We start from the raw sequence: 144,179 nt of genomic DNA, 5'->3' as shown, positions 1-144,179 counted from the left end.
CTAGACGAGCTCCTTTTACTAGGGGTTACAGCTCATTCAACAGATGCTCTGCTCTCTGCTCTACCCTATGGGATTTGTCTTTGGGGGTAAGACTTGTGGTTGAACAGTTGTGCCAGCAGGCTACACTCCTCTCAGATCTAAACTTATATTTTTCACTAAGCATTATCACTAATAAAGGTAATGTATCATTTTGACTTTCATCTCTGCAATTCCTATGTCATTGCCACAATTGATTCTGAATGCAGATAGGGAAAGAGATATTATTTGTTAACTCTCCCCAAAAGTCACAACATTCTTTTCTTGCATTTTCAATTTGTGTCTTTCCATTGACTTCCTCTTTTGTTACTTCTAAAAATGTAAGTATGTGCTAGTGTACTATCAGTCCTACTATATTCTTTATATCTCTCTTTTTTCCCTCTTGTCTTTTTTTAGCATGAACCTTCTCAAAATTTATTTTGTATTTGCTCTTTCAATAGTTAAATCTCTCTGACTCCTCTAATTTCACCAAAACTACTTTTGGGAAGGTCTCCAAAGTTCCCTAAACCCTGTATCTTTTTATTAGTCATCATCTTCCTAGATAAAAGCAGGTTTAAACTTGGTTATAGAATTCCTGATGAAAAAGACAATATATCCAGTTCTATAAGGGTACATGCTTCCGAAAAAGTACTACAGTCTAAAATCAGTTTCCCATTCTTGGCTTTGTACAGAAAGCCCTGATAATGTAGTGAGCTCTTGTCACTTAAACAAGTACACTAACCCTGTAGAGTCTCTTGATAAAGGTGAGACAAAAGCAATCAGTGAAGGAGATTCTTCGGGTGTAGGTATGTCTCTGGTGTAAGTAACAGCTTAGAATACTGAAAGAACTAGATGAAAGAAGTGACGCTTAAGCAAGCATTTAATAAGTACCTCTTTGTTAGTCAGAATTTTGAGATTTGTCCTTTATGAAATAACCAAGATTATCAGCATTCTGTGCCCCTGAATGAAGGTAATTGATCATGTTTTATAAATTCAAAATTTCATATTTTTATTCCTTAACCATCTTTTGGATTACTTTACATTCTGAATGTCTAGTGGTTTCCTATTTATCCTGCCAGTACATTACATCCAGAAAGTTTAAAAGAGAACTTTCACCTGAGTCTCTCTCTGCCTTAAAACAACTTTGCTTGACATTTTTATCTTTTTTTGAGCTGGGAGATTTAATATTTCAATCACTTTTGATCCTCATTCATCTTTCATTATGCAGTGTTATAGAAATGTGTTTGATTTACAGCTACAAATGTGATGGGTTGAAAAGACAGAGACTGAATTTAAAGTTGAGAGAGGGCTATCAAAGATGGCTGTGAAAGATACTGAGGTTATTTGTCAATGTGAGAACGATAGAAAGTCTCAAATGATTCTTAGCAGAAACAGGGAGAAGTCAATTGAAAAGAGGAGAGAGGATAGTTTGGACCAGCTGCTCCAGCCATGGAATAAAAAAAAAAATCTTTCTGTGGGTGATTTTCCTAAGATTTATACTTCTGCATCTTCCTTTTCATAACATATTAGGTAAATATGAGGTTGTGAATACAAGGGAAAAAGCCAAAGATGCTCATATGCCAACCCTGATTCTACAGAATCAGAGTCCTAGGGGTTCAGATATGGTACAGCCCACTTGTTCCATGGGGTCTTACAACTTAAGCCATATTGGTACAGCCATATGATATTCTTCTTAATTTTAAATTTAACATCGTGGATATTATATATTATCTGTTGCTTCCATAAAACTACAGCAATGACATTTCAATAGATCTAAAAGAATCTCATTAGTAATCCCTTTTCCAATTGCCCTCAAATAATGAAGTCTCCATTGGGAATGGACCTATATCTTCTGGTAACTTTAAAAAAAAACAAAAAGAAACAAAACAAAACAAAAAAATGGAAAACAACAACAAACCTAGATGTTCTTAATATTAGAAAGCTGTCAACACAAACCATTTTTTTGAAATCATTTGAATTATTGACCGATGTTGTTGGTCTTTCAAAGTATATGTGTCAGCTTTGTGGCTTTATTTTTCTCTAGAAAAGCAATAATATTGTATATTATATTTTCTAGAATGAAACATGACTCTATGTTAAAGAATTTAACAAAACTGGATTTCATATTCCTAGTCTTGCTTGCTTCAGTGTTTGTTGTGATTTTAAAATTAATGTACTGTCTAGAAACTGATGAAGTCAAAAGAGAAAGTTTCATAACTAAAGCAAAACAAATATATGCATCAGAGATTTTGATAGTACTGTGGTAGAGCGTTGTCAAAAAAGGAAAGTTTAAAATTCATATTTAAATTTATTTCAACTCAGAATAGAGTGACTGACTACTTCTTTCTGGATTATTTACACTGATAAAGTTTCAAGGAAAACAAATTGCAATTAATTTAATTAACACAATTTCAAACCAACTTCTTTCAGTCAACATTATTAATGTATTTTAATAAAGAAAAGTAAACTATTGACCAATTCTTAGGAAACTAATAAGTCTGTTGACAACAGTTGATTTCAAAATAGGTCCAAATAACTTACCAGCCAAATGGAAGGAACTAATTCAAATACCTTGGTATTTGAGGATTTGGGAAAAGGCTTGGAAAATTTGATTGAACTTTCCTATTTCCTCTACACGTTTCTTATCCTTTAAAGCACTAAAGTTTTTTTTTGTTTGTTTGTTTAATAGATGCCAAATTCTTGAAGAAAAATTCCGTTCTTATTACTCATGCACATGATTTTTAATCAATTTGAACACTCTAGGGATTGCTATATATATATATATGAAATAAAACCATTGTTACAACTACTACACACTATTTTTCCCCCTGGCTAGGATTAATAACAATTCATCCATGTTTCCCTTGTATAACTGTCATTTATTGAACTGATGACTCAAAAATTTCTCTATGTGGAGAGGTTTAGTTCTGCTTGATAAGAGTTCCTCTGCAAAACAATGGTTTTGAAGTCATGAATGTTTTCATATAAACCACAATCTTAAATAAAACACAAAACTCTGCCAATCAATCACAAAACACAAATCTAGATAAGCAATAATTTATATTATTAAAACTGTAAGATTTAATTTTATATTACTTTAGAGATCTCACTACATACTTTTCTGACTATGGATATAATACATAAAGACTTTGGAGACTTACAATTAAAGTTTGAAGAGAGTGATCTTTTTCTGTCCCAAAGTACTCTTCCAGGACAAAATGAAAAAATGAATTTATATTTATTAGGCTTTTCAGGAATATGAAAAGTTATTGTCATTGGCTGCATGGTCTACCAGTTTCCCATTAGTTAATAAAATTGCTTCTGTAGAAGCCAACACATAGAGATAAAATCATGGGGTCAAGAGTCAGAATCTTGGAGGCTAATCCTGTCTTTATCATTTACTGACTAACTGACCTTAGGCGAGTTGCTTAACCTGTCTATTCTCCCATTTTTTTTTTCTTCTCTAAAATCATCTACCTCCCAAGCCATGATGATTAAATGAGATAATGCACATGCTTGGCACATGGCGAGCACCAACTCTATAATAGCTATTATTATTACATCACAATCTAACTGAAATTAACATTTCTCCCTAAGTGAGAAATTAAAATTTTAGCTGTGATGACACATTAATAATATATTCATGTGGATAGCAATTTCCTCATTTTGTCATTTAACTGTCATAATAACTACAAGTCATAAAAAAAAATCATCCGTTAGACTCCTAACATCTTAATACATCAAACAATGACTTTATGTCAAGAATACTAGAAATTACTAATCACAAACAACCTTTAGATATTAGCTGAATACTATACATAAAATATGTTTTTAAAAGTTACTTTAATATTGGGTAGTTATTTGGGTACATCATTTTGCAAAAGCCATTAACAATGCAGAGAAAAAAGTATTTTTAAAATGTGTTTTTAAAAGTATTGATAGCTGATGAGACAGTGAGGAACTACTGAGAGATAATTATAGGGAACGCAGGAATTCAGATATGAGAGAAGGACACATAGGAATAAATCAATTTTTGCTCCAAGGGTGGCAGATTTGGGCTACATATTTGGTGGTCTTGAACAGAGAGGGGGAAAAGGTCAAGGTCCTAGGCCCAACAAGGTAGGAAATGTATTAACAACCTTCCCATAATTAAGCTGGGTCTGTAAAGGTTTACACACTCGGAGTTATGGTGACCTGAAGTAAATTCCTACCAAATCTCCATTTCTTGTGGACTTTAGAGAAGTCTCCCTTGATTCTAAATTAAGTATAGAGGATAAAGAAAGGTGAAAAAACAGTATCTGTGAATTTTTTATCCCACTCTGGGATTGAGTGTTTCCAATATCCTCAAACTATAAACTTGAATTGAAAAATTTTCAGACTGACAATGTCCCCAGAAGCAGAGCCAAATCCTCTTGAGGAGACCAGCTTTATCTAATCTTTAAAGAGCCCCATGATTTTTTTAAATGAGTGTATCCTTCTAAAAACACCAGTACACAAGAAAATAAAGCATCATTACAAGTCATAACAGAAAAAAGAAAAGAAAAGAAACAGCAGAAATAGACCCACTCAGGTTTCAAATATACTGGTGGTGGACAACATCAGAATAGCACAGATGAAGAGATAATTAGTAATCTAGGATCTAAGTAAAAAAAACCCAAAATGGTGCACATAGAGCCAAAAAGATGGAAAATATGGAAAACAGGTTAAGAGATATGGTGGTGGTCAGTAAGTTCCAAAATATGTTTAATTGTAGTTCAAGAAGAAGAGTGGAAAGGAGATGGAATAGGTGCAAAATTTTGAGGTGTTACAGTTAAGAATTTCCCAGAAGTGATGACATATACCATCCACAGATTCAAAATCCCAGTGAGCTCCAGGAGGATAAGTAATAAGAAATCCGCACTGAAATACAACATGGTGGCACAGCACGACATACACCAGAAGGGAGATTTTATCCAGAGATAAAATGGCAGGTTTCTTTCAAATGAGAGCTGATTAGGTTGTCAGCTGATTTTTCAACAGCCACAGCATAACTGAGAAAACTTTCATTCTAGAATTACAGACTTTGCAAAATAAATTTCAAGAATAAGGAGTAAATGAACATGGGTGGACCTAAAGATTATTGTATTAAGTGAGGTAACTCAAGGGCTTCCCTGGTGGTGCAGTGGTTAGGAATCCGCCTGCCAATGTAGGGGACATGGGTTCGAGCCCTGGTCCGGGAAGATCCCGCATGTCGCGGAGCAACTAACCCCGTGCACCACAACTACTGAGCCTGCGTTCTAGAGCCCGTGAGCCACAGCTACAGAAGCCTGCGTGCCTAGAGCCTGTGCTCCACAACAAGAGAAGCCACCGTGATGAGAAGCCTGCGCACTGCAACGAAGAGTAGCCCCCACTCGCGCAACTAGAGAAAGCCTGCACACAACAACGAAGACCCAACGCAGCCAAAAATAAATATAAAAAAAGAAGTGAGGTAACTCAGACAAAGACAAATATGTGTTATCACTTATATGTGGAATCTAAAAAAAATGACACAAATAAACTTATTTACAAAACAGAAATAGACTCACAGCCATAGAAAACAAAAGGGAAAGTGGGGTAGGGGAGAAGAGATAAATTAGGCATTTGGAATTAACGTATACACACTACTATATATAAAATAAACAACAAGGGCATACTGTATAGCACAGGGAACTGTATTCAGTATATTGTAATAGCCTATAATGGAAAATAATCTGAAAAAGAAAAGAAAAAAACAAACAAACTATATATATATATATATATATATATATATATAACTGAATCACTTTGTTATCCACCTGAAACTAACACAACATTGTAAATGAACTATACTTCAATTAAAAAATGGTCATTAAAAAAAAGAGTAAAGAGTAAATAAAAACAGAGAAAGGGAAAAAGAGAGAACAACAAAAACTGAGAATTTGTTAAAACAAACTGAGAATTTGTTAAAAACTGAGAATTTACTTCAGGTAGAGGAAAATCACTTCAGGTAGGACAGTGAGCTTGGATGCAGAGTTTGAGAAGCTAGAAAAATGCAAAGAAAATGGTAAATGTGGGTAAATCTGAGTCAGGGTTTCTCAGCACCAGCACTATTGACATTTTGAGATGGACATTCTTTGTTGGGAGGAGCTGTCATGTTCATTATAAGATGTTTGGCATGATCCTTATTCTCTACCCATTAGATGCCAGCCAGTAGTACCTCTTACCTCCCCCAATGCCTCGGTTATAACAATCAGTAACCGTCACTAGACACTGGTCAAATATTCCCTGGGGGGCAAATAGCCTCTATTGAGAACAACTGATTTAAATAAATATTCATTTATAAAACAATAATAAATAATGTCTTGTTAAAAAAGATTGAGTTAAAGCAAACAACAATAATCGATAAATCAGGAATGGAGAAGGGATCTGATAGAAGAGGAAAAAATAAAAGTAACAAGAATAACACAAAGGAAAGGATGGGAGGAGAAAAAAATCAACATAGAACAGGCAGAAGACAGAGTAAACACCAATTAAGATGGGAGACTTAAGTATAAATAAATCAGTAATTACATTAAAGGTAAATAGAACAAATGATCCCGTTAAAGGCAATGTTTTACAGACTAGATAAGGTAGTAAAATTCTAACTACATACTGCTAATCAGTAACACATCTAAAGCCAAAGGACATGGACAGTTTGAAAGTGAAGAAGGAAAGAAAAGATGTATCTTGAATAAAGGAACCAAAGAAACTTGATGTAACTATGATCAGACAAAATAGTTCTTAACCATCATGAGTTAGTTAACATGTCTACCTTGATTGTCTCACATCTGTGATGCAATGGAAAGAGTTGGCCTTTTGTTGCCCTTTCTTGGTGTGTTTGTTCAGTTTGTTTTGCACATGTAAATCCAGAAAAGAAGCACTGTGAGGGCATAACAGGATTTTACTCTAGCCAGGAGCAAAACTGATAACAATGGAGGAGCAAAACACTTCCAGCGGGTTTTACGCCAAAAACTGGCTGGCTTTCATCTTACTGACAGAAATAACAAGATTTTAGACAATATCTATTGAAACTCCTTTAACGAGAAAGCAGGGCCCCTGGTTTGTCCTGAAAACATTCTTAATTAAAAAATATACAACTGTGTTAACTAGCTTTTGATGACTCTACAATTATGACCTTTCTCTCTTACTTAGCTTTGCATTTCTCTCTCTCTTTCACACACAATAATAAACAAGAACAAGCATATGGAGACATTTTGTACTCCCTTAGAAAGAAATCTGAACCTGTTTAAAAAATTGTTTAGTGTAACCCCACAGAATCATCTGCTTAATTTTATTTATTTTGGCAAAGTTGCTGTCACAGATGTTCATTATTACACAACGAAAACACGTTCAGAGTGCTGAGGGGTTGTGCGTAAAGCAAAGAATCCCAGTAAAATTTATAAGGGAGCTGATGTGTGACCTGGTCATGAGCTAGTAAGTGTATATTAACAACTTTAGGAGTCTGGTTTCGTTTTAGAACACTGAGGTAAATTCACTTAACCCTATTAGAAGCTGTTGAGATAATTGAGCCATAGTGTTAATGGAAGGGGGTTGGAATTGCACCTAGGTAAAAAAGCCTTCAAAAGGAGGTTTCGGAGGATCTGGGGAAGATAAAATGCCCAGGCTGCTCTTTTGTCACTTTCTCATGCCAGTGTAGCTTCACTTCAACTTGGGGAATTTGGACGTTGAGGTTAGTGTCTCTTCACACGGGAATTCTGCATGACCTTGTCAACTCTCAGAGCAGTAGGATAAACGGCCCAGAGCTCTCAGGAATGGCCATGTTTTGAAAATTCTATAAATAGACTCTGTGGTTAATTATTAAGCTCTCAAGGCTGTCTAGTAAGTGAACAATGAAACTACCAACCTGAAAAAGCTAATTCCTATGCAGTTTCAAAGCCTCTGAAGTTTGGAACAGCTTCCTTCCTCATACTGTTATTGACGGAGCTCTCCTTCTCTTCCTGTATTATTGAAAGTGCATGTTTCTTTTTATATCTTCACATTACTTGCATTGCTAATAAAAGTTCTGTATATACAGGCAGCATCCCAATTTAATGAATGCATCAAAATTACTTTCTTACATATAGATATAATTTTAATGAAGACCTACTCTTCAGAAGTGGTCATTCTGAATAGACACGTTATATTATAAATTAGTGCATTTGCTGAAATGCACAGTTTCAGTTACACATTCTATTCTATTTTCTTTATTCTGATTTTACTAACAAATTCTTCTTTTTTGTAAACATTAGCTCTTTAGTCCCTAAAGGAGGTTGTCTCTACCATTATAAACTCCTTGGACCTTTGTTCTCTTCAAAACTCCCCAAACCTCAATTCAATATTTTGTAAAAGCCTATTACATTTTAAGACCAGCTTATATTATTTTCAGATACAATAATCCAAGAATGATAATACTAAAACAACAATGTCTTTGTTTAAGAGACTTGCCCCTACATAGCAGGGCTGGTGAAAGCATATGTTAAAATTCTCAGTAACTAGATCAGGCAACCACTGTTACTATAGGCTACCTGCCAGGACATATTACACTTGTTATATGGAACCAGACATTACAATGGTTTTCATTTAGATGAATTATGCTTTGGGGACTGAAAATAGGTTTAGGCTCATGAAAATATTCACTCTCTCTCCAGTATGAAGAGGTTACCACACTCATTTTATCATTTCAGTTGTCATTTCTCATATTTATCCTAGGACTAAAATTGTGTTGTCCTCTCTCGTAAAAGATGATACATTCTTTTATGTATTTGCTCTGAGTTGTGTTTCCAGAAATGGTGATTGCTACCAAGTTGATTCTGCAGTTATCACACTACATGAAAGGCAAGCTTATGTCTTACATCAAAGAAGTACTTTAATTGTGTTAAGTATGTTTAACAGCCCTGATACCTCGCCCCTTTTTGTCTCCTTCTGATATGTGTGTATTTTGTTGTCTAATATTCCCAGAGAATGAAAGCTCTCTTGTGTATATCAATTGAGAAATGAGGTGAGTCATCAGGAATATGAACAATAATATTTAAAGTCTTTGGTAGAAGGTATTTTTGTGATCAACTTTTTTTTTTTTTTTTTTTTGCGTTACGCGGGCCTCTCACTGTTGTGGCCTCTCCCATTGTGGAGCACAGGCTCCGGACGTGCAGGCTTAGCGGCCATGGCTCACGGGCCTAGCCGCTCCGCGGCATGTGGGATCTTCCCGGACCGGGGCACGAACCCGAGTCCCCTGCATCGGCAGGCAGACTCTTAACCACTGCGCCACCAGGGAAGCCCATGTGATCAACTTTTTATAGATAAGATGTGTGAGACTCGGAGGGTATTGTTAATATCTTAACTCTTTGTATTTAACTGACAAAGGCAACAAGATACACATGGAAAGAAGGTAAAAATAGGCTGAGATCTGTATTTGCATTATGATATTCTTTCTTTCTTTCTTTTCTTTTTTTTTTAAATTTGGTTGTGCCGGGTGTAAGTTGCAGCATGTGGGCTCTTAGTTGCAGCATGCAGGATCTAGTTCCCTGACCAGGGATTGAACCTGGGCCCCCTGTATTGGGAGCGTGGAGTTTTAACCACTGGACCACCAGGGAAGTCTCTATTATTTCTTGACATTCAAATAAATTCAACAAATGTACACAGAAACTTTCTTTTGTTTCAGGCCCTATTTTTGACAATGGAGATAAAAAGATTCAGCCTGCAGGGGCTGACAGGCTAGTAAGGAAGTTAGCCAGCTCTCCTGGGTTCATTACACATATGTGAACTTAAACTTCCTAAAAGCAGAAATTATTGTCTGTTTTGTTCACTGATAGGAACATTTACAAATGGGCCTTGTAGTTAGTAAATATTTGTTGAGTAAAAGAACAGATGTAGACATACTGTATGCTAATATTATAAACCATAGGATTTATTATATTGCAGATATGATTGAGTTTATTCCTGGGAGCCGTGAGGATGAACACTGAGGAAGACATACCCCAGTCACCAGTTTAGCTCCATTGAAGCAAGGGTTTAGCATTTATTTGACTTGCCTGGGATTTTTAAACATTTTAACATGCCTTTTGGTTAGCACTTCTAAGAAATTATAGGCTCTGGGCATGATATACCTTAATAGATAAATGAAATTTTAATATTGTTATTGCTATTCAAAGTCATCCTTGTTAAAACTGTGCTCTTGTTTTTCACAGTTCAAGACCAAATGTAGACTTGAAAATTAGTCATGCAGTAACCACCAGAGGCACGTCTGCAGAGCGTGCCAAAGGGAAGAGGCAAGAGAGACACAAAATGTGCCCTGGAATATGTCAGGGTGTCCACAGCACAATACTCTGCCAAACGAAAGCATTCCAGAAAATGATTATGTGATGCCGCGTTCATAATAAGAAGGGAACAAGCAGGGGAGGCAAAGGGGGTAACTTAAAGCTTTTTTGTTTTTTTTTCTTTTTCCCACTATCTTCTCTTCTGGGAAAATGCAAAGCACAGCCCATCGTGGGCAAAGTCAAAATCATAGTAGTGACTCATCATACAGCACAAATATGCAAAGTGCAGAATATCGTTCCGAGCATTTGCATTATATTTGAAGAGTAGAGGCAATGGATTTAGAATAGTATGTGCTAGGGAAGGTCAAAAATGAATTTCAAAATAGAAAAATGACACACACACATTACATAACACTGGAGGTTTACTTTGCATAGAAACTTCAGAGATGCATTAGAAATGCTTGCAGATTGGGAGATAAAAAGGACCCTGTTAATTACTATTATGTGGGATACAGCTCTGCTGATAGCATGTGAATAATCATTTTCTGGCTGTACTCATTCAAGAATAACTCATGCAGTGGGACAGAAAAACTGGTCATCAGTGAATTGTGTCTCAGTTAGCTATGCTCAAGAATGTTCCAAAGTTTTGAAAAATATCACTGTGTACTGAGTATATTTAATTATTCTTCTGACAAGTTTAACCAGTCTCCACCCCTCCCCCATCTCTCTTCTTTCTCACACATGGAGTCTCCATATCTTTCTTCTTCTCAGTTTGAGCATGCAATTAAAAATATAGTTTATGTCTCTCTAAGAAATTTAAGATGTCATCCATTTGCCATTTCTAACACACACTGAGATGATTTGACAGCAAAAGATAAGACAACATTATGGAAAACCTCTTCTCTTTTCTTTAAAAATTAACTTAACATTAATATTGTAAAAAAAAAATGTATTTAAAGCATGTTTACAGTGAGTGAGAAGAGTGGAACCAGGGACAGTACTCCACCTGCCAGGCTTTCTTCATCAGATACAAAGCCAGTAAATATTTCATGTGATTTGTCAAGTTCAACAAATTTTAGGGACATGGCCTGAATAGCAACCCAAATATGGTTACCAGATTTAGCTAATAAAAATACAAGATGCCCAGTTAACTTTGAATTTTGATTAGCAAAGTATATTTTTTTAGTATAAGTATGTCCCAAGTATTGCATAGTATCCTAAGTATTGCATGAGACATACTTATCCTGAAAAATTACTCATTGTTTATATGAAATCCAAAGTTAACAAGGTGCCCTGTGTTTTGTCTGACAAACCAGAACTGAAACACACAATGGAAAAGGCTGTTCTCAATAATAGTGATCAGATTATTCCTTGGCAAGAGGAAGAAGATACCACACATGAGAGGGTTTGTAGAATGATTAGGCCAGTACTATGACAGATTAATTGATAAAAAGCTGGGTTTTCTATAGAGAGACTGTCTACAGAGCTCAGTTTGCCCCAGTGAAAGTCTGCATGCAAAGACACTTAATTATAAAAAGTCATTTTATTCAATAAATACTTATTGTCTACCCTTTGTTAAGCACTGTAAAAACAGCTTGTGATGTCTCTTAGGAAAAAAATTTAGAACTGAGATGCATGCATGGGCCACATAAACCGACAATGTGATGGTATTCAGTTCGTCAGTTTATAAATAAACACATTTCCCTCTTTCCTGTTTCTTCATTGTTGAATTTGATTCATATAAGCCTCTGTATAATTTAACTGCCCATCTGCATGGAAATGTAGGATGCGATGTTGCTTCTGCATCTCACCAGCATTTTTTTTATTCTTTGAATTTCTAGAACTCTTATAGACTGTACCACATTATTCCTTTCTTACTTATACCCTATCATAGATGATTTTGATATAATTGTTGCACATGTATGAGTTTCCTCACAAATAAAATAATAAGTTTGAAAATTATTTTGCTTTCCTTTAATAACTTGTGATATTTACTTTACCGAATAAAGAATAAGACTTGAGAAAGATTTCAATGTGCTTGAAAATTTACTCAGAAACTGTCAAGGGAATTGATACATCCCTTAATGTTTACTTCTAATTATTCCTATGAGAAGAACAATAAGCAATCATGGATAATAAAGAGAGATTTTCCTTTTGTTATTCACCTTTAATCTTGTATTCAGAAGGAACCATACACATTCTTTATAAGTTGGACTCTTAGAGCAGTCTGGAACCCAGTAAGGAGATGAAAAATTACATTGCATCTGTTAAATGAGTTAATATATAATGGTGGTTCATATTGATTTTTTTAAAAATTTTAATGGCCTCAGCAATGATTTAAATACCCAAAGGAAACAGGTTTTACCACCATGAAGAGTTATCTTATAACCAAAGCAATAACCTACTGAATTTGGCATAAGTTGTGTAGATCTTTTGTGCAGATCCCTCATCACTTGCTTATTTGGTGACTTCCTATAAAATTGGCAAATACACATGTATTTTTTGTTTTCTTTCGGCCCTGATCACCATATCTTCACTTATTTATTTTGTCCTGCTTCTAATAAAATATTGAATTTTCTTTAAAAAGTAGCTCATTTTGAATGCTTTCTTCAGGGCAAATTTCATTCTGCTCATTCTCTTTTGACCTAAATAACTCTTTAATGATAGGGTTATCAATAAACTGCCTTCACATTTCATAAATCATTCATTAATTTCATTTAAATTCATTTTTGTGAGAGGAACCAAAAAGCCACCTATGTTGATTAACACAATTAAAAGAGAGAGCAACTTGAAACTTGGGGAGACATTTTGGAGGAAGCTTTGGACCCAAACACAAACAAAAGGAGATAAATCCTTTGCTGTGGTTTTAAGTAGTGTGGCGCCAGAGCAACATGATAAACGTGCTGAGATTTACAGAGGCCCCAATTAGAGCCAAGATATCTTAATGCACTCTTTGGCATCTCGGAGCACACATACTCTATATGAAGGACTTTGAGATTTATGGTGTGAAAGCAGGCTACCATATACACCACAGATCTTTCTTACTTAGCACTTTCCCCCAGCATTTGTACAGACATGCTCTTTTGTTTTGATCATTCCTTTCTTAACTATTTGTGGACTATGTATGGCTTTTTTTCCCAAAACTTTTTCATGGATTTTCTTCTCATTCTAATCTTCCAATATACATTTTAAATAGAACAGGGAAAGATATTTATGCCTATTTCATTACTCATAACAGGAGTTCTTATATGTTACTAACCTACCTGTGATGTTTTCCCCTATCACACAGAATGTAACTATTTTTGAAGGAGGGTGGGTTGGGAATGTGGGGAAAACAGGTATGTTACTTGTTTTTTTTCTGGGTAATATTTACTGTTGCACTAATTTTCACTAAGGAATACACTGCTTACGGAAGAACATAGATTGAATCACATAAAAATAACTTTTGAGACCACAAAGATGTGTGATAACCATTTCAGTTAAAAGGCACTCCCAAACACAAAATGATTGAAAACCTAGAGATTACTTCTGAATTGAGTCTGTTTAGAATTTTATATGGCAACCAATCAGGGTGCATGCCAATCTCTATCGAGTATATTAGGTGTTAAAAATGTCATTAAAGGAGGAAAGCTATTTCAATATGGATGTAGCTGGATGGTTTTTGAAGGATTTTCCTGTTTTACCGTGATTAAAATCATACTGAATTGAAAGTAATTTTCCTTAAAACTATCTCTAATATATTGAACTCATGTGGACTGGATTTTATATCTCTTAAATTTGAATGGTTGGCATTTATTTAAATTTAACACAACATGCTAGTTTGAGAAAGCGTCTCTTATGAGTGGGTTCACAAGGACTCCTTGCATAATATTTTATGATATTTTTATGATTTTATGAAATTTTATGAATTCTTAAAGTTATATTTATAACAATAAATGCATTGGAAATTATTTTCATTGTTTATTGAGTTGTAAAACTCATGACATTTTGGAAGTGAGTAAAACATGAAATCAAATTTATGAAAGTTACAGAAATAATTGATATTGCATAAATAAACCAGTCTTATATTTCGTAATTTTAAACTGTATTCTTTAGATTGAGTTGATATTTCATCGCATTGTAATAATTCTATATCCTTATGAACTGTAATTCACTATTTATTTACATGTCATAAGGTGTTAATATTTATTTTTGTGATATAATCCAAAATTAGTGCTTTAAAATGAGCATGTTGCTTGCAAAAATAGGCTAAAGGGAACCCATTACACACATATTTAAAATATTTTTGTAGATAAATTTAAGGTATCAAGTATTTTAATATAATACCATTATTTTAGGTCACAGTCTTAATACATATTTAAAATATGTTTTCTTCATTATAATAGACATTCATGTTCATAGAAGAAATTGTCTGACATTTTTACAAAGTAGAATAAGAATTTAGGAATATTGCTATGCAATTTAAGTGTAGAATCCTCCTAGGTTTTAACTATTTCTACAAGGTTTTATACTCGTCTTATCTACACTGAAAGCAACAGCAATTCTTTTAGAAACTCATTTTAATCTAGTTTTCTCTAATTATTCAATTGTTTTCAGTAAAATGACTTTTTAATAATTATACTTAATCTGTTCATGGATAAATTAATTAATGTACATAATTAAAATAACAGGCATGAATAGAATAAGCAGGTTTAAGAAAACCATGATGGACTTGGAAGCTAAAACTCAAGTGGAGAGGGTGGCAATGTGCAAGCCAACTATCATAGGATGTTTTACAGGAGAAACAGAGACAGAAGCAAATTGGTTAAGGAGAGTTCCATTAAAAGAGCTTTTGTGGAATTAAAAAATATGAAGAAAGTAAACATGTCATTTTATAAGAATAAATACTTAATATTTTTGATATTTCTTTTCAGATGTGTACAGCTATACTTAGCTGATGGTTAACGTGTTTATTCTACCAGGCAGTAGGCTAAATAATTTATTTTACTTAAATATCAAGACAACTAGATACTGTTCAGGAATACCAGTTTGAAGCCTAATTAAACAGTAGCTGAAGTTGTAGTTGAATAATACTTGTTTCCTAGAGCAAGGTAAAATGTTTTCAACAGGAATATTTCTTAGTAACCCTCATATCTTCAAAAATCATCATTAAATGTAGGCTTACTAGATCAAATTAAAAGTCATTTTGTTTATTGTTGTAATATATTTATTGCTATCATCATTAGATTATATCAAATTATTATTAATATTATAAGGAAATATTGACAATGATTTCAACATATCTGATCCAGTTAATAAAATCCTTTTTAGAAAAAGTAAATATTGTAGAAAGTTGGAAATACGTTGAAAAGCATAAAAAACAAAATAAAATGGGTCACTTATAATTTCATCATCCAGTTATAATAATGATTACAATTTGGGTGCATAGTCTTGTAGTCATTTCTGTGTGTGTGTGTGTGTGTGTGTGTGTGTGTGTTAGCAAAACATGATTATCATATGCAGACAATTTTGTTACATCACAGTTATTGTTTGGTGGGAGATGAGAACCTAGTTCAGTACTGTACAGTGTTTAAAAGCTCAAGTTTCTGGACTGTGACTGCCTGATGGATGACGTTGTGGTTCCATCACTTGACCCCGGTAAGTCAAAGGGTCTCCTAAGCCTTAGACTCCTCATTGCCAACATGAGAATAATAGCAAAACCTGACTTATAGATTTAAATGGGAGTGATCCCTATGAAGTATTTGGTTCAGGGAATATTAAATTTTTCTTATTTGCTACTTAGTGAGCCACTATTTTTACATGTTTTAGTTAAACAAGCACACTGGTGTTTCACAGAAAATTCCTTTGTAAGTTAGGGGAACATATATATGTTGCTACACTAATTTTCTAAAGATTATAATTATTCAACTTTTGTTATAGTAATTTACGTAAGGCAATTCAATCATGAAAGGAGAAATTTCATAGTAAAGATAAAACAGAGGTAACTACCAACTGAAATAAGAAAATGGCTTCTAGAAAAAATTAAATTATAAATCCTCTATTTAAATGGACTTTCTTCTATGCTGCATTTATTCTTTTTAAAGGATTATATGTTGCCCACTAGGACAAAAGATTATATCTTGAGTATTTATAATCTGAATTTTCAGAATGTGATCAAGATTTTCAACTGGTTACTAAGCCTGTGTTGATAGAAAATGTAACAGGTTAATGGGGCATAAAACATTGTTTAAAATTGTCATTCCTGGTCTAACACGGTGGTTAATATTTTACCGACTTAACGTGTTTTTCCTGTTCACGCTTATTGAATCCCTTAAATCCCACGATTCAAAGAAAGTAATTAACTGGAAGAGTTCCTACTTGCAAGCATGTCACTTCTGGGAGTTAATACCTTTACAATAATATCTATGTCATTTTTTACACTGACTAGTATTACTGGACAAGGATGAATCATACAATATCCATTAAATTTTAAATGTCTCAATAATGTGTTATAGAACCAAAGACTTTCATTTTTCTCTAAGATTACACAGTGAAATCCTCTTGGTTATAGTTTGAGTCTGTGAGAACCATGACAAATGATGGTTTTCAATTTCTTCTCCATCTGAAAGATCATAACTGAGCATGTGATTTGCAAAGACATCTTTCCCTTTCGAGCTTCTTATCCTTCTGAATTTCTTCAGTCCTGTGGGCCCATTGCTTCTTTAAAATGTCCCTTTTCTCAAATGTTTTGTGAAATAAGAAAGATCTAGAAGCATTATAAAAGCATTATAAAGCACTGGAAACTTTAATACCCTCGACCATGTTGATTAATGCTCAAGGATCCAAAAAATATTATTTCATTTGTTTATAAAATTTTTAGTTTGGAAGGCTCATGTGGGCTTACTATGATCAAAGTCCAGAAATCTCTGAAGCAGTAATGGGCAGAGAAGGGATCTCAGTGATAAAGCCTTTGATTACCAGCATGCCTGTATCTTTGATTAATAATCTTCTAAACTGTATGCCTCTTGAAAACTGAGACATTTTATTTTTCTTTGTATTCTGAATATGTTGCCTAACCCATAATATTAGCTTGATAAATATTTGTTGGATATGTGAATGAGAAAATATATTCATTTTCTAATCCAGCTTTCCACTGGAATAAGTGATCTTTTCAATATCTTGACAAACAAGTATCCAATTATATTTAGATTTAGAGTCATGAATCTTATCATTCCACAATTCGTCCATTTTGCTTCTGGGTAGAATCTTCTTCACTCTTCACTATTTTCTGGGAAATCTTAAGCAAGGAATTTAAATGCTTCCAGAGTTATTTTCATTAAATGTACATTTATTATATGATTGTAATGCTTACTTCAAGACTTTTAAAAGAACTACATTATTTAACATATAGGAAAAATTCGAGTGTAGATTTGGGCTCATTATTTGTGCTCAGTATATTGTAGTTCAACTTCAAATGGATTTATTTCTTTCACTCAATCAGTTGCCTAAAACAAATGTTCATATTTGGACCATGCCATTCTTGTACAACTTTTTATTTTTCCTGGACTTTTCATTTGACTTTGTTGTTATTGAGTAACAGGGATATATGCCTTTAAGTTTTGAAAACCAACAGGCTATTCTTAATCATACAGTTTGGGTAATGAGTCATTTTCTTCCTGAAGAAAATTTTGGTAAAGTAAAATTTTACATATTACTTCCTGTTCAAATTATTCTGTGATTTCCTTTCATATCACTCTTCAGTTTGGCTCATTCTCTCAGATCTATGACTTCTTTCTTGCTTCCTATTCTGTTTTTCTGTATTTTAAATTTAAATTTAAAAAAATACTTTTTTTGTTTTTTTTTTTTCAGGAGAGACTCATGGACACTAGGACCTTGCAGCCTAAAATGTTTTTTTCTAAATTCCTTTCATAGTTGGTTGAAAAGTTTCCTATATACAGAATTCTAATTAAGTACATTTTTTGAGATATTTAATGCTTTTTTTTCCAGCATATCATGGTGTAATAGGAAGTCTGATGCCCATCTAATACTCTTTCCTCTGCAGTTTATTTTTTCCCCCCCACTGGAAGAAATTTTATGATTTTCTTTTTGTGCTTGGAATTCTGAAATTTCACAGTTCTCTCTTACAGTTTGTACCTCTTTTCATTTTTCTTGTAGTTGTGGAGTTCTTCAATTTGAGTCTTTTTCTTAGAGATTTGTTTTGTATTATCTCTGTGGCTATTTGTACCCATCAACTGCCTCTCCTCTTTCTTTCTGGTGCTCCAGTGGTCTTTAACATTCTGGATATAACTGATTGGCATTTATTTTTTTAAATATTTTCCATTTCTTAGTGTTTTAAATTTTATATTCTGAAAGATATCCTTGTCTTTATCTTCCAGATTGTTAATCCAGGATTGCCCAATTTATTAGGTATTCTTATTGATTTGTTTCAATTAATATTGGCAATCATACTTTTAATTTCCAAAACTTCTTTCTCATTTATTGTTCTTTTTTATGGCAGCTTGTTCTTATTTTAGGCAGGCAACATCTCCCAAATCTCTCTGAGGTTACTAACATGGATTTTTTAAAAAAAATATTTTTATTGTTCTCATTTTGCCATTTCTCCTGTGATCACTAGTTTTCTCTGTTTAGATTTTATAACTGGTGAATCTCAGTGTATCACTCACTAATACTGACAAGTTAGCTGCTAAGCTGATGAATCTCTTTGTCAGCTGAGTTTGCTCTGCAGATTCACAGATCTGTTGCCCTAAAGGCTCCTCTTGTGTGGACAGAACGCTGACTGTGAGCCAGTCCAGTTGCCAGGCAAGCCTCTCTTTAGGTTAAATTTGCTCTTGAGAGCAGGCATGCTGACAATGACTTAGGGTGAAGGACTTGACTTTGGGGGTGGAGTATGCTGATTTATTTTGTTATGGGTAGAACTGCTTCTCCTTCCCTCTCCCCAACACCCAGCTTCATTGAACAGATCTAGAGCCATCCCCTGCTGCTTTCTGCCTCTCCTTTCAACCACGGTGACTGCCTTTGTGGACCATCCAAGAGGATCTTCTGCTCAGATGGAAGGTGAGATCTTCAGCCGGGAAGACAAAAAACTATAGTCAGCTGCTCCACACATACTGAGGAGGGAGTGACAGCTGAATGACACAGCAGTTCTGTAAATGGGTCTTTGCTTAAATTCTGTCAAGGCCACCTAGAGCTCTCTGCTGCTTTCTGTACTTCATAACTCCAGAGTTACAGCCACTTAGCTTTATTTTTTCACCACTCCATAAGAGCTCCAACTGCTTGTAACCTTCACCCATGCATATATTAAGATGTGACTTCTTTGATATGGATTACACTTCTCTACAACCCTATCTCCTTACTGTCTTCTAAAATTTTATTAACATTTCTTATCAGCTCAAGGCAGATGCCTTTTCCACTTTTAGCATTCTTAGGGGTTTATTTACTTATTTGTAATATCCTTTATTCTCATTTCAATAGCACATTGGAAAAAGATTATTCAGCATACTGTATTAGAAAATGGATTATTTTATAAATATAATTTGGCTGTAGACATAATTTCAGACTGTTAACAACTGCAATCAGTCCATTTTTTTGACAGAAAGAGATAGTAATCAAAGAAAGTTTAATAGAGGGGGGGTTACTTCCAACAGTTTGGACAAAGTCCAAGGAAACCAGTTTAAGGTGGAGTAATGCCCTGACACTAGAAAAGGTCAGGGGGGTAGGTGTATTCCCCAAGCCTTAAGGGACACTAAAGTGGCAAGAGGAAAGAGTGGGTATTAGAACTCAGAAGAATAACTAATGAAAATGTTGTCTTGTAGGAGCTGTGGCCTTTGATAGAGGGATAGTCAACCCACCGAAGGAAATGGGAAATAAATTCATCTCACTCCTTTTCCCCTTTCCTCTGATCTGTTGGCAATTCCCATGAACTAAACCCAACTGGTAGCTAGAAGGTGAAGAGAGCTCGTTTATGTCTTTTATATAGGTCAGGCTCCTAGGTCACAAAGGGTAGAAAAAGATGAAGAGTGGGTCTGGACAAATAAATGGGAATTATACAGCAGGACTCACCCTTTTGCATTCACTCTTACATTTGTCCAGATGAAATGCTATGTACCCAACCCAAGGATCACCCACATTTCTATTAGCTATGATGATGACAACTTAGTGATCTGCCCACCTGAAACTTAAACAGAAGATATCGCCTGTATGCTCCTATAAGGTAGGAAAGTGAGGGGGAAGGGAAGGTGAAAAACATTTTATTTCTGTAGTCCTCATTTCTGATGCTAGTCATGAGGGCCATTTCTAGGTAATTCTAGATTCCTTACTTTACTACTTTTTTTGTTTTGTTTGTTTTGTTTTGTTTTGTTTTTTTTACATCTGCCAGGATCTCAGCTGTATGGAAGTCTTTACCTGATGAGATGATCCTGCCTAATCAGGGTCCATGGTGGTCCTGTCTTTATTGTGTTGCTACAATTTCTATTGACCAGGATTCTTGGGAAAGAATGTACCAAGAAGCACTCCAGTCAACGCCCTGGGTTTCACAAATAGTCCTCCTTGTTCCAACTGTTTAGCATGAGTTCAATTTCACCTTGGCGATTAAGATCAATCACTTCGGTTGATAAGTGACCTTCTTATCTATTTTACGGGCTCAGTTGTATGAGGACCCCTGAGAAACAGACAAATAGGCAAGATAAAAAGAAAAGATTACAAGCAGAGATGAAAGGAAACAGACTCACAAACTTAGAAAACAAACTTATGGTTACCAAAGGGGAAATGTTGGGGGCAGGATAAATTGGGAGTATGGGATTGACATGTACATACTACTATGTATAAAATAGATAACCACCAAGAACCTACTGTATAGCACAGGAAACTCTGCTCAATATTCTGGGAAACCTAAATGGGAAAATAATTTGAAAAAGTATAGATAGATATATGTATACGTATAACTGAATCACTTTGCTGTACACCTGAAACCAATACAATGTTGTAAATCAACTATAGCCCAATATAAAATAAAAGTTAAAAAAATACAATAAAGTGCTTGAAAATGGAAGGAACTGAAATTATAGGGAGCTATGAAATATTTAGGTTAGTTATTCAGTATGGTCCTCATGGATTATGTGAGAAGGAAGGAAGTAGGAGATAAGGCTGGGGAAGAAGCTGATGTAAATTATTTATATTTCTCCTTTCATTAATATGTACAAATGACTCGTATCTGAACTTTCTTAGACTCTATATTCATGAGAATAAGCCACAAATAGATTTTCTCTCTTATTATTTGTTCTGATAAGCAATAAAATTCTGAATCTTGCAATAGTTAATATGTTTATAGTTAGAGATCTATTGTATTCATCTTATAATTTACCTATTATAAACTTTAGTTTTAATTGATACATCATTAAATTTAGTGATACTTGATGGCTTCTATACATAAAATCATGTTATATGGAGCAGATGAATTCTTGACAATTTACAGTAAACCCTTTAATTTATTGTTTTAAAGAATTCCACTAGATTATTTCAAAATTTCCACCCACTTTTAGCTATCTTTTATCTCAAATACAATCACTGAAGACAAAAATAAAATGTGTCATTTTTGGAGAGACACATGAAGATTGTCCAAAGTTTTTCATGTTTTCATTACAAAAGAGAGTGAGCAGAGTCTCTAGGGCCTGAAGCCTGGACATTTAGCCATGTTTATGTTCTTAAACCCAGCTCAAGAGCAAACAGTTCAAGTACATACATGACACATTGCTAAATTTTTCTTGGCAAGGTTGCAGAAATGGTTTTAGCCACTGGCATATTATTTCATTTTTATTTTTTCTTAGCATCACTGATGGCAAAATATGCCTATATAACTGTTGCATTTTTGTCCGTTTTCATTTCTTATATGTGGAAATATATTTCAGGCAGATAGAGCAGGCTTTAGTCTATCAAAGAAAGAAATAAATAAACATGACCCTGGACTGAGTGCTGCAGATTGAGTTTTCTATTCTCTGCCTGTTATGCTAGAGCTGAACAAACAGAGCTCAGCAACATTTTATAGCCAGCACTTGCATGCATATTTACACACACACACATACACATACACATAGATTTGCATATAGTTAATGTTCAGTGGCTGAGCAGAAGCAAAGAAGGAGAAAAAAGCTTAACTATGAAATTACAAGCGTCAGGAATAATTCTCAAGAAACAGAGATGTTTTTCTAACCAGTTGTCCATTCAGCACCTTCAGAATTTGGAGGTATAATTTATATAAACCAGTTCTGTTCTCTCTTTTCCCCGAATGTCTGCAGCTTGTTTGCGTTAGTGAAATTAACAAGGAAGCCAATGTAACATTAGCTCATTACTACTGAGCTCTCTTCTCTTTAACCATTTCTTTTCTCCTTTTCACTCTATACCATGCATGCCACCCAATCTGAAATCTTTCTAGAATAAGTTGAAATATTTATTTTAATAGCACAGGGAGATCAACTCGGTGCTTTGTGACCTCCTAGAGGGGTGGGATAGGGAGGGTGGGAGGGAGATGCAAGAGGGAAGAGATATGAGGATATATGTATATGTATAGCTGATTCACTTTGTTATAAAGCAGAAACTAACGCACCATTGTAAAGCAATTATACTCCAATAAAGAGTTAAAAATAAATAAATTTTTTTTTAAAAAAGAAAAATAAATAGAAGATTTCTTCAGAATATATTTGATTATAATTTTTTACCTTGGGAAAAAGTATTACATAAATATTTAAAATATTCTCATCTAATAAATAGCAACATAATATTAATGTTAGCATGCATATTAATTCTCTATTTTTAATTTTGTCTATGAATACTTGTATATTCTATTAATATGCAAGTTATGCATCCCTGGAATTTATACTATTAAATAATTTTAAATGAAATTCTTGGATTATGTTCTCTTTCTGGTTAAACTTTCATGTCCTCGATTAACTTCTTTTCTAATTAGAAGTTATTATGAAATATATCAGTTTAACGAAACCACAAATAACATTAATTAAATAACCATACGTATTAGCTGAGAAAATTTCAGAAATATTTCTGAGAGAGTTACAGCTAAGATCAAATGAAGTCATTTCCATTTCAAATTCTTTTGACATTCTGGATACTACAACAATGTCAAACTAAAACTTGAATATTTTTCAATATCTTTAATAGTACTGTAATGTAATAATAGAATACAAGTAGTTTCAATATTATTAATAGTAACTTAAGGTAATAACAGCAATGATTGGTGAAGAAAAGAGACCTCAGAAATGACCTTCCAATATTCCTGCTGGGACTCTTTGAATGTCTGCTGATTCTCAGGTCTGTCCATTTGTTGCCAGTGTGGAAATTGTGATTGAAACATTTAATCTCAGTTTCACAGGCACTTGGAACAGAGGGACTAGACTAGGTGGGTATGTGAGTGAGTGCGTGTATTGTCCCACCTCTTTGTATATGGTCCACTTTAGAGAAAGATAACATAATGAAAGGAGGGCTACTCTTTGCCATTCCTACGTTGCTGCCTTCTGAAATAGTAGTGAGGCAGCGGTGAGAAGAGTCTGGATGCTCTCCACTGACTTCTGGAAACTTCCACCTCAGTACTCTCAGCTTCCAAGTGTGAAGCAAGGGCTTTGAGTGTCACCTGGCAGTTCTTTGAAAAACTGATGTACTAAAATATTTTTTTCTCTTTCAAGCAAACATTTTAAAATTGGGTTTATGTCTATTATTTATTGTTTGTGCAAACTTCAGCCATCACACAACTCTTGGCTGCACACCGGCCCTGGGGATTGCATGAAACCGTACCCTAGTGCACTGAGTGATTGGTGTTCATTCACATTCAGTCTCCAGACCTACTTTACTTTTCAAATGCGGTAGGGAATAAATGTACTCCTACCACAACGTCTAGGATAAACTGATAAACCTTTGTTTATTCTGGTGTGTATTGGAGCCCGGCATCCTTGGAAATCATTTGAGCATTGATTTTTTTGTTGTTGTTTTGGCGGTGCAGCATGGCTTGCGGGATCTTAATTCCCTTGCCAGGGATTGAACCCAAGCCCTGGGCAATGAAAGCATGGAGTCCTAACCACTGGACCACCAGGGAATTCCCTGAGCATTGATTTTAAAAGACCAACTTTTAAAGCAACCACAGACATTAAAGAGAAGTGGAGTTTATGCTCACTGAAAAATCAGTATTGCCACCGAATTGTGATTTGATGATCATGTATACTATTTTCATACATTTTATATCTTTCACATAATGTAATTTAATTAAGAGACTAGCCGAAGCTATTTTCTTTTACAATTTCTGGAACAATCAATCTAAGTTTGAAAGAATAGCATTCTTTACCTGAAACTATCGCAATTATCTTTAGCTATATCTTTAGCAAATACACATATTTTATTATATTTAAAATTTTTTGATAATGAGTAAATGACCTGTTTAATGTTTTATATGCCTCAATATGACTTTCAATGTCCATATAGTAAAAAAAATTAATAAGAACTAACAATATATAGAACTTACTATATATTATTTTTTTCTGAGATGATTTAACATATATATTAATTTATTCAATCCTCACAACAGTAATATGAGGTAGGCATGACTGTTACTATAGTTTATCAATGAGTAGTTTAGCCATAGAAATATTATGTAAATTTCTCAAGTTTCACAACTAATGAGCTGCAGAACTGCAGTTCCAAACCAGGTTGTCTGATACCAGTATTTATGTTTTTAATGACTGCTGCAAAGTTTCACTACAGAGTAAAGGTTAACATAAAACAGAAAATTCATTACAAGTGCTTGGTAAAACAAAACAAAAAGAACACACTAATATGGGTTTTGTCCCACTTAGGCCTTTGAATAATTTAATAGCTGTGTTTTAAAAACAGAAGGTATGCAGTCCAAGATCTATTATGATACTCTAACAATTACAATATGATTTATTGTGCTGGGTGAAATGGTAACACACACATGGAGCCTAGACTGGCCAGAGGAAGGGTAGGTAGGACTAGCCTGTAAAGGGGACTCTGGGAATGGGGGTAGTTTTCCAAGCAGAATTAGTAAAGCCCTGAGGAACAGAGAACTAAGGCATATTTGAAAATGTGAAGAAACTGGAAAGCAAGGCCCACAGTACAATGGTGGAGAATTTAGGTTTTGGACCTAGACTTTTCTGAGATCAAATAAAAACATCATTTTCTAATTGATATGACATTATGTGACTTGGAAAAGATGACCTCACTTTTCAAGTGACCAACTTTTGAAAAGAAAAGGAAATATGACTTATCTTGAACAATCTTAGGGAGAATTAAAAGTGAATTGGTGTGTAAAGCATCAAGGACAGTATTTGGTACATAACCAATTTTTGATGAGTGTGCTCAAATTCACTGTGGCTAGGCTGTAGATAGTTGATGGGAAAATCTTTGAGAGGGGTGGCTTGAGGATTCAGCCCATGATGGCCTTGTAGCCCAGAATTTGGACTTTGTCCTAAGAGTAATGGGGAGAATCTGAAGGGCTTTAAAGTAAGAAGTTATACTATCAAATTTGCATTCTGGAAAAATTTAATATTGGGATACAGTCATGTAGTACTATAAAATGAAAAATACTTTATTGTGTAAGGTATTTTGAAGATTGAATAAAAACAAATATGTGGACAGTGGCAACAACAAAAAACAATATTCTTTAGAAATGTGCAATTTATTTATTTTTTCCTATACATAGAAACATCCTGGCGTCACATAAGATCTTTAGAGACCCACCTATATACAAAGGATGTCTCTGGACCACCAAACCATTACATAACTTGTTCATAATTCTTAGAAAAACATATGAACATTCCAGTTGCTGACATATCCACATGTGCAGAAAAATAAAAATCACATGTGTAGGAGATGGTCAGAAATTTTGATTACTCTTAAACTCAGTATTATTTGTGATTTTTATGTACTTTGATTGTTCTTGCCTGTTACTTATTATCTTCTGTGATTGCATTCAATAAACGTTTGTTGAACCAACATTTATGTGGAAATCACTTCATTTTTATACTTACTGTCACATTTTATTGATTCTATTCATGTGTTGTCTTACTATGTAATATAAAATTGTATGTTCCCTGTTGGATTACTTGTTCTTTCTTATCTCATTGTATAGAATATGTTCCCAATAAACATTGCTGACATTGCATTTCTTATGTGCCCACATTGTATTTCTATGGGTTGAAAATTAGTACATTTTTCCCTCTACAACAAATAACTGCCAGTATTTTTCAAAAATACAGTCAGAGGACAAACTATGTAGGAAAAATCTAGGGAGAGAGGAGTCTTTACTACAAATGAAGATTCCTCAGCCTTACTCCAGATTTACTAAATCAAAATGTTCTGAGTACATTCTGGATTCCTGGAATGTGCATTAAAAAAAAAAAGTTTGGGGATTCTTACATGAATTCAAGTTAGAAAACCACTTCAGAACATGTGTAAAATTCTTTTCTGTCAAAATGGATAGAACTGGACCATCTCAGTGTTGCCATTTCTGTAAGTATTATTTGAATGGTAAAGCAATATCCATGAAAAGAGTATCTTGACTTCTGCTAAATTAATCTGAAAAACAATCTCATGAAGCATTGAGGGATAAGCAGATGCTGTAATCTGCATGTTTGTTTTCCCCAAAAATTCATATGTTAAAATTCTATTGCCCAATGTGATGGTATTAGGAGGTGGAGATTTGGGGAGGTGAGTAGGTCATGAGAGCAGAGCCTTCATAAATGGGATTTGTACTCTTATAAAAGAGGCTCCAGAGAGCTCCGTTGGCCCTTCCTCAAGTGAGATACAACCAGAAGTCTGCGACCTACAAGAGGGTCCCTCACTAAACCATTTGGGCATTCTGATCTCAGACTTCCAGCCTCCAGAACTGTGAGACATAAATTTCTATTGTTTATAAGTTACCCAGTCTGTGGTCATTTGTTATAGCAAATAAATTAAGACAGCTAGTAATGTATACAATAAATTAAGTAACTTCTGTAAGGACAGAGAGGTGATGATTTAAATATTATCACCCTGAAATGTATGCTCAAATGATATGTACTTGGTTCTATCTAACTTAGTATTTTCTTTTTTTGTGTGATTTTTTAAAAATAAATGACATAACATTCCATGTGACCCAAAACTGGGAAGGAGAGCTAATTTTTAAGAATCAAGATTCAAAAGGCTATCCACAGGCTGAAATATGATTGAATATATCACAATTAATCTTCCAGTGTAAAATCTCATACTAGATTAAAAACATCCATTATATAAATCCAGGATGTGGAAAGAGCTGGACTAAAGACGGTTTATTTGCAAAAAGTAGATGCCTTTTAGTTGATTGCAAGCTGTACATGAATTGATAATGTGAAGCAGTTGCCAAAAGTGAAGAAATTGTTTTTACTTTAATTATAATGTTTCAGCAACTACAAAAGTAAGTAAAAATTATTGTAATGCCATCATCATTACACAATTTTAATTGTTTTGTATTCTCTTCCAGGTGTTGAGCACATACAAGCCTAATTCAAATAGCTTAATCATAATACACACATCATTATTTAAACGTTGTTTTTCTGTCTAATATCATATCATAAAGCTAATGTGATCTTAAGCTTCATTAATTGTAGTACAATGCTGAAGGCAAGGAAAATCACAGTGGAGTCTTGTTCCATGCATGGCCCTGGCAGACAGCATCACATCTGGAGATGAGGTCCCAGTGCATGGAGTATGGAAACATGGGGCCAATGACCTGCCAGGAAAAGAAGATTCTTAGAGAATCATGAAAGCTGTTTTTATGTACTTGAAGGTGCATTTTGTGGAGGAGAGATTACCAAGGACATTTTGTTATTTTCCCTGTTTGTCTCTAGAGAGCACAATCAGGATCAGTTGAATTCAATTCAACAAGTGTTCATTGATTCTCTATTGTATTTCAGGCATTGGGTTTGGAGTTCAGGGCTAAATGGACAAGGAAGACACACTATCTGCACTCACCGATCTTAGAGCCTAGTTGAGAAACAAGCATGAGACTCCTTGTCAACACCTTTTAAAGCTCCTGAAATAAATTTCCAAATCACTTTCCTAAAGTATTGCATCAAATTTCTCTCCCACCAGGATTATGCATGAGAAAACTGCTTCAACACATCCTTATAGAAATATTGTGTATTAACTTTTTTCCTAGTTTTACATGAAAATGGTATATCATTTAAATTTTTTTCATCTTTATTATGAGTAAGATAAGTTATTTTCAAATATTTACTAATAATTGTCTAGGATATGAATTGGTTGATCATTTTCTTTTCCCTGTAATCTATTGCAGGACACTGAAAATTTTATATGTTAAGTGTAATTATAATAATATCTCCTAGTTTTTTGGGAGTTATAAAACTTATTGAGGATCTTTTCTAAATAAAGTTTTTATCATAGTATTTTCCCTGTCTCTTAATAAAATAATATACTTTGAGGACTTTTGAAACAGTAAAGAGCTATGCATTTTCAGTATTTTCATAATTGCCAAAAGTCTATATTCAATACAGGATCATACTATATGTTTTTTTTTTCATAGCAAAATTTTACTAATAGACTAAAAGTGGAAGTAACACCAAACTGGTGAATGTATAAACATACTGTGGTTGCCCATACAATGAAATATTATTCAGCAAAAAGAAATGAAGTACTGATACATGCTACAACACAAATGAATCCTGAAAACATACTATGTGAGAGCAAATAGTAACAAAAGACTGCACTTTATATGATTCCATTTTTATGAAATGTCAAAAATATGCAACTCTATTGAGATAGAAAGTAGATTAGTGTTTACCTAAAGGCTGGGAGAGTCAGTGGTGGGGTGGAGGGAGGGAGGAGAAGAGGAATGTGAGCTACTGAATATGAAGTTTTTGGAGGACTGAAGAAAATATTCTAGACTTATGTTGTGGTGATGGTTTTATAATTCTGTGAATTTAATTTAAAAATGTACACTTTCATTTCAAATAATGCAGACCATTATCTGAAAAAAAATAAACACATATTTAATATTTGAAAGTTTGCTCATTTTCAATTCTAAGGGACCCTTCCAGCAATAAAGTTTGTTTCTATGAAATTTCTCAAGTTGGCCATTATAATTTTAAATTGTCAACAGTGAACTTATGCCATTTAAATGATAAGTATACAAATATGGGTTAAAGTAGAAATACATATATAAACTAGCAGTTGGTCCTAGAAGAGGCACAGACTAAAATTTAGACTGAAATAGGCACATTTAAACCATTGCTAAAAGTTGTCTTGAGACGCTCATCTTAATTGTAGTTTCAACTGTTCACCCAACTAATTTTCACTTTGTGTCAGAAAGCATTGTTAAAGAGAGATCTTTCTCAGATTCAGATAGTCACAGACAAAACAAAACAGGACTATAGAAAGTCTATAAATTTTTGCTAAGTGACCTGAGGTAGCTGGACTGAGGAATGCTGGTATAAGAAATTTTTTTTTTTTTAACATCTTTATTGGAGTATAATTGCTTTACAATGGTATGTTAGTTTCAGCTTCACAACAAAATGAATCAGTTATATATATACATACATTCCCATATCTCTTCCCGCTTGTGTCTCCCTCCCTCCCACCCTCCCCATGCCTCTTTATCGCTTTGTCACCGTTTACCCTTCCCCCTCCCCATAGCCTCAAGTCCATTCACCAGATTTGGCTTGAGGAGTGGGTTTATTGGAGTTTGTCTGTCTTCTTTCCTATGTGGTTTCCTTTTATAGACAAATAATAAAAAGAACAAGGGCAAAGAGAAACAATGAGTGCCCTTTACACAAAGGAGTTTTCTCATCTGATTTGATAATCAAAGGATTTTTTAAAGGCTTTTTATTTTTTTAACTCAATCCTGTTTTTATAAAAGTTTGTTTGTTTGTTTAAATCCAAGGACATAAAACTTACTCAGCATTTGAAGCGATCTGCTACAAAAAAAAATTGAAACTTGGACCCAACAAAAGTAATTAACTATAATCATAATGTTGTGAGAGGCACTCAAGCCAGATGCCCAAGGGCTTTTTGCAAGAGAAGTGCTGTTTCCCTGTTAAAGGTCTTGGGCAGCTTGATTGGTTCTCTGTGGTCCTCCAAGATTGCTAAATCATGGCTTTCAAAAAATAATACTTAAACAACTTGATAAGTTTTGAACAGTCTTAGAGTTAATCATGTGATACTATTTATGGAAAAGTTGAACATCTTGATGCTTATTTATTTTTTACATCTTTATTAGAGTATAATTGCTTTACAATGGTGTGTTACTTTCTGTTTTATAACAAAGTGAATCAGTTATACATATACATATGTTCCCATATCTCTTCCCTCTTGCGTCTCCCTCCCTCCCACCCTCCCTATCCCACCCCTCCAGGTGGTCACAAAACACCGAGCTGATCTCCCTGTGCTATGCGGCTGCTTCCCACTAGCTATCTACCTTACATTTGGTAGTGTATATATGTCCATGCCTCTCTCTCGCTTTGTTACAGCTTTCCTTCCCCTTCCCCATATCCTCAAGTCCATTCTCTAGTAGGTCTGTGTCTTTATTCCTGTCTTACCCCTAGGTTCTTCATGACATTTTTTTTTCTTAAATTCCATATATATGTGTTAGCATATGGTATTTGTCTTTCTCTTTCTGACTTACTTCACTCTGTATGACAGACTCTAGGTCTATCCACCTCATTACAAATAGCTCAATTTCATTTCTTTTTATGGCTGAGTAATAATCCATTGTATATATGTACCACATCTTCTTTATCCATTCATCTGATGATGGACACTTAGGTTGTTTCCATTTCTGGGCTATTATAAATAGAGTTGCAATGAACATTTCGGTATGTGACTTTTTTTGAATTATGGTTTGCTCAGGGTATATGCCCAGTAGTGGGATTGCTGGGTCATATGGTAGTTCTATTTGTAGTTTTTTAAGGAACTTCCAAACGGTTCTCCATAGTGGCTGTAACCAATTCACATTCTCAACAGCAGTGCAAGAGTGTTCCCTATTCTCCACAGCCTCTCCAGCATTTATTGTTTCTAGATTTTTTGATGATGGCCATTCTGACTGGTGTGAGATGATATCTCATTGTAGTTTTGATTTGCATTTCTCTAATGATTAATGATGTTGAGCATTCTTTCATGTGTTTGTTGGCAGTCTGTATATCTTCTTTGGAGAAATGTCTATTTAGGCCTTCTGCCCATTTTTGGATTGGGTTATTTGTTCTTTTGTTATTGACCTGCATGGGCTGCTTATAAATTTTGGTGATTAATCCTTTGTCAGTTGCTTCATTTGCAAATATTTTCTCCCATTCTGAGGGTTGTCTTTTGGTCTTGTTTATGGTTTCCTTTGCTGTGCAAAAGCTTTGAAGTTTCATTAGGTCCCATTTGTTTAATTTTGTTTTTATTTCCATTTCTCTAGGAGGTGGGTCAAAAAGGACCTTGCTGTGATTTATGTCATAGAGTGTCCTGCCTATGTTTTCCTCTAAGAGTTTGATACTTTCTGACCTTACATTTAGGTCTTTAATCCATTTTGAGCTTATTTTTGTGTATGGTGTTAGGGAGTGATCTAATCTCATACTTTTACATGTACCTGTCCAATTTATCAAACACCAATTATTGAGGAGGCAGTCCTTTCTCCACTGTACATTCCTGCCTCCTTTTTCAAAGATAAGGTGACCATATGTGTGTGGGTTTATCTCTGGGCTTTCTAACCTGTTCCATTGATCTATCTTTCTATTTTTGTGCCAGTACCATACTGTCTTGATTACTGTAGCTTTGTAGTATAGTCTGAAGTCAGGGAGCCTGATTCCTCCAGCTCTGATTTTTGTTCTCAAGATTGCTTTGGCTCTTCGGAGTCTTTTGTGTTTCCATACAAATTGTGAAATTTTTTGTTCTAGTTCTGTGAAAAATGCCAATGGTAGTTTCATAGGGATTGCATTGAATCTGTAGATTGCTTTGGGTAGTACAGTCCTTCTCACAATGTTGATTCTTCCAATCCAAGAACATGGTATATCTCTCCATTTGTTTTTATCATCTTTAATTTCTTTCATCAGTGTCTTATAATTTTCTGCATAAAGGTCTTTTGTCTCCTTAGGTAGGTTTATTCCTAGATATTTTATTCTTTTTGTTGCAATGGTATATGGGAGTGTTTTCTTGATTTCACTTTCAGATTTTTCATCATTAGTATATAGGAATGCCAGAGATTTCTGTGCATTAATTTTGTATCCTGCTACTTTACCAAATTCATTGATTAGCTCTAGTAGTTTTCTGGTAGCATCTTTAGGATTCTCTATGTATAGTATCATGTCATCTGCAAACAGTGACAGATTTACTTCTTCTTTTCTGATTTGGATTCCTTTTATTTCCTTTTCTTCTCTGATTGCTGTGGCTAAAACTTCCAAAACTATGTTGAATAATAGTGGTGAGAGTGGGCAACCTTGTCTTGTTCCTGATATCAGTGGAAATGCTTTCAGGTTTTCACCATTGAGGATGATGTTGGCTGTGGGTTTGTCATATATGGCCTTTATTATGTTGAGGAAACTTCCCTCTATGCATACTTTCTGCAGGGTTTTTATCATAAATTGGTGTTGAATTTTGTCAAAAGCTTTTTCTGCATCTATTGAGATGATCATATGGTTTTTCTCCTTCAATTTGTTAATATGGTTTATCACATTGATTGATTTGCGTATATTGATGAATCCTTGCATTCCTGACATAAACCCCACTTGATCATGGTGTATGATCTTTTTAATGTGCTGTTGGATTCTGTTTGCTAGTATTTTATTGAGGATTTTTGCATCTATGTTCATCAGTGATATTGGACTGTAGTTTTCTTTCTTTGTGACATCCTTTTCTCGTTTTGGTATCAAGGTGATGGTGGCCTCGTAGAATGAGTTTGAGAGTGTTCCTCCCTCTGCTATATTTTGGAAGAGTTTGAGAAGGATAGGTGTTAGCTCTTCTCTAAATGTTTGATAGAATTCGCTTGTGAAGCCATCTGGTCCTGGGCTTTTGTTTGTTGGAAGATTTTAATCAGAGTTTCAATTTAATTGCTTGTGTTTGGTCTGTTCATATATTCTATTTCTTCCTGATTCTGTCTTGGCAGGTTGTGTATTTCTAAGAATTTTTCCATTTCTTCCACGGTGTCCATTTTATTGGCATAGTGTTGCTTGTAGTAGTCTCTCATGATCTTTTGTATTTCTGCAGTGTCAGTTGTTACTTCTCCTTTTTCATTTCTAATTCTATTGATTTGAGTCTTCTCCCTTTTTTTCTTGATGAGTCTGACTAATGGTTTACCAATTTTGTTTATCTTCTCAAAGAACCAGCTTTTAGTTTTATTGATCTTTGCTATCATTTCCTTCATTTCTTTTTCATTTATTTCTGATATGATTTTTATGATTTCTTTCCTTCTGCTAACTTTGGGGTTTTTTGTTCTTCTTTCTCTAATTGCTTTAAGTGCAAGGTTAAGTTGTTTATTCAAGATGTTTCCTCTTTCTTAAGGTAGGATTTTATTGCTATCAACTTCCCTCTTAGAACTGCTTTTGCTGCATCTCATAGGTTTTGGGTCATCGTGTCTCCATTGTCATTTGTTTCTAGGTATTTTTTTATTTCCTCTTTGATTTCTTCAGTGATCACTTCATTATTAATTAGTGTATTGTTTAGCCTCCATGTGTTTGTATTTTTTACAGATCTTTTCCTGTAGTTGATATCTAGTCTCATAGCTTTGCTGTCAGAAAAGATACTTGATTCAATTTCAATTTTCTCAAATTTACCAAGGCTTGATTTGTGATTCAAGTTATGATCTATCCTGGAGAATGTTCCATAAGCACTTGAGAAAAATATGTATTCTTTTGTTTTTTGATGGAGTGTCCTATAAGTATCATTTAAGTCCATCTTTTTTAATGTATCATTTAAAGCTTGTGTTTCCTTATTTATTTTCATTTTGAATGATCGGTCTATTGGTGAAAGTGGAGTGTTAAAGTCCCGTACAATGAATGTGTTACTGTCAATTTTCCCTTTTACGGCTGTTAGTAGTTGCCTTATGTACTGAGGTGCTTCTATGTTGGGTGCATAAATATTTACAATTGTTATATCTTCTTCTTGGATAGATACCTTGATCATTATGTAGTGTCCTTCTTTTTCTCTTGTAATAGTCTTTATTTTAAAGTCTATTTTGTCTGATATGAGAATTGCTACTCCAGCTTTCTTTTGGTTTCCATTTGCATGGAAAATCTTTTTCCATCCCCTTACTTTCATTCTGTATGTGTCTCTAGGTCTGAAGTGCCTCTCTTGTAAACAGCATATATATGGGTCTTGTTTTTGTATCCATTCAGCCAGTCTATTACTTTTGGTGGGAGCATTTAATCCATTTACATTTAAGGTAATTATCGATATGTATGTTCCTATTCTCATTTTATTAATTGTTTTCGGTTCGTTATTGTAGGTCTTTTCCTTCTCTTGTGTTTCTTGCCTAGAGAAGTTCCTTTAGCAGTTGTTGTAAAGATGGTTTGGTGGTGCTGAACTCTCTCAGCTTTTGCTTGTCTGTAAAGGTTTTAATTTCTCCATCAAATCTGAATGAGATCCTTGCTGGGTAGAGTAATCTTGGTTGCAGTTTTTTCTCCTTCATCACTTTAAATATGTTCTGCCAGTCCCTTCTGGCTTGCAGAGTTTCTGCTGAAAGATCAGCTGCTAACTTTATGGGGATTCCCTTGTGTGTTATTTGTTGTTTTTCCCTTGCTGCTTTTAATACATTTTCTTTGTATTTTATTTTTGACAGTTTGATTAATATGTGTCTTGATGTATTTCTCCTTGGGTTTATCCTGTATGGTTCTCTCTGTGCTTCCTAGACTTGATTAACTATTTCCTTTCCCATATTAGGGAAGTTTTCAACTATAATCTCTTCAAATATTTTCTCAGTCCCTTTCTTTTTCTCTTCTCCTTCTGGAACCCCTCTAATTCGAATGTTGGTGCATTTAATGTTGTCCCAGAAGTCTCTGAGACTGTCCTCAGTTCTTTTCATTCTTTTTTCTTTATTCTGCTCTGCAGTAGTTATTTCCACTATTTTATCTTCCAGGTCACTTATCCGTTCTTCTGCCTCAGTTATTCTGCTATTGATCCCATCTAGAGAGTTTTTAATTTCATTTATTGTGTTGTTCATCATTGTTTGTTTCATCTTTAGTTCTTCTAGGTCCTTGTTAAATGTTACCTGCATTTTCTCTATTCTATTTCCAAGATTTTGGATCATTTTTACTATCATTATTCTTAATTGTTTTTCAGGTTGACTGCCTATTTCCTCTTCATTTGTTAGGTCTGTTGGGTTTTTATCTTGCTCCTTCATCTGCTGTGTGCTTTTCTGTCTTCTCATTTTGCTTCTCTTACTGTGTTTGGGGTCTCCTTTTTGCAGACTGTAGGTTCATAGTTCCCGCTGTTTTTGGTGTCTGTCTCCAGTGGCTAAGGTTGGTTCAGTGGGTTGTGTAGGCTTCCTGGTTGAGGGGACTAGTGCCTGTGTTCTGGTGGATGAGGCTGGATCTTGTCTTTCTGGTGGGCAGGTCCATGTCTGGTGGTGTGTTTTGGGGTGTCTGTGGACTTATTATGAGTTTAGGCATCCTCTCTGTTAATGGGTGGGGTTGTGTTCCTGTCTTGCTAGTTGTTTCACATAGGGTGTCCAGCGCTGTAGCTTGCTGGTTGTTGAGTGAAGCTGGGTGCTGGTGTTGAGATGGAGATCTCTGGGAGATTTTCGCCGTTTGATATTATGTGGAGCTGGGAGGTCTCTTGTGGACCAGTGTCCTGAAGTTGGCTCTCTCACCTCAGGGGCAAAACACTGACTCCTTACTGCAGCACCAAGAGCCCTTCATCTACAGAGAAAAAGAGGAAAAGGGGAAAAAATCATAAATCTTGCTCTCAAAGTTTACCTCCTCAATTTGGGATGATTTGTTGTCTATTCATGTATTCCACAGTTGCAGGGTATATCAAGTTGATTGTGGAGCTTTAATCTGCTGCTTCTGAGGTTGCTGGGAGAGATCTCCCTTTCTCTTCTTTCAATGCTTATGTATTTAAATGAGATTTGGGAAGTTCCTCTTACACTCTTGTAGCCTCGAGGTCAGTGATGTGCCAAAGCACAAACTGCAGCAGTGGTCTGCCTCAAGATCATGCAACAGAACTTGTGGTGTCATTCAGAGGCCTGAGCAGTGGGAGCTGCAGTCCTGACTCCAGCAGAGGCCTGAGGCCCAGTCGGTCCTCAGTAGGGAGCTGCAGAATGGGCACTGAGGCTCTTTCAGCACTGTCTGTGGCCTTGGGTTGAGGCACAGTAACCTCAGGAGCTGTAGCAGTCCGTTCACCCTGAAATTCCTACTCATTTGCGACCTTTTCTCCATACTATGTGTTTTGAACATTTAATTGGTTGCAATGATATCATATTGAAATTTTATACAAAATAAAGTTTATGTAATGTAAAATACAAACTTTATCTATGTTATTTAATCCCACTATAATGGCTTCTTATTTGTGCATGCAGAGAGAGTGAGAGAACCCAAAAAGAGAGTCCTCACCAGACATAAACTCTGCTGGCTCCTTGACTTGGACTTCCAGACTCCATAACTGTAAAACAATACATTCCTGTTGTTTAAGCCACGCTGCCTGTGGTACTTTGTTTTGGCAACCTGAGCAGACTAACACAGGTGCTATCACAGGATGAAATACTGTATTTCCTCTAAATTAGAAAAACTACAAACAAAGCATCTAAATGTTCTTGGTTCAATAGAGCATTGTTTGTCCAGACTCTGTAAATCAACACATTTTCTTGTCATTTGTCTCTCCAAATGACATATATTTTGTAAGCTGCAGTATTATTTCAAAAAGAGAGAAAACATGCACAAATATTTTCAGTTTTATTTTATGTAATGTTACTGTATGAATATCGTATGTTATTTTACACATTACGTTGGCAGTACAACTTTCTTTTTATATAATTATATACATTTATTGGTAATGATGATACTCCAGAAACATTCATGTACATTCATGGAGAACACAAAATTACTGAAATTAGTATTAAAATTACGTTATAAGATTTCCAAAGGGTTAGCAAAATAAAAAGTTAATGTATTGATTGATAAGTAGGAAAATTAAATTGGGCAATCTGGACTTAATGACAAAATATATTTTCACTAAGAATGATTCAGTACAAAGGGGAAAGTAGGGGGAGGGATAAATTAGGAGCTTGGGATTAACAGATACACACTTCCATATATAAAATAGATAAACAACAAGGTCTACAGGGAAGTAGACTCAATATCTTGTAATAACCTATAATGGAAAAGAATCTGAAAAAGAGTATATATATATACTCTCTATATATACCATCTGAAAAGAGTATTTATATATAGTATATATATATATATATATATATATATAGTGTATATATAGAGACCACCGACTCACTTTGCTGTACATTAGAAACTAACACAATATTGTAAACCAACTATACCTTAAAAATTTTTTTTAATTAAAAAAAGAATGATTCAGTGAAGAATTTATATCTGCTTGATAACAGTTATGATTGTGTCCTTTGAAAGAGAAAAATATGAATATTTACTGCACAGTTATCTATTTTATGACTGGGGTGTTCTTATCTTTTATCCTCAGGTTTACAAAGAGTGGGATTCAATAACATAAATCAAGTTTCTGTTTTACATTGCCTAAATTTTACTTTGCATAAAATTTCAGTATGATATTATTGCAACCAATTAATATTAAAAACATATAGTATGATCCTGTATTGAACATAGACTTTTGTCAATTATAAAAATACTAAAGATGTATGTTTCTTTAGTGATTAAAAAGTCGTCAAACTATATTATTTTATTAAATCCTCATAATCATATGTTATGTCACATCTCCTACTTAAGGAAACCACTGTGTTGCAATTTTTAACACTCTATCCAACATTTTCATTTTATGAAGCTTTTGTTTTAAAGGTTGTAAGAGTTTTACACTAATCTAATTTAATTGCATTATTTTTATAAAACATCAAATGTTGGCATTGTATTACCACATAATTTCATAGAATGTCGATCTTCCCTTTGCCACCTCCATCCTCTGTGGGTCAGAAGTTTGGGTTGGAACAGAAAATTGTAGTCATCTCATCCTGACCAGAGATCCCTCAAAGCCAAATTTCTTTGAGCTATTTCTTTGAATTTAACTTTCCTGAAATAAATATACCATAGTTTCAGTTAGGAATATGTTGTACTGAAAGTAACAAAAAAACATGACTTTTGTGGCTTAAACAAATAGGGATTCATTTTCTCATATAACTGGACAGAGGGATGTGTGGCTTTGGTTCGACTCTTCATCAATTCCATAGGCAGTACCTCTAGAGTTCTCTTGGATACAGATGGCTACTTTCAAGGATGAAACGTGGGAAGTGATGCTCACTTCCATGCTATTGTCTCGAGAGAAATAAAAAGTTTTCCCAGAACTTCTCCATACATTTCTACTGGGATTTCATTGGTCAGAACTGGGTACCGTGGCTACCTGTAAGCAAGAAGAGAGGCTGGGAAAAGGGTAGGGACGTCAGTGTTAGACTTAGACCAGTGTTCCTTAAAGAAAGTGCTTTTGTTGTTGTGGGTGGGATAATTCTTCAGTTTGCTAGATTGTCTCAGACCCTGATAATCAAATGTTACTAGCTCTTCTCAGTCATTTTGCAAACCAAGAATACCTCCACAGTAGGCTAACCACTCCCTAGGAGTGTGGAACTCTCCCATTTGAGACTCACTAGATTATATACATTGTCATCTATCATCTAGGCCTTTGTTGGCCTGAATTAAACAAGGGTTTGGAAGGAAAGAAAAAGAAAGAAATACATACTGGAGAGGCAAAATTATCTTCCACATCAACCATAGTCACAGATTTTGTAGATTTCTAAGTCAAGTTATAAAATTTGAAATTATAACATTTTAAAACATTTCATGTAGTTTACCTATTTAGCATAATTAGCCTCCTCCCTTCATCTCTCTACCAATGTCTTCCTTCATTTTCTTTCTTTCTTCCTTTCTTTCTTCCTTCCTTCCTTCCTTCCTTCCTTCCTTCCTTTCTTTCTTTCTTTCTCTCTTTCTTTTTTTCTTTCTTTCTCTCTTTCTTTCTTTCTTTCTTTCTTTCTTTCTTCTTCTCTTTTCCTTCCTTCTTATTTCCCTTCCTTATTCCCTTTCTCCCTCCCTCCCTCTCCCTTTCCTTCCTTCCTTCCTTCCTTCCTTCTTTCTTTTCTTCCTTTCTTAGTTCTCTTTTGTTTTCTCTGGTCTCTTCCTTTCCCCCTGCTTCTCTTTGTTTCTTTCTTTCTGTTATCCAAACAGGCTTATCACTTTTGACTTTTAGGAAAAACAGTCCAAACCAATTTATTTTTCACCTTTTAATTTTTATTCTCTGGTAGAAAATATAAATTATAATTCATCCTTGCTGTTACCAGGAACTTCTTCCATTTTTCTTACATATTTCTTGGTGATCTACTGCTATCATGAAATGAACACTTGGTGTTAAATTCTGCAATCTGAACTCAAAAAGGTTTGGGTTTTTTTTTTCCCTTTCCCCCTCTTTTTTTTCCCTGTCCTTCCCTCTATGAACACTTGATCCTAGAGACTACTAGGTGGAGCAGAAGAATGTGGGTATCATCTTGGGAGTTGGGGGGAGATGGAGTGGCCCAGAACATGGTGTCATTGTTGACTGGTGGGAGGATCTGATGGGTGGGCTGTCCTGTACCATGGCCCTGGTGTGGGTGTCAGAGCCCAGTTCAGGGCCAGTGTTGCAACAGAATGAGAACTACTGTCCCACAGAGAGTCAGCTTGACCAGGGAGGCAAAGTCCTAAGAGGGAATGGAGGGGCATGCAGAGGGAGTGAAACTGAGCAGGACCTTGTGGGGTTCCTGGACACAGAAGCCTTTGAAACAGTTGCCAATCAGGGAAGGAAGGGGATGCAGAGACAAGGGAGGAGCAATCAAGAAACAATAATGCATTCTTGGGGCAGGCTTCTGTTTCCACCTCAAGGGATACACATAACAATATCTTTGAGCTATTTACAGAGTTAAAACTCTCAACAAATGGAAGATGTTAGCATTCTTCATTCTAGACAAGATCACAGTTTGATAACCTCAAGAAGCTCATCAGGAGACCACCTGAGGCCAGATTAAAGGAATGCAGGCCCTGCACACACCCTGATTCTTATCGACAACCCCACCCTTGAGTCATTGCTATAAAACTCCTCACCAAATCCTCCTGGGTTGGGACACACAGTTTTTCAAGGCACAAGCCCTCTGTGTCCCCCTTTAAATGGCAATGCAATAAAACTATTCTTTTCTATTTCACCCAAAACTGTCTCTGAGATTCGATTTGGCACTGGTGCACAGAGACTGAGTTTTTGGCATCAGGAGTGGCCAGGGAGTGAGCACAAAATCTGACCAGTATGAAGAAAGCCTGGCCTTTAATGCCAGAACACGAGATGCCCCATTAAATTTGAACTTCAGATAAACAATGAATCATTTTTTAGTATAAGTATGTATATAGATGTATATGTGTCATAGGTATGTTTGAGGGCATATTTATACTAAAAAACAATTCATTGTTTGTCAGAAATTTAATTGAACTGAGCATTCTGTATTTTATCTGGCAACTCTACCAGGAGGTAATAGACTTCCATTTGGCAGGCCGCCCATACTTCCAGAGCTGGGAGAGAAGTAAATCTGTATGGAGATAGGATCATGGCAAAGGCAGGAAATAGTTAAATGTAGGACATTTTATAAATAAGTAAATATTTAAGCATAATGAGAGCCAGTTTTCTCATTATTGGTAAAGGGAATTGCATTCATGGAAAGAAAGAAAACTAGAATGAACACAGTGAGGTTGGATTAAAATTAGTTATTGATATGAATTCATAGTTTTCAAGATTTATAACTGAATATAGAAATAAATATAGATGTAAATGCATGTGTGTGTGTGTGTCTGTGTGTGTCTGTGTGTGTCTGTGTGTGTAAATTTCCTCTAACTCTGTCCACTTAGAACTAAAGCAATAACACCCCGACAACAATGAGAACATCCTACACCCAGATCTTGGATTCTCCACTAAAAGGAACCAAGGATCCTTAGAGAAATGACTGATTCCAGGACTGGGGCAGGGAAAATATTAGATGAGCTTGGAATACCTCTTTGGACCAGGAATGTTGGGAATACCTCAAAAGAATAAGAAAGCAGTTTGAAAGCTGTGTCAGCTGAAACTGTTGACCCAAAAGGAAACAATTTAAAGATCAAAGTAAAAAATAATTGTAAAGAATTATAACCAATTGAATAAAAATTGGAAACCATGAGGTATTAAAGTTGTTAAAGGTGTAAACAAACAGAAAATTTGTAGAGGAGGACATTCACTTCCCCCAAAACACTAACGACAAAGGGAGAAGAGTATGTTGGAAAGGCTTGGTGGATATCACCTTAAGCAAGTGGCAAAAATAATAGAACATCAGTAATGGGACAAACCAAAATTATGCACAGTCTTATAGAATAAAATGAGAACAACACACCGTCACTTAAGTGTTATGCCTGCTAGAAATGCATAATCTGAAGCTAATCACAAGAGGACAACAAATAAACCCACACTGAGAGAAATTCTACATAAGCACATTCTTGTAATCTTCAAATGTTCAAGATCATGAAAGTGAAAAAAAGATTGAGAAACTGTCCCAGACTAAAGGGAATGAAGAGATGTGACAACAAAATGAAATGTGTGGCTCCAAATTGGACTTATTGCTATATAGGATGTTATTGAGATAATTGGTAAAATTTGGTTGGGTTGTAAGAATGAGCTGATGATGCTGAAAGCTCATCCTCTGTGCATTGTTGCTGAATTAAATCTTGGAGACAGAGTTTTGGGTCAAATAGAAAAGAATAGCTTTATTGCTTTGCCAGGCAAAGGGGAACACAGCAGGCTCCTGCCCCAAAAAACTATGTGTCCCAACCTGGGAAGATTTGATGAGGAGTTTTATAGCAAGCCTTCAAGGGTGGGTTTGCTGATAAGATTAAGGTGTGTGCAGGGCCTGCACTCTTCTAATCTCTTCTCAGGTAATCTTTTTGATGAGCTTCTCTGGTTCCTTTAATCTCATCTCAGATGGTCTTCTGTGGTATAAAGAATGCTTACATCTTCCATTGTTGGGTTTTAATTCTATAAAGAGCTTAAAGATATTTTTATGTGTGTCACTTGAAGTGGAACCAGGACCCTGCCCCAAGGCTGCATTATTGTTTCTTGGCTGTCCCTCCCTTGTATTTGCATCCCTACCCTTCCCAGATTAGCAACTTTTTGAATATACCCTTTGGAGCTCAGGGAAAGTCATGGAGGCTGGGGTCTGTCCCCTACAAGAAATGGGGGCCACAGAAATCCTTCTGTGCCCAGGAGCCCCACAGGGTCTTGCTTGGTTTCACTGGTAATAATGTATCCATGTTAAAGTTCTGATTTTTATGGTTATATTAAGAGTACATAAAAAAGAACTTCCTTTCTTTCCTTCCTTCCTTCCTTCTTCCTTTTCCTTCTTCTTTTTTTTTGTAGAAAATACACACAAATACAATTTAAGTATTTGAATGTAATGAAACATCAGACTGGATCTTTTCAAATGTTTCAGAAAAAAAAGTAATTTCTACTTTAAGAGAAACTTTTTGTTTTGTAAGTCTTCAGTAGGTTTGTGATTTTCAAACTTTAAGAAATATTACATTTTATATTATATATTAAAATGTTTTAGGTGTTGATTGTTGTGTATTATTATATTATCTTGGATAGGTGAAGAACAGAAGATTTTTAGGGCATTGAAAATTCTCTGCCTGTACGATACCATAATGTTGGATACAAGACATTATACAATGTCAAAGTCAAAGACACAAAAACCGAACCCTAATGTAAACTATGGACTTTGGGTGATTATGATGCATCAATGTAGGTACATCAATTAAACCCACAATGTACGTTCAACAAATGTAACACTCTAGTGGGGGATGTTGATCATGGGAGGCTATGCATGTATGGCTGCAGGAGGTATATGGGAACTCTCTGTCTCTTCCCCTCAATTTTGCTGTGAACCTTAAATTGCTCTAAAACAAATAGAGCATTAATTTTTTTAAAAATGTGCTTGTGTATAGACAAAATTGTATTAACTGGAAAGCATGAGACATGATGTTTTGGTTAATTGGACTTCGCATTAACCAAAAGTAAAATGGAAATTCCCTTCTCGTTCAGTATTTGTTTGACATATTTCCAACAATAACAGTATGCTGCACTGCCTTAAGGTGTCAAGGGAAAGGCACTTGTGATAAACGTATTTGGCAATCTATCTGTCTCAGAGATTTTCACCTATCAATGTCCTTACTTTCCCTGGAACTACTTAGGGTGGAACAGACTGAGCTAAATCTGTGATTCTTAAAAAAGACGTGGCTTCTAAAGTTCCTTTCAGGAACAAATCCTTGGCATTGGCTAAGGCAAGAGAAAATCTGGCTATTGTTCAAGGATTCAGAAGTTCTGGTTTTCTTATCAAAGTGATGGCTAAAGTTTTCTCCCATCTCAATTGCTAAAAGCTTCAGGCCTTACAGACATTTAGTCCTCTTCTAATTCCTGTAATAGAAAGTTCTATATGCCTTAGGCTATTTGGTTTCTGTACCTCAGGGTCTTCATTGTAAAATGAAAGTTATATTGATAGTACTTATTTCACAGAATTCTTATGTGGCCCATAAGAATAAAGTATATGGATGGAAAGAGCTTTGGTAAGAAGTGGCACACTTTGATAAGTAAGATTAGTTGATGGAAATCACTGATAGTATGATTGCTTACTTCATTTTTTCCCACTGAGCACATCAAAATCTTGATTTTGAGTTAGTCAGGATCCATCCAATATCTGAAAGGGATCATTCTATAAAACTCAAAGAAAACAATGGAAGGACTTTTTTTGGTTATGACTGCACATGCTTCACAGAATGAGAACTGCATTTCATTTACTAAATTCAGAATAATAAATGATTGATGATTGCATATAAGAAGGCAAAAATAATGTATAATGGGGTGTTGAGTTTTTTTGAATTTCTCCTATCTCTTCTTGGTAACCCCCTAAACATGGAATAGCTAAGAGAATGCCTGGTCTCTATTCTGGTTCAGCTGAATCATTCTGTTGCTTCCCTGACTGCCTTGTTTCTTAAGGGTTATATCAGTCTACACTGAGCTGTTTCTTCCTCCCATCAGAGCTATTAAAAATTACAGAACTAGTTCTCATTCTCCGTTGGTTATTTGTCAGTTTCATTTTAAAGTAACAAAGTCTGTATTCATTATGTTGCAAAGGGAAAATTTACTCTGCCCCTACCCTGACACTAGTTATTATTAGTCTAGGAAAGCACAAGAGCGTCTCTTTGCTAGGGTTGTCCCGAGAAAATGTATTTCTTGTTAATATGGAAGATCTGTGGTCCCACGATTCCCTGCACTGTTTTGCACTGGCTTTCTGCTATAAACTGGCTGCGGGAAGAGTATCTCCCTCATTAAGGACCAGGATAGAAATATATTTCACCCAGTTGGAGGCATACCACCACCATCACACTGCTCCTCGTCATTGAGATTTTTACTAGGTTATCACAATGCAGAATTTAACTGCTTTTTTTAAATAATCCATGTTATTAGGGCACAGTTTCACATATACTGATCCTTATTATTAATTGTCTATAGTATTATGGATAATTACATGGGTAAGGATAATAGGACAGGGCAATATCTCTCTCCAGAAAGCATTTAAGGCAGTGAGAACATCAAGTCACTATTACTGCTGGATAGCTAGCATTTTTCAAGTTGTCTTTTGTCAGGAAACAAGGCTTATGTTTTTAAGCCTTTGTATCACAGAGACCATCCCTTAGGAAGAGAAAGTTTTTAAGATTAAGAAATGACACTCTTCATATCTCTACGGTACTTCACTGAATTCTTTGCTCATCACTCAGCCTCTTCACAACATTGCCCTCATCACTCAATGATCACTGGATAAATGAGTAAGTTTTATGTTATCCACTCCCATCCCTTCATCCTCCAAAAGAAACATCATCAAGTACTAATGCCAATGTTAATAAACTGAGTCAGAAAAGCAGAAATTCTTTGTACAATTTATAGTCATCATTATATATTCAATAGCACACAATCTTTTTTTTTTTCAAACTGAACTTTTTAAATAATTTGTTTCAGCTTGAATTCATTCTATTGGGACTATTATAATAGAATATCTGCAAAATTTAAATGTTGAAAAGTTGAATTAAAGTAATAAGACGTGGTTTCAAAGTTTATATAAATGTTACTGATAAATCTAAATGACAAAATTATTCTAAAGAAGCCAATATAAAATTTTCTGTCAAGATCACATTTGACATGTGATAAGGGAAACTTGATAAGCGGAACTGAACAGGAAAGAGCTTATTTTTCACAGATAATAAAAACCCAGAGGTGGGGCATCCAGGACCAACAAGGGAACTGTCTTATGCTGTCAGATACCTTTGCTCTGTCCAGTTCTCTGGTCAGCCCTACTTTGTGTGTCCTGTATCCACAAGTTTCTCTACTTCAGCACATTGTGACTATGTTCCACGGCAAAAGAAAAGGGCAAATGGGCAAAGGCCAAATAGTAACTGCCAACTGACTGCCTTTCTCACTAGCATTACAGGAAATCACTCTCAAAGACTTCCCTCTAAATCTGACTGGCCAGATGCATGGCATACGGCTGCCCTAGTGGCATCAAATTCTGCAAAGCTAAGTATTTTTAAATGGGTATGTTGCCATCTCACAGAAAAGAAGAATTCTGAGTAAAAAAAGAAATTGAGAATGGACATTAGGCAAGATATTAGCAGTATTGGCCACAATAACTTAATAAATAGATTCTCATAAAAATAACAGTCTCTTTGACACTGATCTTGGCAATGATTTTTGGATTTGACAACGGAAGTATGGCAACAAAAGCAAAAGTAAATGAATGGGACCACATCAAACCACATCATTTCTACACAAAAAGGAAGCAATCAACAAAATGAAAAGGCAACCTATGGAATGGGAGAAAATATTTTCAAATCATATAACTGATAAGGAATTAATATCCAAAAAGATAAGGAGCTCATACTACTCAGGCACAATCAAGACCTGGTCTACAGGCAGCCCTCAGGAAGAGGGGCTTCTGGCATTGTTAACAGATAAGTTGATAGAAGTGGAGGCAAGAGATTTATAACAGCATAACAAGCACTTGTCATGACTGAGTTCTCCGTAGCTGGAAAACAGAACAAGCCATGGAGGCCCTAGGGGTCAGGCAGGGCCAAAGGGATCTGATGGCAGAGGGGAAGCATGTCAACTGGTCCTTACAGGGCACCTTGCATGGATGCTATGAAGCAGCTTTCAGATCTCATGGAAGGGGAAAATTGGTCCTACCTGCTGAAGGACTGAGTCCATTGGTCAAAGTTTTCATGTTTTTCTGGCCTCTTTTCAGGTTTCTTTTTTTATTTAATTTAATTTTTATTTTATATTGGGATATAGTTGATTTACAATATTGTGTTAGTTTGTGGTGTACAGCAAAATGGTTCGTGTATAACCATGACCATAATTCATAACCATAATGAATGTATATCCATTCTTTTTAAGATTCTTTTCCTATATGGGTTATTACAGAATACTGAGTAGAGTTCCCTGTGCTATACAGTAGGTCCTTGTTGATTATCTATTTTATATATAGTAGTGTGTATATGTTAATCCCAAACTCCTAATTTATCCCTTTCCCCTCACCTTTTCCCTTTGGTAAATGTAAGTTTGCTTTTGAAGTCTGTGAGTCTGTTTCTGTTTTGTAAATAAATTCATTTGTATCATCTTTTTAGATTCCACGTAAAAGTGATATCATCTATTTGTCTTTCTCTGTCTGACTTAACTTCACTTAGTATGATAATCTCCAGGTACACCCATGTTGCTGTAAATAGTATTATTTCATTCTTTTTTATGGCTGTGTAATATTCCATTGTATATATATACCACATCTTCTTTTTCCATTCCTCTGTTGATGGACATTTAGGTAGCTTCCATGTCTTGTCTATTGTAAATAGTGCCTCAATGAACATTGGGGTGCATATATCTTTTTGAATTATGGTTTTATTCAGATATATGCTCATTGGTAAAAGTTTATTCATGTTTTTCTGGCCTCCTTTCAGGTTTCTGACCCTTCCCCCATCCCTCAAATTCTTAGTTATCTAGTTCCTTGCTGTTTCTCTGCAGCTGAAATCTGTTCCTTCTCACCATCTTTGCCCCCAAAATAAAATGACACCAATATCATTTCTTATTCTGATAGTACAATGCCACAGACACAGTGTGCCTTCATTTCAACAAAGCATTGGATAATATCTCTTCTGGTAGTTTCACCACAGTCTCCAGCACTGAAACTCCGTGTTTTCTAGTTTCTTGTGGACATATTTTCCAGTTATATTGGAAGGATTTTAATCACTGTGAGAGTAAAGATTAGTTCCATCAATACTCCAGCTGCTCCTGATACCACCTAAGACTTTTCCTGAAGTCTGCATTGAACTATCAATATAATAAATGTTTAGTCTAGTTTGAGTAATTATTCAATTGAAGAAGAAAATACTGCCATGTAATGAAACTCAAATGAAATATTTTGAGTTCTGTAGATATCTTCCTTGATAACGTTTTATAATTCCAATCTAATAATGCAGGATGATAATTAATTTTGCCAGGATTGTATCTTATTGGAGGAAAGAATTTTAGCCACTTTTTCCCATACATGCTCTGCCTATGGTGATCTATTTCTTAACAGCTCTATCTCCCTATCGCCCATCTCCCATCCAAGGAAAGAGACTAATCTGATTATTCAAATTCAGAGATTCTGATTGCACACAATTATTAGTGGGCATTGACACTGGGTGTATAATCACTGGATATAGCTATAAAGTGAGGAGTTCAGTCTCCAAGATTTCTTATTGTCATTTCCTTTTTTTTGTATTGTGTAGCAGAATTGGTAAGCAAAGTCAGGGATTCCTCTTCAATTTTGGTGGCCTTCCTCTGACTCTCATTCTGTGTCTGGGTGGGTGAATGGACTCCTGTATCTTTCTGTTTCATGCCTGCTTATTTAAACTGTGGAGGTCTTAGGGTGAAAGAAATGTTTAGGATGTTCCTTTTAGACCTAAAGTCTAAGCTGGGAGCTTCAATTTATCATTTGACCAAGGCTATTTGTTGTATTAGGATACAGCAACCAACAAAATGATACTTTTTTATTCCTGTCCTGTTTTGACCCTTGGGTATCCTACTTAATAACCCTGTGGGAGGAATTCTTGGTTGTAACATAGGACAAGCTTTCCTAGTCTCTTATATTTGTCAAGGTTCTTCAGAGAAACGCAATCATAGTAGATTTATTATGAGAAATTAACTGTTGCAGCTATGGAGGCTGAGAAGTCCTATGATCTTTTGTCTGCAAGCTGAAGACCCAAGAAAGCCAGTGTTGTAATTTAATCTAAGTCTGAAAGCCTCAGAATCAAGGGAACTGATTGATATAAATCCCAGTCTGAGGGCAGGAGAAGATAAGATGAGATGTCACAGCTCAATTAGTTTGGTAGGAAAAAAGAAAGGAGGCAAATTCCTCCTTGCTCCACTTTTTGTTCTATTTAATTCCCAGTGGATTAATTGATATCTACTCACATTGGTGAAGGTACTCTAGTCTACTGAGTTCACTCATTCAAATGCTAATTTCTTTTGGAAATACCTTCACAGACACACCCAGAAATAATGTTTAATCTCGATACTCTGTGATCAATCAAGTTGACACATAAATTTAGTCATCATATTTCCTGACTCCAAAATAATTATAATACCATCAAAATTTATCCCTGACTCTAAGATATCTTAGAATATTTAATGAGAAGTTCTGTAATCAGTTATTTATAGGCCTATGTCTATGTTAGCTTCTGCTATATGAGGATAAAAAATGCATTTAATTTCTCAGGCAGGTGGTATGATGTTACATACAGAAGTTATTTTTTTCAATGAATGATAGCATAATTTTAAGTGTGTCATTTCAAAACATATTTTCAGATATATGGAGCTTCTTTTAAGGGAGCATTTAATTGAGCATGTACTATATACCTTAAAAGGCATTATACTCATTTAGAGATGAGGAAATTGAGGCTCCAGGAGGTTATGGAGTTTGTCCAAGTGTCCATGCTGAAAAAGTGGCAGAGTTGAGATTCCAACAAAGGTATGTGCAACTCCAGAGCCAGCTCCTGGCTTGCACCACTGCCTCTGAGAAGGCTCAAGGGTACAGAGTGGGGGTGGGGGAAAGTTCCACTTATCCTTGGTCAGACAACATTATCTCATGTGACTATCAGTTTTCCTGGCTCTGAACAGCAACTTGGCTAGTCTTAGTGATGAGATATTTTTGTTCCAGTGACTGTCATGAAGGCATAGTTAACTAAAAAATAGCCTTATGAATAATAATTGTCTCTTTCATCATGTTATTTATTTACAAAAGATTTGGAGTAAGATGAGGGGGACTGGGGCACTGTCAGGAAATTAAGAAAACCAGAGGAGACAAGGCAGGAACACCTGGGAGGAAAAAACTGAATTCCAGCTCTTTATTAAGAATATATTTAAAAATATATATTATATTAAGTATGTATTAAATGTATTATATTAAACACTTATTTCATACATTATATTAAATACATATACTATAATATAATGTGTTATAAAGTATAATAAAATATTGTATTATATTATTATACATAATAAAAAGGAAATCTTTGGTCTCAGGCTGGCCATTTCTATATGAGAGAGAACAAAGCCTGAGTGTCTCTAGAAGGAATGACTATGGAAGGCTGATTAGAATATTCAAAGAAGAGAATAAAAGCCAGTTTTAACCTATGCTTTCTCTTGTGTAGTCTTAATCACAACTGGATTTAGCAACTTTAGGATATACCGTTCTATAGTTAAGACCAACTAATGAAATATAGAGGATTGGTTTTTACTGTTAATTTGACCAAGTCTTCTTAGTTTAACTTTTCGGAGTCATTCTAAAGAAGCAGAAAAGCAAGGAAGTAGCAGAATGTTGTTATCATGCTTTTATTTTGTTAATGACTGAGATAAGTTTGAATATTTTTGTTTCTAGTCTACAAAGAGATTGAAACAATTTATTTGATTGCAAACAATAAAATTAAAAAGTTTAAAAACATAATTCAGGACCATGGAAAATAGAGTTAGAAGTACAAAGAATGGATCAGGAAAAGTTTGTGTAAGGATAAACATCATAATTTACTAAATAGTTACTGAAATTAGGTCTACAGATTTAGCTCTGAGATTTCTGGCAGCCAAAGAAGAAATGTTATGCTGTTCAGGGAGAACATTCATCTAGTTGTTAACAAGACAACAATATCCAAACCCTATTATTTGTGCAGATACTTAAAGTTTTCTCAATGAATGCTTATGACGTATAATCTGCAGCCAGCTGTACTCATGTGTCGCCCCCAGGGCTTTATTTCCCTCTTCTATGAAATTTTCCCTGGAACAAATTTTCACACCTCTGGGTACCACGGAACACAGCACAAACAGGTCAAAGTCACCATGTCCCATTTGAGATCATGTTCTACAGAAACTATTTATCCAGTGATAACAGAACAGAAAAAGATTGTTCTTTGTCTCCATACTTTCTGTTTCTGTACCTTTTCTCCTGGAATTCTAAATAAGTATAAGCTATAATCTCCCCCTTTTTTTGCTGGAATTACAATGTGATGAAGTCTTACCTATTAATTTCATCTTCAAATGCATGAATGCATGACTTTTTGAAGTGATGGTATTTCTGTTCTTTTGAGGGAACATTCATATTTGAAATCTCTCTAGCGCTAGAAAACATAGCAAAAGGAAATAAACTGATCCTAGAATATTCTACATTTTCCTGGGGGAGTAGGAAGAGGAAAGGAAAACACATGCCAAAGAGAAAGATATCCTTATTTACAATTGGGTAGTTAGATTATAGGAATTCCAGGGCATCAGGAAACAACCCCCCTCTCCGCCCCCCCCCACCCCACCGCCTTTAAATTCTTTCAATTCTAAAATACTTCTCAGTAACTGAGAGTTCAATTCTTTTCATTTGGTTGATATCTCATTGGTCTTCTAATCACTAACACTTTAGTGTGACTATGTTGAAGATTATTCTCAAGCCAGAGAACTTGCTCAGGAAATATCTTGGGTATAATGAGGAACAAATGACACATTAAATATATTTTGGATGGAAAGAAGTTGGAAAAAGAGGGTTTCAAATCCAGTTTATTGCATAAGAGTTGAACCCTTAATTATAGGACAACTAAGCCAGGGGTCAGATTAGTATCTAATTCAATGTCAGATGTATGAATAATGAAAACTGCTGTAATTACTTCATGCACTCTTGTAAGACTTGTCTTATAAACAGATTTGGAAATTTTGGACCACCCCTAAACATTTCTAGATGCCCTTATAAAAATCTATTTAGTTTTTATTTTTAACTAGATGTAGACATCAATCAATGAAATAAATAGTGGAGTGTATAACCTATATTATTGATCTTAAGTCAAGGTTACTTTCCTAAAAAAGATACACTACAAATATTTTCCTTAAAAAAAAAAAACTTAAAAATATTGTTATGTTACATTCATTTTACTTGATCTGAAAATGACTTCTTCTAGCTCTCTTGTCAGGGACATCTAAAAAATATAGTGAGTTATACGTAGTATGTTCTCTTTTCTAAACTCAAAATAAGGATAGGCTTCCATAAGTCTTTTCCATGTTCTTTAATAACAAACTGTATTATATGAAAATTCTATCTAATATGGAAGATGGCTGATGATTGATAGTTCACACACAAAATACATTTCACCCAAAGATTTAATTGTGTGTATGTTGCCTGTGTAATATAGAAAATTATGGTATTATATGTCATTATAAATACAAATTAAACACAGGCTTTAACAGTAAGTAATACAGTCATCTGGCTTTTGTTAATAATTTTTGATAACCACCTAATGGAAATAAAACAAAGTTTCAGAAGTGCAAATGGTGTGCAATTTTGACAGAAGTTTCTTTTTTCCTTTAGTGGGCCCACAGCTAAGTCATTGATAGACAAGCCCATGGGAGACAAATTAGCTCATGTAGACAAAGTGAGAGAGTGGCATGGACACATATACACTATCAAATGTAAAATAGATAGCTAGTGGGAAGCAGCTGCAGAGCACAGGGAGATCAGCTTGGTGCTTTGTGACCACCTAGAGGGGTGGGATAGGGAAGGTGGGAAGGAGGGAGATGCAAGAGGGAAGAGATATAGGAACATATGTACATGTATAACTGATTTACTTTGTTATAAAGCAGAAACTAACACACCATTGTAAACCAATTATACTCCAATAAAGATGTTAAAAAAAAATTAGCTCATGTAACTCATATGCTCCAGGAGTTTTCCCACAGTACCACTGGGTCTGTGGGAAAAGATAATTTGGACAAGATAATTTACCACATCTCTGAGTGTCCAATTCCTAAGGGTACATTCATTTTGCCTTCCCAGAATCAGGTTGAGGTCTGAAGTTCTGTGTTTATGATCATGAAGTATATTTTGGCTAGCAGAATGAGAGAAAGAGTTGGGTTTTCAGTAAACTCATCCATTACCTTGACTTCAAAACTATTAAATTGTTACTACCTGATGAAAATAACCAACTTCAAATGATGGTAGAAGCTAAAATACAGCTATACCATCAGAGATCTACCTGTGACAGGAAATAAAACCCAAATCATCTAAGCATTCCCATGTAAAATGATAGTAAAAGAGAAATATATAATTTTGGAGTCATTATATGAAGAAATATATGAAACAATTTGGAAAAACTTGCAGATGAACTTCATAGCCTAGAAATATTGAAAAAATTAAGAAAAAATGGTATTTTATGCATGCATAAAATATGTGTAGGTACTAGTCTATTTTATCATTTACAACCATAAAATATACACAAATCTATTATAAAACATTATGGTTTATCCAACTTTACACACACAAATATTTATAGTCCATGGCACCATTCACAGTCAAGAGAAATTTAAACAAATGTAAAGATACACCATTAAATCATAACTACATAAAATTAACTGTAGTTCCTACCGTACCACTGTAATAATTTTGTAGCCACTACTGTTGCGGTTGCAGTGAGCTCAGGTGTTTTGAGTATCCACTTAAAACATCATGTGATGCTAATTATATCTGCATGTACAGTTTGTCTCTCCAGTAAATTGTATAGCTCAGTAAAAAGTTATCTTTTGTGGTTCTTGAGTATTTTTCATCATGTTTAGTGTCATACCGTAAACCTTGAATAACACTCTGGGACCCATATGAAGTGCCACTAGTCATGTTGGAAGTGCTCCCAAGAAGCAGAGAAAAGTCTCAACATGACAGGAAAAAGCTGAATTGCTTGACATGTGCCATAGATTGAGGTCCACAGCTGAGATTGCCCACTATTTAAAGATAAATGAATCCAGCATAAGAACCACTGTAAAAAAAGAAAAGGAAATCTGTGAAGCTGTTGCTGCAGCTACTCCAGCAGTTGTAAAACTTTGCACTTTTTGAAAAATACTTTTTTATCTTGTATCAAAATTACAGCTTTATTTGGGCATAGGATTGCTATGAGAAAGGCATACCTATAGACTCTAATATGATTTGAGAAAAAGTGAAGTCATCATATCACAATTTATAGCAAAAGGAAAGTGAAGGATCTAAAACTGGAGAATTAAATGCTGGCAAAGAATGGTTTGATAATTTTAGAAAGAGATTTGGCTTTAAAAAATTGTCAAGATAACAGGAGAAGCAGCTTTTGTTGACCAAGAAGCAACAGATGAGTTCACAGATGCCATTAGGAAAATCATTGAGGAGAAATCATATCTGCCTGAACAGATTTTTAAGGCAGACAAATGTGTCATATTCTGGAAAAATAATGCCACAAAGGACACTTAATAATAAGGAAGAGAAGTGAGCACCGGGATTTAAAGGAGAGGATAACTCCACTGTTTTGTACACATGCAGTTGGATTTATGATTAAGACTGCTCTTTATCTATAAAGCCACTAAGCCCCTAGCCTTGAAGGGAAAAATAAATACCAGTTGCCAGTCTTTTTGATGTACAAGAAGAAGGCTTGGACAAAGAGAACCCCTTTTCTGGATTGGTTTCCTTGATGCTTTGTCCCTGAAGTCAAGAACTATCTTGCCAGTAAGAGATTGCCTATTAAAGTTCTTTTGATATTGGACAATGTCCTTGGCTACCCAGAACCCCACGAGTTCAACATGGAAGATGGCAAACTTGTCTACTTGCCCCCAAACACAGCATCTCTAATTCAGCATCTAGATCAGGTGGTCATAAGGATCTTTATGGCTCATTACACATGGTACTCTATGGAAAGGATGGTCACTGCAGTAGAAAAGAAACCCGATAGAACATCATGAAAGTTTGAAAGGATTACACCATTCTAGATGCCATCATTGTTACAGAAAAAGCCTTGAAAGCTATTAAGCCTGAAACAACAAATTTCTGCTGGAGAAAACTACATCCAGATGTTGTGCATGACTTCACCGGTTTTAGGACAGATGCAATCAAAGAAATCATGAAAGATCCTGGAGATGGCAAAAAAAAAAAAAAAAATGTGAGAGGTGAAGTGTTTCAAGATAAGTACCTTGGAGAAATTCAAGAGCTAATAGACACCACACCAGAGGAATTAACAGAAGATGACTTGGTGGAGATGAGAGCTTCTGAACCAGTACCAGATGATGAGGAAGACGTAGAAGTAACAGTACAGGAAACAAATTGGCATCAGACAGTCTGGCAGAAGGGTTCTGATTATTCAAGACTGCTTTTGACTTCTTTAACGACATGGAACCTTCTATGATATGGGCACTGAAACTGGAAGAAGGAATGGTACCATATAGAAACACTTGTACAGAAATGATAAAGCAAAAATGTCAGCCATAACGGATGACGTATTTCTGTAAAGTTACACTGAGTGTGCCTGCCTCTCTCCCACCTCCCCTTCTATCTCCTCCTCCTCTTCCACCTCTGCCACCCCTGAGACAGCAAGAACAACCCTTCCTCTCCCTCCTCTTTCTCAGCCTACTCAACATGAAGACAATGAGAATGAAGACCTTTATGTTGATCCACTTCCACTTAATGAATAGTTAAGAATCACCATGTCATCAAGTTGGTAAACTTATCTCTTGTATATGTATGTGTTTTCTTGCAAAAATCTAATACCTGTACAGCAAGAACTGTATGAGAAATTTTTGTGTCATAATCATCATTATTGCTTAAGTATTCATCGTATAGAACACTGTGCATAAGACTTGTATTGAAGTAGATAGTCTACCTTTACATAGGGAGAAGGGATGTGATATTTAAAATAAAGTTAATAGTGTATTGGGACTTCCCTGGAGGTCCAGTGGTAAAGAATCCGCCTTCTAATGCAGGGGACACGGGTTTTTGATCTCTGGTAGGGGAACTAAGATCCCACATGCTGCGAGGCAACTAAGCCCAAATGCCACAACTACTGAGCTCGCAAGCCTCAATGAGAGAGCCCACATGATGCTGCAAACTACAGAGCCCACACACCCTGGAGCCTGTGTGCCACAACTAAAGAGAGAAAACCCACAGGCTGCAACTAGAGAGAAGCCCGTGCCACAGCGAAAATCCCACACCACAATGAAAGATCCTGCATGCTGCAACTAAGACCGGATGCAGCCAAAAAAGAAAAGAAAGAAAAAAAAGTGTATTAGTTTTCTTACTATTTAATTATTTTGCTTTCAAGGAATTACATTACCATACAGTATGCCTCTCTCTAGTAATTGGAGAAACTGCATATTAGCTTGTCATCACAGGTGAGTGGTTTTTAAAAAATGTAACATTTCCAATATTGTATGATGAGTATGACTGTAATACTGAATGCCATAAAAATTTTATAATGATTCATTCATTAGTGTATAGGCTAGAATACTGTGAAGCAATTGTATTGGTTATACTACACTACCACATAGCAATCAAATTGCTGCTTCTTTGTTGTCAATGCATAAATTATTACACTGGTAAATAAATATGAATTTCTTTTTCACATCATCTTTTCATTTTAAATGGCTAGTGTTAGTAATAAATATAAAATCTACAGTGTTTTGTATCATGTAGGACACTACTGGTGTAGGTATTGACAGAACTACACTTTGTTAACAGACAATGAAAATTTATGGTATCAATAAATACAGCATAGTACTATAAATTGTTTTTTCTTATGATTTTCTTAATAACATTTTCTTTTTTCTCGCTTACTGTATTTTATGAATACAGTATATAATACATTTAATATGTATTAATCAATTGTTTTGTTATTGGTAAGGCTTCTGATCAACAGTAAGCTATTAGCACTTACGTTTTTGGGGAGTCAAACATTATATGCAAATTTTTTGACTGTGCAGGGGGTCAGTGCCCCTAACCCCCACGTTGTTCAAGGATCAACTGTAGTACTTTAAAGGGCCAACAAATAAAGGATGACACAAAAGCCTAGTTTTAGAAAAGTATATTTCCACTGAATTTGTCCATAGGTTCCATTGGACCTTGACAATACAGGGTTCTATAACATTTCATTCTAGTTTAAGACAACTGCAATCACACACTCCAGGTCATCAAGAAGACAGTACAGTAGTCCCCCTTATCTGCAGTTTTGCTTTCCTCGGTTTCAGTTACTCATGGTCAACCATGGTCTGAAAATACTAAATAAAAAATTCCTTATATAAACAATTCATATGTTTTAAACTGCATGCCATTCTGAGTAGCGTGATGAAATCTTGCACTTTCCTGATCCGTCCTACCCAAGATGTGAATCATCTCTTTGTCCAGTATATCCTGCTATTCAGTCACTGAATAGTTGCCTAGGTTATCAGATCTACTGTCTTGATATCACAGTGCTTGTGTTCAGGAAACCCTTATTTTACTTAATAATTGCTCCAAAGCACAAGAGTAGGGATATTGGCAATTCAGGTATGCCAAAGAGAAGCCGTGGGCTTCCCTAGTGGAGCAGTGGTTGAGAATCTGCCTGCCGCTGCAGGGCACACGGGTTCGTGCCCCGGTCTGGGAAGATCCCACATGCCGCGGAGCGGCTGGGCCCGTAAGCCATAGCCACTGAGCCTGTGCGTCCGGAGCCTGTGCTCTGTAACGGGAGAGGCCACAACAGTGAGAGGCCCGCGTACCGCAAAAAAAAAAAAAAAAGAAAAAGAGAATCCGTAAAGTGAACTTTCTCAACTTAATAAAAAAAAAAAAAAAAAAAGTCATGTGCTGAGGTTGCTAGGCTCTATGGTAAGAATGAATCTTCTATCTGTGAAATTATAAAGAGGAAAAAAATTGTGCTAGTTTTGTGTCGAAATTCAAACTTCAAAAGTTATAGCCACAGTGTGTGGTGAGTACATAGTTAAGATGGAAAAGGCATTCAATTTATAAGACATTTTGAAAAAGAGAGACCATATTCACATAACTTTTATTACAGTATAGTGTTATAATTGTTCTATTTTATTATCGGTTATTATTGTTAATCTCTTATTGTGCCTATTTTATAAATTAAACTTTATCATAGGTATGAATGTATAGGAAAAAACATAGTATATATAGGGTTTGGTGTTATCTGTGGTTTCAGGCAACCACTGGGGTTCTTGGAAGGTATCCCTGCAGATAAGGGGGGAAGTACTATATTAAAATATTTTTTAAAGTGTTGGTGTAATTGTCTTCATTGTTACTTACTCATGTTTTTGGCTTTTCTCACATTTGATTTTGTTTCATAAAATTTTTTTCAATATAAAACAAACCAAGTTATTCTGTGAATGGCAACTGACAAGAAACTTGAATCCTGTAAAATGCAGCACAGTGTCATGCAATACTCCATCTCTGAGCCACAGTCTGGGTTTGGATCTTCAGTGTCTCTTGCCTTGTCCATTCCACTAACCGGGCTCTTTACCATCCAGTCACCCCCGCTCCACAGGTTGCCATATGGATTTTTCAAAATGTAAATACAGGCAAGCCTCATTTTATTGTGTTTCACTTTATTTTACTTTGCGGATATTGCGTTTTTTACAAATTGAAGTTTTGTGGCAACACTGCATCAAGCAAGGGTATTGGAGCCATTTTTCTAACACCAGTATTTTTTTTTTTTTTTTGTAGTACGCGGGCCTCTCACTGTTGTGGCCTCTCCCGTTGTGGAGCACAGGCTCCGGATGCGCAGGCTCAGCAGCCATGGCTCACGGGCCTAGCCGCTCCACAGCACGTGGGATCTTCCCGGACCGGGGCACAAACCCATGTCCCCTGCATCGGCAGGCGGACTCTCAACCACTGCACCACCAGGGAAGCCCTAACACCAGTATTTTTAAATTAAGGTATGTACCTTGTTTATTAGACATAATGCCATTGCACACTCAATAGATTACAGAATAGTGTAAATATAAGTTCTGTATGCATGGGGAAACCAAAAAATTCAGGTAACTCACTTTATTTCAATATTTGCTTTATTGCGATGGTCTGGAACCAAACCTGCAATGTTTCCCAGGCATGCCTGTGTACTCATGTCACTCTTCTTCAAAAAGTTTTCAAGTAATTGCTTATAACCTAAAAGATAATAGAAAACTTTAGATTGGCTTACTGGGCCCTTTAGGCCATGGACTCTGCCTACTCTCAGCTTCATCTGCTGCTACTCCCTTGATCCTCTCTGCATTTGCTGTGCTAAGAGGGTTGGCACCTCCCCCCCCCCCAAATAAAAAGACATTATGTCATGATGCTTCCTTAGCAGGGGCAGTTCTTTCTTCTTGCTGTTTGGTGAACTTCTGTTCTCCCTTCAATTTTAAATGTTAACTTTGCCAATTTACCAAGAAATACCATTAGGTATTTCTTTTTCTCTTCCTGTTTCCTTACGTGTAACCCTATTAGAATGCCAGTTATAATTGTTTTGAACTTCTTACTAATTCAACACTTTCACATAGAGATGCTTTAATACTTCCTTGCTGAAAGAATGAGAGAGAAACAAATAGCTGCTTAGCAAACATAAGGACCAGGAATGTCATATTGCTGTCTTCCACCAGGCTACTGAAACCTTCGCAATCACACACATAATATAATCGATACCCTCATGTGACCAAAAAATTCTATGACCAGATCATTGTCCTACAATGGAATGTCTTCTGAAAAACAGGTTATCTATAGATAGTGCCCTCTAGTTTGACAACATTTTAAACCTTAATTAACCTAACCCTTTTATTACATACATGAGAGAAATCAAGCCCAGGGAGATGAGGAAAATTTCCTAAAATAACAGCTGAAATGAGAGGTGGGACAGAACTAAACCAAACTGTCCAGATACCCAGTCAGATATTCTTTATAATAATATAGTGAGATTTTTACTATGCAAACAAACCAAACAAAAAGAAAACAAACCCCACCCACCAATGGTTTTTATATTATTTTTTCTATTTATCTATCTATCATCATCATTTATCATCTATCTATTGTTTGTTTATTCATTTATTAAATATTATCAAATACCAAATATCACTATGTTCAAGACACCATGCTAGGTGTTATGAATGCAACAACAAATAGCATATAGATTCTGCCCTCCAAGTATTCATGCTTCAGCTCTTACCTGTCTCCTTTCTCTTCTCCTTCAGTTTTTCCTTCCCTCTACCTAAGGAGACCCTGTTAGATCGGTCTTCACCTAAATACTCTAAGTGAACTGAGTGATGGAAGAAAAGTAGCACAGAATTAGGCATCCTTAGAGCCAGAATGTGGTTCAGACTCTATCTCTAAGCCTTGAGGCCTTAACAGTCACTTCACCTTTCTGAGTATTATTAATTAGTTCACAGGTCTAAGCAGTCATTGTGATCTCTACTCCACCTCTGCAGAGGCCACTTTGAGAAGCAAATGATGGAGAGGATGCATTTCAAAGCCATTGGTTTTAGAACCATGTGAGTTGGGTTTGAATTTCTGCTCTACTAATTATTAGCTGTGTGACTGTCTTCTCATGTTCAAAATGGGGTTATATTAGCCACCTTATCTGTGTAAGGATTAGCAATATTGTAAGTAGGGATCAAGGCCTGACATTTAGGACATTATCAATAACATAATTCTTGTTCTTATTCTCAGATATGTATGTTTTGGGGCACTTTATGCATCCTAAACTTTCTGTAGACACCTAAGAAATTATTTTTCTGCCACACAAGGTATCTAAAGTCTGCCATTTGTGAGATGACCTTAAAAGTCTCCTTAGTCTGCACAAAAGTGATATAATGATTTTCTCCCATAATTCCACACCTTTGCTCCAAAGGTCAGCAAGAATGCTGGGTGCATAGCAATGGCTAGGAGACTGAAGCTATGTGAAATGAGGGTTACTCTGGAATAAACTGTCATGTTCAAAAAATAAAGAATGAGTCAGCCCATGCCTCATTCCACAGGAAGGAGATTTGTTGCAGCAGAAAACATGTGGAGCTAATTTTGTTAGAAAGGAAATATTAACATCTTGAATTCCACAGAAAGACTCCTATGCTTGGAGTTTGTTGGATGATTTACAAAGCCCCATTATAGCTCTGCATACATGTAGTGGGTACATTATAAAAGGGCAAATCAAGGATGACTATTGTTGCAGTGAATGTTTGTAATATATATATATATATATATATATATATATATATATATTCAAAACCATGTTCCACATATGTAAACTTTACTGCTACAGAGCCTAGGGATTTTTAAGAGAATTGAAACAAGAAGTGATATTTACATAATGTTCTTTTGAGTTCCATTTTGGCCAAATTTTGAAATCTGATTTTAGAATAGCATATATTTGGAATGGAGTCAGAAGAGTATACTTCTACAATATGGAAGTCAGATGTAGTTGGAATAAATCGATCTTTCATTAACTTAGGTTCCCAATTGACTTCTAATTTTTTGAAATTCAGAACTTGAAACTTGCTTTTTGTAATGGCTCCTGAAATTACTACGAATTTTTATAGTTACTAGATCCTCGTCTTTATCACTTTTACTTTCTTTTATGTTTGACGTAGGAATAATAGAATTTGTTTCTGTCCAATTCTATCTGTAGACTTGTCCCCAGCTTCTGTTTTGCTCTGCTTTTTGTTTTGGGACTTTTCTTCCCCTTCAGCCTTAGACAAAATGTATTATACTTCAGGTACCATCCCCTTCCTTCCTTCCTTCCTTCCTTCCTTCCTCTCTCCCTCCTTCCCTTTTTTCTTTCTTTCTTTCTTTCCTTCTTTCTTTCTTTCTTTCTTTCTTTCTTTCTTTCTTTCTTTGTTTCTTTCTTTCTTTCCTTCTTTCTTTCTTTCTCTTTCTCCTTTCTTTCTTTCTCTTGCAGGTGTTCCTAAAAGGATCCTTAAAGACACGATATTAGAACAGATAAATAAATAAGGATTTTAGAGTTAACCCAATCAGGATTAGTATGCAGTACTTTAGCTCATCTCCAAAAGTAGTTATATAAAAAGAAAACTACCTAATTTATGTTATATCTCCCAAAGACTTTTCTGCATATCTGAAGACCTTAGCATTCTCTTATGTAGATCCAAGGTAGTTAAATCTTTTACTGGAATATATATATATACACATACATATATATGTATATATACATATATATTTTCTTCAGGAACACATTTTGCATTTGCAAAATGCTTCTTTGCAAGCACTTTAATATTAATTTTGTTATAATCAAGAAACATATCTTTCTAAAACATTAAAATTCTCGAATATTATTTTTTCTTAAGTTTCTGAAATTTAAAATTTAAAGATTTTAGAAAAACATATTTAAATTGATTTATACAGTGGTATATATGTACATATATAATATATACAGCTATATACACACAAGATTCACACACACACATACATAAATGATTTAAAAATTCTCACAACCCAAATAAATAGTTTTAAATCTATAATTATATAAATCACAATAAATTGTGCTTAACTGAATTCTCAAAAGCACCTTAAAATGGCTACTTTTTATTAGTTTTTATGAATCAAGCAATACACTGTGTCCTTCCCACATACTAACTCATTCATTCCTCACAAGAATCCTAAGTCCTATGCATTCTTATTTGTACTAAACCCAGGTTCATGGACAAAGTAGCTCGAGGTCATACAACTTTTGAAAGGCTGAGCAAGAATTACATTAATTCTTTGATCCTAATCACTACACAGGCTTTTTTGTTTGTTTGTTTACATTAACTGTCTTATCCTAATCTAAGACATTCAATGGAAAATGTTTTCAGGAGCTCAAATATAAGAGCAATAAGATCCTATAGTTTACATCAATAATACATAATGAACAATAAAATAGAGTTATTTCTTATTTTAAGCAAAGAATAGAAGAATATTATTTCATGAAACAGAAAAATAGTATTGGGTTTAGTACTTTTACAGATGGAAACATTGATGGTATCTCTCAAATAACAATTGGGATCTAGGCAAAAAAATCAAACCATGATAGGTTAATGGATACAAGGAAATGGTCAGAAGAGCTGAGAGTGAGACCACCCAGAAATTAGCAACAGCAGGAAGCTGTTATCATCCTAGGACTAGAAGGGCAATGAGAACAAATGGCATTACCAGAGTCCAGAAATCACGGCTGCCTCACAGTTGCTGGAATCATAATGGATGGGCTGTAGTCAGGAGTGGGGGCCAAGGAGGAACCAACTACAACCAGAGACACCACAGGAGCAGAGGGAAGGGGAAAGATCTTTGTTTCTTGTTCTTCTAGCACCCCAGTCATAGGTTCCAGACACTCATTGCATATCCCACCTGGAAGCTAGAGAGCAAGGGCTCCAAAATAAAAATAAGTAAAGAAAAAAAAAAAAAAAAAAAAAAGATGGGGGGTTTCCTGTAAAATGCAGCAAAACTGAAGAAGGACAAGATAGACATCTCAGAGAGGACAGTCCAACAATCTTCCCTCCTTCTTGACCCTACAAAATTTAACCAGATAATTTGGGATAAATCATTAAACTACTATGAAAATGTTTTTTTTTTAATTTTGAAAACAAAAATATTACATGCTATTACTGCCTCACAGGATGATTGAGAGAAGGAAATTAGGTGGTGAGTATGAATTCTTTACCTATATGGTAAGGCCCAATATAAATACAAACTTTGACTACATTTATATGCAACAAAGCATGAAAGTTCTTCCTCTATGGATAAATGAGTTGTTGCAAAGATTTTTAACACAAGAGTAAATATATCCTAGAGGTGAATTTCTAATCCATGTTATTGGGGAAAGGTTTTATGGATGATTACATAGCACTTGTGGAAGGATAAAATTATTTCTGATTAATGCTGGGATTAATGCTGGGATTTAAGGTTTTACATATATTTATTTACATTTATATATAATTATATATATATATATAACTAAATATAGCTCTACCAATCATCTATCTATCCATTTATCTATCATCTATCTATCTATGTAACTAAACAAGGAGGTGATTAGACTGAGGTGTCTCTAACACCTTGGTAGCCTATGTAAGCAAACAAAAACCTAAGCCAGAGTCAATGCACTTGAATCTGAAAAAATGAAACTTAGAAAAAATAGTCACAAACAGCCAAATAAACTTTCCCAAATGAAACAATTGCTTATGCTATAGCCAATAAAATAATTTTCTTCCTTTGCTTCAGCTTCTTCTCTATAAAACCTCACCACTAGCCCTTGTTGATGGAGTGTTCTTAGCTACTTTTGGCTTGGCACTGCCTTATTCGAATCGATGTATGCTCAAATAAACTCTTGAAAATTTTAAAGTACCTCAGTTTATCTTTTATCACATATATATTCTTTTATATGTACAACATATATAAGTATATATATATATATACTTTTATATATATGATGAAAATAAAGTAAAAAAATATAAAATATATGTAATATATACATATTTTTTACTTTGAGACCTAATAAAATGTTAAAGTTTTATTTAATATAATATAATAATTTAATATTACTATTTTGGAGAAGAAATTGAGGTTCTTGGTAAATGACATGCAAATTTTGATGTCCCAACCCAATTAAGTTAAACCATCTTTGACAACATTTGAATAACTGTAAAACACTTTCTGGACAATTTGTACTGACACTATACAGGCAAAACTCAAAAATGCATAAAAAGTTGATTTGTTTAAATTGATAGTATCAATTGAGGATGTAATGAGAGCTTGAAATGTATTTTTATGAGAATCACAAGGCCTTCTAGTAATAGCAAACTTTATCCACCATGAATTATAAATACTAGTTAAAATCAAATGTCATGAAGCAGCTTTTCTCTTTTAAACATAGTCAAATATATTTAAACATATAAAAACACTTTTAAAGTAAAGAAACAGCTCACGGTGCCCTCAAAATGACTGTCTGAGCCCCAAATCTTGACTCCCGTAGAAGAGTCAAAATGTCAGTTTTGCAGTTGACTCCAGTAGAAGCTAAAGGGATACCGTTTCATCAAAGAGTTGTGTTGGCACAAGGGTGTAAGTGAGGAGCGAAGTTCTAGAGATGGGAAAGTCAAGGAAGCAGAAGAGCCAAATAAGAAGAAAATATAAGTTCAGGGATGCTGTGGTATCAGAGAAGAAAATGAGGCCAAGGCTAAGGGTCCTCAGACAGAAGCAATTGAGAGGGAATCATACTGCACATGGAAACAATGACAAATGGGGAAAGAAATGAGCAAGGTTGAGGAGGGGGTGGAATTTTCTGGAAGTATCAGCATCTACTATAGTGTGACAGAGAGGAAACCTTCAGAAAGGAGCAAGAAAAATTTACTGAATGGTGAGGGAAGTTCCATCAGAGGTATTTAAACTAGGCAAATATCTGCATGAATCCACCCTTTGTAGAGTGGACTGTTTCTAGTTTTTATCTCTGGATAGTGGAATTTGAGGTTAATTTTTATATCCTTCTCCAGGTTTATTGTCAAACTTTTCTTTTTTTACAATGAGCAAACATTACTTGATTAAGGTGAGAAACTTGCAAATTTTAAAGGTAATATATTTTTATATATTACGTAATTAAAAGTTATATGTGCACTTAAAAATGGCAGGAAGTAGAACAAAGTATCCATTATGACTATCTCTAAACATTGGGTAAAATTCTCTTTTTTAAACTTTTCTTTAAATTCCAAATTTTCTATAATCTTTAGAACACTTGTGTTCCCTAAGATAGAAAAAAGAAACCCTAAAATTTTATAAAAGAAAGTGATGCAACTAAAAGAAAGCCTCACAATATTGATAAAGTATTTTCTCTGACCTACCGATACAAAAAGAGGGGCTAAAATCCTCACTCCTCTATTAACTAGGTTTTCCTGAATAGGAAACCAAACTTTCGTTATCGTGAAGGTTACCACTTATCACCAAGTAGAAGATTACACTTTTCTCAGACCACTTATACCCTTAAACTCTGTTTTTATACGAGTATATATATAAGTTTAAAAAATTCTCATTAGAGTTGGCCTTCTGTATCTGCAGGTTTCACATCCCCAGATTCAACCAACTACAGATCGAAAATATTCCCCCCTCAAAAAAATTACAGAAAGTTCCAAAAAGCAAATCTTGAATTTACTGGTTGGCAACTATTTACATAGCATTTACCTCGTGTTAGATATTGTAAGTAATCTAGAGAAGAATTAAAGTATATGGGAGGATATCTGTAGGTTATATGCAAATACTATGCCATTTTACATGAGATTCGAGCATCCCTGGATTTTGATATTCACGGATACCAAGGGATGAATGTACTAAAAAATTAACCCTCTTACCTCTTTGTAGTCATTCCCTATTCATTACTCCCCCCATTACCTGAATCTAGGGACAATTAGGCAATGATTAATCTAATTTCTATCTCTATAGAATTGTCTATCATAGATATTTCATATAAAAAGAATCATACAATATGTGGTCTTTTTTAACTGCCTTCTTTCACTTGACATAAGGTTTTCAAGGTTCATCCAGTTGTAGCATGTATCAATACTTCATTTCTTCTTATTGCTAAATAATTTTCTATCATATGGACATATCACTGTTTATTGATTGCTCATCAGTTGATGAGCATGTAAGTTACTTACACTATTTTACTATTATGAATAATGCTACTATGCACATTAGTACACACGTTTTTGCTTGGATTTCTATTTTTATTCCTCTTGGATATATACCTATGAGTAGAATCGCTGGATCATACAGTAACCCTTAGTTTAACATTTTGAAAAACCGACAAAACTGTTTTCTAAAGTGGCTACATCATGTTACATTCCCAGAAGCAGTGAATGCTTATTTCATTTTCTCCACATTCTTGCTAACACTTGTTATTGTCTGTCATTTTTTGTTTTCTTCTATAGCCATCCCACTTGGTCGTGGTATATAATCCTTTTTACATGTTTTGAGATTCAGTTTTCTAGTATTTTTAAAGGATTTTTGTATCTACTTATATTAATATTTATAAGAGTTATTGGCTGTAGTTTTCTTCTGATGTCTTTGGTTTTGATAACTGGGTAATACCGGTTACATAGCAAGACTTGGAAACTGAGTTTAGATTTTCTTCACATATTCTGGATTATATATATTATTTGCAAGTATTTATCTCATTTTGTGGTTTTTTTTCATTTTCTTTATACTATTCTTTTGCAGCATGAAAGTTTTTAATTTTCATGAAGTCCAAATTATCATTTTTTTTCTTTCATTCTTGTGCTCTTAGTATTATATCTAAGAAGGCTTTGAATAACCCAAGATCATGAAGATTTGTACCTATATTTTCTTGTAGGAATTTTATAGTTTTGGATACATTTTGATATGATCCATTTTGAGCTGATTTTTGTGTATGGTGTATGGGAGCTGTTCAACTTCATCATTTTGCATGTGGATATCCAGTTGTTCCAGCACCATTTGTTGAAACAATTACTCTTTCTCCCTTTGAACTGTGTTTGCATCCTTGTTTATAATAAATTGATCATGTATGTAAGAGTATACGTCTGCACTCTCAATTAGATACTATTAATATATTTGTCGGTCCTTATGCCAGTACCACTCTGTCTTGATTACTGTAGCTTTGCAGTAAGTTTTTAAATTGGGAAGTGAGAGAACAAGAATTTTATTCTTTTTGAAGATTGTTTTGGCTGTTTTTGAACTTCCATATAAAATTTAGGATAAACTTGTCAATTTCCACATATAAATCACTTGGGATTTTGATACAGATTGTGTTGAATTTGTAGATCAATTTAGTAAGTATTGTCATTTTAAAAATAATGTTTTCAATCCATAAACGTAAGTTATATTTCTAATTATTTAGATCTTTCTCAATTTCCTTCAACAATGTTTACTAGTTTTCACAATATACATTTTTAACTTCTTTTGTTACATTTCTTTTTCATTATTTTATTCTTTTTGATGATATTGTAATTGAAATTATCTTTTGCAATTTCATTCTGATTATTCATTTCTACTGTATTAAAACACAGAAATACAGTTGATTTTTCTGTATTGATTTTGAGTGTCTTCTGTTAAATTTGTTTCTAAGTATTTTATTTTATGCCATTTTAGATGGAATTTTCTTTCATTTTTATTATCCATTACTAGTATATAGAGTATGGAAATACAATTTATTTTTGTTTATTGGTCTTAAATTCTGAAAACTTGCTGAACTCATGTTTTAGTTTTAATAGTTTTCTTTTTTTTTTTTTAGTGGATTCCTAAACATAAATTTTTAAAGAAGGGTTGTGAAGGCAGAGACTGCTAGTGTACACCAATATCTATTTTCTTTTCTCTGCATGAGTTCATGTCTAAACTAGATTTCCCAATTCTCTTACACTAAGTGTGGCCATTAGACTGAGTTCTAGCCAAAAGAATGTGGGTAGACATGATATAGGCTATTTTCAGATAGTATATAAATTTTTCCAAGCCATCCTGTAGTAACCTTCCTTCCTTTGTCAGCAACTAATGATGAAGATACAGTAAAGAATTCTGAGGTCTGAGAAAATGGCAGATGGTGTAAAGGAACCAGAATCTAGATTAACTACATGGAGTAGACCCTTCAACTTTGCCATGGGATGAATTGTATCTCCTCCTCAATGTGTATGTTGAAGCCCTAACCCCCAATGTGACTGTATTTGGAGACAGGACTTTTATGCAATAATTAAGATTAAATGAGGTCATGAAGATGGGTCCCTAATAGGATTAGTGACCTTATAAGAAGAGGAAGGGAGGAAGATCTCTCTCTCTGTCACAAGAGGACACAGAGAGAATGGGGTCATCTGTAAATCAGGAAGCAAGTTCTCACCACAAACCAAATCATCCAGAACCTTGATCTTGGGCTTCTAACCTCCAGAATGGTGAGAAAATAAATTTTGCTTGTTTAATCCACTCAGTTTGGGCTGCTGCTTTACACTGGGTGGCTTATAGACCACAGACATTTATTTCTCACAGTTCTGGTGACTGGGAATTTAAGATCAGGTTGCTAGCATGGTTGGCTTCTGGTGAGGGCCTTCTTCTGGGTTGCAGTCTTCTTGTATCCTCACATGATAGAAAGTGGGTGAAAGAACTCGCTGGTGTTCCTTTTATAGGGAACTAATCCCGCTCATGAGGGCTCTACCCTCCTGACCTAATTACTTCCTAATCACCCCACCTCCTATACCAACACATTGGAGGTTGGAATTTCAGCATATGCATTTTGGGATGACACAAACATTCAGTCCATTGCACAGTCTATGGTACTTGTTATGGCAGCCCAAGGTGACACATACTGAGTTTGGTACCAAGAAATGGGATGCTACTGCAAAAAATGCCTAAAAAGGTGAAAGTGTTTTTGAACTGGGTAAAGGGTAGATTCTGGAGGAGTTTTGTGGTGCATGTTAGAAGAAGTGTAGATTGCTATGAACAGAATGTTGATAGAAATACAGATGTTAAAGGTCATTCTTGTGAGGTCTCAGAAAAATGAGGAAAAGTTTATTACAAATTACAGGAAAAGTCATCCTTACTATAATTGGCAAAGAACATGGCTAAATTGTGTTCTAGTGTTCTGAGGAAAGTAGAACTTGCAAGCAGTGAAATTAGATGCAGAGCAGAGGAGATTTCTAAGCAAAGTATTGAAGATACAGCTGGGAATCTTCTTTATTGCTCATTGTAAAATGTGAGTGGAGAGAGATGGATTAAGGAGGAAATTGTCAGCCAAAATGCACCAGAACTTAGAGATTTGGAAAATTATCAATCTATATATATATTCAAAAATTGAGAAAGATTGTTCTGAAGAGAACACTAAGGGTGTGGCTGAACAACCATTTGATAAAGAGATTATAGATGTGACTAATGGACAAAATCAGCTATCTCTGTGGAAGCCAGGAATAGAGATGGAGTTATGCCAGCAGAATCACTGCCAGCTGGGGCTAAAATGGACAGAAAAAATGACATGAAATCAAAGAAGGTTATTAGATTTCTTAGCTCTTACAGGATTGGAGCAGTTATTTGGCTGCGAATGTGTCCTGTTCCTCAATAAAAGGAAAGAATGACCCCAAAGGAGATTCAGAGATCATCAAAGCTGCCTCACAGGTTTCATAGGGTGAACCATCACATAAGTATTAACAAGCCAGATGGCCTTCAACTGAATCCTTGGGGGTGGAACCACCCTGAAACGCTTTGCAGTTGGGGCTTTCCAACAGAATTGGAGGGCAGAGTTACGGGGTATGGAATTACTGCCCTAGTGGTTTCTAAAGGTGGGACCCCACTGCCTCAGTGGGTGGGGAGAGCAAAACATTGATCAAAGAGTGTTGTTCTTTTTTTTTTTTTAACATCTTTATTGGAGTATAATTGCTTTACAATGGTGTGTTAGGTTCTGCTTTATAACAAAGTGAATCAGCTATACATATACATATATCCCCATATCTCTTCCCTCTTGCATCTCCCTCCCTCCCACCCTTCCTATCCCATCCCTCTAGGTGGTCACAAAACATCAAAAATCTACAAACAATAAATGCTGGAGAGGGTGTGGAGAAAAGGGGATCCTCTTGCACTGTTGGTGGGAATGTAAATTGATACAGCCACTATGGAGAACAGTACAGAGGTTCCTTAAAAAACTGAAAATAGAACTACCATCTGACACAGCAATCCCACTACTAGGCATATACCCTGAGAAAACCGTAATTCAAAAAGAGTGTTGTTCTTAATCCTTAAGATCTAATGGAATTTACCTTGCAAGGTTTTGGACTTGCTTGGAACCTAGCAGCTCTTTCTTCTTTCCAATTTCTCCCTTTTGAAATTGGAATGTCTATCTTATGCCTGTCTTACTATTGTATTTGGGAAGCATATAACTTGTCTGGTTTCTCAGTTTCACAACTGGAGATGAATTTTGCCTCAGGACGAATGTACCTCAAGTCTCACCCATACCTGATTTAGATCATATTTAGATGAGACTTTGGATTTTAGGCTTTAGAATTGATGCTGGAATCAGCTAAGACTTTGGGGGCTGTTAGATTGGAAAACATATAATTTTCATGTGAAAAGGACATGAATTTTGGAGACCAGGGATTGAATGCTATGGAATGAATTATGTCCCCCCAAATTCATATGTTGAAGCCTTAATTCCCAATGTGACTGTATTTGGAGATAGGGCTTTTAAAAGGTAATTAAAATTAAATGAGGTCATAGGGGTGGGTCCCAATCCAACAGGATTTGTGGCCTTATAAGAAGAGGAAAAGAGAGAGAGACATCTCTGTTTTTCTGCTGCATGAGGACACAGCAAGAAGGCAGCCATCTGCAAGCCAGGAAGAGAGCTGTCATAAGAAAAGAAATCAGCCACAAGCTTGACCTTGAACTTTCAAGCTCCAGAACTTTGAGATAATATATTTCACGCAATCTATGGTACTTGCTATGGCAAACTTAGCTGACTAATGCATCCTCCTGTGATGCCAACCTGCTTTAGATCATGACATAAACAGGCCAAAAATTGTATTACTTTTAGCCAGTAACAATTGGAATAGTTTGCTAAAGCAGCTAATCTGCTCTGACTAATATGATAAGAGAAGAAAATATGTGGAAAAAGAGTAGTAACAGGATACCTGGTAGCTGCCAAGAACACAAGGAAGCAAGAGATTTACCATGACATTTATTCTTTCTTTCTTTTTTATTGAAGGATAGTTGATTTACAATGTTGGGTTAATTTCAGATGTCCAGCACAGTGATTCAGGTATATATATATATACCTGTGTGTGTGTGTGTGTGTGTGTGTGTGTGTGTGTGTGTGTGTGTGTGTGTGTATAACTTTTCCCTTATAGGTTCTTTTCCAGATTCTTTTCCCTTAAGGGTTATTACAAAATATTGAGTATACAGGGCCTAAACAGTAGGTCCTTGTTGATTATCCATTTTATATATAGTAGTGTGTACATACCACAGGATTTAGAAATGCAGAATATTATTACTCAGGTTCTTTGATAAAGAGACAGCCCTTATGTTACTTCATGTAACACTGTGAGGAAAAATATTATTTTATATTTTTTTATTGAAGAATAGTTGATTTATAATATTGTGTTAGTTTCAGGTGTACAGAAAAGTGATTCAGTTATATATATATATATATATATATATATATATATATATATAAAGATTCTTTTCCATTATGAATTATTACAAGATGTTGAATATAGTTCCCTGTGCTATACAGTAAATCCTTGTTGTTTATCTATTTTGTATATGGTAGTGTGTATCTGCTAATCCTATATTCTTAATTTATTCCATCTGCCACCCCCCCAAGCTTTCCCCTTTAGTAACCATGTTTGTTTTCTATGTCTATGAGTCCATTTCCGTTTTGTAAATGAGTTCTTTTATATCATTTTTTTTAGATTCCACATATAAGCAATATCATATGATATTTGTCTTTCTCTTTCTGACTTACTTCATTTAGGTTGATAATCTCTAAGTCCATCCATGTAGCTGCAAATGGCAATATTTCATTCATTTTATGGCTGAGTACTATTGATATATATATATATATATATATATATATATACACACACACACATGCATATATATATATATATATATATATATACACACACACCACATCTTATTTATCTGTTCCCCTGTCAGATATTAGGCTGCTTCCATGTCTTGGCTACTGTAAATAGTGTGGCTATGAACTTTGGGATGTGTGTATCTTTTTGAATTAGAGTTTTTGTCTTTTCCAGATATATGTCCAGCAGTGGGTTTGCTGGATCATATGGTAGTTTTATTTTTAGGTTTTTTTTTTTTTTTTTTTTTTTTTGCGGTATGCGGGCCTCTCACTGTTGTGGCCTCTCCAGTTGTGGAGCACAGGCTCCGGATGCTCATGGCTCACGGGCCCAGCTGCTCCGCGGCACGTGGGATCTTCCCGGACCGGGGCACGAACCCGTGTCCCCTGCAGTGGCAGGCGGACTCTCAACCACTGCGCCACCAGGGAAGCCCTTATTTTTAGTTTTTTAAGGAACCTCCACATTGTGTTCTATAGCGGTTGCACTAATATACATTCCCACAAAAAAAATTAATTTCAAAATTCTTCAAGAGCTTCCTTGGTGGTGCAGTGGTTGGGAGTGCGTCTGCCAATGCAGGGGACGTGGGTTCGTGCCCCGGTCCGCGAGGATCCCGCGTGCCACGGAGCGGCTGGGCCCGTGGGCCATGGCCACTGGGCCTGCACGTCCGGAGCCTGTGCTCCGCAACGGGAGAGGCCACAGCAGTGAGAGGCCAGCGTACCGCCAAAAAACAAACAAATAAAAATTCTTCAAGTAGTATGTCCCAACCTTGTGAAATGCTGAACTAGATTTAGCAATAATGGGTACAGGTAAGCACCAGCTTAGTTTGTTTTTTAATAGTTGTCAAAACAAAAAAATTGAGCGTAAACTATGAACAGAAGGATGTATCCTAGCAAGCACATTCCTGATTTGGGGAATGAAACAAAAGCAGAATCATTACAGTTGGTGGAGCCATAGCACACAAATTCTTAAATTTGACGTTCATGTCTGATAGAGTCCATTTAAACCACTGTTGCAGTCTTGAGTTGGAAATTTTGCTTCATTTCTCAAATAAAAGAGTTTATTTCCAATAGTTTAAAGAGTGGGGGGTATGTATGATATATTTGAGACATTACATATCTGTGGAGGTTTTCACATTAACATTTTGCTAGAGAAAAACCTGTTTTGTTTATTAGTCCTGACAGGCTCGGCTATACTGCAGTAACAAATACACCCCCAAATCTTAGCAGTTTACATATCCAAGTTTAGTAGGCAGAATAGTGGCCCCCCAAGATGTCCACATCCTAATTCCACAAACCTCTTGAATATATAACCATGGCAAAAGGGGATTTTCAGATATGATAAGTTAAGACTCGATATGGAGATATTATCCTGGAATATTTTAGTAGGCTGAATATAATTGAGAGTCCTTACAAGAGGGAGGCGGGAGGGTCAGAGTCATAAAGAAGTGAGGAAAGAAGCAGAGGTTGGAGTGATGAGGCTGTGAACTAAGAAATGTGGGCAGCCTTTTGAAACAGCAAGGAATGGATTGTCCCCTAAAGTCTTCAGAAAGAATGCAGATGGGCCAACATCTTGACTTCAGTTCTGTGAGCACAATTTAGACTTCTGACCACTAGAACTGTTAGATATATTTTTTTTTCCACCACTAAATTTATGGCAGTTTGTTACAGTAACAATAGGAAACAAATACAGCAAGTTTATTCTCATTAACATCACAACATAATTGCAGCTCTGATTGTTTTTCTCCTAGCAGTGATCCTGGGATTCTGAATCTCTTTGAATCAGTAATTCAGTCTTATGAACAGATTCCTAGTTTGCTGCAGAAAGCAGAAGATGACTGACCATTTCCATAGGAGGCTTGTATGAGCCAGAATAAGTTTCTTCCAACACCCTTACCCCCGCCTCCCCCTTGCTGGCCAGAATTCAGCCATATGGCCCAAATCTAACAGTAAGAGAGTCTGGGAAACCTAGTTGGCACACAGAAAGAGGGAACTGTTCAGTGAATACACAGAATTTTTCTAGCAGTCATGTATAAAACTATTTCTTCTCAAAATCTTTTAAAGGTTTTCACATAGCTTCTCAAATGTCATGTTGGAAGGGAGATGGCTGATACCGATAAGAATATTGTTTTTTGGACAAAATTTATATTTCCTCTCTAGATTGTCATAGGATTCTTTTTATAGTTATCTTTTATTTTTACCAAAGAATGATTTCAGAAAGGATATATTTTATAGATATTTGCACAGAAAGAAGTCAATTATTTAAATTGAATTGTATTGCCATTGATATGATATACATGTTTATATATTAATATGTAGTTTTTAATTCATAAATTTTATTCCTTCAATTATTTCAGATTATTTCCTCTTTTTCTTGCTTTTGTTTCTAAACCAGGATCACTTACATTTCTCAAAAATCAATCTCTATGCTGTTCACCTGAAATTAACATGAATTGTAAATCAATTATACTTCAATTAAATACATATATAATAGAAGAATTTCCACTTGAGTGTAAATTGAACACTTACAATTCTGTTATAAATTGAGAAAAATTTCATGTTCAATCTCGTTTTATTATTTCAACATTTGTGAGTATTTGGATTTCTTAAAACATGAAAGCAGAGCTCTTGTTATTTTTATTAATTATGATTTAATACAATTGGCAAGCTACAAAGTTTAGTTCAGCATGTCTAAAATTAGGTAACCTTCTCCCACTGATTTTAATGCATGTGCCAATTCTTTTTCTCTGAAGCATATGGATAAATATTGAAGCATGATTTCAAAAGAGTCATCCAACAATCACTTATTAGAAGAATTTTGGTTTTGACACATCCTGTTTTTTCATATGGTATATATTATAGAACTTGAAATCAGTGTTATAATGATTATTACCTCTTGCAATCAAGGGAGGTATTTACATAATAAAAAGCCAGGGCTTTAAAAAAAAGTCCTAAAGCACTTAAATAAAACAAATTTTCAATAATTTTGCAATTTTACCCTACATGGAATCATTTTTCAGGGTGACTGAAATAAAATCAAAGCAAATATTTTGATAATCGTATGAGTAATATCTATTCCTTTTTTATTTCTACAGATTGATCTATTTAGTCATTATGGTTTTTATTAACTAATGATTCATCATAGCAAATGGCAAGAATCAGGTTTAATAATTTTAGACCTCTTAATATCCATAATAATGATACAGTGAAATTGATAAAATTAATAGTTGCTTGAATATAATAGTTTATAGTCAATCAGTGTTTTACAATTTCCAAAGCACTTACATATCCATTATGTCATTTTATTTTTACAACTACTCTATGAGAGAGATAAGAAAGATGTTAGAACCTTAGAATCATGGCCAAAGAATTAAACAACCGAGAAAAGATCATAAACAAATTATAGATTTTGGAATAAAACTGCTTTTGTTTATTCCAATAAATAAATCCCATTAGTCTTTGGCAAAAGTATACTAAGATAATTATATACAAATACATAAAGTAATTTTCTAAGCAAATGTCACTACTATAATAGTTGCTGCCAAACAATATTCCCAATTTATCTTGTTATTCTGATTTCACTGTTACTGCCTCCTTGCAAGACAAAGTTATCTGTCAACTGAGCTCATCCCTACTTTTATGTCAAACTCCAAGAGGTTCAAATTAGCTCAAATTGGATTATATGTTTTGTATACCTTTATTTTTAACTTTATAAGAAACCACCCAACTGTTTTTCCTAAGCAGTTACACTGTTTTATCTTCTCATCAGCAATGTATGAAAACTCCAGTTTTTCATATCCCTACTAATACTTGGTGTTGTCAATCTTTCAAATTTTAGACATCTTAAGTGTTTTACTGTTAACTCATTTAGGTTTTGATTTGTATTTCTCAGATGAGTAATGATGCTGAGCATATTTTCATGTGCTTATTTGCTCCTTGTATATTACCTTTCTTGAATTGTCATTTAAAATCTCATCTATTTTTTAAAAACTGTTTGTTTCCTTATCATTGAATTTTAAGTACTCTTTTTATATTACAGATACAAACACTTTGTCAAATATATTTGATAAATATTAAAAATATTTCATCCCAGTCTTTGGATTATCTTTTCATTTTGTAACAGCATATTACAGAGGGCATAAATCTTTAGTTTTGATTATGTCTAATCAAAATTAGACAAAATTATGTCTAATAGTTTTGATTTGTCATTTTGTTGTGGTCTTCTTTTCTGGTTTGTATGTCCTCCCTAAGACATCTTTAAAAGATTTGACCAAAAAGGAAATGGTCCAAATATAGAATACTTAAATCAGCAAATATTTGAGCCTTGGTTTCTTGGTAGAGATTTCAAAAAAGAAGATATTCACAGTAACAAATGTTTAATATGACAATAACTTAATCCTTTGTTTCTTTTCAAGTAAAATCATTTTCACAAACAATTTATACTGCTATAAATGTCTGTGTTTATTTGTATAGGAAGTGTTTGTTTTTCCAAGAAAGTGAACTTTCATCTTTTCTCATATGTGCCATGAAGAACTTGAAGGTTTCTTGAGTAATGGAAGCATTTTGGTGCTTTTTTGATTGGCTCAGATTCAAATATTATACTGTACATTGCACATGCAAGCCATCCCTCTTAAAAAATGAAGCAGTCAGCAGACAGCAAGATCCAAATCAGAATAATGCCATGCCTGCAACGTGCTTCACAACTGTACACACACAAGCTGCTGTGATAGCTACCGAGTACAGTACATGGTAGCAAAAGTTTCCAGATTTAATTTGTTTACTAGAAAACATGACAATCATCCATTTTCAACAATAAAATTGTCTTCTTGTAGTATCTGTCTTTTCCAAATCTTCAGAAACTTGGCTACATTTCAGATAAACATTTCAGATATGTATTTTCCGGGAGAGAAACCAACTCCAAATCCATCCTGTTTAGGAGTATTACAATGAAAACAAATCTCTAAAATAAATAAAAATGACATTTCTTCCGTTATACTGACTCCTCCAATAACACTTTTTTGGTTGTTTGTTTTTCTATTTATTTGTTTTTGTAGAGTATAGTTGGACCACCAAGGGAATCCAATATGCGTAACATTTAAAATACTGAAAATAGGGCTCAACCTCATTCCATAGCCCAAAATGGAAACAAGTTTGCTAAGGGAACTTATTTTTAGTGATTTTGTTCTCTTCCATGTATTAGAGAGGCAACCTGTAGGAAATTAAGGTCCCTTCTCCCTCCAAACGGTGGGTAGATATTTTTCATGTGGACCCGTAAATGATTAGTATGAAATTTGTTAGGACCTGGTATTTCCTAAGGGTATGGTGATTTGATAATAATGGAATTTTGGGGGTGATCATATATTATCACATCACACTGATATTAAATTTTCTATAAAATATTGGGTCAGCCATATATTCTTATTGGATGATGTGAAGCAGGAATTTTATTGAGGTATCTATGGATTATTCTGGCTTAGCCACCAACTGACCTGGATTTAAAGAGGGCTAGGTTTCTGGAAGATTCTTTCTATAAGAATTTTAGGAAAAAACACTGGAAGTACAAAATGTGTACCCATAATAAAAGGTGCTTAGCAGTGGACCCATTCTGATCTCTATAATATTACTTTATTTTTCCCTTTCTTTTGCTATTGTTAAATGAAATCAATGTGAAATATTAGTCGTGGAGCCTGATATACCCCAAAACATTCACACTGATGCCATATGTTCTACTTTTCCTATGATGAATCAAGAACCCATAGTGAAAAAGCAGACTTTAAAATTCTGCTAAAACTTTTCACCTTCAATAATTTTCTTATTCATCAAGGGCAGATGAATTATTGCTTTTATATTTATATTCTTCAGTTCTCTTGGTGATTCTTCTTGGTTTCTCAGGCTTCCTTTTACAGTCTCGGTGTTTCTTAGGCACAATACAAAGGAAACAATTAGCCCGGTTTATCTAGTAACTTCATATTCCTCTTTGCAAAGTATTTGAAATATCTGTTTAGCATTTTTATAAAATATTTTAATTAAAATATTAATGTTAATATATGTTCATTTCAAATTCAGAAACAATAAATTATACATACAGAAAATATTAACTATCTGTTTACCACATCCTGCTACAGAAATGTGAACATTCCCAAACACTAAAGTTTACTGTCCTATAGAACATTAAACAAATGCCTCATGTGAAAAAGAAAAAAGAAAAAAAAAAAAAAAAACTATCTCAAGGTGCCCTTACTAATGAACTATTTAAGTTCCTGTTCCTCAAAGGATTGTTGAACCAGCTTTACCATATTATGGGTTCTTTCATTAATGAGTTTGTTACATTATTTTTTCCTTCAGAACAAATATCAGTTTGGGTTTGCATACTCATATTTGATTAATAGCCCAGTCTTCATTAAATGGTAAGTTTCTTGCGAGTAAGAATGGTTTGTTTCCTTCATATCATGTTCCCAGCACTTACCACAGTGCCAGACACATAGTGGGCATGTAACGAATATCTTTTGAATGAATGAATGAATGAATGAATGAGCCCAGCACATCACACTTGATTCTTTAACCCCTTCAATGTCTTTCTATTGCTGTTAGAATGAAAATCAAATGATTTTTCAAGCTCTATCAAGTCTGTTATGATCTTGGCTCCTGTCTTCCTTTTCAACTTCTTATGCTACTCTTTGTTCACTAGGCTCAGATGTACCATGTACTCTCTTACTGTAGGGATTTTGCTTATGCTCTTTTCTCTGCTTCTAATTTTCCTATGAGTGTAAACCATATGTCTAACTTACCAGCTTTGACACTTGGATCCAGTGCCCCTCTCAAAGACACATTTCTTTACCACTCTCTCTTAAGAATTTCCATCTCCCCTAATCATTGTTTCTCTAAGACCTATTCATTTTTACAATTTTGAATTACTGATTAGTTTATTTTCAGAAAATGAAGTTGTCTAGTAAGGAGCTGACTAGATGGGCTTGAATACCAGGTAGGAAATCTGAAATGTGAAATTAGGCTCAGGAAAGGAATAAAGAAGTCCAACATCTAAATGACACTTAGAGGAAAAGTCATCCATAAAGAAGACAAAGAAAGAGAAATCCAGGACAGGATAAATCAAGATATAATCTTGCAGCATCCAAAGGAAAAGTCACTCACAGGATTGAAGCTGAGTGTTACATCCTGGAACATGATGATCACACCAAGGTACCACCAACCTGAATCATACTCCCTGGCTAAACTTCACTACATCATCTTTTAGAATTGCTCTTATGATTGTTTATCATGTTTGCCTTTTCATTTTCCCATCAAATATTCTCTGGAAGTGAAGATTTCTCAGTGTGAACCAGTCTGTGTAGACACCAAATCCTTTTGGAAGTGTATCTTTCATTACTGCTGTAATGTCAAAACTACCATAAATATACAGGAAATTCTCTATTATCAATATTTTACCCTAGAGGTAAATTTAAAAAGGAATAAAATATTCTTGTATAAAGACTTTACCTTTCATAAGAGCTTATATTAATGTCTGTTCATGAATTTAGTAATGATAATAGCAGTAATAATAATAAAATAGTGGAATGTGAATTATCTGAATCTAGTGGTATCTTTTTAATATGTTTTCTATTTATAACCACCATGGAGTCAATGAGAATCAATTTCTTCTTTTATTTAACCAATTAGAATTTTGAAAATTTGATCTTGAGTAAAATATTTATCATGAAGAAGCCAAAGGAAAACAGAATTTTCTGCAACCCAAATTGAGCTGATTTGGTTGTTGCCATATCAATTGACCTTCTTCCCTTTCTTATTACATTAATATTACAGCAGCAGTTATAAAGAAGCTAATCTTAGTTTCCTAAATGCAAATTTTGCAAGTCACATATCTTTGCATGGGCACTTGGTAAATTAAAGCTTAAATCCTGTCATCAAAACTAATATTTCTATGGCTTCTCAGAAATAAAATTGTCAAATTATTTTTGGCTTCATGAAGGTTTCTGTGTGTGCTTATTGCTAAAAATAAGGTCAAATATTTAAAAGTTTGGGTTTCTTTTTAAATGAGACTTAAACATAAGAAACACAATATCTTTACTAAACAGCTACAGAAACACAACCAGCCATCACTGTTAAATTATTTTGAAAACTAGGCTTGAATTTACATATTTGGGAAATCAAAACTCATAGAAATAGTAACTATGCCAGTGTAAGCTATGGCAGGTCCATTTATTTTCTTTTCTTTCCACATAAATTTACAAGTGCTAAGTTGAGGTAAAGGACAGACACATGATAAATTAATTAAAATTATATTAGAACATTCTTATGTGTTCATATCACAATAGAAAATGTGTTTGCTCCCTTAGAGCCTTAATCTCCAAAAATTTACTCCTTAAAATGAGCCTTTACCATTTTTTTTATTGCTTAGAGCCAGAGTTTGTTTGGAACTTTTCACGTGCTTTATCTTTCCCTACATTTCTTCTTAGCAGAAGTAATCAATGTATCTAGAACACTTGCCTTCTGAGAATATTAATTCTGAAATGGAAATAAGGTTAAACTTTTTAGTTCTGCTTAACTTTGAGACAAAGAAACTTGAAATTTTCCAACTGTGGTAATTGGTAGAACACTCTCCTTCAGACTTTGGAATGAGCTCCAGAAAGAAGGGCCAAGCATTTTTCTTCTATTTTTCATATCGATATAATAAGCTTAGGTGATAAGGTCTCTGAAAATACTTGGAGAGTCCTTGAACCCATTAGATTTCCCATGCATCCTGGCTTTGTAATTTTCATGGTTATGGTACATTTTCAAGCCTGTGGATTTGCCGGGCTGGCCAGCTAAGTTGATGATTGTGTTTTCTCCCTCGTTGTCTAAAAGACTGGAATGAAGTGCACACTTAATGAATGTATATTTATTCTTTTCTCCTTAAACTGAGAGACGTTTGTAGAGTAATGCTAAGTCTTTCACCCTCCATGAAGATTTGTGTTTTCTAGAAAGGAAAATCATGGTTAACTAAGTCTCATTGTCCTGTAATTTATTTAAACTCACAAGCATGTTATTTAAGGATAATTCTCATGCTTCATAGAGCCAGTACCAATCCACTGGAAAAAAAAGGTGGACTTTATTATTGATGCTTTCCAAAAACAAAGTAATGTTTATATATTCAGTCCTAGCTAACCTTGAGGGTGAATGGGAACTAAAATGTCAACTGCATGTTTTCAGGGAATATATTCCCTGAGTAATAATGATAATGATAATAATAATAATGTATATATAAAACACACACACACACACACACACACACATATATAGCATTAAAATTGTCTGAAATAGAAGAAATCTGTTATACGTGTTCTGCTACAGTTGGCAAATATGTAGAAACATATCTTAGCATTTTCAGGACATTTTAAAATATAACATATAATATACCTTTTCTTCAAAAAAAAATTAAGTTTTTTTTTGTATTCTCACATACATATCTTTTAAAGCTATTATAACAATTTTGCATAATTGTGTTCAAATGACTGCAAAGGACTCTATGGTATTGACTAAATGCAGAGAAGCTTTAACTTGTACCTGAAACGATACTTAGGATAAAAGCGATAAAGATAATTTTGACTTTTCATTTCCTTCCACAGAATTCTTGGAAAGAAATGCGGTGTTATAATTATGTGAATTTTGACTTTTCGAGTCTTTAACATACATTGACTTTTCCACATTATTCTTTAAATGCCATATTCTTATAACGCTGATTTTAAAGTGGGATAAATTTCTCTAACCTCAGCAGCTACTGACATGTGCAATTGAAGAAAGTTATTTGTAGCTTCCAATTATACCACATGCATCATTAACAGATAATAATACACAAACATTTCATACTTTCCAATCATTTGAACCAGTTTATTTTTTCATTAGTAAAATGCCAGTGTGCCTCATATCTGCCAACTCCCCATCTCTGGAAAATATCTGTGTTCAGCCAACTTCACCTCACAAAAGTTTAACAAGAAATTGCAGAGCTTGACTGCTTTGAAAGACTTCAGTGTTCTCTGGTGTCTTTTGTGGATTTTCTGCTTTTAACATTTTTCTTGAAAACAGAACATGTCAATAGAGAATTAATTTTTTTAAATATACTATCAAAATTTTAGTATGGTACCTATAGCTTTCAGCAGGTAGTCATATCTTACCATTAATTTATGGATACAGGGACCACAAAAGACCTTGTAACTGTACCTTATTCCTTATAAGTAATGGATATTAGAGGAGGAAAACATAAGAATTTTCCCTGTATTTAGATGCCTGAAATCAGAGTAACTGCTATGGCCCCCATCACTCTTATAAGATCAAGACAGGTTTTTAAAATAATGGCAATAATGTAATAAGTTGTAACACCCTGTCCAGCTGAGATACTTTTGGAAGACAGTTCACATGTTTAATAATGTTAACTAAAATAATCTGATCTTGAAAATTTCAATATCATTCCTCCTAATGATATTAGTTGGTCTTTCTAACTTTGTTTCCTTCCAGATGCCTATTTATACTAAGGAGCATTGCTTTTATTTAAACTAAGGAGACTTGCTTAGGAGAAGAATTTAACCAACTTGCCCTAGTCCCACTATTCCTCATGCAGTTTAGTGCTTAGGAATAATATGATTGCTGTTTTATTTATTTATTTTTATTGCTGTTATTTTTTTGTTTTATTTTTGATTGCTCTGTTTTAATTCATGAAATACCTTGATAGAAGTATTCATGCCATAAGGGCCTACTGTATAGCACAGAGAACTATACTCAATATTTTGTAATAAATAAGCTATAAGGGAAAATAATCTGAAAAAAGAATATATATGTATATATATATATATATATATATATCTGAATCACTTTGCCATACACCTGAAACTAACACAACATTGTAAATCAATTATGTTTCAATAAAAATAAAAAAATATTTTAAAGTTTTCATGCCTAACCCTCAAGCACTTCAAGGGATTTATTTTTTTCTCACTAAACCTAAAACTCGTGTGTGTGTGTGTGTGTGTGTGTGTGTGTGTGTATTATAAGAAAGAAGTCCTCCTGTTAAACTGCTGTTTTGCTAAAATATACTGACCTAGCAGCATAAAATTATACTTCCCCCAAGGAAAAAAAAAAGATTTTGAACAATCAGTGGTCTATGGCCCATACTTTTAGAAACAATGTATTATTAGTGATTCTATAGAAGAGTGTACTTGTGGTTTGGCAATCTTCATACTTCTCTGTTTCCTATTAGTACTAGAACCCCTAAGCATTAACTAGAACACATGTTCACCCATCTTAAGACTATATTTACCAGCCTCTGGTATGATTGGTATGATTATATGACTAAATTCTGGCTGATGGTTTATAAACAAAAATAATGTGTGAAACTGAAGTGTCATGTCTGTAAAAGATAGCTTCTAACTCTTTTTTTTTTCTTTCCTATTTCTTACTGTGGGAGACTATCATTGAAGAGGTAGACAAATACCACCCACTAAGAGGGTGACAGAACAACCAAAATGACGGAACTATGATCCTTAGATGATGTGGAGACACCGAGTGGTGTCTATAAGAGCTAGGTAAGGTTAGCCGATATTTTAACTTACACAATTTTTTTAATGGTGAAAAATTCAAACACAAAGAAAAGCACAGAGAAAATACAATAAACATTCATGTATGTATCACCCAGAATTACCAAAATTTAACTTATTATTAAATTAAATAAAACACTATAAATATTTTTTTTCTTCCCTTCTTAGGTGTAATTGCTCTTTTGAATTTGGTGGGTATCTTACCCATTTCGGTTTTGGTAAGTGTACTACAGATATATGTATCCAACAAAAACATAGTATTTGTACTGCATTCAAAAGTTTTATACAAAAGATATCATATTAGATACTGGAATCTACAACTTTCTTTTTTTCACCCACTAGTGTGCTTAATTCATTTACTCTTATCATGCTTATGTATGTATTTTAATCTCTTTGCCATCCATTTGTGTGTGTTTGTGTGTGTTTGTCTGTGAGTGTGTCTTTACTTATCTTGCTTTTCTCTTCTTTTCATAAATACTTTCTTACCTCCTTAATGGAAATCTATTGATAGGATTGAGTTTTATTCTAGCGTATTTTTTTTATTGATTTGCAAGTTACATGTATACATTCTTTCAGAGGTTACTTTAAAAATACATGCATTACTAATAAACTCTAAGATAAATTTTAAAAATCTCTATTCTACTTTTGAATAACATGATAGTTAAAGCAATTAAGTATATATTTTTTATCCATTGTATTCACCTTGTTTTATAATTAATAGTTATTTAGATTCATCAAAAGTATTCATTGATTTCTCTCATTACCATTAATTCCTTTTTTTTTAAAAACATCTTTATTGGAGTATAATTGCTTTACAATGGTGTGTTAGTTTCTGCTTTATAACAAAGTGAATCAGCTATACATATACACCATGTTTACTCCCTCTGTGTCTCCCTCCCACCCTCCATATCCCACCCCTCTAGGTGGTCACAAAGCACTGAGCTAATCTCCCCGTGCTATATGGCTGCTTTCCACTAGCTATCTATTTTACATTTGGCAGTGTATATATGTCCATACTACTCTCTCACTTTGTCACAGCTTACCAATGCCCCTCCCTGTGTCCTGAAGTTCATTCTGTATGTCTGCATCTTTATTCCTGTCCTGCCCCTAGGTTCTTCAGAACCACTTTTTTTGTTTTTAGATTCCATATATATGGGTTAACTATGGTAATTACTTTTCTCTTTCTGACTTACTTCATTCTGTACGACAGACTCTATGTCTATCCACCTCACTGCAAATAACTCAATATCACTTTTTTTATGGCTGAGTAATATACCATTGTATATGTGTGCCACATCTTCTTTATCCATTCATCTGTCAATGGATACTAAAGTTGCTACCATGTCTTGGCTATTGTAAATAGAGCTGCAACGAACACTGTGGTACATGACTTTTTTTTTTTTTAACATCTTTATTGGAGTATAATTGCTTTACTATGGTGTATTAGTTTCTGCTTTATAACAAAGTGAATCAGTTATACATACACATATATTCCCATATCTCTTCCCTCTTGCGTATCCCTCCCTCCCACCCTCCCTATTCCACCCCTCTATGTGGTCACAAACCACCAAGCTGATCTCCTTGTGCTATGCGGCTGCTTCCCACTAGCTATCTGTTTTACGTTTGGTAGTGTATATATGTCCATGCCACTCTCTCACTTTGTCACAGCTTACCGTTCCCCTTCCCCATATCCTCAAGTCCATTCTCCAGTAGGTCTGTGTTTTTATTCCCGTCTTACCCCTAGGTTCTTCATGACTTTTTTTTTTTCCATAGATTTCATATATATGTGTTAGCATGCGGTATTTGTTTTTCTCTTTCTGACTTACTTCACTCTGTATGACAGACTCTATGAGGTGAGGTCCATCCACCTCACTACAAATAACTGAATTTCCTTTCTTTTTATGGCTGAGTAATATTCCATTGTATGTTTGTGCCACATCTTCTTAATCCATTCATCTGTTGACTTCTTTTGAATTATGGTTTTCTCAGGGTATATGCCCACTAGTGGGATTGCTGGGTCGTATGGTAGTTCTAATTTTAATTTTTTAAGGAACCTCTGTACTGTTCTCCATAGTGGCTGTATCAATTTACATTCCCACCAAAAGTGCAAGAGGGTTCCCTTTTCTCCACACCCTCTCCAGCATTTATTGTTTCTAGATTTTTGGATGATGGCCATTCTGACTGGTGTGAGGTGATACCTCATCATGGTTTTGATTTGTATTTCTCTAATGATTAGTGATGTTGAGCATGATTTCATGTGTTTCTTGGAAATCTGTATATCTTCTTTGGAGAAATGTCTATTTAGGTCTTCTGCCCATTTCTGAAATGTGTTGTTTGATTTTTTTGATATTGAGCAGCCTGAGATGCTTGAAAATTTTGGAGATTAATCCTTTGTCAGTTGCTTCGTTTGCAAATATTTTATCCCATTCTGAGGGTTGGCTTTTTGTGTTGTTTAAGGTTTCCTTTGCTGTGCAAAAGCTTTTAAGTTTCATTAGGTCCCATTTGTATATTTTTGTTTTTATTTCCATTTCTCTAGGAGGTGTGTCAAAAAGGATCTTGATGTGATTTATGTCATAGAGTGTTTTGCCTATGTTTTCCTCTAAGAGTTTTAGAGTGTCTGTCCTTACATTTAGGTCTTTGATCCATTTTGAGTTTATTGTGTGGTGTTAGGGAATATTTTAATTTCATTCTTTAACATGCAGTGGTCCAATTTTTTCAGAACCACTTGTTGAAGAGGCTTTTCTCTCCATTTTATATTCTCACCTCCTTTATCAACAATAAGTTGACCATATGTGCGTGGGTTTATCTCTGGGCTTTCAAACCTGTTCAATTGATCTATATTTCTGTTTTTGTGCCAGTACCATACTGTCTTGATTACTGTAGCTTTGTAGTATAGTCTGAAGTCTGGGAGACTGATTCCTGCAACTCCGTTTTTCTTTCTCAAGACTGCTTTGGCTATTCAGGGTCTTTTGTGTTTCCATACAAATTGTGAAATCTTTCATTTTATTTCTGTGTAAAAATGTCATTGGTAGTTTGATAGGAACTGCTTTGAATCTGTAGATTTCTTTGGGTAGTATGGTCATTTTTACAATGTTGATTCTTCCAATCCAAGAACATAGCATATCTCTCCATCTGTTTCTATCATCTTTAATTTCTTTCATCAGTGTCTCATGGTTTTCTGCATACAGGACTTTTGTCTCCTTAGGTAAGCTTATTCCTAGGTGTTTTATTTATTTTTTGTTGTAATGGTAAATGAGAGTGTTTCCTTAATTTCTCTTTCAGATTTTTCATCATTAGTATATAGGAATGCAAGAGATTTCTGTGCATTAATTTTGTATCCTGCTACTTTACCAAATTCATTGATTATCTCTAGTAGTTTTCTGGTAGCCTCTTTAGGATTCTCTATGTATAGTATCATGTCATCTGCAAAGAGTGACAGCTTTACTTCTTCTTTTCTGATTTGAATTCATTCACTTCTTTTTCTTCTCTGATTGCTGTGGCTAAAACTTCCAAAACTATGTTGAATAATAGTGACAAGAGTGGGCAGCCTTGTCTTGTTCCTGATCTTAGAGGAAATGGTTTCAGTTTTTCACCATTGAAAACAATGTTGGCTGTGGGTTTGTCATATATGACCTTTATTATTTTGAGGTAAGTCCACTCTATGCCTACTTTCTGGAGAGGTTTTACCATAAATTGGTGTTGAATTTTGTCAAAAGCTTTTTCTGCATCTATTGAAATGATCATATGGTTTTTCTCCTTCAATTTGTTAATACAGTTTTTTACATTGATTAATTTGTGTATATTGAAGAATCCTTGCAATCCTGGGATAAACCCCACTTGTTCATGGTGTATAATCCTTTTAATGTGCTGTTGGATTCTATTTGCTAGTATTTTGTTGAGGATTTTTTCATCTATGTTCGTCAGTGATATTGGCCTTTATTATTATTTTTTTTCTTTGTGACATCTTTGTCTGGTTTTGGTATCAGGGTGATGGTGGCTTCGTAGAATGAGTTTTGAGAGTGTTCCTCCCTCTGTTATATTTTAGAAGAGTCTGAGAAGGGTAGGTGTTAGCTCTTCTCTAAATGTTTGATAGAATTAGCCTGTGAAGCCATGTGGTCCTGGGCTTTTGTTTGTTGGAAGATTTTTACTCACAGTTTCAATATCAGTGCTTGTGATTGGTCTGTTTATATTTTCTGTGTCCTCCTGGTTCACTCTCGGAAGGTTGTACGTTTCTAAGAATTTGTCTATTTCTTCCAGGTAGTCTACTTTTTTTTTTTTTTTTTTGCAGTACGTGGGCCTCTCACTGTTGTGGCCTCTCACATTGAGGAGCACAGGCTCTGGACACGCAGGCTCAATGGCCAAGGCTCACGGGCCTAGCTGCTCCATGGCATGTGGGATCTTCCTGGACTGGGGCATGAACCCATGTCTCCTGCATCGGCAGGTGGACTCTCAACCACTGTGCCACCAGGGAAGCCCCAGGTTGTCCATTTGATTGGCATATATTTGCTTGTAGTAATCTCTCATGATCCTTTGTATTTCTGCAGTGTCAGTTGTTACTTCTCCCTTTTCATTTCTAATTCTATTGATTTGAGTCTTCTTCCATTTTTTCCTGATGGATCTGGCTAATGGTTTATCAATTTCATTTATCTTCTCAAAGAACCAGCTTTTAGTTTTATTGATCTTTGCTATTGTTTCCTTCATTTCTTTTTCATTTATTCCTGATCTGATCTTTATGATTTCTTTCCTTCTCCTAACTTTGGGGTTTTTCTCTTCTTCTTCCTCTAATTTCTTTAGGTGTAAGTTTCTGTTGTTTATGTGAGATGTTTCTTATTTCCTGAGGCAGGATTTTATTGCTATAAACTTCCCTCTTAGAACTGCTTTTGCTGCATCCCATAGGTTTTGGGTCATCATGTTTTCACTGTCATTTGTTTCCAGGTATTTTTTGATTTCCCCTTTGATTTCTTCACTGATCCCTTGGTTATTTAGTAGTGTATTGTTTAGCCTCCATGTGTTTGTAATTTTTACAGATTTTTTTCCTGTAATTGATATCTATTCTCATAGTGTTGCAGTCAGAAAATATACTTGAGACAATTTGAATTTTCTTAAATTTACCAAGGCTTCATATGTGACCCAAGATATGGTCTATCCTGGACAATGTCCTATGTGTACTTGAGAAAAAAGTGTATTCTGTTTTTTTTTGGATGGAATGCCCTATAAATAACAATGAAGTCCATCTTGTTTTATGTATCACTTAAAGCTTATGTTTCCTTATTTATTTTCATTTTGGATTATCTGTCCATTGGTGAAACTGGGGTGTTAAAATCCCCTACTATAATTGTGTTACTGTCAATTTCCCCTTATATGGCTGTTGGCATTTGCCTTATGTATTGAGGTGTTTCTATGTTGGGTGCATAAATATTTATAATTGTTATATATTCTTCTTGGATTGATCCCTTGATCATTATGTAGTGTCCTTCTTTGTGTCTTGTAATAGTCTTTTTTTTTTTAAGTCTATTTTGTCTGATATGAGAATTGCTACTCCAGATTTTTTTGATTTCCATTTGCAAGGAATACCTTTTTCCACCCCTTCACTTTCACTCTGTATGTGTCCTTAGGTCAGAAGTGGGTCTCTTGTAGACAGCATATATATGTGTCTTCTTTTGTATCCATTCAGTCAGTCCATGTCTTTGGGTGGAGCATTTAATACATTTACATTTAAGGTAGTTATTGCTACGTGTGTTCCTATTACCATTTTCTTAATTGTTTTTGGTTTATTAATGTAAGTCTTTTCCTTCCCTTGTGTTTCCTGTCTAGAGAAGTTCCTTTAGCATTTTTTGTAAAGCTGGTTTGATGGTGATGAATTCTTTTAGCTTTTGGTTGTCTGTAAATGTTTTGATTTCTACTCGAATCTGAATGAGATCCTTGCTGGGTAGAGTAATATTACTTGTACGTTTTTCCCTTTCATCACTTTAAATATGTCTTGCCACTCTCTTCTGGCTTGCAGAATTTCTTCTTAAAGTTCAGCTGTTCTTATGGGGATTCCCTTGTATGTTATTTGTTGCTTTTCCCTGCTTCTTTTAATATTTTTGTTTGTATTTAATTTTTGATAATTTGATTAATATGTGTCTTGGTGTGTTTCTCCTTGGCTTTATCTTGTATGGGATTCTTTGTGCTTTCTGGACTTGATTGACCATTTTCTTTCCCATGTTAGGGAATTTTCAACTATAATCTCTTCAAATATCTTTGAACTCCATTTCTTTTTCTCTTCTTCTTCTGGCACCCCTATAATTCAATTGTTGGTGTGTTTACTGTTGTCCTAGTGGTCTCTGAAACTGTCCTCAATCCTTCTCATTCTTTATCTTTATTCTGCTCTTTTGTAGTTATTTCCACCATTTTATCTTCCAGGTCACTTATCCATTCTTCTCCTTCAGTTATTCTGCTATTGATTCATTCTAGAGAATTTTTAATTTCATTTATTGTGTTGCTCATCATCGTTTGTTTGCTCTTTAATTCTTCTATGTCCTTGTTAAACGTTTCTTGTATTTTCTCCACTCTATTTCCAAGATTTTGGATCATCTTTACTATCATTATTCTGAATTCTTTTTCAGGTAGACTGTCTATTTCCTCTTCATTTTTTTTTAGTCCAGTGGGTTTTTACATTGCTCCTTCATCTGTTGCATATTTTTCTGTTCTCTCATTTTTTTTAACTTACTGTGTTTGGGGTCTTCTTTTCACAGGCTGCAGTTTCATAGTTCCCATTGTTTTTGGTGCCTTCCCCCAGTGGCTAAGGTTGGTTCAGTGAGTTGTGTAGGCTTCCTTTTGGAGGGGATTGGTGCCTTTTTTCTGGTGGATGACCCTGGATCTTGTCTTTCTGGTGGGCAGGACCCCATTCGGTGCTGTGTTTAGGGGTGTTTGTTTCCTTATTATGATTTTAGTCAGCCTCTCTGCTAATGGGTTTTAGTGTGTTCCTTTCTTGCTAGTTGTTTGGCATAGCATGTCCAGCACTGTAACTTTCTCATCGTGAGTGGACCTGGGTTTAGCATTGAGATGTAGATCTCTGGGAAAACTTTCACTGCTGGATATTACATGGAGCTGGGAGGTCTCTGGTGGACAAATGTCCTCACCTCAGCTCTCCCACCTCAGAAACACTGGCCTGACACCCGGCCGGAGCACCAGGACCCTGTCAGCCACACAGCTCAGAAGAAAACAGAGAAAAAAAGAAAGAAAGAAAGAAAGATAGAATAAAGAAAGAAGGAAAGAAGGAAAGAAAGAAAGAGAGAAAGAAAGAAAGAAGAAAATAAAATATATTTATTAAATAAAATAATAAAATTATTAAAAATTAAAAATAAAAGAAAGAAAGAAGAGAGCAACCTAACCAAAAAACAAATCCACCAATGATAACAAGTGCTAAAAAAACTATATTAAAAAATAAATAAGTAAACAGACAGAATCCTAGGACAAATGGTAAAAGCAAAGCTATATAGACAAAATCACACAAAGTCCACTCCCTCAATTTTGGGATGATTCTTTGTCTCTTCAGGTATTCCAGAGTTGCAGGGTACATCAAGTTGATTGTGGGGATTTAATCCACTGCTCTGTAGCTGCTGGAAGAAATTTCCCTTTCTTTTCTTTGTTGGCACAATTCCTGTGGTTAAGCTTTGGATTTGGCCCTGCCTCTGCATGTAGGTTGCCGGAGGGTGTCTGTTCTTTGCTCAGATAGGGTGGGTTAAAGTTGCAGCTGATTAAGGGGCTCTGGCTCACTCAGGATAGGGGGAGGGAGGGGTATAGAATGCAGGGTGAGCCTGTGGCAGCAGAGGCCTATATGATGTTGCAACAGCCTGAGACACGCCATGTGTGCTCCTGGGGAAGTTGTCCCCGAATCATGGGACCCTGGCTGTGGTGAGCTGCACAGGCTCTCATGAGGGGTGTTGTGGATAGTGACCTGTCCTTGCACACAGGCTTCTTGGTGGCTGTAGGCAGCCTTAGCCTTTTATGTTGGTCTCTGGTGTCCACTGGTCTCTGGTGGTCGCAGATAGCCACGGCTCACGCCCCTCACTGGAGCTTGTTTAGGTGGTGCTCTGAATCCCCTCTCCTCACACACCCCAAAACAATGGTCTTTTGCTTCTTAGGCAGTTCCAGACATTTTCCTGGACTCCCTCCCAGCTAGCTGTGGCACACTAGTCCCCTTCAGGCTGTCTTCACGCAGCCAGCCCCTGTCCTCTCCCTGGGATCTGACCTCCGAAGCCTGAGCCTCGGCTCCCAGCCCCCACCCGCCCTGACAGTTGAGCAGACAAGTCTTTCAGGCTGGTGAGTGCTGGTCAGCACTGATCCTCCATGTGGGAATCTCTCTGCTTTGTCCTCTGGACCCCTGTTGCTGTGCTCTCCTCTGTGGCTCCGAAGCTTCCCCTCCACCACCCCCAGTCTCTGCCAGTAAAGGGGCTTCCTAATGTGTGGAAACATTTCCTCCTTCACAGCTCCCTCCCACTGGTGCAGGTCCTGTCCCTATTCTTGTGTCTCTGTTTTTTCCTTTTTCTTTTGCCCTACCCAGGTACATGGGGAGTTTCTTGCCTTTTGGGAAGTCTGAGGTCTTCTGCCAGTGTTCAGTTGGTGTTCTGTCTGAGTTGTTCCACGTGTAGATGTATTTCTTATGTATTTGTGGGGGGAAGGTGTTCTCCACGTCTTACTCCTCCACTAACTTGAAGGTCTCCACTGACCATTAATTCTTATAGTCTATATTCTTCTGAGTTAAACCCCTTCTTTACACTTTAGTACTTATTTCTGTGGCCCAATAATATTGAGTCCAGCCATGGGAGGCCATGTGAGATGCTCATTATGCAGTTTTCTTCCTTAAACACACACACACACACACACACACACACACACACACACACACACACACACAAACCAAATAAAATTAAGGTATTGCCTGTATAGTATATGGTCTCTTCCAGTGTTTACAATGGTCCTTGAAATCAAACATTTCCTAGGAATTCTAAATGACTATTTTTAAAATTAATATTTATTGAATAATCACAAGACTTATAGAGAAGGTTAATTTCAGAGAACTAAATTCATATGAAGCAAATTTACCCCAGGTTAGATAGAAAACAACTGCTGTTAGAGTGTGCTTATAAAATAGAAACATATCTTTAATAAGAGGTCAAGATTGTAAGAAGGGAGAAAGAAAGCTATAACGAAGTAATTCAAAAAAAATTTCTGTTTCTCATTTTCTTGAAACACAAGGCTAAAATAATATCTAACAGAAGTATCTAACCTAAATCCTCCATACAGCTGTTTAATTTAATTTTATTCTTTTGACTATATCATTTCATTTTAATATAAATTCTTATCCTTTAAGTGACTCTCCCCTCCATGTCTGAAATGAAGAAATACGTATGCTTGTTGTGATGTCAAATTGATTGTGTAATTGTTTTTATTTACTTATTTATATCTTAAAAGACCTTCTTGTTAATCTACTGCTCTGCATTCAGTTGGATTGAGATTAATGCAGTTTCTAGTACAAATTATCCAAAAAATTATAGCTCTTTAGTGGAGATCAATGCTATTTTCAGCTTTAAGGTTGCAATGAAGAGAAGGGAAGATTATATTAATACTTTGGATTAAGGATACTCAGTTATTTCTAGCTACATACAAAAAGGAATAGTTTGTCCTCTAAGTATCAATATTCACGTTTTATAGCACACACAGGTAGATATATAGTCACATACGGTCTATTTATATTATTAAGGCTGATGAGTTCACTCATTTTTAAATTTATAAACATTCAGACCTTGTTCCAGTAACAACTTTTCATTTCATCTGTGTTTATATCAAATAACAATTATCTAAAGCAGAAATTTGGGAATTATCCTTGTTATTCTCCACCTCTTACTATCATTCTCTCTGAATGGTCAGTAGGTCAGGACCACTACAGAATGCATGTCAAAGAGTGTCTAAAAAAATAAATCTGGTGTGACCTGGACAATACACAGTATCATATGATTAAGTGCATCATAAAATATTAAAAATTTACATATGTGCCATGCCATGAAAAAGAGTTTTAAAGCACTGGATACTTCCCATATGGTGACTCCTAAAACCAGAAACACTGTATCTTTTACCATTAAGAGATGGGAGGGGCTTCCCTGGTGGCGCAGTGGTTGAGAGACCGCCTGCTGATGCAGGGGATGTGGGTTCATGCCCCGGTCTGGGAAGATCCCACGTGCCACAGAACAGCTGGGTCCATGAGCCATGGCTGCTGAGCCTGTGCATCCGGAGCCTGTGCTCTGCAATGGGAGAAGCCACAACAGTGAGAGGCCTGCATACCGCAAACAAAACAAAACAAAACAAACAAACAAAAAAGAGATGGGAGGAGAGAGGAAGAGGAGACAACTTGGAAACTATAAGTGGAGCAAAAGAGGTGATAGTTAAATGAATTCTGCCAATGCATTTTTCTCCAACTCCAGATTTCCCAGGGCCAGGGGAAATTTTATAACATTTTTAAAGAGAAAAAGAATTATTTCTTAGAACTTTTTCGTTGTGGTTGTTTCAAAATGAAAATAGATTAATGTAATAGGGCAGTAGACAGCATTGGGAAATTTATGCGAAGCAGAGTTCCTTATTTTAACCTTCAAATAAAGACAGATGAAGAAACATAGCTTTTAATTAAACATTCTCAGTCACATGGCAAAGAGTACTATATATTCATCATTCTACTTCCTCTTCCTGGGCACAGGAAGACTACAATTCTCAGGCTCCCTTGAGTATATATTGTTGTCATGTGACCAAGTTCTGACCAGTTTTGTGTGGGAGATGTTGAAGATGTTTTCAAGCACTGCCTTAAACAAATAATTCAGATGGTACTCTCATTTTCTTTCCCCATCCCATAGTGACTTTGGAGGCTACATGCACAAAATGACATAATTAGACAATGGAAGCAGGCTGGTTCCTGAGTCACTGCTTGAAGAAGAGGAGCTGAATAAAACTCAGAGATCCATACCACCATATTGGACTATGGCATGAACCAGAAATAAACTTTGATTACAAAAAGCCAGTGAGATGTTGAAACATATTTGTCCTTGCAATATAGTCTATTCCGCCCTGGCTAGTACAGAAAATATATTAAAAAAAAATGAATATATGTGGCAAAAGTGAAGAGGTAAGTGCAAGTGGTGAAGACTCAGGTATTAGAGGCTTGGAAGGTGGTGATCACTATTTTACAGTAAGAAAATATTAGTAATACCAAGATATGCAATTGCTTACATAATTACTTCTAATTGCTACAAAATTAGGAAACCATGGATGGATAAAATGAATGCATTTTATGACATTTGATAAATTATTACAAAAAAATAAGTTCAGAATTAGTAAGTTTATGGGCATAAAGGTAAGGAAGTAGGGACAACACGAGATTTTACCCCTTACAGCATTAGATTTCTAACAACAAGGGATGGGCTTAAAAGGACTTTGTTACGTTATCATGTTATGGTCATTGTTAGATAAACTCTCATGGAGAAAAGAACAGACTGAAGCTGTGGTGTGGAATACAACTCAACTGAATAAAGGAATTGAGGAAAAGAGAACTTAGGGGTATTGTCTTTTTACCTATTGTACCAGATAATCTTAAGTAAACACCATTCAGTTGAGAGATAAGCATTGTGATGACAATAAGAAATTAATTATTCTTGAGATTTAATCAAAGAAAGAACCATGGATGTGATTTCTAACATAGGGAACTGACTGGAAGTAAATAGAGCAGAAGCCTACTAAGTTTTGGACAGAAATATATTACCCTAGAAACATGACTGTTTATTATCTACAATAAGTTTCCATTATCAAAAGGCAGGCACCTCCTAAAGAATTCTCATTCTGATGTGGACAAGTAAATTAATGGACAAGGAATAATTTCCCAGAACCTGGAGCCTAGAAGGACATGGATAAAAGAGTTGCCTCCTCAGAGAAAGGAAGAATCTCCCCCAATCCTAGAGTAAAGTACTTTCATAACAGCTACCCTTTGAAATTTCAGTATTTCTATCAACCAATGACTACTGTATATCTTCCATTTTTCTCCTTTCTGTTTACTGAGGACATTCTCTCCCTGTATCAGGTATGTGCCGGCAAACAACTTATTTTAAATGATAGGTCATCGGGTCAACATGGGCCGTAACCAGAACTGTGAGAGATTACTACACAATCCCAATGATCTTGGTCTTTAGAAACATGCATTGGCAAGATAGGACTGGAGAGAACTGACTCCTCTGGGAGCTGGCAAGTATGTTCAGTCCTTGGAGAGAATAAAAGAGCTTGGTGACAAAAAGAATGAACTATTGGGGAGGCAGTGTTTTAGGTTTTCACCACATCATATACCTGAATCTGGTCTACAGGATGTGGAGGGACCCTAACACTGCGTCTCCAATAGTTCATTATTCTGCTCATCAAACTGTAGGCCAATTCCAGACCTGGACCTTAAAAACATTTCATATGATTCTGCAGTCCTACAATGTGCTTGGAGACTTGTTTTCTAGGTGACAGAGCTACAAGATTGTTGGAACATTGGTAGACATGGTGTATATTTAGTCTATATATTGTACATATTAAGTATATATGCAGGTATACCTCATTTTATTGCATTCTGCTTTATTGTGCCTCACAGATATTGCGTTTTTAACAAATTGAAGGTTTGTGGAAATCCTGCTTTGAGCAAGTGTATTGGCACCTTTTTCTTCCAATGGCATTTGCTCACTTCCTATCTCTGTGCTCTGTGTCACATTTTGGTAATTTTCACCATACTTTAAGCCCTCCACCAGTGAAAAGACTACAACTCACTGAAGGCCCAGATAATGGGTAGCATTTTTCAGCAATAATGTATTTTAAAATTTAGGTATGCACATGGTTTTCTTAGACATAATGCTATTGCACACTTAATAAACTACATAATAGGGTGAACATAATAACTTTTATATGTACTAGGAAATCAAACAATTCATGTGACTTTATTGTGATATTTGCTTTATTATAATGGTCTGGCACTAAACCTGCAATAGATAGATAGATAGATATACTATCTCTATATATACTTATACATACTCCTTTGTGATATAAACATATCCCTATTAATTCTCCATTAAGAAATACTACTTGTAGCAAGCAGTTCCAAAATGTTTGTACAGTGTGAAATATTCCTGAAGACAATATTTTTATAATACTAACCGGTGGGAACTTGTGGAAAGGGTGATCCTGTTAATTTTTTCCTCTGTAAAATGTGCATAACAAGATGTAACTTTCCTGTTTTTTGGAAGACTACCAAAGATGTGTGCAAAACACCAAGGAGAAACCGTGACATATAGAAATGATTGATAAGTATAAGCATTAGTAGTGATGCTATTTTATGTTCAGAATGGAGAGAAATCATGAAGAGTATATTATTTTTCAAATGGTGCAAACGCTTGCTTATCAAATGGAATATTAAGTTCAGTTGTTGCTAATATGTGACACTCATAGAATGTGTCATTTGACAATTGTCTCTCTCAGATTTTCACATCCAAATGGCAGAAAAGAAAGTATCATGAAAGGAAGTGACAGCAAGAACAGAAATATAGATCAATAGAACAGGATAGAAAGCCCAGAGATAAACCCACAAACATATGGTCACCTTATCTTTGATAAAGGAGGCAAGAATATACAATGGAGAAAAGACAGCCTCTTCAATAAGTGATGCTGGGAAAACTGGACAGCTGCATATAAAAGAGTGAAATTAGAACAGTCCCTAACACCATACACAAAAATAAACTCAAAATGGATTAAAGTCCTAAATATAAGGCCAGACACTGTAAAACTCTTAGAGGAAAACATAGGCAGAACACTCTATGACATAATTCATAGCAAGAACCTTTCTGACCCACCTTCTAGAGAAATGGAAATAAAGACAAAAATAAACAAATGGGACCTAATGAAACTTAAAAGCTTTTGCACAGCAAAGGAAACCATAAACAAGAAAAGACAACCCTCAGAATGGGAGAAAATATTTGCAAATGAAGCAACTGACAGAGGATTAATCTCCAAAATATTCAAGCAGTTCATGTAGCTCAATATCACAAAAACAAACAACCTAATCCAAAAATGGACAGAAGATCTAAATAGACATGTCTCCAAAGAAGATATACAGATTGCCAACAAACACATGAAAGTATGCTCAACGTCACTAATCACTAGAGAAATACAAATGAAAACAACAATAAGGTATCACCTCACACTAGTCAGGATGGCCATCATCCAAAAATCTGCAAACAATAAATGCTGGAGAGGGTGTGGAGAAAAGGGAACCCTCTTGCACTGTAGGTGGGAATGTAAATTGATACAACCACTATGGAGAACAGTATGGAGATTCTGTAAAAAATTAAAATTAGAACTACCATATGACCCAGCAATCCCACTAGTGGGAATACACCCTGAGAAAACCATAATTCAAAAAGAATCATACCACAGTGTTCATTGCAGCTCTATTTACAATAGCCAAGACATGGAAACAACCTAAGTGTCCATCAGTAGATGAATTGATAGAGAAGATGTGGCACATATATGCAATGGAATATTACTCAGCCATAAAAAGAAACAAAATTGAGTTATTTGTAGTGAGGTGGATGGACCTAGAGTCTGTCATACAGAGTGAAGTAAGTCAGAAAGAGAAAAACAAATATTGTATGCTAGCGCGTATATATGGAATCTATAAAAAAAATGTTCTGAAGAACCTAGGGACAGGACAGGAATAAAGACGCAGACATAGAGAATGGACTTGAGGACATGGGGAGGGGGAAGGGTAAGCTGGGATGAAGTGATAGAGTGGCATGGACATATATATACTACCAAATGTAAAATAGCTAGTGGGAAGCAGCCGCATAGCACAGGGAGATCAGCTCGGTGCTTTGTGACCACCTAGAGTGGTGGGATAGGGAGGGTGGGAGGGAGACGCAAGAGGGAGGGACTATGGGGATTTATGTATACGTATAGCTGATTCACTTTTTTATACAGTAGAAACTAACACAACATTATAAATAAATTATACTCCAATAAAGATGTAAAAAAGAAAAGGAAGTGACAGGATGCGTGTTCAATAGTTTTGAACAGAAAGTGAGATTTTTGTCTCACGCTGGGAGTATTTGGGGGCTCCAACTCACTTGGGTACAGTTATGGGGCTCAAATATGTAACAGGATGAAGTGGATGGGAGGAGGAGAACAAAGTGGAGGATCAGGGACCTGCAGTGGGTGGACTGAGCACCCTCTTTGAACTTTAACACTCGATCTCTGTCTTGCTCTATTGTACAATTAGGAGGGCTTCCTGTTCCATATCTTAAATTTGAAACTGATTTGAATCCAAAGTTTTACAGCATGTAGTTATTTAAGAAATTGACTTGAGGCTGAGCCATCTGGCTGTTATCTTCTTAGTGTCCATTTTTCTCATTTTTCGCTGTCTGACTTACATCGTGCAGCCTTCCTTTGATTATTTCTTTTCTACCATTATTACTATCATTTTAATGGTTTAGAATTTTAAAAATAGTTCTTAAAATAAACTTTGATTAATCTGTTGACAATATACCACCTGAATCCACAAATAGAATTAAATAATCAAGAAACCAAATTATACTGAGATAGATTTCCTTTTAACAGTCTGTAGATAAGAGGAAATTAATTAAGCACTTTTGAAAATAATAGATATCAAACTCTTGCAAAACAACATTTTTGTCAGCTAATTGTAAATGAAATGAGAAACATATGGATTAAGTTTCCATCAGAAACACACACAGCATTATTTGTTGGGAAGAAGTCTTTTTTTTATTTTGCCAATTTCAAAATATTTGAAAATAATTTGAGTGTTTTCAAACATAAAAAGTCACAGGATATTTATTATTTTACAAGCAAACAAACAAAAAAACCAGAAGAAAACTATCAAGTGATTTCTACAGATATAATTATCAAGTGAATAAAGTTGTAATTTTGATAGCCCTATGGATTATTTCAAATGAAATTACCTGGAGGAAAAGAACATTATGTTCTGAAAACCAGAAGCATGTTGGAAAACTCAGGAAAATATTAAGAACCCAAGGTATGAAACTATGCTGCTTAGTCTCAAATATAAAAAGGGCAGAATCTCCCAAGTAATTTAAAAATACATCTCATATTACTAATAGCATTATTGAATTTAATATGAGAATAAAATGTATGATATATCATTAGTTTCAAGTGGTAATTAACCAATTTTCTCTTATGTCTTATAAAATTAAACAAGATTCAATCAGAATTTGATTGGAGCTACTGATAAAAATACAAGGTGATCATATTGGTCACAACTTTGGGGTTTAGTAGTAGAAACTCCAGGTAACCTGTCTTAGACAAAAACATTATTTTTTTTTTTTAAAGAGAAGAAATGTGTTGGATCACACAATTGAGAAGTCCAGATCTTGGGCTGATTTTTGTCACGGCAGGGCCCAGGGACTCACTTCCTAATTCTTATTTCTCCTCTCCATGTTGGCCTTTTACTCAAGCAGTATTTTAAAAAAGGGCTGTGTAAAGCTCCTAGCCTCCAGTTTTCCAAGGTAATAACATCTAGGGAAAACAAACACCTCCTTTGGTACAGTTCTAGAGAAGAGCTTAAGATAGGACAATGCTGCTGAGTGCTGTGTTCATCTATGCAGCTGTGCCTCAGTCATGAATGAAAGCATGGTGACACAGGGAGGAGCAGCATCAGTGCCATCCCAACCAGATGGATGGAGGGTGGAGGCATTTGTTTCTTAATAGAAAGAGTGAACAGTTCCAAGTTATATGAGAAGGGATATTGAACAGACAATAACCTCAGAGCTTCACAGGGAGGGATATTTGATTTTCTTACAATACTATCTACAATTTCTATTTTTTAAATTAATTAATTAATTAATTTTTTGGCTGCATTGGGTCTTCGTTACTGCGCGTGGGTTTTCTCTAGTTGCGGCGAGCAGGGGTTACTCTTTGTTGTGGTGCGCGGGCTTCTCATTGCAGTGGCTTCTCTTGTTGCAGAGCACAGGCTCTAGGTGTGTGGGCTTCAGTAGCTGCAGCACGCAGGCTCAGTAGTTGTGGCTTGTGGGCTGTAGAGCGCAGGCTCAGTAGTTGTGGCACACGGGCTTAGTTGATCCGCAGCATGTGGGATCTTCCTGGACCAGGGATGCATCCTGTGTCCCCTGCATTGGCAGGTGGATTCTTAACCACTGTGCCACCAGGGAAGTCCCCTATCTACAACTTCTATAGCACCACTGGCATTATTCACTCTTCTGATGCAGTGTACTGTATTAATCATTGTTCTAAAATACAAAAAAAATGAACGATTTACTGTCCCCTGTTTGGTAAATTGCTTTTTCCTTCAAAACTCTAGTGTGTTTTAATTGAACAGGACTAGAAAAAGTGGACTCTGGGAACTCTTTCTTAGATCCTTTTTGTTTTCCTTTAAGATTGCTTTACCATTTTCTTCCTTTTTCTCTCTCCGTCAGTCAGTAAGGCTGAGGTAAGAAGCCTGGTCCTGAGTAATGGTTCACATGGAAGGTCTCCTGCAACAAGAGGTTTGTGGCTGGGGCAGACAGGCAGAAGTTTCAAAGAAGGAAAATGTGGACAGAGTGACTGAGGCCAGCTCTGCTTAGGCTTAAAGAGAAATCTTTTTGGTTTCTTTTCTGAGCTAATCTCGTATCACAGTGGTAAGATTCAAGAGCCAAGATCAGACAGATGGAGGCAGGCACAGGGGAAAGGAGCCCAGGAAATAATCCGATCAACAGCTAAAAAATGTGAAATGAGTTGCAGAAGTTCATGCTATGCAATGAGATAAAACACTGACTGTGTAGGCTTTTGGATACAGCCCTGGTTAGTGATAAAGTCATTCCTCTGTGTTTATATTCTCCTACCACTCTTGTAATAAGAACAGGGCTGGTTGAGGTTTCTGAGATCTTATCATATTTGTACCTTCTTTGATGACAGAAAGATTAGCCATAGAATTTACCCTCTATGTGGTTTCACAAAGGGGGAAAAAAAAAAAGATCTCCGTGGAAAGAGCTAGAATATATGGCAAAGATAATGAGATTTGGTTTCTGCGTCACTATATTCCATGAGTGTTATTAATAAAACAGATATTCCTAAATTCGTTCTCCACTTACAGCAGGGAAATACCTAATCATGGAAATTAAGTGCTTTTTAAGTCTTGAGTATTTTCATGCACTCTGCAGTAATTAAGTCACAGAGAATGGTAATGAAAAACTGAAGTACAATTCAAATCCCTAATAACCAGACAAGCCATCAAAATTATTGCCATTATAATCAGGGTAAGGGATGATGTGTTTTAAAAGCCTGGTATTATTTGAAAACAAAAGATCAAAATCATGTACTTGAAAAAAGGAACCACAGTATGCTATTTAAATTGAAAGGAAGGAAGGAAGGAAGGAAGGAAGGAAGGAAGGAGGGAAGGAGGAAAAAAGAACTCTTAATTATAAAGAGGTTTTTTTTTTAATCATAGAAAAATCAGGGTATATATTAACTATTCAATTTGTTTTGTGGCTTCTTGAACAATTTAAAAAGGAGCACTTTTCATAGTGAGAAAGAAATTATGGGTAATTAAAAATAAAAACTAAGGGATGTTCTCAGATATTTTTGTTAGATTTTAAAAGAATTCTATCTACATAATATTAAATAATTTAATCCTCTGCACTTATATTACATTCCATTTTAACAAACTGGGCAAACAATATCATTGTTACTGGTAATTAACATACATATCCCATTTATATTTTCATTTGTACTACTTTCATAGAGTTAAGCAATATTTCTGCAATTCCTATTTTACTTATGAGTGATTCAGGAAATATTTACTTTGCCTAAATAGGAATAGCATCATTATAAATATTTGTTAGTCATTGAATCACCATTTTCATCTTTATTTCATGAAAGTCTTGTTAATAGACATATATCAACACTTAAGCACTAATTACTCATTAGTGTTACAAATACTTTTCTAGTATAGTGTGTATAGCTGCATAATGAGGTAGATATGACAATAGTATTTCCTAACACTTTAACACTTTTTTTGTGACAGTCATTATTCTAAATGTTTTACATGTCTGAGTCCATTTAATCCTCATGGCAACCTAAGGAAGTAGCTATTTTTATCCACTTTTGACCATGAAGATGCTGAGCACTAAAAGGTTAAGTACTGGCTGAAGGTCATGCAACTGAATAAAATCCCACTGTTTTCTTTGATATGCTGTATTTTCTAAAGCTGTTTTGAACATGTATCACAAGGATGCTTGAGTCTGTGACATGTAACTGCAATTCTTTACGACAATCTTTGTAACTAATGTATGTTAAGCAATTGTGACATAAAACATACTAGTATTGCTTTAGAAAGAATAACTTCCTAAAATTGAGAGAAATGGGGAATAAAAAAATATTTTCAAAATGTATACATAAATTATTTTGTCAAACTTAGAATTGAAATAACACCATTTAGTTGAGAACTCACAATGATTCAACAGAAGTCTATTAGCCATCTCTCTTGCTGATTTTTGGATAAAGCCTACATATGAAATTGCAGCGTATTATTTTCGATAGAGAAAATTCCCCTTAGAGATGGAAAAATTAAGTTTAATTCTTTTCTTTTTTGTCTCTCACAGTCCCTTTTTATTTATGCAGTTTTTTTTCCTGTTATGAATGCTTCTTTTGTGATATAACTCAAGGAATAAAAAAGTTCTTTGATTGTTTATTAAAATTCCCCATCCCGTTGGAATAGTAAAGATGGAACCTGTATAAGGATAGGGCTTATCCCACCCTCCTTATTCAGCTCTGCTACAGACAAGGAAGCCAGCAGTCAGGGTCAGAAACCAAGTGGCTGATTTGTTTTCTTTCCTTACCTTATAATTCTACTGTTTTTCTCCATTCTTGGCATCAGAGGTGTCTGTCCCCATAAAGGTCTGTATACAGGGAGTGAGAGGAGGGGCCAATGTCATACTCCTTTGGGCCTGAAAATAGTTGGAAGCTGACCCCTTTTCTCCCGTAGACCCTTTCTTGTCTTCCACTCCTTACCCTCCAAGTGAGAGATGATTCCTTCTCTGGCTCCTCATTTGCTTTTTTCTCAGTCTCTGAGCATCTGGCAGCATTTCTGGTTTGTCTTTAATCAAGCCTGTTTGCCCCTTCAGGCAGCCCTCTTGAATGAGCACACACTAACACACACAAACACGCACACACATACACACACAAGCACACACTCCTTCAGTATTGATAAACTGGGAGTGGACTTCCCTAATCAGCCACTACTCCTTTGGTCCATCTGTCAACAGCTGTCCTGCCTGTCTCTCACCCTTCAGATTTTTTTAGGTGGAGGCTAAGCTCAGTTGATCCTGTCCACCAATTATAAAGAAACACTTCTCAAGGTCCCTGAGTTGTTCTATTGAGATACTCTTTTTAAGTTCAAGATACGGGAGGGTACGCCCACTCCTTCCCTTTTCTTCTCTCCAAAGTAGTCATATTAAAAAATATATCTTTGAGGTTTCAGTGGTCTTGGGGCAAAAAACTGGCCATGCAGTTCCTCTTTCTGTATTGGGCAGAACTTTTCAAAGAAAACTTCTCTCAAAATCTAATTCTCTCAAATAGAAGTAGGGGGAAAATTATCATCAGGTTTCGGCCACCAGCTTTGTAAATTCTGCATAATGTCTAGGAAGTTCTTTGGAATGTGATATTGCCTCTTGGTATTTCAACAAAGTATTTCAGGATCATAATACATGCCACATATATGTGTATATATAATTTTGGTGGTCAAATATCCTGCAGCCCTGGTCTGGTCAGGATTTGAACTAAGCCTTGGATCAATCACATTAGTGTAGATATGGCTGAGCACAAGCCCCTGCTCCCCAATTCAACTTTACATACTGGTCTCAAGTGCCTCTAGGGCACACACCTTGGCAGGTAACAGCACCTCACATAATCAGCATCTGTCTTACTGAGAAATGCAGCAATGCAGCAAATATAGCAATAGTATTAGTTAGCTTTAAGGTAAGTTTATCTTACATGGATAAGGAGGTAAAAACAGTGGATGAAAAAAACCCAACATTCAACTCTGATAATATCTTCTGAAATGTAACCATGATGACTAGGTATATAGATAGAAACAAGCAAAACCGAGTTTCTCTTCCTAAAATAGCATTGCTGTGTATATACGTATATGTGTACACATACGTGCATGCATTCCTAAAAACAAGGAAATAGAAGACTCTTAGTCAAACACATATGATGTTAACAAAAATTATCAGCTCCTCTTTCTTTAGAGGACTAGAATCCTAGCTCAATCTAGCTCACTTGAAAGGAACAAAAATTATTTTTGAGCAGTCAAGGTGTAGCTCTTCACACCTGGTCAGAAGCAGCAGCTCAACTGCTATAATTGGGACTCTTCTGCTCTCCCTGACTATTGATCAGCCTTTCTTGTCTCTACATTTTCTTGTAATTTGGTCTCCTTATTTTCTCCATATGGACATCCTCTCTGCAACACCAAAACCTTACATGGGCTGGAGATATTCCAATAGTGTATAGTAGGGGAGGGGTTTGCTAAGGAAAGTGGAGGCAGTATGTATGAGTTGCTAGGGCTGCCATAACAGAGTACCACCAGCAGGGCGGCTTAAACAGCCAAAGTTTATCATTTCATCATTTCAGCAGCCAGAAGTCTGAAATCAAGATGTCAGCAGATTTGATACCTTCTGAGGGCTCTGATGGAAAGTTCTGTTCCAGGCATCATTCCTTGGCATATAGGACGGTCACTTCCTCCCTGTGTCTCTTCCCATTATCTGTCTTCTATGTGCGTCTGTCTCTGTGTTCAACTTTTCCCTTTTTATAAGGACACCAGTCATGTTGGATTAGGACTCACCCTAATAAACTTATTTTAACTTGATTATCTATGTAAAGATCCTAACTTCAAATAAGGTCACATTCTGAGGTACCAGGGGTTAGGACTACAACATATCTTAGTTTTAGGGGGACACAATTCAACCCATAACACGCTGTCCCTTTAAAAATTGAGAGGGCATCAGAATTAACCCTGAGAAGACAAAAATTTTTTTGAGTGGCTTAAATAACAGATATTTATTTTCTGAAGTCTGCAAGTCCAAGATCAAGGTATGGCCAGGTATGTCTTTGAGAAGACAAATTTTAACTACCATATTCCACTAGACACACATACACACATTTACTACATAGCAAATATGCAAAGGAAAACAATTAGGGAAGGTGTCATCATCCTCCTTCTTTCTCTTTCTCTCCTCAAATATGTAGACACACTTAGATTTCCCTTATATTTGAACTTATAAAATACATATATCTAAACTCCTTATATTTTTGTATATCTAGATTGTTTTCACTCATAAGAAATCCTACTACTTGATGATGTTCTGTGCATGTGTCTCCTGATAATTTTGTTTCAGTTGACCTTAAATGCTCTCTTTCAGTCTTTTAGAAGAAGAAATATATCTAAAAGTAATGGTTCATTGTAATTATTTATATGATAAAATGATCTTATGGCATCCATTCTAATCAAAACAATAACTTATAAATAGAACAGCAATATGTATTTCTTTCCTATATCCATCTACACATTTATTCAAGAGTTTTTAACTTAGAGAGACATCAATACCTCAGTTGAAAAGTATAATTACTTCAATAAAATCAAAGAGATTTTTTTCACAGAAATCTCACCACATATATTAGTCAGGTTGGTATGTGGTCTTCTTTCTTGCTACCTCCTTAACAGTAAAGTCCAGATCTTCTTTATCAATCATAATAAATTGACTTTTGCTTTACCCTTAATAGAATTAATGAAATAAATGACAATTATTCATCAAGTAAAACAAAATAGCACCCTTATCTTTATTTTCCCTAAAAGAAAAAGACAGAAGGCCATTAAGAGATGATTTAGAAACACACACACACACACACACACACACACACACACACACACATAGACACACACACACATACACATACAGTGTTTAGAATCTATTTTCCATTCAAATAAATTACGATTTATTCTGAGATTCTGTTGGATCTTGTTTTTAGCTCCATTGGAGTATAATTGGCAAAACTGTAGGATATTGTTGTACATTGTGGTGATTTTATATATATATATATATAAAATCAAATATATATCAAATATACACATATTTATATAAAGAATTTCCACTATCGAGTTAACTAACACATCGTTTTTTTTCACTTGTTTATTTGTTTTGTTTTTTTTACTTTTTTTTTTTGAGCAAGAAATTCTAACAATATGGGTTGGCTTAAAACTTAACCACTTTAGGATAAGTATATAATATAATTAAATATAATATGAAGTGATTTTTTAAAATTTAGTAGTTGTATGTTCACAGATTTGTTGTTGTTGTTGCAAACTGTCTTTCCGAATAATACTCTTCAGAACACAGCTCCTTCTGGAGCTGGTATAAATTATTTGGTGCCAAAAGATATGTCCCCACAGCATCCTGTGATGGCCACCTTACTTCCGGATGTTCACATCATCCCTCCTCACACAAAACTGTCCCTGGAAAAGAGCCATGACAGAGATTTGAAAACCAAATGTGCAGGCTCTAGTACTTTCTACCGATGGACTAACACAAATTGGAATGAATGCTCTAAAATTATCTTTCTATGCCAAGATTCTATTATCCTCCTTCATTTATCTTCATATTTTAAGACTACATTATGTCTTCAGTGCTTTTGTCTCACAATTAGCATTATCATCCTATTTGGAATTAGTTATTGGTAGCCTCAAAATGTTTGATGCTATGATTTAGCAGTTTAAATGGATCTAGACTTTCATTTTCTGGAATCAGTTTTATCATTTTGATCTGGAAGCATATTACATTGTATGAAATATAAAAGAGGCATAGCCCGTCTCTTTGGCGAGGACAGAATTAAAGATATGACATTAAGGGGCTTCCATGGTGGCGCAGTGGTTGAGAGTCCACCTGCCGATGCAGTGGACGCGGGTTCGTGCCCCGGTCCGGGAGGATCCCACATGCCGCGGAGCGGCTGGGCCCGTGAGCCATGGCCGCTGGGCCTGCGCGCCCGGAGCCTGCGCTCCGCGGCGGGAGGGGCCACAGCAGTGAGAGGCCCACGTACCACAAAAAAAAAAAAAAAAAAAAAAAAAAAGATATGACATTAAGTCTGTCCCTTAAACATTTTATTAAACCACTAAAGACATTAAAAACATAGGAACCTAGAATTCTCAGAGATCTGAGACCCAAATTCCATCCATATTGTTTTCCTGGATGTCTCATTTTGGAATACAGCTAATGGTTTATAGGCAATATTTCCCCTCTGTAAGATGGGAATTATAATAACTGTTTACATTGTGATGGAAGGAATTATGTACAATGTCAGAAAGATACCTGTTTCATAATAGTTTCCTAAATATTCATTTTCTTTCTTTTCATTTGTAATAATAGACAAAAGGAAAAATCATCCTAAAAGAAAAATCATCTAATAATGGGAAAACACATTAGAAGTGCTTACATAGACTTCTATTTACTCTGTCACTCGGTAAATAATGCTTTGATATTTAATCACAACCACAAAGTCTTACACCACTCACAGATATGAAAGAATGGGAAATGAATAAAATGTAGAAAAGAGGAACTAACACTCTCAATTAACTCCACTGTATGTTGAAAGAACTTGAATTTGGAAGAAATACATACAGTATATCATAAAATATAGTTTTGCTATTGTTCTATTCATATTAATTACTGATTAAGTATATGGCTTTGATATGAGTATCAATGACATTGCCAGTTTGTCATAGAAGTATCAACATAGATTATTGACCAATGATTTGATACGTTTCATGTATATGTCCTTGATCTTTGGATTTACCATTTAGTATTCACAATCTGTGAAACTGTTTACGGAAAAATTATAAAACTTATCTATATATCCTCACAGACTTAAAGAAATTTTAGAAAGTTTGAAGAAAAAACTAACACATATTATTTTAAAGAAATGTTTTAATACTTTCTAAGGCATGGAATATAAATAACAACTCATTATATTACTATATAATATTCACTGAGCTTATAGTACTAAATATATAATCATATTAAACACATTGTTTTCATACAAATAGACTGTTCCCAGGTGCTTAATAATATGAACTTGTATAAAAGAATAAATATTTATTTTAAAATATTTTCCCCTAAACTAATTTTGGGGGAAACTCTTGTAGCACACAATATTAGGAAATGTCTATGCAAAATGTATTTTAAGATAATTAAAACATGCAAATGTATCTTGACAAATATAATATTCAAGGTATAAAATGATTTAAAACATTTATTTTTGTATTTATTATAGGAAGAAATGACCAGAACAAAAATCATCTTCTTTCCCCCAATAATAAATCTATTTGATAACTGAAATTTTCAGGCAAGTAATTTTCCTCTCATTTAACATAAATGAGATTTTGTCAATCTCTCATTCTCCTAAAAGTGAGAAAGAAACCCAAAACTGATAAGAATTTCTAAAGAGTAGAAATTAATTTGATTTCTGTGCTAGTAAAGATGGAGCTAATCAAAACTGTAAAAAATGTGATATCACTTTTTCAAACTTAAGCAATACCTTTGAAACGCAAGTACTGTAATTGATGAATAAAGAAGGATTAAAATATAGCATATATTAGATAGCTGAGTCCATACCAACTACTATAATTCACTACCTAAGCTTAAAAAGTAGAAAATTAGTATGAATAAATTGTTAAAAATCCATTTCTATGTATAGACATGTTTTTAATAATAGATTCTCTAAATATCTTACTCCTCTGGTTTTAGCTCAATGATTAATTATTTGTATGAGTTGCTGTTTGCAGCTCAACCCTTATGAAGATTTCATGATAAATCGCCATATTGGTCCAAATTAATGGCTTGTATAACCAAGTATTTTGTTTCTGAATGACACCAAGGTACAGTTAATTAAGATGGGGAACAAAACTGGCCGTAGCAGCTATCCCTGGAGAATCCTGTTTATGTTTCTTTCATACAGAGATAAATTCCCTCCTTAGTTTATTTTTCTTAAGCCAGTTTCATAATCATGTCAAAATATTTTTCATAACCTTGTGATTTTTCTGTAAAAATCACTTCTGTGTGAACACCTTGCACATATGCACATACACACACACTGGCCCTCCTTTGTTCACACTTTTTGCTCTCTTAAAAAATATATATATAAATATACATAGACAGACTAGCATGAGTTTTCCATGACTATCTGCCAATGATTAATATTTGCTTAAGTATTTTTTTCAATTCATTACTGGAGTTTCAATGGGGCTTCTTGGTAGGAGCTCAAGAGCTATCTCGTAGCAGTTTCTACTAATTAAAAAAATATATATATGGATTCTGTCTTAGTCGGTTCAGGCTGCTATAACAAAATATCTCAGACTTGGTAGTTTACAAACAACCAAAATTTAGTTCTGGAGGCTGGAAATCTGGGAACAGAGTGCCAACATGGTCAGATGAGGGTTAGGGAACTCTGGTGGAACCCTGTTATATGAGCACTAATTCCATTTATGAGGGCTCTACCCTCATGAACTAATCAACTCCCAAAAATCTCACCTCTTAACACCATAACTGTGGGCATTAGGATACCAGCATGTGAATTTTGAGGGAACACAAACATTCAGACAACAGAAGATAGATAGATAGAGAAAGACTGCTAGTTTTTTACATAAATGACAAGGATGGGAAGAAGGGCATCAGGAAAACTTTCCATGGGAACTGACTCTTGAATGACATGTTTAAGGAAGTGTAGGGTTTCACCAGGTAAATAAGGGCACTGGGTCCATGTGGAAAGAACAATAAGAATAATTTTATGGAACCAAAGCCATGTTCAGGAGAGTGCATTTACTTTAATTGACTAGAATATAACATGCACTTGTGATATGTAACTGGAAATGTAGGCTAGATAATAAACTTATTCAAATGCCATCTTTACTTGGGTTTTTCAAACTTTTAAAACTGAGAATTGCCCTTTACCTTGTAACACAGAACATGTATACATACAGCTATCGTTTTAGAGACAAGCAGCCCTTGCTTTGCATGGTTCTTGTTTGAGTTTTTGTTTTTGTTTTTAACATCCTTGATGGCATATAATTACTTTACAATGAGTTACTTTCTGTTGTACAACAAAGTGAATCAGCTATATGTAAACATATAGCCCCTTATCCCCTCCCTCTTGTGCCTCCCTCCCATACTACCTACGCCACACCTCTAGGTGGTCACAAAACACTGAGCTGATCTCCCTATGCTATGTGGTTGCTTCCCACTAGCTATCTATTTTACATTTGGTAGTGTATATATGTCAGTGCTACTCTCTCACTTTGTCCAAGCTTACCTTCCACCTCCTCGTGTACTCAAGTGGATTCTCTATGTCTGAGTCTTTATACATGACCTGCCCTTAGGTTCATCAGAAGCACTTTTTTTTATAGATTCCATATATATGTGTTAGCATATGGTATTTGTTTTACTCTTTATGACTTACTTCACTCTGTATGACAGATTCTAGGCCCATCCACCTCACTACAAATAACTCAATTTCATTTCTTTCTCTGGCTGAGTGATATGCCATTGTGTATATGTGGCACATCTTCTTCCTCCATTCATCTGTGGATGGACACTTAGGTTGCTTCCATGTCCTGATTATTGTAAATAGTGCTGCAATGAATATTGTGGTACATGTTTCTTTTTGAATTATGGCTTTCTCAGGATATAAGCCCAGGAGTGGGATTGCTGGATCATATGGTAGTTCTATTTTTAGATTTTTAAGGAACCTACATACTGTTCTCCATAGTGGTTGTATCAATTTACATTCTCATCAAAAGTGCAAGAGGGTTCCCTTTTCTCCACACCATCTCCAGCATTTATTGTTTGTAGATTTTTTCATGATGGTCATTCTTTCTGGTGTGAGGTGATAGCTCACTGTAGTTTTGATTTGCATTTCTCTAATGATTAGTGATGTTGAGCAACTTCCCATGTGTTTGTTGGCAACCTGTATAACTTTTTGGAGAAATGTCTATTTAGGCCTCCCACCCATTTTGGATTGGGTTCTTTGATTTTTGATATTGAGCTGCATGAGCTGCTTGTATGTTTTGGAGATTAATCCTCTGTCAGTTGCTTCATCTGCAAATATTTTCTCCCATTCTGAGGGCTGTCTTTTCGTCTTGTTTAAGGTTTCCTTTGCTGTGCAAAAGCTTTTAAGTTTCATTAGGTCCTATTTGTTAATTTTAGTTTCTATTTCCATTTCTCTAGGAGGTGGGTCATAAAGGATCTTGCTGTGACTTATGTCACAGAGGGTTCTGCCTTGTTTTCCTCTAAGAGTTTTATAGTGTCTGGCCTTGCATAGGTCTCTAATGCATTTTGAGTTTATTTTTGGGTATGGTATTAAGAAGTGCTCTAATTTCATTCTTTTACATGTAGCTGTCCAGTTTTCCCAACACCACTTACTGAGGAGGGTGTCTATTTTCCATCATATATCCTTGCCTCCTTTATCAAAGGTAAGGTGACCATATGTGTGTGGATTTAACCCTGAGCTTTCTATCCTGTTCCGTTGATCTTTATTTCTGTTTTTGTGCCAGTACCGTACTGTGATGATTACTGTAGCTTTGTAGTATAGTATGAAGTCAGAGATCCTGATTCCTCCATCTCCATTTTTCTTTATTAAGATTGCTTTGTCTATTCAGGGTGGTTTGTGTTTCCATACAAATTATGAAATTTTTCATTCTACTTCTGTGAAAAATGCCATTGGTAGTTTGATAGGAACTGCATTGATTCTGCAGATTGCGTTGGGTAGTACAGTCATTTTCACAATGTTGATTCTTCCAATCCAAGAACATAGTATATCTCTCCATCTGTCTGTATCATTTTTAATTTCTTTAATCAGACTTTTAAAGTTTTCTGCATACAGGTCTTTTTTCTCTTTACATAGGTTTATTCCTAGGTATTATTTTCTTTTTGTTGCAATGGTAAGTGGGAGTGTTTCCTTAATTTCTCTTTCAGATTTTTCATCATTAGTGTATAGGGATGCAAGAGATTTCTGTGCATTAATTTTGTATCCTGCAACTTTACCAAATTCATTGATTAGCTCTAGTAGTTTTCTGGTGGCAACTTTAGGATTCTCTCTATATAGTATCATGTCATCTGCAAACAGTGACAGTTTTAATTCTTCTTTTCCAATTTGGATTCCTTTTACTTCTTTTTCTTCTCTGATTGCCGTAGCTAAAACTTCCAAAACTATATTGAATAATAGTGGTGAGAGTGGGCAACCTTGTCTTGTTCTTAGCTTAGTAGAAAAGGTTTCAAGTTTTCAGCATTAAGAACAATGTTGGCTGTGAGTTTGTCATATATGGCCTTTATGTTCTTGAGGTAGGTTCCATCTATGCCTACTTTCCTGAGAGTGTTTATCATAAATAGGTGTTGAAATTTGTCAAAAGCTTTTTCTTCAACTATTGAAATTATCATATGACTTTTATCCTTCAATTTGTTAATATGGTGTATTACATTGATTGATTTGCATATGCTGAAGAATCCTTGCATTCCTGGAATAAACCCCAATTGATCATGGTGTACAATCCTTTTAATGTTCTGTTAGATTCTGTTTGCTAGTATTCAGTTGAGGATTTTTTCATCTATGTTCATCAGTGATATTAGTTGGTAGTTTTCTTTCTTTTTGACATCTTTGTCTGGTTTTGGTGTCAAGGTGGTGGTGGCCTTGTAGAATGAGTTGAGGAGTGTTCCTCCCTCTGCTATATTTTGGAAAAGTTTGAGAAGGATAGGTGTTAGCTTTTCTCTAAATGTTTGATAGAATCCTCCTGTGAAGTCTTGTGGTCCTGACCTTCTGTTTGTTGGAAGATTTTTAATCACAGTCTCAATTTCAGTGCCTGTGATTGGTCTCTTCATATTTTCTGTTTCTTCCTGGTTCAGCCTTGGAAGGTTGTGTTTTTCTAAGAATTTGTGCATTTTTTCCAGGTGGTCCATTTTATTGGCATATACTTTCTTATAGTAATCTCTCATGATCCTTTGTATATCTGCAGTGTCAGTTGTTACTTCTCCTTTTCATTTTTAATTCTGTTGATTTGAATCTTCTCCATTTTTTTCCTTCATGAGTCTGGCTAATGGTTTATCAATTTTGTTTATCCTCTCAGAGAACCAGCTTTTAGTTTTATTGATCCTTGCTGTTGTTTCCTTCATTTCTTTTTCATTTTTATCTGATCTGAACTTTATGATTTCTTTCTTTCTGCTAACTTTGGGGTTTTTGTTCTTCTTTCTCTAATTGCTTTAGTTTTAAGATTAAGTTGCTTATTTGAGATTTTTCTTGAGGTAGGATTGTATTGCTATAAACTTCCCTCTTAGAACTGCTTTTGCTGCATCCCAGAGGTTTTGTGTCATTGTGTTTTCATTGTCATTTGGCTCTAGGTATTTTTGATATCCTCTTTGATTTCTTCAGTGATCTCTTGGTTGTTTAGTAGCATGTTGTTTAGCCTCTATGATTTATATTTTTTACAGTTTTTTTCCTGTAATTGATATCTAGTCTCACAGTGTTGTGATAGGAAAAGATACTTGGTTCAATTTCAATTTTCTTAAATTTACCAAGGCTTTATTTGTGACCAAAGATACGATCTCTCCTGGACAATATTCCATGAGCACTTGAGAAGAATGTGTATTTTGTTGTTTTTGGATGGAATATCCCATAAATATCAATTAAGTCCATCTTGTTTAATGTGTCATTTAAAGCTTGTATATCCTTCTTATTTTCATTTTGAATAAATTGGCCGTTGGTGAAAGTAAGGTGTTAAAATCCCATACTATGATTGTCTTACTGTCAATTTCCCCTTTTATGGCTGTTAGCCTTTGCCTTATGTATTGAGATGCTCCTATGTTGGATGCATAAATATTTACAATGGTTATATTTTCTTCTTGTATTGATCCCTTGATTATTATGTAGTGTCAATCTTTGTGTCTTGTAATAGTCTTTATTTTAAATCTATTTTGTCTGATATGAGTATTGCTACTCCATCTTTCTTTTGATTTCCATTTGCATTTAATATCTTTTTTCATCCCCTCACTTTCAGTCTGTATGTGTCCGTAGCTCTGAAGTGGGTCTCTTGTAGGTAGCATATATATGGGTCTTGTTTTTGTATCCATTCAGCCAGTCTGTGTCTTTTGGTTGGAGCATTTAATCCATTTACATTTAAGGTAATTATTGATATGTATATTCCTATTACCATTTTCTTAATTGTTTTGGGTTTGTTACTGTAAGTCTTTTCCTTCTCTTGTGTTTCCTTCCTAGAGAAGTTCCTTTAGCATTTGTTGTAAAGCTGGTTTGGTGGTGCTGAATTCTCTTAGCTTTTGCTTATCTGTAAAGATTTTAACTTCTCCATCGAATCTGTGTGAGATCCTTGCTGGTAGAGTAATCTTGGTTGTAGGTTTTTCCCTTTCATCACTTTAATTATATCCTGCCACTCCTTTCTGGCTTGCAGAGTTTCTGCTTTAAGATCAGCTGTTAACTTTATGGGATTCCCTTGTGTTTTATTTGTTGTTTTTCCCTTGCTGCTTTTAATATTTTTTCTTTGTGTTTAATTTTTCATAGTTTGATTAATGTGTCTTGGCCTGTTTCTCCTTTGATTTTCTTGGATGGGATTCTCTGCTCTTTCTGGACTTGATTGACTATTTCCTTTCCCATATTAGGGAAGTTTTCAACTATAATCTCTTCAAATATTTTCTCCAGTCCTTTCTGTTTCTCTTTCTTCTTCTGCGACCTCTGTAATTTGAATGTTGGTGCGTTTAATAGGTCTCTATGAGGACAGCCTATTGAGGCTGTCCTCAATTCTTTTCATTCTTTTTTCTTTATTCTGCTTTGTGGTAGTTATTTCCACTATTTTGTCTTCCAGGTCACTTATCCATTCTTCTGCCTCAGTTATTCTGCTATTGATTCCTTCTAGAGAATTTTTAACTTCATTTATTGTGTTGTTCATCATTGTTTGTTTGCTCTTTAGTTCTTCTAGGTCCTTCTTAAAGGTTTTTTATATTTTCTCCCTTCTATTTTCAAGATTTTGGATCATCTTTACTGTCATTACTCTGAATTCTTTTTCAGGTTGACTGCCTATTTCCTCTTCATTTGTTTGGTCTGGTGGGTTTTTACATTGCTCCTTCATCTGTTGCATATTTTTCTGTCTTCTCATTTTTCTTTTAACTTACTGTGTTTGGGGTCTTCTTTCCACAGGCTGCAGGTTTGTAGTTCCCATTGTTTTTGATGTCTGCCCCCATATGTTGAGGTTGGTTCTGTTGTTGTGTAGGCTTCCTGTGGATGGGACTGGTGCCTGTGTCCTGGTTGGTGGGACTGGATCTTTTCTTTCTGGTGGGCAGGGCTGCATCTGGTGGTGTTTTTTGGTGTGTCTGTGAACTTAGTATGATTTTAGGCAGCCTCTCTGCTAATGAGTGATGTTGTGTTCCTGTCTTGCTAGCTGTGTGGTATGGGTGACCAGCCGTGGAGCTTTTTGTCCACTGGGTGGAGCTGGGTCTTTAGTGTTAAGACAGAGATCTCTGGGATAGGTCTCACCAATTGATATTACTTTGGGCCAGGAGGTCTCCAGTGGTCCAGTGTCCTGGACTCAGCTTTCCTACCTCAGAGGCTCAGGCCTGACACCCGGGCAGAGCACCAAGACCACTCATCAGCTACACGGCTCAGGCAATATCTCTCCAACTCAGGCAGTGCACCAGGAGGTGAGAAAGGCTGCACACATCTGCATGGTTCTTATTGTTCTATAGGTAAGAAATATGACACAGGTCTCATGAGGCTAATATCTGACCAAGTTGCTGGGTGTTGGCAGTAATGTCTTTCTTTTTGGAAGCTATAGGAAGGCAATCTCTTTTCTTGCTTTTTCTAGTTTCTGGAAACCACCTATACTCCTTAGCTTAGGCACCTACTTCCATCTTCAAAGCCATCAATGGTGGACCAAGTCCTCACTCTACCATTTTTTCTGGTTGTGCTACCACAGGAAAACTGAGAAAAGTTTATGCTGTTGAGACTTGCATGGTTATATTGAGCCCATCTGGATAATATTTTCCCTATCTCAAGTTTCTTAACTTTAAATACATCTGTAAAATTCTTTTTGTCTTGCAAGATAATCTATTTATAAATTGTGGGAATGAGGATATGGACATCATGGCAACATGGATCCATCCAGTACAGTTGCCTTTTGTTCCCCTAAAATTTACCTGTCCTCATGCAAAATTTATTCACTGAACCCTTAATTCCTCAAAGTCTAACTCATGGAGTATCAACCAAGTGTCTAAAATCTCATCCAAATCCCAAATCTCATCAGTTCAAAGTCCCTAATGTCATCACCTAAATGACCTAATTTAGATATGCGTAAGGCTCTGACTATGAACTATCCTTGGGCACACACAATTCCTTTCTATTTGTGAATCTGTGAAATTAAAAACACATTAACTTCTTCTGAAATAAAATGTTGGACAGGCATAGGAAAACATTTATAGACATTCCAGTTAAGAAAAAAGGAGAAAACTAAAGGAAAAAAGGAGATACTCGTCCTAATAATTTCTAAATCTAGCTGAGGAAACTCTATTAGATTTCAAGGCCTGTGAATAATTTTCTATGCTTTTCAGCCCCTCTTTTCAAGCTCATGGCTTTCTACTCTGAATCATCCTTTTCATGAAATATGACAGGTGTTTGCAGCTAAGTAGTTTTACTAGCTTGTTTCCTGCCAGTAGAATTTTAAGGATCCAATAGCCTTCTTTCATTTCATACTTTATACCTTTTAGTCCAAACTGACAGTGTTTCTTGTAGTATAAACTTCACAAGAACTTTGTGGATCTACTATGTATGTTATAGAGATTCATTCCATTACACAAGAGACTCTTGCACAGATACTTCTTAGATAGTTCTCTATTTTTGGCTTCCCTTAGATAATTGAGGAACAGCACCCTTAAACTTCCAAGATGTTCTCTGGTGTGATTGAGGGGATCTGAGAGGCACACTCAACCTATTCAAAGAGTCTTATGTGTGACTGAGTATTGTGACCTTTTAATCTCCTGGGAATACTAGCAAAAGTTTGTTAGAGACACACCCTCAGATTTTTCTTTAGATCATATATTCCTGACAATGAATCCCTTAATTTTAAGCTTTTTTTTTTTTGGCAATTTAGATAGGCTGAAGATTTTCCAAATCATCACCTTTTGGTTCCTTTTTGTTTAACTATTCTTCTCCCAATTTATCTCCTTCCTCTTGCATTTTATTATAAGCAGCCAACAGAAACCAGGCTGCTTCTTTATCCCTTTGCTTGAAAATCTCTTCAGCTAAATATTATTTATAAGTTTTATTTATTTATCACTTATAAGTTTTGCTTTCCACATAACTGCAGGAAGATAATTCTGTTAAGACTTCTGCCACTATACAAGAAGGAGAACCTTTCCTCCATTGGTCAGTAATGTGTTACTTATTTCCTTTTGAACCCTCACCAACAGAACTTGTTATGTTCATATTTCTACTAATAGTCTGTTTGTGATGATTTAGGTATTCTTTAAGACAATTTATATTTTCTCTACCATGCTTTTCACTTCTTCTGAGTCTTCCCTGGCAGAGTCACTAATAATTATACTTCTACTAACAACATGTTTAAGGCAATCTAAACTTTTTTGAACATGCTCCTGAAAATTCATCAGCCTCACTCTGCTCAATTCCAAGACATTTTGACATATTTTTACATATTTGTTACAGCAGTGTCTCACTCTCAGGTATTGAAATCTGTCTTAATTTTCTACTTTTGCTATAACAAATTCCCACATATGGAATGGTTTTAAAAACACAAACATATTATCTTATAGTGAGCAGCACTCTTCCTTGCAATGCTCTCTAAATAGAGTGAAGGCTCTCTTTGTTCCTTTAAGTTTCAACTAATGCTCACCTCCTCTAAGGAAGAAAATCAGTAGTGATTTTTCTTTTCAGAATTCAGTTTTGCTCATAGACTGCAGTATTCAGCACTATGTATTCTGTATTGTGCTGTGTCATTATTTATCTTTGTAATACATGTCAAGTTATCTTAAGAATACAATTAGATATATGAGGACAAGAACTTGTGGCATTCTTAGCATTTATTATAGTGTTTTTATATGATAGCCCTATGATTCCATTTTTGAATGATAATGCAAAGCATGACAGATAATAGGAGAATTAAAGAAGGGAAGTTTGTTTTATGTAGTGAAACATTTAGAAAGCCAAAATACTTCAATAACATTGGGACATATTATTCTAAAACCTGTGCATTTTCCACTATACTATAATTTTCCTTTTATGCAGATTTTAGAATAAATTGATAAATGATGCACATACTATTTGTACCATTACATTACATTTCTTAGGTGATAAGTATGTTTCAATAAGGAATAATTAATTGTAGAAACCTCATTCATGGTGAAATCAGTGGAAATACGGTAATATTGTGTTTGTCAAAGAGAACAATTATTCTAATTGGAAAAGTAGTCACATCAAAAACAGCTGAATTAAATCACTACAGTGAAAGAGCACTCATCATTTAAATTCCTTTCTCTAAACATTCAATACATTCTGATGAGTATTTTTTTGCCTTAGATTGAGTATTTTTTGAAGTTTTTATAAAAGCACATAATCAACCATAGGCTGTACCTAATGAATAACAAAGGTATTCCCAAAATTTAGAAAGAAATTATAGTATTCAAAAGTAAATTTTTGAAAATCAGTAATTAAGTGGGTGATTAAGGAATCTTGGTTCACATGCTTCGTTATTACATGAGAAGCAACAAAGGAAAAATTGGGCCGTTAAAGTGTACCAATCAGAATGCATCATAATGAAATATTGAAAACTAGGAGTCAGAGAAGAAAATTGATAGTGCCCATACAAATACTTAGAGAGGTTTAGAGAAACCCCAAGTCTCTTCTGTTTTTTTTCTTTTGTTTCTATAGCAGAAGAGCCCTGTCAATGAGAATAAATATCAGGGTCCCATTGTTTGATCTTGTGATCCGCTGTAACCAGGTGAGTTATAAAACTCTCTCATGGGTTCTATGTCCCCCAAATCTTCTGACTAGAATGTAGATTACAATATATTCTTCCCTTGTAAGAGAATGTGCTGGGTGAGCATAAGTCACCAAAACCAACCCCTTGCAGTTTCATTTCTTGTAAATTAATGCATTTGCATTGACTTCTATAAAATAGTCTCTCATAAAATTTTTTCTGCATCAACTTATTGCCTACAAGCAACAGAAATCATCTCTGGTTAACTTTTGCAGCAAAATTATTTCTTAGAATATTGGGGAGACATGCACAGAAGTGATATGAGGGCTGGGGAACCAGATCATAAAATGATAAGTGATCAAAGGAATTTAGATAGGACACTTCTTTTAGATGCTCACTGGCATCGTAAAATTCTCCATGATGCCAGCACTGCTGTTAGGAATCATTTCTTAACTGCTTATGGACCCTGTTTTCCCCATTTCAAAGGCAAATTCTAGGCAGTACCATCTGATCAGCCAAGGCTGTCAAGAGGTAAGGAGAGTAAATATCTCAAAAGTTGGAAGTCTCTTTGAATGCTGAACAAACAAAAAATTACAACTGTCCATGAAAACAAGACAGATCTGCTATAAAACTGTGGCAACCCTCAACTGTTTGGATTTGTATAAAAGGTGAGAGACCAAACAATTTTCATTTTAAAAAAAATGTTTATAAAATAAGCAGTTCCCAGTGACCTGAGGGCTCTTAAATATCATGTAATACGATACTTCTTTAACCTTCAGCTGAATACAGAAAGGGTAATAAGGACAAAGATTTTCCCTGAAATAGTGCATTTTATTTGTTTGGTGGGGTGATGTGAAACCCTTTGTGAGAAAAATATTTCTTGTATTGACTACTTATCTTTTAGTACTACGTTTACATATTTGATCTACAGAGGAAATAGACCCAAATAATCTAAACATAACCATTTCTTTTAAATAAAATATGTTATTGACTTTCGTATTATTTTCTGATGTAATTAGTTGAACTTTGTTTAACCATTCTTCATATAACATGCTGTTGACTCCGTATTCCTGATCTTTCTATTCCCCTTTCTCTCTCTCTCTCTTTCTTTCTCTCTCTCTTTCTCTCTCTCTCTCTCACACACACACACACACACACACACACTTATGATTCTGAAAAATGAAAATAAATATTGGATAAGATCTGACAAGTGCATAGTGTGGAGGGGCTAACATTCTATATTTCTATAAATGTCCTAAGATTACTTAGACGTTTTTGAAAGTTATGTAACACTATTCACTCATAGTGAGCTTTTCCTCACCTTTTTTTTTTTTCTTAAGTGGATTCTTATTGAGTCATGACTCTTTTTATATGTACTGTTGTCTTTTTCTGAGTCTGTGATGATAACTGAACCTGTGAAGTATATCTCTAGTGTGGGTAGCACTCAAGATGTGGATACTGAACCTGAAAATAAGTTTGGAGACATTCTTTCCCCCAATACTGTCATCTGTAAATAAATTAAGCAAATCATCATTGTCTTCATCAACTCTTGATTTAAAAAAATATGAACAGACAAGGTCGACCATAAAGTCCTGGGACACATCCTTTAAAGTTTCTATCAGATGATAGTATGAAAGACTCTGATGGATGCATTTTGGAAGTGCAGATTCATAAAGTTTTGGGTAGGTATTCTCAGCTAGTGAAGAGGTGTCAATATCTCAGACAGGGATTTAAAATATACACATTTCTTTCACATCCTAGGGGACAGACAGTCCCTCAGAATCTGTATGACTTACTCGGAATGAGAAACGGCTTGGTCCTAGATCTTTTTTTCTATGCAAATATATTCATTTATCTAAGTGGTCAAAGTCTTATGATATGTCAAATCTAATCCTAAAGTCAATAGTATGTGGTGAGAACAAAATCATCTTTTCATCAAATTAATATTTTTTTATGAATCCTCAAAGAGTAGTGAGGATTTTCCCTTAATTTAGGGCTAGGTATAAACTTTAAATTAAACAGAATTAAATGTGTATGATTATTCTTCACCTCTAATAGAAAATTCTCTCATTGATTTTTAACCTGAGGACCTCTCATTCTGTTTTATCCTTCTTTTGAGAAAGATGTACATCTTTATGAAGAAATAATTCTTTACACTGGAAAACTACAAGCATGATGATAAATGACAACTGACAGTCATGTTCAGAGTTGGAGATATTAGGGAATGGTGGGGACTGTGGTAAACAGAAGAGCACATTCTTTTCTTGTTGAAGAGCCATTACATAGATCCAGCCAATTGTTGTCATACAGGAATGTGAGCCCCATGTTGCCAGATCTTTCCATTTTTGCAGCAGAAGCCAGAAATCTGGATTTTTATGTGAAATTTCCTGTTTTAAATGTTGGTATCATTTTTTAAAACAGTATAGGAGCCAAATAAAACAAATCCATAGGCCATGTTCAGCTTTCAGGTTGCCGGTTTGAAATTTCTATTCTAGAGACATTGAGCTGGAGCCCAACTACAATAGCAAACTGCCCAGTAATTTTCCTCCCTGAGGACCTGTGGCTCTTAACAGAAACAGAACCTTGATAAACTTTCCCTGGCAGCCCACCCTCATCCATCCAGATTCCGAAGGTGGCAAGCCTAATACACTCCCTTAGGGAGTCTCACTACATAGAATCTCACCATTAACTTTCCCACAGGCCATGAATTCCTCAAGAGGGAGGAAGCCTTTGTTCATGAAAAAATCATACAGTAATTGAGGCAGCTTAATTGCCATGAATGAGCCTTACTTTACCAACAATTCTACAATAGTGTTTCCAACATTTCTTTCCTCAAATTTTAAGAGATGACTCCTTTGAAACACTGACTTTTTTTTAATGCTAAGAGTGAGAGATAATACTTGATCTCTTGGCTAAACAGTCCTGACTAACTCAGAAGAAGAATTCATTCTTTACTGTTAAAGGCATACTATAGTGGAGAACAGAAACCCACTGATAAACTGTTTCAAGATCAGGAAATAGTTACCGAGGTTCCACTAAGTGCTGCAAAGCTATAGATGCAGAGGCACCCACATGTGATGTGGGGAGCGAGTGTATGTCAAAATCCGACATGCATAAAAGAACTAGTCAATATTGGCACATAAAATTCTGAGGTCCTGATCCTCTTGGGTGGAAGTGACATGTAGGCCTATTACCTAGCAGGACACTGTGGGGCTCCTGGACACAAAAGCTTTTTTGTGGCCCCTATTTCTTGATTACAGGAAATAGGCTACATTCAGCCTCCATGACCTTTCCTTAGTTCCAATGGGCAGATTCCAACATTTGCTAATTAGGGAAGGAAGAGAAAACAGAGACAAGAGAGGAGCAGTCAAAAGAAACAATACTGCAGCCTTGGGGCTGGGTCCTGGTTCCCTCTCAAGGGATACGCATAACAATATCTTTGAGCTGTTATGAAAAGACTGAAATTCCCCACTAGGTGGGAGAAATTAAGGGTATGGTGCTCACAAGCATGGAGACTCCAGACCTGGTTGGAATTAGAACATTGATGATGCTGACTCCCACTTTTCTCACCACCAACCAATCAGAAGAATGTCCATGAGCTGATCATGCCCTCTTTGAACCATTACTATAAAACTCCTCACTACCCCCTCCAGTTTGGGACATATAGTTTTGAGGACATTAGCCACTATTGTCCCCTTTGTCTGGCAAAGGAATAAAGCCATATTTTTCTACTTCACCCAAAACTCTGCCTCTGAGATTTATTTCGGTGTTGGGGTACAGAGGTTAGATTCAGCTTCAGACCCTATCTGAAGTCATTTTGCACCTGAGACCCGAGGCCACTGTAATGTGTCACAGATTCTCTGGACCTCTGGCCCTCCTCTGAGGATGCTCCAGAGACAGGTCTGAATGAGTACCTCTGTCATTGCCACATTCTCAAATCTCCCCACTCATGCCACTTCCATAAATCCCAGTGAAGAACTTGGACCACACACACATCTAAAAATAAAATTAAAAGGAGAAACCTAATAAATGTCAAAGAGTTACATATGCAAGATAATTCAAATCTGGAATTATAATTTTGGGCTGGTGTCATTTTAGGAAAACAATTCTGAAGTTAATGTAATAGTAATAACTATTGTTTACAGAGTGGGTAACTATATATGTTAGGTATTATTCAGATGTTATTTTGTTGAATCCTCACAAAAAATGATCAAGGACAGTTATATGTGTTGGATGTGTCACATGTGTTACCTATTTATTAGTCACCAAAAAGTTAAATAATAAGAATGGTATTATTATTAGACTTAACACTTGAGGACAAAGAGGCTTAAATATTTTGCTTAAATTTACCTTGCTGGTTAAGAGACCAAGCCTGGATTTGAACCCTACCTCTGTGAAAAGTGGTGGGTATTCTCTTTGTTGGAGTCTAAAACAGTTAGTTTCACCCAGTGGTTTTGTTGCCAGAGCTGCTCCAAGTCTTTGCTCAAAACCCATCAAACCCCACCTTTAGCAGGAGTTAACATAAATCTTTACATTAAGGGATCCAGAAATAAGAAAGGAAGCTACAAACAAACAAAAAAAACCCATGAAACCAGCTGGGACCAAGATGACAATGGCAATAAATCTGACCTCCAACCGACCCTGAGTCTCATTATACACTAATTTTACTACATTAGCATATTAAATGACACACCTACTGGTGGCCATGACTGGACATTAAGGACCATAAAAGGATAAAAAAGGGGGTGGCACTGCACTCCCTCGGAAAAAGCCCTGCCTCTTCCCCATAGACTAATGCATATGCCTCCCAATCATTAGCCTCACTCCTCCTCCCTTTGTCTTTACTCTTTAAAATTAAATCCCTCTACCTAGATGGGCTAGAAGGTGATCTGTAAACTTAGTTCCCCCTTCTCCATTTTTTTGGCCACTGAATAAAGCTGGTGTTGTGTTGGTCTCAACCTTGATTTCATCTACTGAAACCACAATGGAAAAAATAAAACCCTCCTCCGTGGATGCAGAGACTGGGCTGGGCTAGGGTCTGAGCAGGATCCAAACGACTCAGTTTGGTAACAGTTTCTATTTAAGAAGCATTTAACCAGTGTTCTAATTGTCTCATATATTCATGTATAAATTAGGCATAATTTTGGGCACAAGTAACAGAAAGTTTAACAGTGGATTAAACAACACTGTAATATGTTTTTTGTTAGAAGTCAAGTTGAGACAGAGACTAGCATCAGAAGTTTTCAGAGGGAGTGTTCTCAGAAACATCACCTTAGGAGTTCTGAAGAAAGCAAGACTTTGAGTAGAGGAAGAGTTGGGCTGTGGTTAATTTATAACAAGACGTCAGCTGAGCTTGTGGGGAACTCCAAAGATGGATGGTTTTTCAGAGATGGTTATCCTGTGTTGAAGGGAGACACCCAGATATTTATACTCCCACATCAAACAGGCAGTGGATAGAGGCTTCTCCAGCAAGAGGGCAGACAATTCCTCCCTCAGCAAAGAGGTGTTCTTCAGGTGATACAATTCTGGAACATGGCTTGACAGCTGAGGGATGTCAGCTCATAATCTTTTTAGCAGGTGGAAGAATAAATCCTTCAATCTTGAAGGGGAAATCTAGGCATCCCATAACCTCATTCACTGTAAACAAACCTCTTCATTTTCTCTCATATGACAAGAAGACTAGATATTAATAGTTGCTATGGTTTTAGGTTCACCCATTCAGTGATGTCAGGACTTCTGTATATCTGTTTCTCTTGGTCTTTCTTTATTCTTGCAAGATGGCAACTCCAACTCCAGGCATCAAGATAAAAAAGAAAATGCGATCATGATTCTCATTATCTGATCATGATTCTTGTATCTAGAAAGTTAAAGTCCTCCAGCAGATGTACCTTTAACTCTTATAATTCAGATTGGTCACAGGGCAAGGGAGATTGGCAAATTTAATAGTTCTCTGAAGGACACAGGATTATGCTGATTGACTTAGATTAATTTTATGAGGCTGGGAATATTGTTGCTTGATGTCGTTTATTAATAAGGGAAAAGCAAGGAACTGATATATTTTAAGCAAAAAAAGTATAGTATTTCCTACAGGTGATTTTATTCTTAATTTATAACCACATTGATCCCTAAGCAGAACATGCCTTACAACGATATACAGGGCATCTGAGCATTTGGGTCAGGAGAGGAAGAAGTTGAGGCTTGGAAAAGAGCTTATTAATACTCCCCTTAAACTGGTGCTTTTCTCAACTCAATCCCTCTGAATCTTCAGAATATGATAGAAGATGAATAAAGTGAGGATGGAAAAGAGAATGGGGATAATACACCAAAGTTAGGTAAGAATTCCAACCTTATATATAGTAGGTAACAAAAAGAATGACAGAAGAAATCCAGTTACATCTAATGAAAACTAAACTGTGCTTTCATTTATATTAATATCTGTTTGCACCATCCAAAACATTAACTTCTTATTAATTGTTTCTCAATGCTGATGTTTATTGGTATTGATATTGGACCAGAGCACAACTGCAGAATATTAGCTTCATAAGGTTTATAAATGGGGTCATAGAGTCCTGGTAAGTTAGGGATGAGAGATACCTTGGAAATCATCTAATGCGAACTAATCATTTTACACACAGGAAACTGAGATCAAGAAGGGGCTAGTTGCTCAAAATAAATATAGGTATGAACTTTCAAAAAAAATCCTGTTTTTCTTCTATTCTGTTAAGCAACAATGATGTGTTTTGCTGGTCTTGGACTTCTCTCTGGGCAAGTTTTGAGCAGAGTGTGATTGTCATACACACACACACAAAAGAAATGATTCATTTGTATTCAGGAAAAAGTAGATAGTTTAAGTAATTTTAAAAGATTGAAGTCTACTTCACAAGCCAACAAAATCAAACATTAGAAGTACTACCTTTTGACAAAGTAATTATTTTAAAATAATACTTGATGATTGTTATTAAATTCACAGAAAAATTAACATGTTTCTGAAACAGCAAAATAAAACAGATATTTCAGCAAGCATCTATTTAACTTGGTGATGTCCCAACTGCCCAAATCTAAACAGATTTCAATGGCAAAAGTTGTTTAATGGGCAAACTTATCCAAAGAGAAACATTTGTTTCATCTGTAGTGAGGAAATATCCATCTACTATTAGGTTAGTACAAAAAGCCAAAAGTTTTGCAAAAATTTCCACTGGCTTGTTGTTGCTTGTGATTCAAGTGAAGGAATTATTTGAAAAAAAAATTCAATGGGGGTGGGTCAATCACTTAGCAATGCTACTTTGGCAAAAATTTGCATGGGTATTGGGTAGTTCAATAAATGAGTAACATTTTTCTGTTGCTGGAAGTGTTACATTTGGGAGTATAAATAGAGCAGCATGAGGGAACTGGCATAGGTGAATAGTGTTATCTAAATAGCAAAATCATTTGCGATCGTGACTATTGTCAGATAGACTCTTAAGATGTGTGATTTTTTTCGATTCACTTTCATCTTACATTAATTAGCAAACCATCCAAATTACTACTTTACTTCTGCATTCATTGTTTCAAAAATATTGTGTTAAATCTGATCAAAATTTATACCATAAAAATTTATGTTTTAGAGGGGATTTTAGAGAGATTGTTGGTAATACCTCCTCATTTTACAAACAGAGGAACAAAAACCAGATGGGATAAATGACGTTGTCAAGACCACAGAGCTAATTAATGACAAGTTTCGATATTCTTTTATTACACTGCATTAGTCTATAAAGAGAGACGGATGCTCCCTCTGTCTCTATTGCCTTAACATAGTCTACAAAATTGGACTAGTCGTTGAAACAACATGACTTTTCTTTTTAGAACAGGATAGTGAATGAGGGACAAACTAAGAGACAGCTATTAAGAATTCACATATATCTTAAATATCTATCATAGACTCACTCCCCAGCTAAGCTCAAATTATACAACATAAGTGTAAACAGTGTCTGGGTATGCAAAGAAAGCTCAAAGCCAAGTGCCCTCACTGCCTTCCAACAAAATCTTACCTATGGACGTCCCTTCCCCCATGCAGAAGAATTACTGTTTTCTACACCATCTGAATTCACTTCTCTCATCTTTGTTGCCTAAACGAGGAGTCAAAATACAGGTGGGGAGACCTTCAAGATGGCAGGAGAGTAAGACGTGGAGATCACTTTCCTCCCCATAAATACATCAAAAATATATCTACATGTGGAACAAATCCTACAGAACACCTACTGAATGCTGGCAGAAGACCTCAGACTTCCCAAAAGGCAAGAAAATCTTCACATACCTGGGTAGGGCAAAAGAAAAAAGAAAAAACAGAGACAAAAGAATAGGGATGGGACCAGCACCTCTGGGAGGAAGCTGTGAAGTAGGAAATCTTTCCACACACTAGGGAGTCACTTCACTGGTGGAGATGGTGGTGGGCAGGGAGGAAGCTTCAGAGCCATGAAGGAGAGTGCAACAACAGGGGTGCAGAGGCCAAAGCAGAGAGATTCCTTCACAGAGAAGTGGTACCAACCAGCACTCATCAGCCTGAGACACGTGTCTTCTCACTCACTGGGGAGGGTGTGGGCTAGGAGCTGAGGCTCAGGCTTTGGAGGTCAGACCCCAGGGAGAGGACTGGTGTTGGCTGCATAAAGACAGCCTGAAGGAGGCTAGTGCTTCACAGCTAGCCGGGAGGGAGTCTGGGAAAATGTATGGACCTGCTGGAGAGGCAAGAGACCTTTGTTTTGGGGTACACAAGGAGAGGGGATTCCTTCCCAGTGTGCCCACAGAAGACAGAGCACCGCCTAAATGAGTTCCAGAGATGGGCACAAGCCACGGCTATCTGCTTGAACCCCAGAGATGGGTATAAACTTCTAATACTGTGGCCGCTGCCACAAAGAATCCTGTGTGCAAGCACAGGTCACTACCCACACCCCATCCTGGTAGCCTGTGCAGCACACCACTGCCAGGGTCCCAAGATGCAGGGACAAGTCCCCCGGGAGAACGCACTGCACTCTTCAGGCTGTTGCAATGTTGTGCCGGCCTCTGCCACTGCAGGATCACCCGCATTCCAATTATGACTACTCTACTCCTCCCTCTCCCCTTCCTGAGAGATCAAGAGAGCCCTAATCAGCAGCTGTCTTAGCCCCCTCCTATCTGGGCAGGTAACAGACTACTGAGGGTGGCCTACAGGAAGAGGCAGGGTCAAAACCAAAGCTGAACACCAGGAGATGTGTAAACGAAGAAGAGAAAGGGAAATTTCTCTGTGCAGCTTCAGGATCAGCAGATTAAATCCCTACAATCAACTTGATAAACCCTGCATCTGAAGAATACATGAATAGACAATGAATGTTCCCAAAATTGAGGCAATGGACTTTGGGAGCAACTGTAGACTTGGGGTTTGCTTTCAGTGTCTAAATTGTTTCTGGTTTTATGTTTATAATAGTTTAGTATTTAATGTTTATTATCAATTATGGATTTGTTTACTGGTTTGGTTGCTCTCTTCCTTTTATATATATATAAAATTCCATATATATATATATATATATATATATATAATTTTTCCTTTTCTCTTTTTGTGAGTGTGTATGTGTATGCTTCTTTCTGTGATTTTGGCTGCATAGTTTAGCTTTCACCATTTGTCCCAGGGTTCTGTCTATTTGGTTTATTGCTTTTATTTATTTATTTTTGTTTTAGTTTTTGTCTCTTCCTTTTCTTCGGAGCTGTGTGGCTGGCAGGGTCTTGGTGCACCGGTTGTGTGTTGGGCCTGAGCCTCTGAATTGGGAGGTCTAAGTCAAGTACACTGGACCTCTGGACGGACTGGCCCCACATAATATCAATTGGCAAGAACTCTCCTAGAGATCATCTCACACTAAGAACCAGTTCCACACAATGGCCAGCAATCTCCAGTGCTGGATGCCCCTGCCAAAAAACTAACAAGACAGTAACACAACACCACCCATTAGCAGAAAGGCTGTCTAAAATTATACAAAGTTCACAGCACTCTAAAACACCCCACTGGACCTGACCACACCCACCAGAGGGAAAAGATCCAGTCCCACCCACCAGAACACAGGCACCAGTCCCCTCTACCAGAAAGCATACACAAGTCACTGAACCAAACTCACCCACTGAGGGCAGGCACCAAAAACAATGGGAATTATGAACCTGCAACCTGAGTAAATGGAACCCCAAACACAGTAAGTTAAAAAAAATGAGAAGACAGAAAAATATGCAACAGATGAAAGAGCAAGGTAAAAACCACCAGACCAAAAAAATGAAGAGGAAATAGGCAGTCTACCTGAAAAAGAATTCAGAGTAATGAGAGTAAAGATGATCCAAAAATCTCAGAAATAGAATGGAGAAAATACAAGAAATGTTTAACAAGGACCTAGAAGAACTAAAGAGCAAACAAACAATGATGAACAACACAATAAGTGAAATTAAAAATACTCTAGGAGGAATCAATAATAGAATAACTGAGGCAGAACAACAGATAAGTGAACTGGAAGATAAAATATTGGAAAACACTGCCACAGAGCAGAATAAAGAAAAAAAGAATGAAAATATTTAGAACAGACTCAGAGACCTCTGGGACAACATTAAATGTACCAACATTGGAATTATAGGGGTCCCAGAAGAAGTATAGAAATAGAAAAGGTCTGAGAAAATATTTCAAGAGATTATAGTTGAAAACTTCCCAAACATGGGAAAGGAAATAGTTAACCAAGTCCAGAAAGCACAGATAATCACATACAGGATAAATCCAAAGAGAAACATGCCAAGACACATATTAATCAAACTATCAAAAATTAAATACAAAGAAAAAAAATTAAAAGCAGTGAGGGAAAAGCAACATATAAGATACAAGGGAATCCAGATAAGGTTAACAGTTGATCTTCCAAAAGAAACTCTACAAGCCAGAAGGGTGTGGCAGGACATATTTAAAGTGATGAAAGGGAAAAATCTACAACCAAGATAACTCTACGCAGAAAAGATCTCATTCAGATTCGACAGAGAAGTTAAAACCTTTAGAGAAAAGCAAAAGCTAAGAGAATTCAGCACCATCAAACCAGCTTTACAACAAATGTTAAAGGAACTTCTCTAGGCAGGAAACACAAGAGAAGGAAAAGACTTACAGTAACAAACCCAAAACAATTAAGAAAATGGTAATAGGAATATACATATCAATAATTACCTTAAATGTAAATGGATTAAATGCTCCAACCAAAAGACACAGACTGGCTGAATGGATACAAAAACAAGACCCATATATATGCTACCTACAAGAGACCCACTTCAGAACTACAGACACATACAGACTGAAAGTGAGGGGATGAAAAAAGATATTAAATGTAAATGGAAATCAAAAGAAAGATGGAGTAGCAATACTCATATCAGACAAAATAGATTTAAAATAAAGACTATTGGGCTTCCTTAGTGGTGCAGTGGTTGAGAGTCTGCCTGCCAATGCAAGGGACATGGGTTCGAGCCCTAGTCTGGAAGGATCTCACATGCCGTGGAGCAACTAGGCCCGTGAGCCACAACTACTGAGCCTGAGCTCCACAGCAACAGAGGCCACGATAGTGACAAGCTGGTGCACCATGATGAAGAGTGGCTCCCGCTTGCTGCAACTAGAGAAAGCCCTCACACAGAAACGAAGACCCAACACAGACAAAAATAAGTAAATTAATTAATTAATTTAAAAATAAATAAATAAAATAAAGACTATTACAGGACAAAGAGGACACTACATAATGATGAAGGGATCAATCCAAAAAGACGACATAACAATTGTAAATATTTATGCACCCAACAGAGGAGCACCTCAATAGATAAGGCAAATGCTAACAGACATAAAAAGGGAAATTGACAGTGTCACAGTACTAGTGAGGGACTTTAACACCCCCACTTTCACCAATGGACAGATCATCCAAAATGAAAATAAATAAGGAACAGAAGATTTAAAAGGCAAAATAGACCAGACAGACTTAATTGATATTTTTAGGACATTACATCCCAAAACAACAGAATACACTTCTCAGTTACACATGGAGCATCTCCAGGATACATCATATCTTGGGTCACAAATCAAGCCTCAGTAAATTTAAGAAAATTAAAATCATATCAAGTATCTTTTTCGAACACAATGCTATGAGACTAGATATCAATTACAGGAAACAAACTGTAAGAAATAAAACATATGGAGATTAAACTTTACACTACTAAATAACCAAGAGATCACTGAGGCAATCAAAAAAAATACCTAGAAACAAATCACAATGAAAACACGATGACCCAAAACCAATAGGATGCAGCAAAAGCACTTCTAAGAGGGAAGTTTATAGCAATGCAATCCTACCTCAAGAAACAAGAATATCTCAGATAAACAATGTAACTTTACATGTAAAGCAATTAGAGAAGGAAAAACAAACAAACAAACAAAAAATTAGCAGAAGGAAACAATCATAATGATCAGATCAGAAATAAAGGGAAAATAAATGAAGGAAACAGTAGCAAAGATTGATAAAACTAAAGGCTGGTTCTTTGAAAAGATAAACAAAATTGATTAACCATTAACCAGAAAAAAAAGGAGGAGACTCAAATCAACAGAATTAGAAATGAAAAAGGAGAAGTTAACAACTGATACTGCAGAAATACAAAGGATCATGAGAGACAACAACAAGCAACTATATGCTTATAAAATAGACATCCTGGAAGAAATGGAAGAATTCTTAGAAAAGCACAACCTTCTAAGACTGAACAGGGAAGAAATAGAGAATATGAAAAGACCAATCACAAACACTGAAATTGAAAGTGTGATTAAAAATCTTCCAACAAAAACCCAGGACCAGATGGCCTCAAAGGTGAATTCTATCAAACAATTAGAGAAGAGCTAATGCCTATCCTTCTCAAACTCTTCCAAAATATAGCAGAGTGAAGAACACTCCCAAACTCATTCTACAAGACCACAATCACTCTGACACCAAAACCAAACAAAGAAGTCCCCAAAAAAGAAAACTACAGACCAATAACACTGATGAACATAGATGCAAAAATCCTCAACAAAATACTAGCAAACAGAATCCAACAGCACATTAAAAGGATCATACACCATGATCAAGTGGGGTTAATCCCTGGAATGCAAGGAATCTTCAGTATAGGCAAATCAATCAATATGATACATCATATTAACTAATTGAAGGAGAAGAACCATATGATCATCTCAATAGATGTATAAAAAGCTTTTGACAAAGTTCAACACACATTTATGAAAACATACTGTCCAGAAAGTAGGCATAGAGGGAACCTACCTCAACATAATAAAGGCCATATGTCACAAACCAATAATCAACATCATTCTCAATGATGAAAAACTGAAACAATTTCCTCTAAGACCAGGAATAAGACAAGGTTGCCCACTCTCACCACAATTATTCGCATAGTTTTGGAAGTTTTAGTGAAAGCAATCAGAGAAGAAAAATAAATAAAGGTAATCCAAATCAGAAAAGAAGTAAAGCTGTCACTGTTTGCATATTCGCTGATACTATACATAGAGATCCTAAAGTTGATGCCAGAAAACTATGAGAGCTAATCAATGAATTTGGTAAAGCAGCAGAATACAAAGTTAATACACAGAATTCTCTTGCATTCCTATACACTAATGATGAAAAATTTGAAAGAGAAATTAAGGAAACACTCCCATTTACCATTTCAACAAAAATAATAAAACACCTAGTGATAAAACTACCTAAGGAGAAAAAAGACCTGTATGCAGAAAACTCTAAGACACTGATGAAATAAATTAAAATGATACAAACAGATGGAGAGATATACCATGCTCTCAGATTGGAACAACCAACATTGTGAAAATGAATATACTACCCAAAGCAATCTACAGATTCAATGCAATCCCTATCAAACTACCAATGGCATTTTTCACAGAACTAGAACAAAAAAAAAATCACAATTTGTATGGAAACACAAAAGACCCCGAATAGACAAAGCAATATTGTGAAAGAAAAACGGAGCTGGAGGAATCAGGCTCCCTGACTTCAGACTATACTACAAAGCTACACTAATCAAGACAGAATGATACTGGCATAAAAACAGAAATATAGATCAACGGAACATGATAGAAAGCCCAGACGTAAACCCACACACCTATGGTCACCTCATCTTTGAGAAAGGAGGCAAGAATAAACAATGGAGAAAAGACAGCCTCTTCAAAAAGTGTTTCTGTGAAAACTGGACAGCTGCAGGTAAAAGAATGAAATTAGAACACTCCCTAACACCATACACAAAAATAAACTCAAAATGGATTAAAGACCTACATGTAAGGCCAGACACTATAAAACTCTTGAAGGAAAACATGGACAGAACACTCTATTACATAAATCACAGCAGGATCCTTTCTGACCCACCTTCTAGAGAAATGGAAATAAAGACAAAAATAAACAAATGGGACCTAATGAAACTTAAAAACTTTTACCCAGCAAAGGAAACCATAAGCAAGACAGAAAGATGGCCTTCAAAATGGGAGAAATATTTGCAAATGATGCAACTGACAAAGGATTAATCTTCAAAGTATACAAGCAGCTCATGCAACTCAATATAAAAAAAATAAAAAACACAATCCAAAAATGGGAGGAAGACCTAAATAGTCTTTTCTCCAAAGAAGATATACAGATTGCCAACAAACACATGAAAGGATGCTCAGCATCACTAATCAGTAGAGAAATGTAAATCAAAGCTACCTGAGGCATCACCTCACACCAGTCAGAATGTCTATCATCAAAAAATCTACAAACAATAAATTCTGGAAAAGGTGTGGAGAAAAGGGGACCCTCTTGCCCTGTTGGTGGGAATGTAAATTGATACAGCCACTATGGAGAACAATATGGAGGTTCCTTAAAATCTAAAAACAAATTACCATATGACCCAGCAATCCCACTAATGGGCATATACCCTGAGAAAACCATAATTCAAAATGAGACATGTACCACAATGTTCATTGCAGCACTATTTACAATAACCAGGACATGGAAGCAACTTAAGTGTCCATCGACAGATGAATGGATAAAGAAGATGTGGCACATATATATAATGGAATATTACTCAGCCATAAAGATAAATGAAATTGAGTTTTTTGTAGTGAGGTTGATGGACTTGGAGTCTGTCATATAGAGTGAAGTAAGTCAGAAAGAGAAAAACAAATACCGTATGCTAACACATATATATATATAATTCAAAAAAAAAAAAGTTCTAATGTACCTAGGAGCAGGGCAGGATTAAAGACACAGAGTTAGAGAATGGACCTGAGGACATGTGGAGGGGAAGGTTAAGCTGGAATGAAATGAGAGAATAGCATTTACATATATGCACTACAAAATGTAAAATAGCTAGTGGGAAGCAGCTGCATAGCACAAGGAGATCAGCTTGGTGCTTTGTGACCACCTAAACGGGTGTGAAAGGGAGAGTGGGAGGGAGTCTCAAGAGGGAAGGACTATGGGAATATATGTATACACATAACTGATTCACTTTGTTACACAGCAGAAACTAGCACAACATTGTTAAGAAATTTTACTCCAATAGAGTTGTTAAAACAAAACAAAACAAAGCAAAACTATTTAACTAATAATCAAGGAAAACAAAAATATGAAAAAATAAAATATTGGTGGCCCAGAGGCCATGTGAGCCACACAGGTGTGTGTTGTTTGGCTCATAAAAGACTTCAAAATTTAAATTAGAATGACTTATCTTTAATACACATTATTTCCTGTTATTAAAAAAAAAAAATTGAAGGATCTTTTCTACCTGGTTACATGTGGAGAGAACCTAATAGGTCTTCTGTCCTTGTACCACACAGGCCCATTCTTTTTGACCACCAATTCCCATGGCCCATGTTCCAACAGTCTATGCAAATTAAATCAATACTAGCTTCCATTCTTTGCCCTAGTGACTAAGGATTCAGATATTCTGTCTACAGAAAAAAATGCTTCATTGTACCAGCATCATTTGGGATTAAGAGTGATATGTGTGACATCATTTAATTCTATATAACTCAGATATATTTCTATTAGACATGAAATTAAAATAAAGGACTTGACCTAAGGGTAAGACAGCAATAAAGACACAGACCTACTAGAGAATGGACTTGAGGACATGGGGAAGGGGAAGGGTAAGCTGTGACAAAGTGAGAGAGTGGCATGGACATATATATACTACCAAACATAAAATAGATAGCTAGTGGGAAGCAGCCGCATAGCACAGGGAGATCAGCTCGGTGCTTTGTGACCACCCAGATGGGTGGGATAGGGAGGGTGGGAGGGAGGGAGACACAAGAGGGAAGAGCTATGAGAACATATGTGTATATATAACTGATTCACTGTGTTATAAAGCAGAAACTATCACACCATCGTAAAGCAATTATACTCCAATAAAGATGTAAAATAAATAAATAAATAAATAGAAGTAATATTCACATGCTAGGAAAAAAAATAAAGGACTTAAAGAAAAGGAAAAAAAAGAATTTATATATAGGAGAGAAAACAGAAATGCTATAAATATAGAGGTTTACTGTACTTACCAGAGAGGAAAATAACATAATTTAATAGACATTTAAAATGGAACTACATGAAACCCACTTCAATAGTTGAAATTCATATTGTCAATTTTGAATTATCAAAGTATTTCATTATATGTATATTACATATTGTACATACCTAAAATCTTCAGGGACAAAAAGACTACAGGGAGAATTTTAAATCTAAGTAGGACAAATTTTGCATACAACTTCTAGAACTCCGAAACAAAATTTAATTTGGTAATGTGCAAATATTTCTTGGAACTTCTGATAGAAAATGATGTATTGATATAAAATATAAAATCAATGCATTGTATAGCATATAGTTGAATTATATTTTATTAAAGTGATTCTAATATTTAATTCAAATTTCACTTCTTTTAACTCCAGTTAGATGTAGATGAATCATGATAGTAATTAACTCTTATTCAAATAAACTTGTTTTTTCCTTTAAAATTTATAACTAAAATTTATTTTCAATCATAAAGTCATCATAGAAATATATTTCTTTGACTTAGGTACCTACAATACAGGATGTTTGTGATATTTGTTGCTCATCCATCATTATTTTATTGTGAAATATAATGTAGGTTCTAGCCAAACTTGACAAGTAGAAAACATTACCATCTCAGTTATTTTAAATGCAATATTTCATGATCTTTGTTAAGTATTGAGTTTATTAATCTAATGGGTAGAGCCCTATAAAGGCACTGATTACAAAAAAATCTCCTCCAATCAAGATAGAACTAGAAATTTTCATTTATTCTCATTTTCCTGTCCCTTTCCCTTCTCCCCAAATTAGACAAAACTTGACATGATTCATTCTGCATTTTCCTTCAATTTAAATTTTTCTTTCTTGCTTTTTAAAATTATAAAACAATTAAATCAGAACACTCTAGTGCCATTCTCTCCTATTTTCTGTTAAATTATTTCGCAGATTATGTCTTTCATAGTGACAAGAAGAATCATAGTGGAGAGTGGGGAGCTGTTTCTTGTCTCTCACATTCTTTATGATTGGTCTCTACTGTCTGTTGGATAAGACACAGGCATCTCAAACAACACCCATCCCTGGCATTAAAAGAAATCATTTTACATTAAAATAGTTACAAGTTAATTCTCCAATATTATAGATAAAACTTTGATATTATTTTAATCAAGACTTAGTCATGGAAACTGTTGCTGCAGAAGACTTGAAGGGTAACCTGATAGTCCAAGAGCAATGTGACCATGTGACAAGCCCAGTGCCAACATCAAAGACCGAGATATTGGTGCTGCCACTTGTAAAATAGTGTTCAAGTTCTCTATATCACCCAGAGAAAAGTAGAACAATAAAAAATATAAAGGCAAAGACAAAAAAGCTGAATGAGTGTATGCCTTAATAAAAGTTACATGCCTGAAACTATTTATTTAAAAAATATACTTAATGTAAATGTATTTCCATTGAAAATCTTGATACATTTAAAAATTACTGAGTATATTATAAAAACAACTTACACATATTATGGATTTATGCATTATTTTTTGTAATATTCAGGTAAGTTACCCATATTTGATCATTCAGTAACTGGTCCAGTAAATATAATCATTATATTTATATTTGTCTGTAGAGATAAATGAATTGGAAATGACACTATATTGTGAAGGTATAGCCATGGAACAAAAGCTATAGGAATGACTTATTCCTTGTAAATACGTGATAGAGTAATTTTCTATAAAACGACTTAGACTCAAACATGGACATGTGGAGTAATTTTTTAAGCACGCTGGCATATCTATGTTCTATGTTTTCTACCATTATAGTCCTGGTAAAATTTAGATGCTATTGGATGATACTATTGAATTAAAATGGCTAAATCAATGTAAAACAACTATATCACAACACTAAAATTATACTAGAGAAATATCTTTTTAGTAATATAAACTTATGGTATATTTAGTTTAATGTTTTTTTCTTGATTTTCCCTCATACCTCTACTTAATCTTTCTTTAAAAAGTTCACCATTTAACTTCAGACAATTCTACAAAGCTACAGTAATCAAAACAGTATTGTAGGGTGGACCTTTAAGATGGCAGAGGAGTAAGACATAGAGATCACCTTCCTCCCCACAAATATATAAAAATACATCTACATGTGGAATAATTCCTGCAGAACACATACTGAATGCTGGCAGAAGACCTCAGACTTCCCAAAAGGCAAGAAACTCCCCATGTACCTCAGTAAGGTAACAGAAAAAAGAATAAACAGAGACAAAAGAATAGGGACGGGACCTGCACCAGTGGGAGGGAGCTGTGAAGGAGGAAAGGTTTCCACACACTAGGAAGCCACTTCACTGGCAGAGACAGAGGGTGGGCAGGGGGGAAGGTTTGGAACCATGGAGGCGAGCACAACAACAGGGGTGCAGAGGGCAAAGCAGAGAGGATCGCTTTGCTGCACAGAGGATAGGTGCTGACCAGCACTCAGTAGCCTGAAAGGCTTGTCTGCTTACCAACCAGTGCAGGTGGGGGCTGGAAGCTGAGGCTTGGGCTTCAGAGGTCAGATCCCAGGGAGAAGACTGGGATTGGCTACGTGAACACAGCCTGAAGTGGGCTAGTGCACTATAGCTATCCAGGAGGGAGTCACAGAAAAAGTCTGGAACTGCCTAAGAGGCAAGAGACCATTGTTTCAGGGTGCACGAGGAGAGGGGATTCAGAGCACCACCTAAATGAGCTCCAGAGATGGACGCAAGCCACAGGTATCAGTGCAGACACAAGAGACGGACATGAAATAGTAAGGCTGCTGCTACAGCCACCAAGAAGTCTGTGTGCAAGCACAGGTCACTATCCCCACCTCCCCTCCCGGGATCCTGTGCAGTCTGCCAATGTCAGGGTCCCATGATCCAGGGACAACTTCCCTGGGAGAACAAACTGTGCGCCTTAGGCTGGTGCAATGTTACATTAGCCTCTGTCACCGCAGGCTCGCCCCACATCTGTACCCCTCCCACCTCCGGCCTGAGTGAGCCAGAGCCCCTGAATCAGTTGCGCCTTTAACCCTGTCTCGTCTGAGTGAAGAACAGGTGACCTACACGCAGAGGCAGGGCCAAATCCAAAGCTGAACCCCGGGAGCTGTGTGAACAAAGAAGAGAAAGGGAAATCTCTCCCAGCAGTTTCAGGAGCAGCAGATTAAATCCCCACAATCAACTTAATGTACACTGCATCTCTAGAATACACAAATAGACACCAAATCAGCCCAAAATTGCAGTGGTGGACTTTAGGAGCAACTGTAGACTTGGGTTTGCTTTCAGTATTTTCTAATTTTCTTTCTAATTTGTTTCTAGCTTTATGTTGATCTTAGTTCAGTATTTAGAGCTTATTATAATTGGTAGATGTGTTTATTGATTTGGTTGCTCTCTTCCTTTATATATATATATATATTTGTTTTGTTTTGTTTTACTTTTTCTCTTATTATGAGCATGTATGTGGATGCTTCTTTGTGTGATTTTGTTTGTATAGGTTTGATTTTACCATTTGTCCTAGGGTTCTGTCTGTCTGTTCTTTTTTATTTTTTTTTAGTATAGTTTTTGAACTTGTTATCATTGTTGAATTTATTTATTAGTTTGGTTTCTCTCTTCTTATTTTTATTAATTTTTTTAATTTAATAACTTTAAATATGTTATTTTACTTTATTTATTTTTTCTCTTTTTTTTCTCCCGTTTCTTCTGAGCTGTGTGGCTGACAGGGTGCTGGTGCTCCAGCTGAGTGTCAGGCCTGAGACTCTGGGGTGGAAGAACTGAGATTAAGACATTGATCCACCAGAGACCTCCCAGCCCCATGTAGTGTCAGTTGGTGGGAGCTCTCCCAGAGGTCTCCATCTCAACGTTAAGACACAGCTCCACTAAACGACCAGCAAGCTACAGTGCTGGACACTGCATGCAAAACAACTAGCAAGATAGGGACACCAACCCACCCATCAGCAGAGAGCCTGCCTAAAATCATAATAAGTTCACACACACACCAATACACACCAATGAAAGCAGTCTTGCCCACCAGAAAGACAAGATTCAGCCTCATCCACCAGAAAACAGGTACCACTCCACTCCACCAGGAAACCTACACAATCTACTGAACCAACTTTACCCAGTGGGGGCAAAAACCAAAAACTACAGGAATGACAAACCTGCAGCCAGTGAAGAGAAGACCCCAAATTCAGTAAGTTAGACAAAATGAGAAGACAGAGAAATACACAGCAGACAATGGAGCAAGGTAAAACCCCACCAGACCAAACAAATGAAGAGGAAATAGGCAGTCTACCTAAAATAATTCAGAGTAATGATAGTAAAGATGATCCAAAATCTCAGAAACAGAATGGAGAAAATATAAGAAACATTAAACAAGGACCTAGAAGAATTGAAGAGCAAACAAACAATGATGAACAACACAATAAATGAAATGAAAAATTCTCTAGAAGGAATCAATAGAAGAATAAGTAAGGCAGAAGAATGGATAAGTGAATTGGAAGATAAAATAGTGGAAATAACTACCACAGAGCAGAATTAAGAAAAAAGAATGAAAAGAATTGAGGACAGCCCTAGAGACCCCTGGGACAACATTAAAGGTGCAAGCATTTGAATTATAGGGGTGCCAAAAGAAGAAGAGAGAAAGAAAGGGAATGAGAAAATATTTGAAGAGATTATAGTTGGAAACTTCCCTAATATGGGAAAGGAAATAGTCAATCAAGTCCGGGAAGCACAGAGAGTCCCATATAGGATAAATCCAAGGAGAAATACACCAAGACACATATTAATCATACAATCAAAAATTTTTAAAAAAGAAAAAATATTAAAAGCAGCAAAGGAAAAACAACAAATAACACATGAGGGAATCCCCATAAGGTTAACAGCGGATATTTCAGCAGAAACTCTGCAAGCCAGAAGGGACTGGCAGGACATATTTAAAGTGATGAAAGAGAAAAACCTACAACAAAGATTATGCTACCCAGCAAGGATATCATTCAGATTTAATGGAGAAATTAAAACTTCTACAGACAAGCAAAAGCTAAGAGAATTCAGCAGCACCAAACCAGCTTCACAACAAACTCTAAGGGAACTTCTCTAGGGAGGAAACACAACTGAAGGAAAAGACCTACAAAAACAAAACCAAAACAATTAAGAAAATGGTAATAGAAGCATACATATTGATAATTACCTTAAATGTAAATGGATTAAATGCTCCAACCAAAAGACATAGACTGAATGGATACATAAACAAGACCTGTATATATGCTGTCTACAAGAGACCCACTTCAGACCTAGGGACACATAGAGACTGAAAATGAGGGGATGGAAAAAGATATTCCATGCAAAAAGAAATCAAAAGAAAGATGGAGTAGCAATTCTCATTCCAGACAAAATAGACTTTAAAATAAAGACTATTAACAAGGGACAAAGAAGGACACTACATAATTATCAAGGGATCAATCCAAGAAGATATAACATTTGTAAATCGTTATGCACCCAATATAGGAGCACCTCAATACATAAGGCAAATGCTCACAGCCATGAATGAGGAAATTGACAGTAACAGAGTAATAGTAGGGGATTTTAACACCACATTTTCACCAATGGACAGATCATTCAAACTGAAAATAAATAAGGAAACACAAACTTTAAATGATACATTAAACAAGATGGACTTAACTGATATTTATAGGACATTCTATACAAAAACAAGAGAATACAATTTCTTCTCAAGTGCTCATGGAACATTGACCAGGATAGATCACATCTTGGGTTACAAATCAAGCCCTGGTAAATTTAAGAAAATTAATATTGCATCAAGTATCTTTTCCAACGAAAATGCTGTAAGGCACAGTTTTAATTACAGGTAAAAATCTGGAAAAAATACAAACACCTGGAGGCTAAACAATACACTGCTAAATAGCCAAGAGATCACTGAAGAAATAAAAAAGGAAATCAAAAAATACCTAGAGAGCTTTTCTGGTGGTGCAGTGGTTGAGAGTCCACCTGCCAATGCAGGGGACACAGGTTCATGCCCCAGTCCGGGAAGATCCCACATGCCACGGAGTGGCTAGGCCCGTGAGCCATGGCTGCTGAGCCTGTGTGTCCGGAGCCTGTGCTCTGCAACCAACAGGAGAGGCCACAACAGTGAGAGACCCGTGTACTGCAAAATAAATAAATAAATAAAAAACCTAGGAACAAATGACCATGAAAACATGACGATCCAAAACCAACAGGATGCAGCAAAAGAAGTTCTAAGAGGGAAATTTATAACAATACAATCCTACCTCAAGAAACAAGAAACATCTCAAATAAAGAACTTAAACTTACACCTAAGCAATTATAGAAAGAAGAAAAAAAAAAAACCTCAAAGTTAGAAGAAGGAAAGAAATCATAAAGATCAGATCAGAAATAAATGCAAAATAAATGAAGGAAACGATAGGAAAGATACATAAAACTAAAAGCTGGTACTTTGAGAAGATAAACAAAATTGATAAACCATTAGCCAGACTAATCAAGAAAAAAAGGGAGAAAACTCAAATCAATAAAATTAGAAATGAAAAAGTACAAGTAACAACTGATACTGCAGAAATACAAAGGATCATGAGAGGTTACTACAAGCAACTCTATGCCAATAAAATGGATAACCTGTAAGAAATGAACAAATTCTTGGAAAAGCACAATGTTCTGAGACTGAACCAGGAAGAAACAGAAAATATAAACAGACAAATCACAAGCACTGAAATTGAAAGTTTGATTAAAAATCTTCCAAAAAACAAAAGCCGAGGACCAGATGCCATCACAGGCAAATTGTATCCAACATTTAGAGAAGAGCTAACACCTATCCTTCTCAAACTCTTCCAAAATATAGCAGAGGGAGGAACACTCCCAAACTGCTTCCATGAGGCCACCATCACCTTGATACTAAAACCAGACAAAGGTTTCACAAAGAAAACTACAGGCCAATAACACTGATGAACATAGATGCAAACATCCTCAACAAAATACTAGCAAACAGAATCCAACAGCACATTAAAAGGATCTTACACGATGATCAAGAGAGGTTTATCCCAGGAATGCAAGGATTCGTCAATATATGCAAATCAATCAGTGTGATGAGCCATATGAACAAATTGAAGGATAAAAAACATATGATCGTCTCAATAGATGCAGAAAAATCTTTCAACAAGATTCAACGCCGATTTATGATAAAAGCCCTCCAGAAAGTAGGCAAAGAGGGAACCTACCTCGATATAAAAAAGCTCATATATCCCACACCCACAGCCAACATCGATTTCAATGGTGAAAACCTGAAACCATTTGCAATAAGATCAGGAACAAGACAAGGTTACCTACTCTTGCCACTATTATTCAACATAGTTCTGGAAGTTTTAGTCACAGCAATCAGAGAAAAAAAGAAATAAACGGAATCCAAATCGGAAAAGAAGTAAAACTGTAACTGTTTGTAGATAGCATGATACTACACATAGAGAAT

This window comes from Orcinus orca, chromosome 5, assembly GCF_937001465.1.
Source record: "Orcinus orca chromosome 5, mOrcOrc1.1, whole genome shotgun sequence".
NCBI lineage: Eukaryota > Metazoa > Chordata > Mammalia > Artiodactyla > Delphinidae > Orcinus > Orcinus orca.
Note: the sequence above shows the minus strand (reverse complement) of the source record.